Source organism: Tachysurus fulvidraco, chromosome 6 (assembly GCF_022655615.1).
Source record: "Tachysurus fulvidraco isolate hzauxx_2018 chromosome 6, HZAU_PFXX_2.0, whole genome shotgun sequence".
NCBI classification, from domain to species: Eukaryota; Metazoa; Chordata; class Actinopteri; order Siluriformes; family Bagridae; genus Tachysurus; species Tachysurus fulvidraco.
In genome coordinates, this window is record NC_062523.1 from 4,525,988 (window position 1) to 4,642,891 (window position 116,904).

A 116,904-nucleotide genomic window follows, 5' to 3' on the forward strand; every position below is an offset into this window, starting at 1 on the left:
GGACCACTTCGCCCTGGTGGTTCATGATCAGATCCAGTGTAAGTATCTCCATTTTCTTTTTGATTAAAGTATTGGCACCCTTGGCTTTATCTATGGTGCTTTGTTTTTTTATTTTTTTTTTTTAAGTATTATTCTCTAATTACTTGATGACTGGAAGCTTTTGCGAGTTTACACACATTGGTTAAATGATGATTTTACTTCCTCTCTGTCTACCTTTTGCTCTTTCTGTCTCTTGTTCTCTCTCCTCTGTTTGTCTCACTCCCTCTCTGTTTCTCTCCTTAGACCTGACAGACGGCTCGTCACTTCTGAAGAAGATGGTGTTTGGCATCGTCACGGCCATCGACCTGCTGAACTTTGTGACCACTTGTGAGAGGAGAGAGCGCTCGTTGTCTGAGTGCTCGCTCCCCGACGATATGTAGCTGATCTCTGACACACACACACATTGTTTTACATATGCGAGAGTCAACTTTACATATTTTTCTATTTTATTGGGTTTCTTTTTCCTTCTCATGTACTGTAAATGCATATGTTTATGAGCTTAAAGGTGCAGTCTGCAATCTGTTTAAACAGGTTTCTACACCTTGTATTAAGAATTTTCTGGGACAGAAATGAAGTCCAACCCCAGTCAGATCACTGCAGCTCATCTTTGCCTCTTTTTTTTTTTTACACTCTGCTCCTGTAATGATTGCTGTTCAAATCCAATCCAGAAAGTGTTACTGTTTCCCGCCAAATACTGAGATCGCTGTGACTCACTGACGTCACCGTTGCTCTTTAAACTCGCTTTATTCACAATGCAGTAAAGATTAAACTGTATTTTTACTTTTTGAGCTTTGTGTACACTTGAAGTAAAACAGAGGGAAGCTTTATGAGAACTTTCAAAATGAACACAGCTGCTACTTTGTTTTTTTTTTTGTTTTTTTTTGGCTTTCTATATGAGGCTCGACCGCCACCTTGTGGCCACATGCAGAAGAGCAGTCTTCATTAGAAGATGCGAAGAATATAAATAGTATAGAATTTACATATCCATTTATGCCATTTGGCAGTCACACTCATTTTTCATCAAAAAATTCTTGTAAAAATATATAATATTTCTGTATTATTGTCAGACTGTGAATGATTATGGATGTTTTGGCCTTCTCTAAAGAATGGATAGTTTTTCTTCTTACTTTTCTTTTTCTTTCTCTTTTACATGTCAGGTTATTGTAAAACTGTGTATAAAACATGTTGGATGTAAATAAAGGTGTGTTATGAGGTGACCAGATTCATTACAAGCTCCAATATTTTTTATTTATTTATTTTATTTTAAATATTTTTTACAATTTTTAAATGCATAGAATTTGCTCTTATTTATAAATAAAGCTTTTTCTTCAGGGCAGATTGTGTGTTTTGTGTTTCCTGCTTTTTGCCACAAGAGGAAGCTGTGATTTAGCACTTACTGTTAATGAGAAGTCAGAACTGAGGTAATTGATGACAAATAAAATTTTAAAAGTAATTTGAATTTTAAATTTCATAAATTTGACTGGAGTAATACTGATAAGACCAACAATAAATAGCATTTTACCTGTAAATACATTTTATGGTAGCACTTTAACAGCACATAAACATTATTGGAAGCGGAAGCGCAGTAAGCGAGCGGGTGTCTGTGCTAGGCTAAAAACAAACCCTAGCTGCCCGGCTCTCCCATCCTTTCTATTAGCCAACGTTTGCTCCCTGGACAATAAACTGGACTACATCCAACTCAAACGCTCCACACGGTGAGAGATTAGAAACTGCTGCGTGTTTGTTTTCACGGAGACGTGGCTCAGCGACAGAGTTCCGGACGCTGCCATTCAACTGGATGGGTTAACTTCATTTAGAGCCGACAGAAACGCAGCTCTTTGTGGTAAGACTCGCGGTGGTGGTGTGTGTGTTTATATCAACACGGAATGGTGCAAGAACTCTGTGCGTATTTCTACAGTACTTACTGCTCATCGTCAGTGGAGTTTGTGACTGTTAGACCCTGCTAAAAAAAACAGCATTGCTGGTCCAGCATAAGGTATGTTTTGCATGCTGGTCCAGCATTAGGTGCTGGTGGCTGGTGTGCTGGCTGACCAGCCTGGGATGTTGGTGTGCTGGCCAACCAGCCTGGGATGCTGGTGTGCTGGTCAACATATGTTGTCTTTTGGATGCTAGTATAATCCCAGCAACACCACAACAAAACCCATTTGTTACATATCACATTCTTAGTATATATATATATACACCGTATTTTTCGCACGATAAAGTGCACCGAATTATAAGGCGCAGTTTCAATTACAGGGTCTATTATAAGTGACGTGGCATGACGTAACGTGACGTGACATACGGCTAAGTACGGTGACCCATACTCAGAATTCGTTCTCTGCATTTGACCCATCCAAAGTGCACACACACCGTGAACACACACCCGGAGCAGTGGGCAGCCTTTTATGCTGGGGAGCAGTTGGGGGGTTCGGTGCCTTGCTCAAGGGCACCTCAGTCCCCACAACCTTAGGATTATGAGTCAGACTCTCTAACCGTTAGGCCACGACTTGCCCCACAACCACGACTTTCTGTACTTAACCCATACATAAGGTGCACCGTATTATAAGGCGTATGCTAAAACATACGGTCTACAAAAAAATGTAAAAGAAGCAAAAGAGTGAGTTTAGTTGAACTTTATTCTACTATTTTACAATACACACATTATTTTTTAATCAATCTACTCCCACAAATCCATCAAAGTCCTCATCTACTATGTTTTCTTAATTTGGCGCAGTTCATTTTCTTGCTTCCTCCACTTCCAAACCATAGATTCATTGATGTTGAATTCTTTCAGCTGCTCTATTCTCATTTACAACCATATAACTGATAGCCTGTAGTTTGAATTGTGCCTTGTAAGCATCTGATTTTTATTAGCGGATGGCAAACCAACTTAAGGTGCATTTATCGCCACCTACTGGACTGGAATGTGGAGCGCATAATGGTTGGAAGAAACAAATGTTGTTTTGCAACATACCGGTAGTATACCTACCGGAGGCGTGGCGGAAGTAAGCGTACATACTGTATGCATTATGTAATGTTCTCTGATTGGTTTATCGCTGCCAGCGTACATAGTGTATGTATTACGTCCCTGTGTTAGCGGGAAATGTTCGGACAGTCAATCAAGCGGAGCGCTTACCAAAGCCGCACGAGAACATTTTTACAGATTTTTGGAACTCGGTGCACATACAAGGCGCACCGGATTATTAGGTGCACGGGAGATTTTTGAGAAAATTTCAGGCTCTTAGGTGTGTCTTATAGTGCAGAAAATACAGTATACACACACACACATTATATATATGTATATGTATGTTTGTTTAAAATATTTATTCGACAATGACATTTGCCATCACACTGTAATGTACACATGTGCACTAATAACGTTACACAATATAACCTTTACAACACACATTTTTGGTCTTAGCTTCCGCTCTCTCTTTTAGCGGGTAACAAGTAGAATGTGGTGGCGATGACCGTTTTTTAAGAGGTGCTACCCGGAGTCGTTTGCCTTTAGACAACTTCTGCTCTATGTCTTCTTTATTCTCTGAAAAAATTATAGAAACAAAATAAGAAACAAAACTATATATCACTCATTTGTTTATATTGTGCAGTGAACAAGTTACGATAAAACAGCTACTGCTTAAGTTACATACCTTTAAGCATTAGTATTTGTGCCCTGAAGAAGTCTTGCTTCCATCGTACCCAATAAACCTGAACTTGGTAAACATGTCATAGTTAAAGTCCTTAATTTCGCTAGTTTAAACAACTGCCGTGCAGCCATCATCCAGGTACCTCACGTATGCAAACATTCTGATTCCCAGTGATCAGCAGATACGTTGTGTAGAAGCGGAAGCTTTTCATTTACCCCAAAACAAAATCCTAAATACAGTGGCAAAAACATGATACCAGCACTATACCAGCATTGACCAGCATTACACCAGCATTATACCAGTAAAAACCAGCCTGGACCAGCATGGAATTCATGCTGGTTTATGCTGGATTTTTCAGCAGGGGATGCAGACCATTTTATTTACCACAGGAATTTACTACTGTTTTCATTGTCTGAGTTTACATTCCTCCTAGCGCTAATGCTAAAGAGGTGCTAAGTGAGCTATTAGTGACCTACAGAATGTTCATCCCGATGGATTGTTTATCATAGCCAGAGATTTCAACCATGCAAATCTCAAGTCAGTGCTCCCTAAATTCCATCAACATGTGGACTTTGCTACGAGAGGTGAAAACACGCTGGATCTTGTTTACACAAACATTCCCTGCGCGTACCGTGCGGAGCCCCGCCCCCACCTTGGCTACTCAGACCACATCACTGTTATGCTAATTCCAGCATACAGACCACTCGTCAGATGCTCAAAACCGGTTCTGAAGCAGGTGAAAACCTGGCCAGCAGGAGCCACCTCTGCTCTTCAGGGCTGCTTTGAGTGCACTGACTGGAATATCTTCAGGGAGGCTGCAACGGTGACTCCGTCAACTTGGAGGAGCACACGTCAGCAGTGACATCGGCAAGTGCATTGTTGACATGACCGTCTCCAAGACCATCACTACACGAAGTCTACAGTGTCCTGCATCAATGACTATCGTACCGTTGCATTCACACCCATAGTTATGAAGTGCTTTGAGAAGCTCATCATGAGGCACATCAAGACCCAGCTTCCATCCTCACTGGACCCCCTACAGTTCGCGTATTGTCCAAACCAGACATCGACGTACATCGACGGATCATCCGTAGAGATCGTCAAGAGCACCAAATTTCTTGGTGTTCATCTAGCGGAGAACCTCACCTGGTCACTCAACACCAGCGCCATCACCAGGAAAGCCCAGCAGCATCTCTACTTCCTATGAAGGCTGAGAAAGGCACATCCCCCCCCCCCCCACCCCCCCATCCTGACCATGTTCTACAGAGGGACCATTGAGAGCATCCTGAGCAGCTCCATCACTGTCTGGTTTGGGAACTGTATGATCTCGGATCGCAAAACCCTGCAGTGGATAGTGAGGACAGCGGAGAAGATCATTGGGGTCTCTCTTCCCCCTATCATGGACACTTACACCACAAGCTGCATCCGCAAAGCCAATAGCATTGTGGATGACCCCACACACCCCTCACACACACTCTAAGCCCTCCTGCCGTCTGGAAAAAAGTACCGAAGCATTCGGGCCCTCACGACCAGACTGTGTAATAGTTTCTTCCCACAAGCCATCAGACTTCTCAATAACTGAACTGAACTGTACTGGGCACAACATACACACACATGATCTGTATGGACTGCATAGACCCTCACAAAACACACACACTGACACATCATACTGTTTACTTTCTGCTTACAATCCATCAAACTGTTTACATGCTGTTTTGCACACTTTTCTGTTGTTTTTGCACAAACTGTCCAACATTTCAGCCGTTTTTGCACATATTGTATAATACCTCAGCCATTTCGCATATACTCTACAATATTTCAGTCATTTGCTGTTTTTTGCACAATTCTATATATTATCCCAAGGACCTGCTGCTAAGAAACTGTGTTCATTGTAATGTTACTGCATGAAATATTGTTTGAACATTCAGTATTCACATACAGTATATACACTGGTTGGTCGGCGCTGTTTCTGTTACTGTTTGTTGTCTTTAGTGTATTGTATTTTTTGTACTTTTTGTATTGTTTTGTAACTTTGTGTCTGCACTGTCTTTTGTCCTGTACTGTCCTGTCTGTCTTGTTTGTCTTGTCCAGTACTGTTTGCACCAGGTTGCACAGTTGCACTTTATGTGGCTAAGACTACTTACATGTCCGTAGCCCTGTCTTTGTTTTATGTAGCACCATGATCCTGGAGAAACGTCTCATTTCACTGTGTACTGCAACTGCTATACAGTATATGGTTGAAATGACAATAAAAGCTTCTTGACTCTTGACTCTTGACTAGATGAATAAATGTTACTGTGTTCGTTTCAGCCATGTGTAATGGAGCAGATTCCCTGGCTCCTAGTGCCCCAGGGTCCCGACCAGAGCACGTTATATTACTACAGAGAGACTGGAACAGATGAATATGAATAGAGAGTGACACAAAAATGAAATAATAAAATGATCCATGTTTATTTACATTTACAGCATTTAGCAGACACTCTGATTCAGAGTGACTTACATTTTTTTATTTCAGTTTATACATATGAGCAATTGAAGGTTAAAGGCCTTTCTCAGGGGCCCTGCAGTGACAACTTAGTGGACCTGGGATTCGAACCAATGATCTTCCAATCAGTAGTCAAACACCTTAACCACTGAGCTACCATATCCCCACAGCCACATTTATCAGTATATTAATGCATTATTAAATTTAGAGCCATAGATATATGATCTTGGTCTGGGTGTGATTTTTTTTATTATTTTTATTAATTAATTAATTATTTTTTTAAGCAGAAGCTCAGAAAATCTTTTAGATCAGAACTTAGCTGCTGTAACCTTTAGACTTCATTAAACTAGTTAAAATATACAGAATATATTGAGGGGGCACGGTGGCTTAGTGGGTAGCACGTTCGCCTCACACCTCCAGGGTCGGGGTTTGATTCCTGCCTCCGCCTTGTGCGGAGTTTGCATGTTCTCCCCGTGCCTCGGGGGTTTCCTCCCCCAGTCCAAAGACATGCATGGTAGGTTGATTGGCATCTCTGGAAAATTGTCCGGAGTGTGTGTGTGTGCCCTGCGATGGGTTGGCACTCTGTCCAGGGTGTATCCTGCCTTGATGCCTGTGGATAGGCACAGGCTCCCCGTGACCCAAATAGTTCGGATAAAGCGGTAGTGAGTGAGTGAGTGAGAGAATATATTGAAAAAAAGTACTGACACTTTCTTAGAATTGTAATTCTCATTGCAAACATCAGGGGGCACAGTAAAAGCTTCATTTTAACAAAAATAAGAGGAGAAACCTGCAGACCATTTATACAGTATATCTGGATTTTTTATTGTAGCTTATTTTCATATAACTGTGTGGTAGAATGGTTTGAGATAGAGTTTCTGTGGTATATGTTATATTTATCTCTTTTTATGTCTTTTAAGTGTGTCCTGTATACAGCTGAGGTGAGAAATCACAAGTTCAGATTTTTTATGGTCTTGATGTATTTATTTGCTGCTGCTTTACACACGTCAGAGCTGTGACCCTATGGCTGTTTACGTGATTTGGGTTTGATGGGTCCCCCCATCCAAGGATTGTCCCCCCCTAAAAATTATTTAAAAAATATCGCACTCTCTATTGTGAAAAATATATGTATGTATACCTAAATAATTGTGTAAGTAGAAAATAAAACAAACAAATGCATTTAGAAACAGTGGAGTTCCCCCTCCCCTTCCTCACAGTGGTTTGACCCACTGCCTGCTTTCTCAGTTCATCTCAACTACTCTGCACACACGAGTCAGGTGTGTGGCTGCGGCTCAATTAATGTTGAACTCCATTAAATAGTGTATTTTATTCACTTTAAATAAAGCAATTCTCTTTAATGTAGTTGATGCAGATTCATTCATAAATTAGTTGCGGCAAAAATGCTGATTACCGATGTAATTTTCCATGAATCTGCTATATTAGCGATTAAAATATTACTTATCTAGTTAACATTAGCTTGTTTACAATAGCTTGTTGCATAGTGCACTGCAACTGACACGACAAAGCCGTTTCCCATGCATTGTTTTATTTGGGACGACTTGGCATAATGCTAACTTAACATTAACGGCCACAATTAGCATATTGTTTAGCTGTGCATTTACTAAATGAGCACTGTGCTGTGGCCGAACTGACCCCACTGTATTTTTTTGTATAATCAATTTTTATTGTTATTAAGTGTCTTAATTAATTTAAAATAAAATTTTTAAACCTTTTTTTAATTCCTTGTTTTTATTGTTGTGATTATTTTTATGATATGGGCCTGCAACACCCCGAGAGGACAGGAAGTGGGGCGGCGTCCTCCACCGAACAGGTGCGGGGCGATGTCACAGGACACCAGAAAAACAAAAACAAAACTCGGGCTGGTGACATGGCCCGCAACCTGGAAGTGAAGCGGCGCCCCCCGCTGAGAAACCGGAAGTGGAACGGCGTCCCTCACCGGAAAAATGCGGACCAATGTCACCAAAACCGCGATGTCCAGGGGAAGAGGGGGAAAAAAATAAAAATGCTCCCATGATAAGCCGGTCCGAGCTACAGCCATCCTGCTGGGTCTTAGTGTGGCGGAATCTTCCATCACGAATGCAGGATAAACCAGACCCAAATGCAGGATGGCGAAATAAACAGGGTTTAATAACAAAAGAACACTAAACATGACATGGAATAAAGACAAGACCAGACAACAGTAGATTCCGCACTGCACAAGGCAACACGGCACAAATAGACAGGGTGATCACAATGGGAAACAGGTGTGTGGAAACGGGAGGAGCAGACAAGGGCGGGGCAGACATGTGATGAAGAACATAAACACATGCACGTGGCCAAAGTCCAGGCTGAGTCCTGACAGTAATAGTTAAGTGGTTTTTATTGTCATCCTGTATATAGCTTGTATATATTGTAATAAAATGTAGCTTCTCAAGGAGAATAAATACACGGGAGAATATAGATACAGCACAATAAATACATAGGACAATAAATACAAAGGAGAATAAATACAAAGGAAAATAATTACACAGGACAATAAATACACAGGACAGTAAACTCAGTTCAAGTTTCAAGTTTTGCTTTATTGTAAAATCTTCCACCTGTACAGTACATACATACCGAGAATTGAAATTGCATTACTATTGCATTACAATTGCATACAGATAATACTAACAATAGAAATTAAATAAAGCAGCGCAATGCATATGCTGTGTTTTCAGTCCAGGAGAGGTTCTCTGTGATGTGCACACCCAGCAACTTGGTGCTGCTCACTCTCTCGACAGTCACACCGTTGATGGTCAGGGGAGCATGCTGAGTGTGGACTCTCCTAAAATCAACAACAATCTCCTTCGTCTTCTCCACGTTCAGAGAGAGATTGTTGTCACTGCACCACCTGGCCAGGCATCTCACCCCCCGTAGTTTGTCTCATCTTCGTTGCAAATGAGACCCACCACAGTGGTATCATCCGCAAACTTGATAAAGAGGTTGGAGTTGTGTGATGGTGTAGAGTGAAGAGAAGGGGGCTCAGCACACATCCTTTGGGGGCCCCAGTGTTCTGTGTGATGGTGCTGGATGTGTTGCTGCTGACCCGTACTAAGTGAGGTGTTCCAGTCAGAAGTTCCAACAGCCAGTTGCACAGTGAAGTGTTGAGCCCCAGCTGGAGCAGTTTGTAACTGAGCTGTTGATGGATGATAGTGTTGAATGCTGAACTAAAGTCTATGAACAGCATTCTGACTTAAGAGTCATTTTTGTCTACACTGAGTGGAGGGCAGTTCAGATGGCATCATCAGTCGAGCGGTTAGACCAATATGCAAACTGGAAGCGGTCCAGAGAGGAGGGGAGGGCAGACTTGATGTGGTGCATGACTAGCCATTCAAAGCACTTCATGATGATAGGAGTAAGTGCAACAGGACTGTAGTCACTGAAGCATGATGGAGACTGCTCCTTTGGGACTGGAATGATGGTGGTAGCTTTGAAGCATGTGGGGACAACAGCCTGACTGAGTGAGATATTAAAAATGTCTGTGAAGACATCAGTGAGTTCCACTGCACTGTTTCTCAGTACACGCCCAGGAATGACCTGAACCTGGAGCTTTGCGTGTATTGATCCTGCTGAAGGATCTGCTCAGGCTGTCCAGGGTCAGCATCATCACCTGGTCACTGGGAGGAGGTGGAGTTTTCTGAGCAGTGGTGCTGTTTTGCTTCTCAAAGGGAGCAAAGAAGATGCACCTTAACATGAATATTAAACTTTAAAAATTAACTTTTAAATAGAAATCTAGCCATGCATCAGTCTTGATGCTATGGTGATTCAGGAGAATGATGGTTTTCAGATATGTCTGATTGATAAGTTTTTTTTTTTTTATCAGGTTCATATTAATGTGCACATTCTAATACGTTGTCATTACTGTTTAGTTGAAGTTTTCTGTATAAAAGATTTAACAAAGTCTCCAGTCTCCAGAGGCACAAACTGAAGAACCTTTAATGGCTGTAAAGTCTCTAAACATACATATTTATCCCTACATGTCTTGAATTAGAGGTTTACTGAGTTAGCCAAGATATAATTAATTTTAAATTGCACTTTAGGAACAAATGAATTTAAATGTAGTACAATTTAGGTTAGAAATGTAACAGCATTTATGTAAATTTTTAAAATTAAACAAATGTAAAATGTAATAAATTAATTTATTGGCAGAATCAAATAATTCTTAATCCTTGTTTTGAGCAAAAATGAAAAATGTATATAAATATAAATTTTGAAATTAGCAGAAAATAATGATTAATTCCCCTTCCTTGAACCACCGCCTTATTGTGGTGGAGGGGTTTGCGTGCCTGAATGATCCTAGGAGCTATGTTGTCTGGGGCTTTTTGCCCCTGGTAGGGTCTCCCAAGGCAAACAGGTCCTGGGTGACGGGCCAGACAAAGAGCGGTTCAAAACCCCTTACGCAGAAGAACAAATCATGTTCTGTGACGTCGCCCGGTATGGCGCAACCGGGGCCCCACCCTGGAGCCAGGCCTGGGGTTGGGTCTCACATGCGAGCGTCAGGTGGCTGGGTCTTACCCCACGGGGCCCGGCCGGGCTCAGCCCGAAGGAGCGATGTGGGGCCGATCTTCTGTGGGCCCACCACCTGCAGGAGGAACCGTAAGGGACTGGTGCAATGTGGATTGGGTGGCAGTCAAATGCGGGGGCCTCGACGACCCAATCCCCGGACACGGAATCTGGCTCTAGGGACATGGAATGTCACCTCACTGGGGGAAGGGGGGGGAGCCTGAGCTGGTGCGGGAGGTTGAGAGATACCGACTAGAGATAGTTGGGCTTGCCTCCACGCACAGCTAGAGCTCTGGAACCCAACTCCTCGAGAGAGGCTGGACTCTCTACTACTCTGGATTTGCCTGCAGTGCGAGGAAGCAGGCTGGTGTGGGCTTGCTCATAGTGTTGGAGTTCACCCCAGTAAATGAGAGGGTCGTTTCCCTGCGCCTTCTGGTCAGGGATAGGTCTCTCACTGTTATTTGTGCTTATGGGCCAAATGACAGTGTAGAGTACCCGACCTTCTTGGCATCTCTGGGAGGGGTGCTGGAAAGTGCTCAGACCAGTGACTCCGTCGTTTTACTGGGGGACTTCAGCGCTCATGTGGGCAGCGACAGTGGCACCTGGAGGGGCGTGATTGGGAGAAACGCCCCCCCCGACTTGAACCTGAGTGGTGTTCTGCTATTGGACTTCTGTGCTAGCCACAGTTTGTCCATAACGAACACCATGTTCAAGCATAAGAGTGTCCATCAGTACACATGGCACCAGGACACCCTAGGTCAGAGGTTGATGATCAACTTTGTGGTTGTTTCATCTGACCTCCAGCCGTATGTCTTGGACACTCGGGTAAAGAGAGGGGCAGAGCTGTCAACTGATCACCACCTGGTGGTGAGTTGGATCCGATGGCGGAAGGAAGTTGGACAGACTTGGCAGACCCAAAGGTACTGTGAGGGTCTGCTGGGAATGTTTGGCAGAGACTCCAGTCAGAGAGATCTTCAAACTCCCACCTCTGGCGGAGCTTCAACCAGATCCCGAGGGAGGGTGGAGACATTGAGTCCGAGTGGACCATGTTCTCCACCTCCATTGTCGACGCGGCCAGTAGGAGCTGTGGCCATAAGGTCTCCGGTGCCTGCGTGATCGCAAACCCCGAACTCGGTGGTGTACCCCAGAAGTAAGGGATACCGTCAAGCTGAAGAAGGAGTCCTATCGAGCCTGGTTGGCTCGGGGGACTCCGGAGGCAGCTGAAAGGTACCGGAGGGCCAAGCGAGCTTCAGCCCGTGTGGTTGCGGAGGCAAAAACTTGGGTCTGGGAGGAGTTCGGTGAGGCCATGGAGAAAAACTATCAGTCGGCCTCGAAGAAATTCTAGTAAACCGTCCGGCACCTCAGGAGGGGGAAGCAGTGACCTGCTCACACTGTTTACAGTGGGAGTGGGAATCTGCTGACTTCGACTGGGGACATCCTCGGATGGTGGAAAGAGGTTCTCCTCAACCCCACCAAAATGTCTTCCACTGAGGAAACAGAACAGTTGTGGACTCATCAATCCCCCAAGCTGAGGTCACTGAGGTAGTTGAGAAGCTCCTCAGTGGCAAGGTGGGGTGTTGCAGGCACGTGTTTTGCCCTGTGGACTTTTCTGTTTTGTGGAGGATTTTTTTTCTCCACAACCTCCCTCCCTCCCTCCCTCCCCTTTTCCCAAGAGTGGGGTCTGGCTGCAGTGCGTCGGGGACGTTGCTCGGCCCTCCTGTTCGGCTGTGGACGTCGCTCGGCCCTCCTGTTTGGCTATGGACGCCGCGCGGCCCTCCTGATCGGCTGTGGACGTCGCTCGGCCCTCTAGCTCGGCTGTGGACGTCGATCTGCCCTCTAGCTCAGCCCTCTCTGGCTGTGCCGCCGTGTGCCTTGCCCCCCCACCTGCCTCGCCGTGTGCCTTGCTCCCCCCACCTGCCTCACCGTGTGCCTTGCTCCCCCACCCGGACCCCGTCGGGACCATCAAGACGGGTTGCCGCGCCTTGGGGGGGGGCCTCTGTCATGACTCAGCCCAGACTTTGGCCCCGTGCATCTGTTTATGTTCTTCGTCACCTGTCTGCCCCGCCTTTGTCTGCTCCTCCTTGTTGTAACAGACAAGGTGTTACCGGTTTCTTTTGTGTTTTGTTCCTTTTATGTTTGTTGATTTCTTAGGGGTAGCTGCAAGCAGGGTTGTAGTACCTCTGGGAGCAGCTTGGGGGCACTAGTGCCAGGAGGTAACCAGCATATAAGCTGGCCTACCATAGAAGCAAATTTGTTGGTAGAGGGAAGCCTCATGGTTTCCAATCGAGCTACCTTGTTACCTTTGTTGTTAAAGTCCTAATTGAGAACTCTGAGTTTCAGCTCAATTGTAAGTATGGATTACGATTTATTCCTCCTGGTTTGTTGTTAAAAAAGATACTAATGTTAGTTGTTTGTTTTCTTTCTAGAAAGGACTTTTGATTATTTTTGCTTGTTTTGGGTCACAAATGTCTCTTTCACTACGGATCAGGGGATTAAAAACATTGCATCGCACTCAAATAACCGTTTGAATTTCAAGCTCATCTCAGCCCACAAACATTATCACTTATCAGAAAAACTGAATACGGACTCATTTACTTGGAGGGAAAAGGAAGAAGGGGCCAACGCTTGCTTTTGGGTTTGTTCATTGTCTGGGGGCGTGGGGTGTGGGCACTTGCAGATTTAAAAATAAAACAATTGTAAAAGTTCATTTGTTTTATGAATGTGTATCAGTACAGGTCAAAATTCTGAACCCCTCAGAGTAACAGCTAAATCAAAGGAGGTGTTACACTGTCTACACACCTGTTTCCTATTGTGATTACCCTGTGTATTTAACTGTGCCGCGTTGCCTTGTGCAGCACGGAATCTAATGTTGTCTTTGTCCTGTCTCTGGTCCGTGTGTTGTTTCATGTCCTTTTGTTATTAAACCCTGTTGATTTGGCTATCCTGCGTTTGGGTCTGTTTCCTTACCCCGCGTCATGACACCCACATTACAACGTGAACAGAACAAACAGATAAATCCATAGAGCAAAGAAGACAGGAGTGGCGTAGGGCCGAGAGGGGAAAGATTTGTGATATCATTAACAGGAACACAAAATGATGAAGTACACTCTAACAGAATGACACAGGTGTAAAATAATGGCAAAGATAAATAATCAACGACCGAGCAGTGAGGACTCTTACAGCATGGACACTTACTGTGTGAAATCTTCACCATTTCAACGATTACACACCTTCATCTGTTTATGTGGAGATACAAGGGTACATTAACCCTGTGAATGAGCTGTTACTATAGAAATGATAATGTGTCGGAGCAAGTGCCGTAAACCTGCGTTACAGTCACGGCTCCTGTTCTTCAACGCCTGGCTAATCAGACCTCAGCAGCACCTAACGGCTATTAAAAATTATTTAAATATTTAAAACTATATATTTGTGATGGTAGTTGGCCTTAAAAGGTTGGGTTCAGGCACCAGGGGTAAAAGCCACCACAATTATTAAATTAGATTCGCCGTCAAAGACAATACACATAAGAACGACATTGTCAGTTCTATTATATGTATCACGTAGAGCAAGGAACCACAAGAAAGTTAAGTTCAAAGTTTTCTATTCCAGTTTAATTCCAAATCATAGGATAATTCAGTACATCATATTCAACTCAAAAGAAACAAAAGAATACAAAGTGAAATCACAATTATTAAATTCAAGTCCAGTTACATCTACCTTTTAATTACCTCAACAAGGAATGAGTGACAAAAAAATAAATCCACAAATAGTTAAATAATTCCAATAATTAGATTCAATGCAACAAATCTTATGCAGGAACAAAAATGAAGAACCATGCAACGCATAGGAGCAAAAGAAAAAAGAAAAAAAATCTGCATTCAAAACTCAACAAAAAAATAAAACAAATTTATTTACTGTCACTCATGGACTACTGAGCCTGAAACATAACTCATAAAATAACACAATATTTATAACCTAATCCGGCAACTTGAGCACCAAAATAAACGGCAAAAGAAAAAACCTCCCTACACAAAAACCCTCCTCAAAACATACTAATGGCACAAATAATGATGCCCTGAATTAGCATCTCAACCACAACATACCACAGATTGAAAAATAAGCTCTCTCTCACAAGCTCCAATTGCACGCAACATGGCAAATCGCTCTCATTACAACTTCCGATACTTTACAAATTCAATGATTGAACCCTATTCCTCAAAATAAGGATCGTAAGCATTAATAAGCAGAAAAGACCGCCGCATTAAATGTAGCATTACCCCATTGATGCAACGCGGCAACAAAGGCAATACTCACAAGCCCTCCGCTAGCGGGCATGACCAGAAATAACCTACACCTGACAACAACGGCTAGAGAGCGCATGAGAGAGGCATTGAGAGATGCAATTACACTTCCTTAAAATTATTCCTACCTGGTTCCCTGGATATACGATCAAAAGCGCCACCCCAGTACGGAATAGAAAAAGCACATTGACGACTGTCACATTCTTCCCCCGTGAAGAAAGATCTCCTAATATTCTACAATACTAATATATATATATATATGCTAGTCAACAGGAAAATGTCAATAGATGCATAAAACACTAGTTCCTGCATTCAACATTTAGATTTCAGTCATTTGTAAATCATTTGCAATATACCTTGCAATATGGAGTACTAATTAATCCAGGACATAATTTCATCAATATAAAATGTGAACACCGTTCCGTCCACGGCACACCACCACTAGGAGACGAGGCTGCATCAAATTCATTGTAACTTTTAAGCATTACATCCTCTAAATACATGGTTATCTTATATATTGTTTGAAAGCTTAGACTCTCAGGATTCAAATAAGCCCACACACAAAGCATAATATGATTTATAGCAGTCATAATAATTCAATCCAAGTGTTAGTGGTGCTAGTCCAGTTGTTTACTTACCTTTAAATGCTTCCCTTTCTTCACTGGGGTAATATTTTCCAAAATGATGAAAAAAATTCCCTAGAGTCCAAGGAACTGGAATATGTAAGCCTTTTAATCCAAAATGCTTTGCTAGCCTCACAAATATTACGTTTCTGACCGAAAACTGTAAACAGCAGTTCACTTCCATCCATTGTTTCAGCTCTCACTTCTCCTAGGAGGCTTCTAAAACTACATCGAAGTGTCAGATTTGAAGTCCAGGGTCTAACGAATCAAACAAGCCTCACATGAGCCAATCGGCGCTATGTAGTGCAGAGATAGACGGCTGAGAAACCAATGATGTCTCTCCATCCTAGGTGGGACGCCCTGCCTTTGACTGACAATTGCTCCCTCCAGTAGTGATTTCATGATCCGGGACCTTTACCTCTTTAGCCAATAAGGAGACGATTCCAACGGTATGCAACATGACACATCTACGAAAGGCAGGCTGCGCAATAGACGGTGCGCAATGGTTTTATTGCGCAATTCTCTAACTTTTCACACTCTCATGCCTCAGGGTGTCAGGTTACAGGCCTTTTTTCACAGCAGGCTTCTAGGCAGAGGGGTTCTCTTTGTTTTAGGCCTTTTAAACTGAGCATGCAGTCTTTTAATACAAAGTTATACAGTAAACAAGTAAACAAGAAAAACATGAACGGATGGACATGTCCGTAGAAAGATATTCATACAAAATCCATTTTTGAGTCTTTTGATTTGATTTTTTTTTAGTGAAAGCCAAGACATGTGGCTATGACCCTCACTTGTTGTTTACCTCCCATCATTAAATACAGCAATAAGTTGAATCAGTTTATCAGTAAACAACTCAGACGGAAATCAAAACCCTCCATTCTAGCCTCTGTAACTTTGTGTCAGTAAGGCCTAGAATCACCCTGACACTTGTATCTGTAACTAGAGACTCTCTTCTATCTGTAACTAGAGACTCTCACCTCTGTGTGTCAAAGTATGTGGGAGCTGTACCACTTTTTAGGTGGGTAGGTCATGTAGGCGAAAATCATGAAAATAGGGGGCGATCATATAACAGGAACCTTAGAAAATAATCATCTGACTCCTTAGTAAAAATTTTCAAGACTTCCTCCCTTTCCTTACAATCCAATTCTGCAGGGGCAGGAAAGGCAGGCTTCAAATTGCACACATGGACTGTATGCAAGTCCTTTCCATTGTCCTCACGCACAACCCGATAATTTACTGGACAACTGCACCTCGATAAGGCCCAATCCATTTCGCTGCAAACTTAGCTGCAAATTGTTGAGAGGCCTTGTAAAGGGGATGTGCTTTCATCCAAACCCTATCCTTCTTGGAGTATGTCACATTCCTACGACCGGCATCATAAAAACGTTTCTGTTTCTCCTTCGCTCCAGACAAGTTCGTTTTAGCATCTCCTGCAAATCTTTAAGAACCCTGAGACTGGTCTGGTGTGGTTCTAGAACACGCTCAAAAGGTCCTTTCAACCTTCCTTGCAAGAGTAATTCTGCTGGAGAGTATCCAGTACTCTCCTGAACAGCAGAATTGATAGCATACCTCAACTCTGGCAAATAATGATCCCAATGATTATGCTCACCAACCACGTAAGATGATATCATCCCCTTTACTTTCCTATTCACACGTTCTGTGAAGTTGGTTTGGGGGTGGTATGCTGTTGTCAATTTTTGCACCACTCCCCACCTGCTACACAGCTCGTGCAAAATTTCAGAGGTAAATTGAGGGCCCCGTCCGACAACAAAAAATTTGGAACACCAAACTGTGTCAAAATTTACTTCTTTAGCGTCTGTGAATTGTCACTGCAGTAGCTTTTCGAAGCGAAAACAACTCCACCCAATGGCTATAATAATCTACTACTACCATTAACTGTGTGTTATCTTGCTTACTACGAGGCAATGGTCCCATAAGATCGACGCCGAGCAATTCCCATGCTTCATTTGCTTTCATGTCTGCTGTAACAGGCCTGCTGGTTTACGACACTCAGGCTTACATTGTTGACAACTTGCACAGTTTTTAACAAACAACTAAACATCTCTCCACATATTTGGCCAAAAAGCAACTTCCATTAACCTTTTTTGTGTCTTATAACAACCAAAATGCCCACTTAATGGGTTGGAATGATATGCTTCCAACATAGTCTGGCGAAGGACCTGTGGGACATACACTTGAAAATAGGTTCCCTTGGAAGGTTGAGTCACCTCCCGGTAAACCTTGTCCCCTAAAATAACAAATCCAGACCCAGAATCATCAGGACTATTATCAACTATACTCTGATATACTCTTTGGACCTCTACATCTTGCTGCTGCACTGTCCAGATATCCTCATCAGAAAGAAGAAACTGCAAAACCAGACTATCTGGAGTTTGCTTTTTGGTATAAGCAGTGACTATTGGGGTAGAGTCAGGGCTACTGACATGGGACAAAGCACCAAGAGCACTGTTAAGCTTTCCCTTGAGGTATTCAAGAGTAAATTCTAACTCTTGCAATTTCAAAGCCCAACGAATCAGGCGAGAGTTTGCCTTAGTAGTGTTAAACACCCAAAGGAGAGACGGATAATCAGTCACAACAATAAAAGACTTGCTCTCCAAATAATGCCACCATCTTTCAACCACCCAAACAATGGACAAACATTCCCTCTCAGTGGTGGGATAATTCCTTTCTGCACTAGTAAGTGTACGGCTTGCATATGCTAGTACTTCTTCAGTTGTACCAAATGTACTGTAGGTGGTCGCTGGCCAAGAACAGCACCCAAACCGGTTGAACTAGCATCTGTATAAACTATAAATGTGCAAGCATGGTTAGGGTGTCCCAGTATTGGTGAAGAAGAAAAATGCATTTTCAAATTCTCAAAAGCAGCCTGAGAGTCAGCTGACCACAGGAAACGGGCTCCTTTTAATTTCAAGGCATTTAAGGGTTCAGCAATAGCTGAAAAATTAGGAACATACCTATGATACCATCCACTCATCCCCAAGAACCGCTGAAGTTCTTTTAGATTTTTTGGAACAGGGAAGTTCTGGATTGCCTCTGTCTTAGCAGGATCTGCTTTCACCCCTTCAGTGGTCACCACATGTCCAAGAAACTTTATTTTTGTTAAACAGAAGTGACATTTCTGAAGTTTAAGGGTTAATCCTGCCTTTTGCAAACACTTCAAAACCCTTTGGAGATCTTGTATATTTACATTTACATTTATAGCATTTGGCAGACGCCCTTATCCAGAGCGACTTACATAAGTGCTTAAATCTCTAATACTGAATACCTTAATGCTGGTTCACTAGGTTACATACTTAAGATACCATGAGTTTAAAACATTTGTTCAAAGTTACAATGAAAAAAAAAAGTGTCAAAGGGTTTTTTTTTTTTTTAAATGCAAAGGATAAGGAAAGAAGTGCTAGTTGAAGTGCTTCCTGAATAAGTAGGTCTTCAACCGCCGCTTGAAAATAGCCAGTGACTCAGCTGTCCGGACCTCTATGGGAAGTTCATTCCACCACCTTGGTGCCAGTACAGAGAAGAGTCTTGTAGTATACTTGCCTCTTACCCTGAGAGATGGTGGAACCAGTCGAGCAGTGCTGGTAGATCGGAGGTTGCGGGGTGCAGTGCGAGGAATGATGAGGGCTTTGAGGTAAGAGGGAGCTGGTCCATTTTTGGCTTTGTAGGCCAGCATCAGTGTTTTGAATCGGATGCGTGCAGCTACCGGAAGCCAGTGGAGGGATCGCAGCAGCGGGGTGGTATGTGAGAACTTTGGCAGGTTGAAAACAAGCCGGGCAGCTGCATTTTGGATCATTTACAGAGGATGGATTGCATTCATAGGTAGACCTGCCAGCAGTGCATTGCAGTAATCCAGTCTAGAAATGACAAGAGACTGAACAAGTACCTGGGCAGTCTGTGTGGACAAAAATGGCCGAATCCTTCTAATGTTGTAGAGAAGAAACCGACATGAGCGAGTCACATTTGCAACATGAGAGGAAAAGGACAGTTGATTGTCCATGGTTACCCCAAGGTTGCGAGCTGTGGCTGAAGGGGAGATCAGATCCTTGTGCAAGGATATAGCAAGATCATGACCTGGGGATGAATCACCTGGGATGAACAGCAGTTCAGTTTTGCTAGGATTGAGCTTTAACTGATGAGCAGTCATCCATGATGAAATTTCTGCCAGACATGCTGAGATCCGGTCAGAAGCTGTGGCATCTGAGGGTGGGAAAGAGAAGATAAGTTGTGTATCATCAGCATAGCAGTGGTAAGAGAACCCATGTGATGAAATAACTTCCCCAAGAGAGTGAGTATACAGGGAGAAAAGAAGAGGACCAAGTACTGAGCCCTGTGGGACACCAGTGGAGAGTCTGCGTGGAGCAGATGTCACTCCCCTCCATGTTACCTGATATGAGCGTCCTTCCAGGTAGGAGGCAAACCATTCCCAAGCTGATCCGCAAATCCCAAGACTCTTGAGGGAGGATAAGAGAGTCTTGTGGTTGACCGTATCAAACGCTGCTGAAAGGTCAAGGAGGATAAGGACGGATGATAGTTTGGCTGATCTAGCAGTATGTAGCTTCTCAGAGACATCCAAAAGGGCTGTCTCTGTAGAGTGAGCTGCTTTAAAGCCAGACGGTTTGGGATCTTGGAGGTTGTTCTGTGAGAGATAGACAGACAGTTGATTATAGACAATGCGTTCAAGAATTTTTGAAAGAAATGAGAGAAGTGATACCGGTCTGTAGTTACTGATGTCTGATGGATCCAGAGCAGGTTTCTTTAGGATGGGAATAACCCTTGCTCTCTTGAAGGTAGTTGGTACCTGACCAGATGCTATGGATCTATTGACGATAGTGGAAATGAAGGGCAAGAGGTCTTGTGAGATGGTCTGGAGCATAGTGGTAGGGAGTGGATCCAATGGGCAGGTGGTAGGATTGCAGGACTGGATGAGTTGTAAAATCTCTTCTGCTGCCACAGTTGAGAAATGTGACAACGAAGGTGTGTGGAATCCATACTCTGAGATTTCCTCAATCTTCTCCTGGTAGAAAGAAGCAAAGTCTTCTGCAGTCAGGGAGGATGAAGAAGGTGGAGCCGGGGGGTTGAGCAGAGAAGAGATGATGTTGTGGAATTTCCGAGGGTCATGTGAGGAAGCTTCAAGCTTTTCCTTGTAGAAGGAAGTCTTGGCAGAAGTCACATCTGAGGAGAACTTGACAAGAAGTGTTCTGTAAAAATCAAGATCAATTGTAAAAATCAATTGTATATGCTGACTGAAATTTGACGAATAAACAACTATGTCATCTAGATAAACCAAACAACACTGTCCTAAACATTCAGCCAACACCCTATTCATGAGCCTTTGAAATGTGGGTGGGGTGGGGCATTCTTTAACCCAAAAGGTAAAACTTTAAATTCATACAAACCCAAAAGGGCACACAACGTCAGTCTTAGCTATACTGTCTTGTACCAGTACCCATGGTTAAGATCAAGGGTCCTAAACACACTGGCTCTGGCAAGAGACTTCAGAATTTCACTCACAGTAGGGAGAGGGAATGCATCACTTTCACTCTCAATAGGAGATGCCCAAGGAGAATGAGATGGCTGAATAATGTTTTGTGAAAGCATATCGTCAATTTGTTCCTTAACTACTTCCTTTTTATGTACTGGTAACCTATAGGGCTTTTGCGCAACAACCACTTCTGTACGGACAGCAATCTTTGATGAACCAATTGAGTTCTACCAAGAGTAGTAGTACATACTTCAGGATGATCATACAAGAGTAAAAAAAACCATGAGACTCTTTGTCTGGTAAATTACTCTCATTGACCTTGCTTTGCACTAGCACGACAAGTTCAGCACCAGTTTTTTCCTGCACACTATTCTCCATATGCTCACTCACTGCCCATTCAAACGGGACAGGAAGAACAGAGGAATAAACAGAAGCAGTAGGCTTACAATCCACAGGTGGTTTACAAGACCTCCAGGAATCCACTGAGGTAATTGGTGGCTGAAAGGGAAAGACACGATTTTCCAGGTCCCCTGAGAAACTGTACAACTGATCTTTAATATTAAGCTGCAAACCAGTCAATGCTACGGAATCTAACCTCAGCATCACCGAATAGACAAGTTTCTGAGCTGGACGGACTACCAAATCATGCAAATAAAAATCAAGCATTTTCCGTCCAAGAGGAACCATTAGCATCACCATTAGCCAGATAAAGTGGTCCTTCATGCCATGCATTAAGTTGTTAATTAAGTCCTATCACCTTGTTCCATAAATCAAAATGCAATAGTGTGTAGGTGGCCCCTGTATCTACAAGCACTTTTTCCCAGTGCAATTCCTCACAGTTAAAGGAACTACTATCTGTTTAAGAACTATAGGGCCAACTCTTTTGTCCTGTCTGCTACTAGTTGGATCTTTCTTTACAAGTCGTTGAGTATAATACGCAGATACTACAACTCGTTGACTACGACTCTGGGGTTCTTTAAAACCCTGTGCGTGCCATCCAGAGTGTTTTCCACTCAAAGAATCCTTGAAATTAGGTACCTGGAGAATGATTTTCATGACACCTCCAACACAACAAACTTGGGTTTTGTTGCTCTGCAGGAAAGATAGCTTTTGTGTCTACCTCTTTTATTTTTTCTAGCCTGTGAATTCTGGCCAAATGTAGTGCTTTTGGACAATTGAAGCTGATTATACTTTCTCTGATGATCATAATCTCTTTCTGTTTGAGTTCCCAGCCTCGCCAGTTCCTCAACTGTCTGTGCATGGCCTCGAAGCTGACTAGCAAAACACGGGTTCATACCTTTTAAAAGGGTTTTTAAAACTTCATCCTCAGTAGCTTCCTGTTTCCAACGCTTAAACAAAGCTTGAAATGAAAAAGTAAAGTCACGAACACTTTCATTTGCCCCTTATACCCGATTTCGTACTTGACCCTCCAAATCTTCTGGCAAAAAGACAGCCAAAAAAGCTTGCAGAAAACTTTCCCCGAGTGCCGTAAACCTGCATTACAGTCATGGCTCCTGTTCTTCAACACCTGGCTAATCAGACCTCAGCAGCGCAGACTCTGTGTGTGTGTGTGTGTGTGTGTGTGTGTGTGTGTGTGTGTCTGTTACAACCAAGGAAGAGAAACACTTTAAAAACTTTTATAGATATAATTTGCTTTGCAAAATTGGATCTCATTTGCATTAGAAAATTGCCTCAGTTTTTAAAGTGTTTCTCTTCTTTGACTGTAACATGCATGTAACCTGTGACACACCTCTGTCACCTGCCTGGGGTGTTTTTTTTTTAATTCTCTTCCAACTAGTTTAGTCAAGCCCACAGGCCTGTTTGCCTCAGAGTCAATCTGCTCTCACGCCATGAACAAAACGTCTCTGTTGAGCGGAGACCACAAGCTGAAAGATAAGAACCAAGTGCAGAAAGGAATGGAGGAGAAGAAAGAGGAAGAGAAGGTCATGGAGAGGAACTGGATCCGTCCAGATCTGACCAGCAAGTGCACGTGGCAGCTCGGAGGGCCGAAAACGAACTCGCCTCATGTCCACGCAGAACGGTGAGGAACAGTTCCATGACTTCTTTTTATCACTTGGTGTATGATATTATAGTAGGATCCTGCATCACAGTGAGTTTCATCATCACTGTCCTCATTTGATGACATCATTGTTTTTTATTTAAACCTAGAGGGTGGGCGAGTGTGTGAATGAGCGTACAAGTAAATAGGTGTGTGATTGGGTGAGTGAGTGAGTGAGTGAGTGAGCGAGTGAGTGAGTGAGTGAACGAGTCGGTGAGTGAGTCAGTGAGAAAGTGAGAGAGTGAACAATGTATATTAAACCAGTCCCTTTTCCTGCAGGATGAAGCCACCCAGCATTCTTCCAAACATCCTGACGCACATCGGAAACACGCCGCTGGTTCGCATCAACAAGATTCCCAAAATGTTCGAGGTGAAGTGTGAGATCTGTGAGTATGTGTGCTCTAACACCGAGTTTGTACTTTTACACAAATGTTTCCAAATTACTGAACTGAACGTTCCTCTTCCTGTTACATGCTCAGTATGGCACACAAACACATGAATTACTAATCATTCTCCTAAGCAGCTGTGCAATCTGTAATGGGTCACATGACCATTTCTACTCAAAAAGTCTTTTTTCCTTTTCATTCTGACCTTTTACAAACCAGCAGTTTGGATCTGATGCTTCACTGTGGTGTAACTCTAATCCTACACTTTGGACTTCACAAGATGTCCTTTCACTGCCACTGAAGACCTCTTTGTGTATTAATCTGACACTCCATCTCCTGCGGTCACGACTTCTCTGTCTTCTGCACCGACCTCTGAAATACAGTACGAAGCAGAATTGGCCCGAGTGTGTGTTCACAGGAATCCAAAACTGTCAGGAGAGAGGTTGATCGAAGTGGGGCTTTAAAAAAAACATCCCCAGGTTCATTACTGTGTTTAAAGTGACTGTGATCCTTTATGTGGTGCTTTAACTTTAGTATGTTATTGACTTGTATTAGCAGCCGTGTATATAGCCGTGTATTAGCAATACCAGTTATACAGGTCAGACCGGCTGTACAAACTCAAGTGTTATATATATTCAGTGTTATAGAATAAAGAGCGAACAGGAATCTGGTTTTTCTGTAACATGGTGAGGCATTTCTTGTCTGATTAGCTTCAGGAAATAGAATGAAGAGCAGCTGGTGAGGGAACAGCTGATTATAGCTGGTTTAACGTAAGCGAGAACAGAAACTAACTTGCAAATTGGATGTATAACATTAACTGTAACTAACAACAGATAAAAGGTAAATGAGTGCAGAGATTTATTTTCTTTAAACATCCATTATATAGTTTTTTTCTTAAATGAAAGCATTAATTGGACTGTTTGGGCTTAAATTATTGTGTGTATTTGCAGTGGCTAAGTGCGAGTTCTTTAATGCTGGAGGCAGTGTGAAAGATCGCATTGCCATCCGTATGGTGGAGGATGCTGAGAGAGACGGCATCCTCAAACCCGGAGACACCATCATCGAGCCTACTTCTGGAAACACAGGTGTGGCCTGAATAATAGGATTATGTATATGTTTAGGGGTGGAGCTCCACCCATAATAACAGTTTTGTTTATATCACATGGAGAAATTTCTTCAATTCAGACACTCAGTATCAATGGGGGAAGAGGTGGCTTAAGTGATTAAGGCTCTGGGTTGTTGAGCAGAGGATCAGGGTTCAAGCCCAAGCACTGATAAGCTGCCACCTTTAGACCCCTGAGCAAGGCACTTAACCCTCCTTGCTCCAGGGGCATTGCTCCATACTTTTTTGCTCAGACCCCAACCTCCAAAAAATATTTGGTTATGTGAAGAAGGAATTTGACTCTGCAGTAATGTATATGAGACAGGCAAATTCTTTTATTTTGTCAGTTTTTCATAGTGTTTTTTTTTTTCTTCTTCTTTTTCTATTATCGACAAAAACCGGCAAATGTGATGAACGTTTTTCACAATGATGATCATAGCACAATAGCTGCAGTCCTGTAAAGTCTGCTTTTATTATTGATCGCTCTAAACAGGTCTTTCTCTGCCAATACCACACTTCTATACAGGAAGTTGATTCACAGATACCAAGATTTTCAAGAGAACTCAGAATCCGTTGTCTTGAAAACAAGGATCTGAACAGGGATCTGTGTAGGGTAGATGCCAATCAAATAAATCAAATGAGTGTGTGTGTGTGTGTGTGTGTGTGTGTGTGTGTGTGTGTGTGTGTGTGTGTGTGTGTGTGTGTGTGTGTGCTCTCAGGTATCGGCCTGGCCCTGGTTGCAGCAGTAAAAGGTTATCGCTGTATAATCGTCATGCATGAGAAAATGAGCATGGAGAAGGTGATTGTGTCTCATAAACTTAAAAATAAAACATGTTTTGGAGCTCGAAGGAAAAGAAAGCTCAAAATCTGACTGAAAAAATTGGATCTAGTGTTGAACAAGTGTTATTACATCATAGAACATATCAGCCTATTAGCTTTCAGTATGCAAATGAAGAACACTGGTTTGTATGAGTAGGGGAGGGGCTTGTGGAGTTTTCTAATGTTAAGAGTCATCATTATTTGGATTTTTATTATTGCTGGTTAAAATGTTGTGGTCTTTGAAATGTAATTAGTGTGAATTGATGTAAAAATTGTAAACAACTCTGTGTTTCTGTGTTTTTAACTCAGGTGCACGTGCTGCACGGTCTCGGGGCCAATATCATCCGGACTCCGACCGATGCTCGTTTTGACTCTCCAGAGTCTCACATGGGCGTGTCCTGGCACCTGAAGAATGAGATCCCCAACTCCCACATTTTAAATCAGTACCGTAACCCCAGCAACCCTCTGGCTCACTATGACAACACGGCCGAAGAGATCCTAGAGCAGTGCGATGGTAAATTTACATACAAAATGTACACATCTGGTCTAGAAGGTGTGTGGTGTTTGGTGTGTCTGCTTGTGTGTGTCTGTCTGTCTGTGTGTCTGTCTGTGTGTGGTATGTGTGTGGTGTTTGGTGTGTTTGTTGTTTGGTGTGCTTTAACTCTCTACATTTGATTATATTGTCTTCTGGTAAAGTAGGTTCCTGTCTTTTGTATACTATCTGCTTAACTCACTTTGTTCTAGAGTAGTGTGATTTGAATCGTGTTATATTCTATAGCATTGTTGATTTTTATAGTGTTGGTTTTTGTTGTTCTCTCAGCTGATTAATCAGGAGTAGTTTCAGTCTCCCTTAAGGTGTGAATTGGGGGCAGGGCTTACCTATTTAAATTGAAGGTGAACCAGCCTACTCTTCAGTGTGCTTTAACTCTCTACATTTGATTATATTGTCTTCTGGTAAAGTAGGTTCCTGTCTTTTGTATACTATCTGCTTAACTCACTTTGTTCTAGAGTAGTGTGATTTGAATCGTGTTATATTCTATAGCATTGTTGATTTTTATAGTGTTGGTTTTTGTTGTTCTCTCAGCTAATTAATCAGGAGTAGTTTCAGTCTCCCTTAAGGTGTGAATTGGGGGCAGGGCTTACCTATTTAAATTGAAGGTTCTCTCTCTCACATTAGTGTCTAGTACTAGACTACAAATATGTGCCTTAAACCCATCTCTGTACTCAAGGCCTACTCTCGCAGACACTCTCATCCACAAAGCAGAGGTCACAATCCCAATAACCTCATCTACCCTCCTCTGTTGTGTAAGTCTCAAACAGTAGTGGTAGGTGGGCTCTGGAATTGTCAGTCTGCGGTAAAGAAAGCTGATTTTATCTCTGCTTTAACTTCCCATTACTCCTTTGATTTTCTTGCTCTAACAGAAACCTGGATATCCCCACAGAACACGGCTCCACCAGCTGCTTATCCTCTGCCTATGCTTTCTCTCACTCACCACGAGAAACAGGCAGGGGTGGTGGTACAGGTTTATTGTTGTCAAAGAAATGGTGCTTTAAACCTCTACTCTTCTCTAATTTAACCATCTCTTCTTTTGAATTTCATGCCATTTCAGTTACCTCTCCTATCAGCCTTGTTATCATTGTTGTCTACCGCCCTCCTGGTCCCCTAGGAAACTTCCTGGAAGAAATGGACTCACTGCTTAGTGCTTTCCCTTCCGATAGCTCCCCCCTGACAGTGCTTGGTGACTTCAACCTCCCCTCTGACAAGCTACATTCTTCTTCCCTCCTGTCTCTTCTCGACTCTTTCTCCCTCACACTCAACAGCTACATCCCCACACACAAAGGAGGCAATGTCCTGGACCTGGTTTTCACCCGTCCTTCTCCAGCTACAGATATGACTGCTACCCCACTCCACGTCTCTGATCATCACCTGGTATCCTTCACCATCACTCTACCTATCTTACCTAAAACTACCTCTCACCCCCTTGCTCTTACTCGCCGCAACCTTCACTCTGTCTCACCTTCATCTGTAGCTTCCTGCACTCTTTCTTCCCTTCCTGATGCTAAGTCTTTTTCCTCACTACCCTTAGACTCAGCCACAGATACTTTCCTCTCATCTCTTTCCTCAACTATGGACTCCCTCTGCCCTATGTTCACTAAACCCAAGAAAACTTCTTCTTCTGCTCCTTGGCTTTCAGATGTGCTGCGCAACAATCGAAGAGAGCTAAGATCATCAGAGAGAAAGTGGAAGAAATCACAACTTGATGCAGATCTTGATTTTTACAGAACACTTCTTGTCAAGTTCTCCTCAGATGTGACTTCTGCCAAGACTTCCTTCTACAAGGAAAAGCTTGAAGCTTCCTCACATGACCCTCGGAAATTCCACAACATCATCTCTTCTCTGCTCAACCCCCCGGCTCCACCTTCCTCATCCTCCCTGACTGCAGAAGACTTTGCTTCTTTCTACCAGGAGAAGATCGAGGAAATCTGCCGGACCTTCACTTCAGCCCCGACTGCACTTACATCTCAGAGTATGGATTCCCCTACACCTTCGTTGTCACATTTCTCAACTGTGGCAGCAGAAGAGATTTTACAACTCATCCAGTCCTGCAATCCTACCACCTGCCCATTGGATCCACTCCCTACCACTATGCTCCAGACCATCTCACAAGACCTCTTGCCCTTCATTTCCACTATCGTCAATAGATCCATAGCATCTGGTCAGGTGCCAACTACTTTCAAGAGAGCAAGGGTTATTCCCATCCTAAAGAAACCTGCTCTGGATCCATCAGACATCAGTAACTACAGACCGGTATCACTTCTCTCATTTCTTTCAAAAATTCTTGAACGCATTGTCTATAATCAACTGTCTGTCTATCTCTCACAGAACAACCTCCAAGATCCCAAACAGTCTGGCTTTAAAGCAGCTCACTCTACAGAGACAGCCCTTTTGGATGTCTCTGAGAAGCTACATACTGCTAGATCAGCCAAACTATCATCCGTCCTTATCCTCCTTGACCTTTCAGCAGCGTTTGATACGGTCAACCACAAGACTCTCTTATCCTCCCTCAAGAGTCTTGGGATTTGCGGATCAGCTTGGAAATGGTTTGCCTCCTACCTGGAAGGACGCTCATATCAAGTAACATGGAGGGGAGTGACTTCTGCTCCACGCAGACTCTCCACTGGTGTCCCACAGGGCTCAGTACTTGGTCCTCTTCTTTTCTCCTTGTATACTCACTCTCTTGGTGAAGTTATTTCATCACATGGGTTCTCTTACCACTGCTATGCTGATGATACACAACTTATCTTCTCTTTCCCACCCTCAGATGCCACAGCTTCTGACCGGATCTCAGCATGTCTGGCAGAAATTTCATCATGGATGACTGCTCATCAGTTAAAGCTCAATCCTAGCAAAACTGAACTGCTGTTCATCCCAGGTGATTCATCCCCAGGTCACGATCTTGCTATATCCTTGCACAACGATCTGATCTCCCTCTCAGCCACAGCTCGCAACCTTGGGGTAACCATGGACAATCAACTGTCCTTTTCCTCTCATGTTGCAAATGTGACTCGCTCATGTCGGTTTCTTCTCTACAACATTAGAAGGATTCGGCCATTTTTGTCCACACAGACTGCCCAGGTACTTGTTCAGTCTCTTGTCATTTCTAGACTGGATTACTGCAATGCACTGCTGGCAGGTCTACCTATGAACGCAATCCGTCCTCTGCAAATGATCCAAAATGCAGCTGCCCGGCTTGTTTTCAACCTGCCAAAGTTCTCGCATACCACCCCACTACTGCGATCCCTCCACTGGCTTCCGGTAGCTGCACGCATCCGGTTCAAAACACTGATGCTGGCCTACAAAGCCAAAAATGGACCAGCCCCCTCTTACCTCAAAGCCCTCATCATTCCTCGCACTGCACCCCGTAACCTCCGATCTACCAGCACTGCTCGACTGGTTCCACCATCTCTCAGGGTAAGAGGCAAGTATACTACAAGACTCTTCTCTGTACTGGCACCAAGGTGGTGGAATGAACTTCCCATAGAGGTCCGGACAGCCGAGTCACTGGCTATTTTCAAGCGGCGGTTGAAGACCTACTTATTCAGGAAGCACTTCAACTAGCACTTCTTTCCTTATCTTTTGCATTTTAAAAAAAAAAAAAAAAAAAAAAAAAACCTTTGACACTTTTTCATTCTAACTTTGAACAAATGTTTTAAACTCTTGGTATCTAAAGTATGTAACCTAGTGAACCAGCATTAATGTATTCAGTGTTAGAGATTTAAGCACTTATGTACGTCGCTCTGGATAAGGGCGTCTGCCAAATGCTGTAAATGTAAATGTAAATGTGTGTGTGGTGTTGTTTTTTGTGTGTGCGTTGTGTCTGCCTTTGTGTGTCTGTCTGTGTGTCTGCCTGTGTGTGGTGTTTGGTGTGTGTGCTGGTGTGTGTGGTGTGTACGTGTGTTTGGTGCAGTGTTGTAATGTAACGAAGAAAAAATACTTATACATACCTACATTGCATTACGCACGCCCACACGCTCTACGGAGAAGCACTGGCATGCACAGCGTGCACGCGCAGTCAGAGCTGGAGGCATTTATCCATAACGGTGGCAACCAAAATCAACCAAAAGCAGTGAAATGTCACTATTCTTATTACCAGAGTTGATAGCAAAAACGAAATATTAATGCAATATCAATACTAAATATAAATTTAAACATTTATTGATTTGGTCTTTGTCTTGTGAATATTTGTTTATTAATGACTGCATTCATTGGACACACTGTTTGTAGAGAATGCACACATACATCCAACATGCATAAAATTTTGGTGTCCACTTTTGCCATTTAATAATATCATAACCTTTGGCTTACTATGTAATCATATAATATATAATATAAAACTCTTCTTGTTTTAAATTCTCAATGAGGGCTAAAACCCCTAAAGTTGAAACCCTAGAACCGCCCCTGCTCTTATGCCTTCCGAAAATCACTGAAATTTTACTTTTTACTTTTACTTCAAATACTCAAGTACATTAAATATCAGAAAATTACTTTTGGTACTTAAGTACAGTAAATATCAGATACTTTAAGACTTTTACTTGAGTAATATTCTCAAAGGTAACTTTCACTTCTACTGTACCGAAGTCTTTTTCTAGTACGATACTTGTACTTTTACTTAAGTATTGCTTTCTAATACTTTATACAACACTGGTTTGGTGTTTGTTATGTATGTGGAGTTGTGTTTCGTGTGTGTGCTGTGTCTGTGTGTGTTTTGTTTGTTGTGTGTGTGTGTGTGGTGTTTGGTGTGTGTGTGTGTGTGTGTGTGTGTGTGTGTGTGTGTGTGTGTGTGTGTGTGTGTGTGTGTGTGTGTGTGTGTGTGTGAGTGTAATCACATCCTGACTGTACATCTGCAGGTAAAATAGACATGCTGGTGGCCGGAGCTGGAACAGGTGGCACCATCACCGGCATCGCACGCAAGCTGAAGGAAAAATGCCCGAATATCCAGGTATGGCTCGAATCTGTCCATCACAACAAAAAACACCTTTTCTTCTTTACATTCTTCATCTTTCCAGCATCTCATTTATCATTTCTATTTTATTTCCTTATTTCTTTAGTTCATTGTTGTGGCTTTTGTACTTTCTTTTAAGTTCTTTCATACATTGTTTCATTTTATTCTTTCTTTCTTGATTCATTCTTCATGATTTAATGAATTTAATAATTACTCAAGAGCAAATAAAAGAATCATCTAAAAAAAAAGAATCGAATCAAAATGATTTTGTTGTCGGACGGGGCCCTCAATTTACCTCTGAAATTTTGCACGAGCTGTGTAGCAGGTGGGGAGTGGTGCAAAAATTGACAACAGCATACCACCCCCAAACCAACTTCACAGAACGTGTGAATAGGAAAGTAAAGGGGATGATATCATCTTACGTGGTTGGTGAGCATAATCATTGGGATCATTATTTGCCAGAGTTGAGGTATGCTATCAATTCTGCTGTTCAGGAGAGTACTGGATACTCTCCAGCAGAATTACTCTTGCAAGGAAGGTTGAAAGGACCTTTTGAGCGTGTTCTAGAACCACACCAGACCAGTCTCAGGGTTCTTAAAGATTTGCAGGAGATGCTAAAACGAACTTGTCTGGAGCGAAGGAGAAACAGAAACGTTTTTATGATGCCGGTCGTAGGAATGTGACATACTCCAAGAAGGATAGGGTTTGGATGAAAGCACATCCCCTTTACAAGGCCTCTCAACAATTTGCAGCTAAGTTTGCAGCGAAATGGATTGGGCCTTATCGAGGTGCATTTGTCCAGTAAATTATCGGGTTGTGCGTGAGGACAATGGAAAGGACTTGCATACAGTCCATGTGTGCAATTTGAAGCCTGCCTTTCCTGCCCCTGCAGAATTGGATTGTAAGAAAAGGGAGGAAGTCTTGAAAATTTTTACTAAGGAGTCAGATGATTATTTTCTTAGGTTCCTGTTATATGATCGCCCCCTATTTTCATGATTTTCGCCTACATGACTGTCGGAACTTAGAAACCTCCTCCAAGCTGACATATCACAAGGGTGATTTATACTTATATCTATAACTGTGTTGTCATTTACTTTAACCACGAATTTCTAGTAACTCTATAATCAGAATTGATGAAGTAATGATAAAACTCTTCAGACCTGGATGAGAATGAGCAAAAACTTCTTTATTGTAGACAATCAGCCATCCATTCCATTGAGCTCAAGAAATCAAATCACTAAGTCAAAAAGGAACAAATGAAAACCCAAAAAGAGCATTCACATATAAAACAAAAACTCAAAGTATCAAAAGAATGAAAAAGCTGCAGCACTCAAAAATAGGTCCACCGTCTGAACTGCCCCACGAAAAGAACTGCGTACTTCCCCATAAAAGTTCCCTCAATATATACCCTGGCGCTTCTAGGCGCCTCCTTCTTTTAGTTCTGTCTTTGTCAGCAAATTCCCATTATGTTTCAAGTCGTTCTCTGGGGCCCCGCCTAGTTATTTACATGTTTCTTCTGAAATCCCCTTATTTCCCTGAATTGCCTCATACGCCCTTTAATGACTTCATATCCTGCCTTTCTGAATTCCCCTTATTTTCCAGAATCATCACCTGACCCTTACTCATGTGCCCAAATATGGCCATTTTGATTCGATTCCTTTTTTTAGATTATTTTATTTGTTCTTATGCAATTATTTAATTTCTCTTTTATTTATTTATTTTTTTTTAATGTGATTAAGTTATATAGATGTTTCAGTTTGATTTAGAGTTCACAGTTCACACTGTTTTAGCCATACCTGGATATTCGGGCATTTTTCCTTCAGCTTGCGTGCAACGCCTGTGATGGTGCCACCTGTTCCAGCTCCGGCCACCAGCATGTCTATTTTACCTGCAGATGTACACAGTCAGGATGTCATGCCACTCACACACACACACACACACACCAAACACCGCCCCCCCCCACACACACACACCAAAAACCACATACCCCAAACACCCCCACGCACACACAACCTTCTAGACCAGATGTGTGTGTATATTCTGTATGTAGATTTACCGTCGCACTGCTCTAGGATCTCCTCGGCTGTGTTGTCATAGTGAGCCAGCGGGTTGCTGGGGTTACGGTACTGATCCAGAATGTGGGAGTTGGGGATCTCATTCTTCAGGCGCCAGGACACGCCCACGTGAGACTCTGGAGAGTCAAAACGGGCATCGGTCGGAGTCCGGACGATCTCGGCCCCGAGAGCGTGCAGCACGTCCACCTGTGTTAAAAACACAGAACTGTTTGTATCTTTTACATCAATTCAAACTAATTAAATTTCAAAGACAACAACATTTTAACCAGCAATAATCAAAATCCAGATAATAATGACTCTTAACATTAGAAAACTCCACAAGCCCCTCCCCTACTCATACAAACCAGTGTCCTTCATTTGCATACTGAAAGCTAATAGGCTGATATGTTCTATGATGCAATAACACTTGTTCAACACTAGATCCAATTTTTCAGTCAGATTTTGAACTTTCTGTTCTTTCAAAGCTCAATGCTTTATTTTTAAGTTTATGAGACACAATCACCTTCTCCATGCTCATTTTCTCAGGCATGACGATTATACAGCGGTAACCTTTTACTGCTGCAACCAGGGCCAGGCCGATACCTGAGAGTACACAAACACACACACACACATACATTTGATTGGTATCTACCCTACACAGATCCCTGTTCAGATCCCTGTTTTCAAGACAATTGATTCTGTGTCCTCTTAAAAATCTTGGTCTCTGTGAATCTGCTTCCTGTATAGAAGTGTGGCATTGGCAGGGAAAAGATCAATAATCAATAAAAAAAAATCAACAAAAAAATCAATAATAAAAACAGACTTCATAGGACTGCAGCTATTGCGCTGTGATCATCATTGTGAAAAATGTTCATCACATCGGTAATAGAAAATGAAGGGAAAAAAACAGCATGAAAAACTGACAAAATAAAAGAATTTGCTCGTCTCATATACATTACTGCAGCACCCCTGGAGCAGAGAGAGTTAAGGGCCTTGCTCAGGGGCCTAAAGGTGGCAGCTTGTCAGTGCTTGGGCTTGAACCCTGATCCTCTGCTCAACAACCCAGAGCCTTAAACACTTAACCCACCTTTACCATTACCCCCACTGATACGCTGAGTGCCTGAATTGAAGAAATTTCTCGATGTGATATAAACAAAGCTGTAACTAGGGGTGGAGCCCCACCCCTAAACGAATATTATCCATCCTATTATTCAGGCCACACCTGTGTTTCCAGAAGTAGGCTCGATGATGGTGTCTCCGGGTTTGAGGATGCCATCTCGCTCGGCGTCTTCCACCATACGGATGGCGATGCGATCCTTTACACTGCCTCCAGCATTAAAGAACTCGCACTTAGCCACTGCAAATACACACAATAATTTAAATCCAAACAGTCAAATTAAGAGAATTTCATTTAAGAAAAAAAAAAACAATATAGTGGATGTTTAAGGAAAAAACATCTCTGCACTCATTTACATTTTATCCGTTTTTATACATCCAATTTGCAAGTTAGTTTCTGTTCTTGCTTATGTTATACCAGCTATAATCAGCTGTTCCCTCGCCAGCTGCTCTTCATTCTATTTCTTGAAGCTAATCAGACAAAGAAATGCCTCAACATGTTACAGAAAAAACAGATTCCTGTTTGCTCTTTTTTCTATGACACTGAATGTGTATAAAGCTTGAGTTTGTGCAGCTGGTCTGACCTGTTTAGCTGTCCTCACCTAAACCTTCAGGATACAAGTCAATAACATACTAAAATTAAAGTTTTTTTTTTTAATCCCCAATTCGATCTGCTTCGTATTTCAGAGGTCGGTGCAGAAGACAGAAGTCGTGACCGCAGGAGATGGAGGGTCAGATTAATACACAAAGAGGTCCTCAGTGGCAGTGAAAGGACATCTTGTGAAGGCTAAAGTGTAGGATTAGAGTTACACCAAAGTGAAACCAAACTGCTGGTTTGTAAAAGGTCAGAATGAAAAGGAAAAAAGACTTTTTGAGTAGAAATGGTCATGTGACCTATTACGGATTGCACAGCTGCTTAGGAGAATGATGAGTAATTCATATGTTTGTGTGCCGTACTGAGCATGTTACAGGAAGAGGAACGTTCAGTTCAGTGATTTGGAAACATTTGTGTAAAAGTACAAACTCGGTGTTAGAGCACACATACTCACAGATCTCACACTTCACCCCGAACATTTTGGGAATCTTGTTGATGCGAACCAGCGGCGTGTTTCCGATGTGTGTCAGGATGTTTGGAAGAATGCTGGGTGGCTTCATCCTGCAGGAAAAAGGACTGGTTTAATATACATTGTTCACTATCTCACTGACTCACTCACCGACTCGTTCACTCACTCACTCACCCAATCACTCGCATTTTACTCGTACACTCATTCACATGCTCGCCCACCCTCTAGGATTAATTAAAAAACGATGATGCCAGAATTTATGAATTTAGGAAAAACTCACTGTGATGTAGAATCCTACTATAACATCATACACCATCTGAAGTGATGAAAAGAAGTCGAACCGTTCCTCACCGTTCTGCGTGGACATGAGGCGAGTTCGTTTTCGTCAACCCGAGCTGCCACTTGCACTTGCTGGGCAAATCTGGACGGATCCAGTTCCTCTCCATGACGTTCTCCTCCTCTTCCTTCTCGTCCGTTCCTTTCTGCACTTGGTTCTTATCTTTCAGCTTGTCCTCTCTGCTTATCAGGGACATGTTGTTCATGGCGTGAGGGCAGACTCTGAGGCAAACAGGGATGTGGGCATGACTAAACTAGTGGGAAGAGAATAAAAAAAACAAACACTCCAGGCAGGTGATAGAGGTGCGTCACAGGTTACCTGCATGTTACAGTGAAAGAAGAGAAACACTTTAAAAATTGAGAAAATTTTACTTGCATAATTGGATCTGCAAATTGATAAATAAGAATCAGAATCAGAAAGAGCTTTATTGCCAGGAATGTTTTCACATGCGAGGAATTTATTTTAGTGACAGAAGCTCCACAGTGTAACAGAATGACATATACAATATAGACAATTTGTATGCAAGTGTGAAATGTGCAAATGAAATATAAATAGTGGTTTTCAAGTATTTTTAAAATGTCTTTTATGTAAATGGAAGAATTTTACATTAGTACTGCAATGTTTTACGTAATGTTTAAAATTATTGAGATGAAATATTAACCAGTTCAGAAATGACACACAGACAAACACACAAACCAGATCGAATTGTACAAATAAAATTCTCAGTTTTTTAAAGGTTTTCTCTTCCTTGGCTGTAACACACACAGACAGAAACAACACACAGACAGACAGAATCCACACACACATACACACCCCAAGGCTAAGGCCTTTCTGATATTTTTCCAGAACTTCAAATTTAAAAATAATATATTTTTAAATAATCTTTATTAGCCGTTAAGCTTTGCTGAGATCTGATTATCCAGGTGTTGAAGAACAGGAGCCGTGACTGTGACGCAGGTTTACGGCATCGTTTCTATAGTAACCGCTCATTCTCCACATAAACAGATGAAGGTGTGTAATCTTTGAAATGGTGAAGTTTTCATACAGTAAGTGTCCGTGCTGTAAGAGTCCTCACTGCTCGGTCGTTGATTATTTATCTTTAACAGAATGACACAGGTGTAAAATAATGGCAGAATGTACTTCACTTTTTTTTTTTCATCATTTTGTGTTCCTGTTAATGATATCACAAAACTTTCCCCCTCGGCCCTACGCCACTCCTGTTCCACTTTGCTCTGTGGTTTTATCCGTTTGTTCTGTTCACGTTGTAACGTTGGTTTTGTTTGGGTTCCTGTCCGGTCTCTGCTCCGCTCCGTACTGTCTCTGGTTGTTTGTTTAATGTGTCTTGATGGATCTCACCTGTTTGTAGTTTACTTCCTGATTTATTTAAACCCTTCATTCATGTCTCATGCTCTGTGTGAAGTATGTGTTCAGTTTACACTCAGCGGCTGACGATACCAAGCTTTTGCTTTTGCTTCTTCAGTCTTGACCACAGTTCCTGTTTCTCCTTCTCCTGTGTTTGTACCTTCTGTCTGATGATCACTGTTTATGGATTTGGGTTTAGCCTCATGTTCTGGACTGTTTTCACTGAGATTACTGTGCATTAAGATTTTAAAATGCTTCCCCCTCCATGAATCCTTTCATGATAGATTAATTTGTTTTGGTCAGTAATAAATGTCAAATGCTCATATTATCTAACAAAGATTTCAGTTCATACGTGATAAACACAGCGTGTCAAAATTTTGTCCGATTCGTATAAGTAAAGTTTACACACTGCTGCACGGTTTACCTTGACCTACGCTGGGGTTTAGTCAAGACATTTTAAAAAGAATCTGCAGTAAATGTGCTGATTCATGCTGTTACAGCAGATCGCAGCTTTGTGGCTGATGCAAGACACACATAAGGGAAGAGACACTAGAAACCAAGCCCTTTAGTCATGACCAGAAACTGTTCACTCAGTTCACTCAAGTGTTAAGGACTCAAGTGTAAGTCCAGGCAAACTTTAAATAATTATTATATTTTTTACACATTAATTAGACTCAATTTAAAAAAATCATCATCATCATAATTAAACCAATGAATGTGTTTAAAATGTTATTTTATCAATAAAAACTGATAAAAAAATAACCCAACTTATCAATCAGATAAGTTCATTCTCGTGAATCACCATAGAAATTAGAAATTTAACCATGCATCAAAGTTATTTTTTAAGTTTAATATTGATGTTAAGGTGAAATAAATATCGGATCAAACTGTTCTGTCTCTAGATTCACTTTGAAACACTAACATTACTAAAAGATCATCTTTATCAGTGTCCAGTGTTTGGTGTACAGCTAGTTTTTGGGTTTTTTTAATATATATTAAATATATTAATATATCATCTTTGTGCTTTGACACAATGCAAATGATGAACCAAGTCAGGGCCAAACAGACCGGTAGAACGGACACAGTTTTCTACACAAAGTCATGGGCTTGGAGAAATGTTCCATAATGGAGATCACAATAATGCCCTAGAAAACTGTCTGGTGGAACCAGGCCGAATCCCGAGGTACCTATAACCACCGCCTGACCTCCTCCCTCCCCTCTCACTCCTCTCACCCCATTTACTCCTTCACTTCTTCTCCCTCGACTCGTCTCACAGACTCTTTATCCTCTAGTTATCTGGCAGACTGTAGACAGACTGCTTCCACCACCAGCAAACACATTCTTGCCTCAGGTATTCATATTCGTATTCCATATTTACTCAACAACTGACTTGCCTTGACTTGACTCTTGACCCTGCTGCCTCATTACATTTACCTGGGTTAGTCAAACACCTGACCCTGTATATGACACCACCACCTGCCACTGCACACTTAACAGCATCAGACACTTTCTATTATGAAATTTGTTTTTGGGGCAAATATTACCACTATACTTTCTGCTACACTACACAATAGTTTACAGTCCATGTTCTCTGAGTTTATTGTCCTGTGTATTTATTCTCCTGTGTATTTATTGTCTCGTGTATTTATTTTCATCTGTAATTATTTTCATTTGTATTTATTGTCCTGTGTATTTACCGTCTCGTGTATTTATTCTCCCGTGCATTTATTCTCCTTTGTATTTATTGTCCCGTGTATTTATTCCCCTGTGTATTTAATCTCATTGAGAAGCCACATTTTATTACAATATATACAAGCTATATAGAGGAATGACAATAAAAACCCACTTAACTATTACATTAAACTGCTCTGTATAGTTAAACACACACAATATATTAAACAGAAGATCAGATAACCCGTAGATTTACCTATTTATAATCATGAATTATTTGGTATCCTCACTGATTAGGACTGACTGTGAATAAACATCATACAGGATGATGCAATCCACATATCCGTGATCATGGCTGCATTTTTTTCTCAAATAAAAGGCATAAAAAGTAAACCCTGAAATAGACCAGTATATTATACCCTACAGTATCCCAAGCAGAGGGATAATGCAGTAGTATTAGAGTACGAGTCTATTAGAGGTTTACACATTCAGTGATGCTGAAGGATGTTGCCATGGTTTCTTTACATTAAAACATCTACATAAAATAAGCAGATAAAATATGAGTTGTGTTATAAATTCTCTAGTTAATAGATGTGTGTGTGTTGACACCTACCTTAGTGTGGAATAAGCTGAAGCAGAAGTGCAGTGCGATTTCAGCGCATTTAAACCTTTACACACACACACACACACACACACACACACACACACACACACACACACACACACACACACACACACACACACACACACACACTCTCTCTCTCTCTCTCTCTCTCTCTCTCTCACACACACACACATACACACATTCTCTCTCTCTCACATTCACTCACACACACACTCTGTGTCTCTCTCTCTCTCTCTCACTCACTCACTCACTCACACACACACACACACACACACACACACACACACACACACACACACACACACACACACACACACACACACACACACACACACACACACACACACACACACACACACACACACACACAGTGCCACAACTCACATGTTTAATGAGCTAAATCTACTGGCCAATCGTTAGGCGGCGTGGTCGTTTCCCTACACGCTAATTGGCTGCAGCGGAGGCGGCTGCTCTGTTCTCTCAGCCAATCAAAACCCACTAGGTTTACTGACACGTTACGAGCTTCCGGGTTTGTCTTTCATATCCTGAGTCTCTGCACCTGTTGTGTTGTCACTGTATTTTTTTGTATAATCAATTTCTATGGTTATTAAGTGTCTTGATTAATTTTAAAGAAAATTTAAAACCTTTTTTAATTCCTTGTTTTTATTGTTGTGATTATTTTTATGTTTTACTTTCTTTGAATAAAAACTTTGAAAATACCCATAATGACGCATCTCCATGCTACAATAATAATCATTATAAGTACAATTAGAGTATTATTTGTGTCCCCCTTCAAAAATTGCTCATGAGAAATTTTATATTTATTGTCCCCCCCTACTGTTAAATGAAATTTACGCCCATGGTTAAAATAGATGAGTTATTATATAAATAATCAGTAACTGGTCTCCTATTGTCTTTATTTGTGTGACTCTCTCACACACACACACACATTCACTCACAGCAGTGGCAGCTTGGTAGACCTGGGATTCAAACTCATGACCTTCCAATCAGTAGTCCAACACCTTAACCACTAGGCTCCCACATCCCCATTAAAGATGAATGGATAAATAAATAAACAAACAAACAAAACCTTGTTTTGTGCCTTTGGGCGGACTGGAGTCCCTTCTAGTCTGTATTTCCACCTCATCCTCAGTGTTCCTGAGATAAACTCCTGAGTGATTGTAACCATGACAGGGATAAAGCACATGAGTGAAAGATACCTGAGTGAATGTACGCAACATTAATTACTGTTATTCAGTGCAAGAAGTCAGTGTTAATGTAGAATCTTAATTAAAACGAATGCCAGAGCATTTTCACCACACTTTCATTCACAAACTCATTCAGTTCAGTTAAACCTTAGTTCAGTTAAGTGCACAACTTCACAGCAGTTTCTTCTGATTTAATAAGACTGATAAAATAATTGAGTTCTGGACATAATAAATAAATTTAATTAAAACGATGATATTTCATATTTTTATGGAGATGTATCAGGAATGTATCTGGAATGGAAGGAGTCTCCAGTTTAGGCTTCTTTGCAGTTTCTCTGTAACACTACATTTATGTTGTCTTATTAACTGGAGAAGAGAGAATAAAGAGAAGCTGGTGGGGGAACAAGTAACTAAGTAGCTAAAAAAAACTGATGTGTTCTTTAATAAATAAGAATAAATATAATCATCAGCAGATGGATGTAGTTTAAGAGGACTAAATTTGCTGCAGATGGAAAATTATTAACTTCTTGGTGTTAAGAGTCACTCACATTCTATAACTGTACCACACAGAGTGGGTCATTCCCTACAAATAAACTGTAAAGAAAAAAAAGAAAAAAGAAAAAGCAGGTTTAAGACTTTTATATAAAAAAGAAATGAGCTGATAATAATTTTGTTATTTCTATTGCTAACAAAGTAAAAGTACTGTATAATATAATCACAAATATAAACACAATCGGTCACACAGTGTTAGGAGTAAAGTTGATCAGAACAAATCAACAGGATTTTAAAGAAAGTGGAACATTACTAGGATTTTTTAAACAGGTGTGATTAGGGTTAAGGTTCAGATTTTATACTCAAACTGTTGTTACATGACGTGTTTAGACTCTGAATCATCCTTGATTCTTTATTTCTAAGTGTGTAAATGTGTTGGTTTATCAGCAGCTGGAGCCCAAAATCACCATCTGCTGGTCAGTGGAAAGTTTCTTTTGATAACAGGAACTAAAAGATTGAAAGAGCTGAAAAATGTCTAGACTTCAGTATATGGGATTTTAAAAAAAAACCCAAACATTTTATTGTATATATTTCATGCTGTATTAACTAATATTTTTTTCCAATAAATGAACATCATCATAGTCATCATCATCATCATCATCAACAACAACAGCAACAACAACAACAACATAATAATAATAATAATAATAATAATAATAATAAGTAAAAGAGAAGAAAGAATTAAAAATAAAGGAGAAGAAAAATCTTTAGCTTTAGCTAATTAAACACAACTGATGAAAACTAAACACAATTACTGTAAAATGAATCACCATAGCAACAAATTTGATAAAATTAAATTAAACAAAACTGATAAAAGCTATACATAAAAATCTGTAAATAACCACAAAACATTATGGCTTAATATTGTACCTTGCTGAAGCTGATTATTCTCCTATAACAGTGTTTTATTCCTATCACATCACAGCAATTTATCATTGTAAATAATTGTAATGAATTTCTGTTCTCACAGATATAAAGCCCTCTCCAACCTTTTGTTTGTTGTCTATTTTAATGTTCATAAGAAAACAAATCGTAGCTTGTCAGTGAGGCAAACAGAGTCTTAAAATAAAAAAGAAAAGTCAGAGTTTATTTCTAGACAGGTGGGAAGTACAGACAGGTTTCAGAAAAGTCTGGTCTCTTTGTGCTTATACACCATGGCAATAAGAGCAAAATCCTTTACAGTGATAGATTAAATTAGATTAGATTAGATTAGATTAGATTTTCCATCCTTTAATGACTAGTACAACCTACAACACCATATTATAACACAGCAGCTAACATGTGAGGAGGATGAGGAGGGTAATGAGGAAGAGTAGAAACCAGTCCCACATTATTAACCTCATTGAGAAGCATCACAGATGACGGTCACATGTTTTTTGCAGCTTCATGTTTTTAAAAAAATTGCCTGGATCACAAAAAAAAGTTAACTCTTATGTCCTGAAGATTTCGGAAATCACTCAAAGCAAACAGTGGACAGTCAGTCTAATAACAGAGAGGATGAGAAGAAACCTAATCAGAACATGAATGGATCAGGTCTTGGTACAGGGTGCCAATACTTTTAGGTACAATTTAGGCTCCTCTTACAAAACCTCTGACCACAAGAGAGCAGTCTTCTAGCAGGCATCACAATGGAGCAATGAAGGGTTTAATCACGGAGAACTTCAGCAGTCACCTGAGAACAAACAGTCACCTGAGAACAAACAACTTTTCCATCCATCCATCCATCCATCCATCCATCCATCCATCCATCCATCTATCTATCTATCTATCTATCTATCTATCTATCTATCTATCTATCTATCTATCTATCTATCTATCTATCTATGTCTGTCTGTCTGTCGACCTATCCATATGGAAGGTCATTTGTTCTGTTTGTTGCTCTCTCTCTCTCTCTCTCTCTCTCTCTCTCTCTCTCTCTCTCTCTCTCTCTCTCGCTCTCTCTCTATCTCAACTGCTCATAGATCTCAAAAGAGTTTGTGAGCCTTTGATCGCTGCAGTCTGGTCATGATGATCTCATGGTGCAACTGTTCAAATCTGTGGAGATCTTACACAAATCGATCCAGAATGCAGCTGCACCACTGTGGTTTGTCAATTTTGATTGATTGATTGTCTGTTGTTCTGTTTTGTCTAGTGTTTATATGTTAATCAGAGACTCTTTATCTCATTTTACCATCTATTGCACTGTACAGGATACAGTGCAATATAAATAACAATATTCTTATTGAACTATAACATCCATTGGTCACATCTTAATGTTTTTTTTTTTTGCATTATTTATTTTATTGTACTTTATATTGTTTATTGTGTGCACATCTCTCTTTTTATTATTTATTATTACTATTTCTTTAGTACTTTTATCTCTTGTTTTTCTTATCTTTCTTAATTTTATATGATTTCTATTTAAAGACATGTTAACCCAAAATGCAGTACATCAGGATACATTCAAAGAAAAATCTAATTTTAGTCTAAATCCGGCTTCAGCCACCTTGCTGGCTTTAACACAGCAGTGGGTTGAGATCTTCAGCACAGATCAAACAGGGCATGAAGCTGTGGGCACGACGCCTGAGTGTCTGAGAACAATAACAAACAGGAGGAATGATAACCCACACCAGGTGGAGGAAGAATGTAGACAACTCAGCAGCAACGCTTCATGGAAAGGAAGATCAGTTCTGAGAAACAGACAGTGTTTTTATAGATAAAAAGAATTTCACGCTTTAACGTCTAACGGACTGTACCGCTCCAGATCAGCAGAGGGAACCCTCAACTCCTGTTTGGAACTGCTGCTTCCTCTCTGAACATTCTCACTACCTGCCCCATTGCTATGCAAAGCACATGGACGTTTAGGTTAGCGTGAATGTTATGAATCTCATGAAAATGGTTGATCACACTGTATGTCATGTTTGTTTCTCTTCAGTAGAGGTTGTCATTATAGCTTCCATCTTAATTGAACGTTTTTTATTGAGACTGATGGAAATCCATCTTGTATACATTATAAAACATCTGTAGAAACCAGTATATCATGGTTTGTGTAACTTGAACATGGAGGGAGAATTAGTCAGATGCAATGCGACACCAACCCCCCCCACCCCCACCCCCATTTGTGTTGTTTCTACTATATTCCAGGTATAATGCAGTATTATTTTGTTTGTGTAAAGTATTTTGTATTAAAAAAATAAACCAAAGTGTTAAGTCACTGTGTCAGTCTAAAGCTCACTGTTATGCACATCACTGTGGTTTCCTTCCAGAACAAAGTCCATGAAAGTGATATGACGGTTATGCAGGAAGTGTACAGAGAATGTCGAACATGTTATTAATCTCACCGATCTAGATGGGAAAGTGAAAGTCTTGAAAAAAGGCTAGGGGATAAAAGATATTCGCTCATACAGTTGTTAAAAGTTTCAGGATTAGTTTATAGGACACTTCTTTGCTCTGATCTTTTGACTCATCTCCAGATTGTATTCAGTATTTTTTAATATTTGTTATCAATTTTTTTGTAATTAACCCCTGACTGTATGATGTGTCCATTAACCCTTCTCTCGTTGGTCCTTACTTTATGTCTGAAGCCTGTTCATTCAAACGTATGTTAGTGATGGAAGGAGTCTCCTGTTTCAGTGCTTGAATAGACCGGGGTAAAGCTGTAACTTCTGGATGTTCAACATCTTCAGGACAGAGGAGAGGACGGTTTTATAACACGACACGCTGATATTTTGCATCTTTATGATTTAAAAAAAAAGCGCAATAAAGACAATCTGGTGAGGGGACAACTGTTTATAGAGGCCATAACATTCGAGAGAACAGATAGCTCGTTTCTATATCCCATAGTCATTGTAGTTTTGGAAAATTACTTGGGTTTATGAGGAATATCACACTTGAGGTTGTGCTGTTATAAGAAAATTATATTTATCTTCACTTAATGGTACAGTCCAATCTAGATTATTCTGATACAGTGATACAGTCCGTTGTAGGGGATATTGTAATTTCAGTTTAAATCTTTAAATTGTTATACTCTCTAAGTTCCTCTAATTTACTTCTTTTTTGCCCCCATGTATTTATTTACTGACTTTGAAAATACTTTAATTTATTTTGACAGTAAAGATATGTAACAAGGTGAGAAAGTAGACCTAGAAATGGTACGTTCCATTGTAGGGGTGGAACATATATTTAGGGGTGGAGAAATATATTTTATGCTTAAATTATTTCGTGATCATTCTAAAGTCACCCCCTCATCCTTTTGCACTTATTGCCCCACAACCCATAATTTTCAACACTAATGATATTTCCAAGATTGTGCTCCAAGATTATACAAATATATATATATATATTAAATTGAATAAAACACACAGTGGCTTGAATATGTAACTTTAATAATAAATTTAATATGTGGTAAAACATACAGTAACCATCATCCATCATTCCTTCAGAAATCAGACAATTAATTATCTTATTAAACATTTCCACTCACATATCCATCAAACATTTACTCTTGGTGTATCTACGAATTAAAAGCAGCTTAACTTGAAAATGTCTGTCGCAAAAATTTGGAATAAATAATGCTGAACTCTGATGACGAGATCAAAATAAAATGCAGAAAAACGTGTTGCGTTAAGAATATTCCCTAACACTTTTTAAATAAAGTACCTACAGATACATACACATGATATAAACGTATTAGATTTTAATGAAGGATTTGTGTAATATTTGAGGTGATAAAAATGTGTGATATTAAATATATATATTTTATATGTTTTTTTTCATTACTTGAAAGAGGAAAAAAAAAGTTTATCATTAAATTGGTGAGTGATCAGAAAGTTGTGAGTTCAAATCCCAGGACCATCAAGCTGCTTCTGCTGGGCCCCTGAGTAAGGCCCTTAACTCCAATCTGAATTTAAACTTCAGATGTCCCTGTTTAGGAGTTACCCAAGGGTTAAACTGATGTGGGCGGAGTCTATGCAAATAAGTGTCATAAAGTTATCCTTCACACCTTCCGATTTCATGACCCCGATTTAATATCTTGTAGCTTTATACATGACTCCAAATCAATGTAATATAAACACACTATGCTGGATCAAGTGCTATTCTGGACGTGCTGTTAAACGTTGTGTGTAAAAACTTTTTTGTTAAATTAAAACATTAATTATAATGAATAAAACTGCATGTTCTATTTCTGTTTTTTTCCAGGCTTTTGGTCAGGAAAATTTATGTTGCAATCAGAGCTAATAAATTGTTATCTTTTAGGACACATTAAGCATTTTCCAAAAAAGTTGAATGGATTAAAAACAGAATAATAGACTAAATCGTTATGTGCTATGTAGTGAGCAGGGATCTGCTTTCATATTACATAATAAACAATATATTACTTAAAAAGGTGGATTTTTATCAGAGATGAGTGTAAATAACTAAATAAACCTGAATCTTAAGACACAATTGTCTTGTTTTCTATTAAAGCCTTCAGAAATGTTTCAGCAGATGTTCACTACACTACGCAGACGTTATCATGATGATGAATCATCGTTGTGCTTGACCAATCAATGAGCTGCCCTGTTTTAGCGCCGCCCACAAAAAACACACCTTGTTTTGGTTCTGTCTTCAGCCCTGATCAATAAAATCAAACAACGTTTGACTGCAGGTGTGTTCATGTCTTGAGAGACATTTGTTCTTGAAAATGTTTGTGTTGAAATTTCGTTTATTGGATAAAAATTGCATAGAATAAGTTTTACTGAATATTAGCTAACATTAGCATAAAGCTGGTTGGAATTTATTCTAAACTGAAATATTTGCAAAAAAAGTTTTTTTATTCCCCAATGCAGTCCGTTATGATCAATAATGGGCTTCGCCTGACTTTTTTTTTTAACCAGCGGTGGAGATCAGAGTTATTTCAGTAACAGTATGATTTGGAAATGATACAAAAAATGTGGAAAGACAGATTTGTTAGTGTGACATGATGTACCTCAGTGTGTAGTGGAAAAAACAGCACAAGTTTTAAAACAGCTGATATTAAATGAAAACATCACATGGGAAACTTCACAATATGGATATGAAAACTTTATAACTGCGAGGTTGATAATTTATGTGAGTAATTAACCTGTCAGATGTGTGATTTTGGGATGGCACTGCTGCCCCCCGGCTTCACCGCTGTGGTCACGCCCCTCCAGGTGAGCGCAGACCTGTGTCTGTCCAGTCCATAGTGATCCATATCCTGATTTAGAGCGGAAACCCATCATCTTTCTCCTTTAGCGGTTCCGAGGTGCTTTATTCTGTAAAAACAAATAAGCTTTAAAATTTCATCTGTAAAACACAAGGCTTCGTTAATTAAGGCTTTATAAACTCAGTTGTCACAATGTTTGTTCTAACAGATCTTATTAATCTTTAGAACTCTAAGTTTATTCTGGATCAGAGCTCATGCAGGTGTTTGTGCAGATTTTTATAAATAATAAAGCATTACAGTATCATCTAAAATACTTCAGAAGTGGTTTGCGTGTGTGTGTGTGTGTGTGTGTGTGTGTGTGTGTGTGTGTGTGTGTGTGTGTGTGTGTGTGTGTGTGTGTGTGTGTGTGTGTGTGTGTACATACGTGTGAGCAAAGACTAGCATGGCATGTGGTAGCCTGGTGGTTAAGGTTTTGGGCTAAGAATCGGGAGGTTGTGTGTTTGATTCCTACATACACCAAGCTGCCACTGTTGATAAAATTTCAGTAAAGTTTCATTTTATATTCAGATAAAATGTAAGTTTCTCTGGATAAGGGCATCTGCTAAATGCTGATGTGAAGAGAGGAATCTCTTAGGAAAGTGAGTGAGTCACTGTTAGTTAACATGCTGTACTGTATGAATATAAAAATGAAATTACTGAGAAAACAAAACAATCAGAGTTAATGAAGTTTATTTTTTTAAACATAAGGCACTTTCCACTAGTTTGGATGGAATATATTTTTTAAAAATAAAAAAATAAAGTAAATCAGAACAATAGATGGTAATACAGCACATAGCTTCTATCTAAGCTTCTGTGATGTGAGCTGTGATTTATTTTAATATAAGATTTTATTTAAAAACAAAAAAGGGTGGACTGTAATCTGGCTAAGTGAACAAAACTGTTCAGATTCGGAAACATTACTTTTCCAACAACAACAACAACAATAACAGCAAGACATTTTGAGAAGATCTTAATGTCCACAGATCTAGAGGTTTACATACTTTTGCAAATATTATACTGGAATACATATATAATATTGGAACATTTTCCAGAATAAAAAAATGACCAAGTATAATATATTTGTCTGATTGGTTTGATTGTGTTCACTTTGTTTGCTTTTGGGGCTCGTGTGAAAATCTTATGATGTTTTGGGTCAAATATATGCAGAAATACTGTATAGACATTTCTAAATGGTTCACAAACTTTCAAGTAACACTTTACACACACACACACACACACACACACACACACACACACACACACACACACACACACACACACACACACACACACACACACACACAGATATATATTTGAAATGCCACAGGGTCAGAAATTATATAATTTGTCTATGACATTTCTGTTTTTAATAAGATCTAATAAGATCGGTCACGAATGTAATCTCTACATGATAAAGTCTCAAATATCTTAACATAGAGACAAAGTGAAGGTTTATAATATATCAGATTTTAAAGTCCTCCTATTTTTATATCATTGTACAACCAATCACAGTCTTCCACCCCATCATCTCTATGTTTCCTTGTTCAGAATTTCTCACAGGTCCTGAATCACTCTTAAGATAAGATTCACAGTTAGAGATTTTTAAGCTGAATTTGGAGCTCTCTGAGATCATTATGAATACAGACTCTGGTGTTTATGGATGTGTCTGAAACTGCACTTTGTATACATGGTTGTCTATAAACTTGGGCTGAGTGACAGGAATTAAAAATCCCACATCCTGATCATTTGTTTCTCGCACATTTCTGCAATATCTGACAAAGACTTTGGCTTTCCTTCCTTACTGTTTCCTTGTCTTTACAATTTTGAACACATACATGTTTCAATTCATTATCATTACATTTGTACAGTAATGTAATAGTTCAAATCAATGCTGTTTTCTGTTCTCAAGGATTTTTAAAAGCTTATTTAAGGTTAATATGAAATAAAATACATGAGAAACATGAGAAGATGCTATTAATAAAAAAGAAACATGAGAGGAGGCTCTACTGTTAAATATGGAGCCGTTAAAATAAAATACCCTCAGCTTGTTATGCTTAAGGTTTCAGAAAAGACCAGAACCCAAACAGATTCTCTCTCTCTCTCTCTCTCTCTCTCTCTCTCTCTCTCTCTCTCTCTCACACACACACACATACACACATTTAAACAAAGACACTTAAACACAATAGGCTTTAGAGGTCATTAAGTTTGATTTAAAAATAAAATAATGGTTACAGGATGTGAGCTCACTCACTTCCCTAAAGAGGTCTTCCCTAAAGAGGAGTTCAGTTTCCTAATTTACGGAAATATGCTGCTTAAAATAAAGATGGTTCACACTCACAATTCTGTAGAAAAATACTCAACAGCAGGGAGGTGAGAGGGGGCGAAGTTACTGTTCACACCCTGATGCTGATTAATGCACCAAATGTTCGATTCATGGAATGTCTGTAAAATCTCTATGTTAGAGGAACGATAAATGACCAGTCTCTCAGCGGCTTCTACTTTAAAGACAGCTTGTCACAGAACAGAGAATCTCCTCTTACCTGATAGCACAATTAAATATGTTTTTCTACCAGAATTTAAACAGAATTGAAAAAATAAAAGTTTCAAATTAAATTACTATTCATCTCTAACATCTATCCATAATGATCAAGCCTGTGGTGATGGTGATGAGGAAAAACTCCCTGAGATGATATGAGGAAGAAACCTTGAGAGGAACCATACTCAGAAGTGAACCTCATCCTCATTTGGGTGACACTGGACAGGAAATAATGTTAATTTAAATAATTTAATTTCTACAGTTTATTTTCCAATGGAGTTGTGGAACCAAGAGCTCCTGAGGAACTCTACATGTCAGAGTCATTTCTGAGATTATTAAAGACTTAACACTAACTCCTTCCTGCTGAAGTCTTTAGATGTTCACCGATGAAGATCTGACCATAAAGCTGAACGACGTAACTTGTGTAAAGAGTCTTGTGTCAGAAGTCTGTTAGAAATATACTTCAATATACTTTTCCATTTATTTTACACTTAGAGAAAAGCTCTGAGTGACTGTCATTAAGACATGAGGACATGAGTCCAGCTGTGAGGAGTCACTTAAATCACCCCGGTGCAATAAAGGTCAGTCTATTACAGAGCAATGCAGGAAACATGAACCATCAGGCTGTGCTTACTGAGACCCTAAATGTGTGTGGTGTGTGTGTGTACAAAAAAAAACTTGTGTAAATGATGAGATAGTAATATTTAATTAGGGCTTTTTGGATGCATCTACGTTTTGGCTTCAGTGGCTCTCACCTGGAATCTGTCCGTAGATGCATCTGATGTATATTATCTGATCTTCAGTCTTTTGGGTCTCTTCTCTCTTTAATTAACAAAGAATTTCACATGAAGGTTGTGGCTTCACTTCACGAAACACATTTAAACACATAAATTACTCACAGTGAGCATTTCAGCTTAAGTGCTAACCTTCTGTAGAGTGAGTACAGGAAACACTTCCTGTTTCTCTCTTTTGAGTCAGGGTTAGAACACCAGAGGTCCATTCAAACTCATTATACTGTACATACTGAGTCCCACAACTGAGGACTGAAAACTGAGGGCTACTGGTTTAGGAAATTATCCAAAAATAGGACAGGATGTTGACCCTTTCGAGTGTGGACCTCCTCATGCCATTGTTACTCACTGTGTTAAGAGATTAATAGTACAAAAGTATAAAGCTGCTACTGGAATCACACACACACACACACACACACACACACACACACACACACACACACACACACACACACACACACACACACACACAAACACACACACACACACACACACACAATTACACACACACACACACACACACACACACACACACACACACACACACACACACACACACACACACACACACACACACACAGGCTTACCATTACTGCGCAGAACACACTTCCACAGGCAGATACACATGCAGATGATCAGCAGGAAGGCCACCGCAGTCACCGAGATCAGGATGGCCAGAGCTGTTCCAACTGAGAGACATGATCCAGTTATTCATCTCATTTTAATTAAAATAAACTAAAATGCAACACTTCCTCATGCCTGAAGGCTTATGTGTACAAAAGATATCAAAGACAGAGCTAAGAAATGAATACATTCACATTAGAAATGTGTTTAAGATTAAAATAAGCAACACAAAAACGTTTTGTTGAGAAACAATTTTTTTTTCTTTAATCTGAATAAAGGGGGGCACGGTGGCTTAGTGGTTAGCACGTTTGCCTCACACCTCCAGGGTTGGGGTTCAATTCCCACCTCCGCCTTGTGTGTGCGGAGTTTGCATGTTCTCCCCGTGCCTCGGGGGTTTCCTCTGGGTACTCCGGTTTCCTCCCCCGGTCCAAAGACATGCAAGGTAGGTTGATTGGCATCTCTGGAAAATTGTCCGTATTGTGTGGTTGCGCGAGTGAAAGAGAGTGTGTGTTTGCCCTGCGATGGGTTGGCACTCTGTCCAGGGTGTATCCTGCCTTGATGCCCAATGACACCTGAAATAGGCACAGGCTCCCCGTGACCCGAGGTAGTTCGGATAAGCGGGTGAGAGTGAGTGAGTAATCTGAATGACTGCATGTTCCTTGTTTTAAGTAATGCAGATCAAATAAAAACTCAAGAGAATTTGAGAAATCAAATCATTTCCATTCATAAATCTCTTCATATTCTCTCACTAACACCACTGACGTTTTATACATTGGGGAAGTCGTGGCCTAATGGTTAGAGAGTCTAACACTTAACCCTAAGGTTGTGGGTTCGAGTCTCGGGCCAGCCACGACTGAGGTGCCCTTTAGCAAGGCACCGAAACCCCCCAACTGCTGACACTTCCATGTTTGATTTTTGTTAGCGATATGCTGACAGGTATGTTGACCTCAGAGTCTGTTATAGATTTAACAAGAGAACATGTCTGGATGTTGCTCTAAAGAGAAAACTCACAGTAACTATTCACTTTAACTCATTAAATGTTTTTTTTTTTTACTGTTTACTGTCTGAGTGGCCATTTTGATCTGACACAACTGTATACAGCTTACTTGAGCACATTGAATAATAATCATCCATGATAAGGCTGGTGTGTGTGTGTGTGTGTGTGTGTGTGTGTGTGTGTGTGTGTGTGTGTGTGTGTGTGTGTGTGTAATGTCGGCCTCTCTCCAAAACGTTCCTCTTTGAGAGAAACTCTTTTCTGTTTTCCTGGCTTTAAAGCACAGGATGATATTCGTTCCTGCTTTAGTGTGAGCTGATGTGTGAGAATGTGGTCAGAAAAAAAACATAAGATGATTTTATAATCATCAGATCTGCTAAAATACTTTGTTCACAGAAAAAAGCTGGTCAGAATGCTGGACACTAACTAGCCTAGATTCTCACCAGTGACAATGACAACACCTTTACCAGCTCTATCTAGTATCAGCTAACTAACTAGCCTAGTGTCTCACCAGTGTAACCATGACAACACTTTTACCAGATCAGCAAACTACATTACACTGGTTTACATTAATTCTGAGGAAAATTTAGCATGTTTGCTCTATAATAACATCTTTCAATCTAGTCATTAGAAACAGGTTTAAATTAAGTTTTGAGTTTAGTATAAAGAACAAAATCATGTCTTGCTCAAAATATTCTTAAATCTGACAGATTACGTTTCTAGTTTTCTAGTATTTTTCAGTGTGTATTCTCTAGGTTAGATTCAGTATTGTCAGTAATACAGATGAAATCAAAATCAAGAGAAGTGATGAAATCAATTCCATTCATATTCTCTCACTAAGCCATCACATGTGTCAGCAACATGGGTATAAAAACAGACTCAAATGCATGATAGCATAAAAATAAACAGGGTTTATTAAATAAAAAACATGAAACAGGAACACAGACAAGAGTCAAGATGACAAAGGAAGAAATAATAACAAGGATTACGCGCTGCTAAAGGCGCGTGGCTCGACCAAATACTAATAACCATTAGACACATGAGGAACAGGTGTATAGAGGCAGGGAGGAAGAGACAAGGGCAGGGCAGACAAATGCACACCGATCATAAACAAAAGCACGTAGCCAAAGTCCGGGCTGGATCCTGACAGTACCCCCACTTGAGGCGCGGCTCCCAACGCACCAATCCCGTATCTGAGGGGACCACGATCCCGGCGAAATCCAGGAGAGGGGAGCAAGGCATACGGCGAGGCAGGTGGGGGAGCATAGCACACGGCGGGGAGCCAGTGAGGGTTGAGCAAAGTCCACATTCGAGCTTAAGGGCCAAGCGACATCCACAGCCAAGTTGAAGGGCCAAGCGACATCCACAGCCGAGATGTGGTCTGAGCAATGTCCACAGACGAGCTGAAGGGCCTAGCACAACCCCCGACACACCGCGGTCAGACCCAAGTCTCGAAAACCAGAAAGGGGGGAGGGCGGGGGGAAAAATCCTCCACCACAAACCAAAAAATAAACAAAAAATATCCTTGGGACCGAATTCGGGCCTGTGACACGTGAACACCGAACATGAACAAATGCACGTGGCGAAAATTCGGGCTGGATCCTGACAACATGTTTTAACCCACTCTTTCTCCATGTTTAAAGTGAGAATAAAACTAGCTCTTGATGTCATTCAGCACTTTTAAATAATAACATCTTCCTATAGGATCGTGTGTAAAATGTGTTAAAACATTTACTCAACAGGCCCCGCCCCTGACTTTCTCCTATTGGCTCATACATAGTTACCTCAGAGCATGTTTTTTATCAAACTTTATAATTTTCATTTTATTTTAACTGCTTTACACATTAACAATTTGTACTTATTTATATCAGTGTTAAGATGTTTATTTTCCTACAGGTTAAAGTTACACTCACTCTTTGTGTTCATCGACACGGCGATGGCCGACTCCAGGCCTTTGTGGTGTACAAGACATTTGACGGATATGTCCTTCAGCAGGCTGGCCTGTACCATCAGTGTGCTGATGACCAGTGTCGTCCCGTCATCCTGCTGTGTGACGGTGGACACCGGGGCTCCCAGCGTCCTGTTATCCCCCTCCACGTTCCACACGATCTCGGCTTTGGGGCGAGCCACAGCAGTGCAGTTCGCCTCTATCACACCTGGAGATGTGGTTTTGTAGCTTACCTGAGGTTTGGGGAGAACTGCAGAGAAAAAGCAGTAACACATAAGGAGAGCATGTGAATTTTTATTTCTGGAGAAAACATAACATCTCTTAGATCAGACATTGTTAGACTGGGAATGTGTGTGTGTGTATATATATGTCTGGAATCCATTTAGATAGAAATCCTGTGTGTTGAATCTGGCATTACACGGAACAATCCAAACAGATGATCGTAAGACCTGCTCTGCTTCATAGAAGTGTCTTTCTACACTATAAATGCTGAATATTTGTGTTGGTTGTGTGTTATTTTATAATTCTTTCTAAGAATTGTAAAATTCTTTTGTAGCAGCACATTTTACTGCTTTTTTAATAATTATCTGCTTTTGCTCGGATCAAAAACAAACTGAAAACGAAGAGGAAAAAAAAACCTGGAAAAAAAGCCTTACGTGATGTACGTTAAAACCTACATGGTTCTACTTACATGGTTCAGGTTAAATAAATACACAGGACCGTTTGGTAAGTTCTTTATTTTTGTGCTTGTTTGACTTTAGAAGCAGTCACATGGAAGGTGCTCATTCCATGGTGACTGCTAGCAATGTGAAGCATACAATGTAAGGAGAAATCAATAAATGTTTGTGTATTAATTTGAATGTTTCTGTGTCTTACTGGTTCTGGCAAAGCCTAAAAAGGAGTGGCCCGCGAACGGGAAACCAGTTTTATAGCATCCTGAAGGGGACTAGTTGCCTAATTAAGCATGCATGGATTAAAATGTCTTGTATGTATATATCTTGGTGATTTATTAAAGGACAATGCCTTTGATTACAGGTAGACTTTATTTTGGTGTGATTTGTAAAGTGGAAAAAAATCTGTGAAGTGTAAAATATACTGTTGGTAACAAATGGATTGTTTTGATTCGTCCATTTGAATATGAAGGGAGGGGACCAAGATTATAAAAGAACAAAGGAAACGGGGGGGGGGGGGGGGTGGTTGGGACAGTAGCCAACCATCTACAGTATTTACTCCCTTTTGTATTTTTTGTTATGTGTTGAGTTGTACTTTGAATAGTTTTTTATTTACTTTTTTGTTAAATTATGATTTTCAACTGAGATTTTGCCTTGGCTTCTGTCACACCTGTTTGAAAATGGTGGCTCAATTAACTAAGAGATTTTTCCTTAGACTTTTCTGGTTTTGCCATTTCTTTTGCTGCCAGTTAGCCACTGCACCAACCATCTTACCACAAAGCCAGAGCTGGAATAATATTAGGGGGCCAAGCACCTTTTTGTATTTCTCCATCTCCTTCTCTTCTTATTATTATTATTATTTAAACAGCTGAATGAAATGTAAGAATGTTTTAGCTCTATATGTTAGGAAATTATTATATAATTAATCAGTGAGTAGATAAACTTTTCCAAGTTATTTGGCAAACCATTTAAAAAATATCTGTTTTTCAAAAGTATATTACTCCACAAATCTAAGCTCAATAGGCAAACAAACAAATAAACAAATAAATAAAGGGTATGATATATTATTTCAATACTACAAAAATGAAATTAAATGAAAGAGATTAAAAATTAGAATTTTTTAAAAATTAGATTAAAGAGACGCTGGTGAGGGAATGAAAGAACGTGAGAGAAACATTAACTATGTAATTATAAGAGAAATAAAACACTTCAAAATGTGCAGTTCTGGGAAAATAACAGCAATAAATGTGTTAATATTGATTATTTTCCCATAACAGCATTACACAGAGATTTATTTATCACTTCCATGAACAAACTGATTGCATAAAAACTACAGACATGGTGCAGTGTGTTGTTTATAACATTTCCTTTCCTAAAAGAAAGTTTTCTAAATTTTATATAAGTTTTATTTCTGGAATGCTGATTGACGTAAGATTGGGACGGAGTGGGACAGAATATGAGTGAGAGACTGAGAATGAGATTTCTTGGTGCACAAAAGCATGAGTGTTGGCATAGAACAACAGATCGAATAGAAAGAAAGAGAAAGCTAGGAGGGGGTGGGAGAGCACAGAGAAAGGCAGTGTAGAACACAATCATGCATTTCAATTTCAGCTTCCTTACAATCCATGTTCACAACGCTCTCATTCTCTCTCTCACTCGGACTTTGTCCAGCTGCACAATGCCCCGAATTTGTGTTTCTGTTCATCCTAATAAACCTAAATAAATCTAAAAGGTCAATGATTTACATTAACATCTTTTTGTACACTTTTTCCTATTAATGCACATCATAAATTATTCAGTAAAGTTATTCTGTAACAGAGGAACATCTGAAATAAAAGCTTTCTGTGATAGACTGACAATTTTATGAAACACCATAAAATCCATACACTGGAAAAATTATTATAAACACTTTTGTTTTTGCCCCCATTTTCCATGAGCTGAACTCAAAGATCTAAGACTTTTTCTATGTACACAAAAGGCCTATTTCTCTCAAATATTGTTCACAAATCTGTCTAAATCTGTGTTAGTGAGCACTTCTCCTTGGCTGAGATAATCCATCCACCTCACAGGTGTGGCATATCATGATGCTGATTAGATAGCAAGGTTATTGCACAGGTGTGCCTTGTACCCACACCAGCCCAGGACCTCCACATCCAGCATCTTCACCTCCAAGATTGTCTGAGATTAGGACAGCTGGTGCATGAATAACCAAAGAATTTCTGCACAAACTATCAGAAACCGCATCAGGGAATATTGTCAAATCTGCATGCTAGTCGTCCTCATCGTGGTCTCGACCTGACTGCAGTTCATCTTCGTAACCCACTTGCTCATGCAAATGCTAACATTCGATAGTGTCTGGCACTTTGGAGAGGTGTTCTCTTCATGGATGAATCCCAGTTTTCACTTTACAAGGCAGATGGCAGACAGCCTGTATGGCATCATGTGGGTGAGCGGTTTGCTGATGTCAACGTTGTGGATCGAGTGGCCCATGGTGGCGGTGGGGTTATGGTATGGGCAGGTGTATGTTATAGACAACAAACACAGGTGCATTTCATTGATGACATTTTGAATGCACAGAGATACCGTGACGAGATCCTGAGGCCCATTGTTGTGCCATTCATCCACGACCATCACCTCATGTTGCAGAATTATAATGCATGGCCCCATGTTGCAAATATCTGTACACAATTCCTGGAAGCTGAAAACATCCCAGTTCTTGCATGGGCAGCATACTCACCGGACATGTCACCCATTGAGCATGTTTGGGATGCACTGGATCAGCATATATATGATCTAGTACGATTACAGATATATATGATTTATCACGATTATATATCGATTATAATCTAGTACAGCATATATATGATCTATATATGATTATGTACTATGAAATAAAGTACATAAAAGGATGTTCAAGAAATTTATCCCGGAACATTTTTCGGCAGATGTTGGTGATATTGATTGGACTGATGTGTATGATGCTGAGGAGCCTGAGGCCTCCTTAAATATCTTTATGGAAAGGTTCATGAAGATGGTTGATAGGCATGCCCCAGTGAGAAAGTGTATTGTAAAAGAAAGACCAGCCCCATGGCTTAATGAGACTATAAAGAGCCTCATGAAGGAAAAAGATGAAGCCAAATCTATATTAGTAAAGAATGGATTGCTGGAGGACAGATTTAAGTACTGTCAACTGAGAAATTAGGTTACAAAACTGAATAGATCGACGAAAAAATAATATTATATGCAGAGAATAAATGCTGTAAAGCAAGATGGTAAAGAACTCTGGAAAACCCTTAATGAAATAATGGGGAGATGGACAACTGGAGGGGCTTCCTTTGTGGAATCAGAAGTTTCTGACCAAACCAGCTGATATAGCAAATTATTTTAATGATTTCTTCATAAATAAGGTCCATGTACTGTGCTAAGGCAGAATATGGACAATACTGATTCTGATTATCTAAAGCTCATAAAGAATAATGTGATGTTAGATAAGAGTTGTACGTTCCAGTTTAATAGTGTCACGGAGTGGGAAGTAAGGAAGTTGAAATCCATGCCCGAACACAGCTCAGTGGGTACTGACATGCTGGACAGTAAAGTAATTGGTCTGGCAGCTGTCTATGTTTGCGGTCTGTTATGTCAAATACTAAATGCATGCTTAATGAAGGGTGTCTTTCCCACTATCTGGAAAGAAGGTAAAATTATTCCCTTATCTAAAGATGGTAGACTAGCATTCACTGGGAAGAACTGTAGACCTATTACTATTCTCCCAGTTCTTAGTAAACTAATGGAGAGAATAGTTCACACACAGATACAGGAATATTTTAAATGTAACGGTTTGAACACAGATTTCCAACATGCTGGGACCACTTTTATACGCCATTTTTACAAATGATTTACCATTAGTTTTGTGTAAAGCTACTGTACAAATGTATGCTGATGATTCAAAATTGTATTATGCTGCAAAAACTGTCAGTGAACTGGACAATGTTTTATCAGCTGAGTTAAATATGGTTTTTGATTGGATTGGCAGTGTGTGTCGTATGGTCTGAGCACTAACAGGCTGGCCCCCCACCCCCTCAACCTCTGCAGCCATGCTGGCAGCATTCATACGTCTATTTATCAAACCACTGTATGGTCTTAGCCACCGTGCTGCAGCTAAGTTTCATCGTCTTGGCAATCTTCTTGTAGCCTACAGCATATTTACATAGAGCAACAATTCTTTTTTATAGATCTTCAGAGAGTTTTTTTCCATGATGTGCCATGTTGAACTTCCAGTGACCAGTATGACAGAGTGAGAGAGATAACACAAAATTTAACACACCTGCTCCCCATTCATACCTGACACCTTGTAACACTAACAAGTCACATGACACCATGGAGATAAAATGGCTAATTGGTCCCAATTTGGACATTTTCAAATATTTAAATATTTACATTTCATTATGATTAAATTTTGATTTTATTCTATTATACATATGTTTTCTCTGTATTTTTTTGCCATTTCCCTTACTTTATATTATTATTATTATTATTATTATTATTATTATTATTATTATTATTATTGTTGTTGTTGTTGTTGTTGTTGTTGTTGTTTTGTATGTTGATTTTTCATTTGTCTGCTTCTGAGTCAGATCCGCTTCTTCCCAAACTTGATTATTGTTCTTTCATTTATTTCTAATTCTGACAATTTTTTATCTCGTTGCTATTTTTCTACTTACAGTAGTTATTTTTCCCTTATGCTGTTTTACCCCCATCTTATTTTCTAAAGAGTTTATGTAGCTGAATTGTAGGGTATCAAAGTGCTATACCAAATATGAAAGTTTCCAAGTACAGGAGCTGAGTATTCCTAATGTTATCCTAGTTCAACATGCTGTTAAAGTTAGCAGATATTGCTAGGATATCTTAGCCAAGGTTTATTATTCTACATGAGATGTAAATTATTTTACAGTATTGTTACTCTATACAGTATACTCAAGACCAAGCAAGAATCAGCTTCATTTACTCTTTGTTTTCAACCCAGCACACAGAAGCTGCTAATCTCCATTAGATTTTACCTTACAAGGTTAACGAGTGACATACCGAACACGGTGAGGCAAGAGATGCCGGTCTTGATGCCCTCTGGATAGGTGTGGAACTGGCAGGTGTAGCAGCCCTCATCCTCTGTCTTCACAGGATAAAAGGTGAGCTGGGAGTCTGATAGAGAGTGAGTGAGACTTACACGGTCTGCATATTTCTCCTCTATCAAAGGATCACTGCGTTTGGCAAAAGATGCCACTTCCTGTATCATGCCACGTTCTGCCACTTTCTGCCACAGAATCTGCTTCACCTTCTCAGGCAGGCCGTAGAGACAGGACAGAGATGCCTGCTTACCCCTGACCACTGTCTTATTCCCACCAGGGACCACTGAGGCTAGAAACAGACAGGCAGACAGACAGACAGATGGGCAGATGTTTAAAAAAAAGTTAGGAGACTCCAAAATAAACTTCATATAAAATGTGCCAGTTTACCTGTACAGTATATACATCTGATTTATATAAAACTACTACTATATTACTGTACTCTCTCTCTCTCTCTCTCTCTCTCTCTCTCTCTCTCTATATATATATATATATATATATATATATATATATATATATATATATATATATATATATATATAACACACACACATATATTATAGACCCCAACTTACTATAGAAATGTTTATAGAACATTCCAGTTTATAATCAAATTCATCTCATTATAAAACAAAACAAAAAACAAAGTTCGGGTGTTTGAATAAAAGCACTGAGCAGGATACAGTCATCATACAGTCAAGTGAAAATGATTAGTCCGAAAATGAGTTTGATGAGTTGAGATTGATTCTCATCATCATCATCATCATCATAGCCAGATGTGGATCTCCTCCACACCACCTGATACGTCCGGGTGAGAAGCAAGCTGGCATAACTCCAAGGCATGTGAGTTATGTGATTGACCGTGTTGGACGTGAAAGAGGATGAGGACTGATGACAGTTTGGCTGATCTAAACATTTTTCAGGTAAAATCTCTTTGATGGACTCCATAGTTTGCTCAGTTCGATGTTCGATGTTAAGGTTTCAGACATCTGTTTTGAATTCATGATAATTAGAAAACGCTTTGATTATATAACACCTAACAACCTCAGCAACTTTTCAATTCAAGTAAAGTCAGAAAATAACCAAAATATCAATTGAAACCTCTGGTGAGGTTTCACACACGTCTACCTTAAACATCAAACATCTGAACTGGACATAGACAAATTTCTCTCAGGTTTACATCTTGTAGAAAGTATGGCCAACATTCCACAACCTCAGAAAATCTGAAATCTATTACGACTGTAAAATACTTCCACAAAAACATTCATTCGCCTCAAGATACGAGTCTAAGTTTTGTTTAAAAGAAAAGCTGAATCTTTCTCTGAAATCTACAGTGTGCACAGAACAAATCTCATATCTGGATTAGTGCAAGAGTTTGTAGCCTGGAATATTATAGGAATAATGCTGAACAATTTGTGGTACTCACCAGTGACCGTGATACATGTCTGTCCTTCCTTGGACCCTGTGGGATAAACATCGAAGATGCAGGTGTAGCAGCCTTCATCTCGGGAGCTGACACGTTTAATGAGCACCTTGCTGTAGTCCTTCGGGCCTTCACCCAGCTCCACATGGTGCTGGCCACTTACACTGTCCGGCTGTCCTGGCATGTATGAAATGAGCGTTTGGTTCTTCATATCCAGCCAGCGTACCTGTTTCACCTGCTCCCCTCTAGACTTGGATAGCATGCAGCTCAGGGTGAATGGTTTATCCAATGTTGCCTCGACCCGTGGAGGAGCCATCACCCTGCCTGAGAGACAGGCATAATCAGGTAATCATACGCATGCACAATAATCCATGAAATGGCAAATACACGTTTCTTTTCTACATCATGTACCATTAATGCTGGACACGATGGCCAGGGAGATGCAGAGCTGCAAGTATCTTGGCAGCGTCACCACAAACATCTTATCCTGAAATGATCATGTAGGGACAAAAGGTAATTTGCTGATATTTTCTTTTCAATTACATACAAAATGTGTTTTAGTGTTCGTTATAATACAAATAACCCTCATCATCCGAATCCCAATCTCAATCTCAAACCCATTCCTAATCCTCATCCTTGTCCCTATTCTCCTCATCATCCTAGTCCCAATCTCAAACCCAATCCTAACCCTCGTCCTTATCCCTATCCTCCTCATCATCCTAATCCCAATCCCAAACTCAATCCTAATCCTCATCCTTATCCCTATCTTCAGCCTCATCCTAATCATAATTGGGTCAAACCCAATCCTAATCCTAATAATAATAATAATAATAATAATAATAATGATAATAATAATAATAATAATAATTAGAAGAAGAAGAATAGATTTCTTAAGTCTTTAAAATCTGATTGTTTAAATAAACAATGTGAGCAAAACACTTAAACTAAAAAAATGTTTGATTATGTTATATTTTGTACTTTAATGTCCATTGTACAGATAATGTTAAAACATGTAAAATACACACGAAAGATAATTTCTTTTTTACATGGTTGACTACATACAGTACTATCGTAGTTAAATATTATATGATATGGTTTGTTTGATTATCTTTGTCATGGTTTATAATCCCAATTGTTGCTTTCATTTTCATAGTCATTTTAATTTGATAAGACACACACTAACATTCCAGCCTGAAGTCATGAATCAGTTGGGCTTCAAGAGATCCTCATGACTGCAGAGCCGAAGACCCTGTAAGGAATGGAATGAAGTTTTACTTAAAAAAAAAAATCCTTAAAATAAATAAGCAGTGTGTTTCAACATTTCTGAGGGAATCACTTTAAGTGATTTTAGTTAAACAAAAACTGGATATATATGAATAACACGGACATTCATTCTTACAAATGAACACCCAAACAGAAATATACAAAAATATTTTCCTTCAAAAAGTCAGTAATGAATTAACTTCATTTTATTGCTTTATATTAAAATCGCTATACAAATAAATTTTCATTTATAAATAAGCAAACAAACAAACAAAACGCTTTGAAATAAAACAATAAAACACAATTATTATTATTATTATTATTATTAATAATAATAATAATAATAATAATAATAATAATAATAATAATAATAATAGTAGTAGTAGTAGTAGTAGTAGTAGTAGTAGTAGTAGTAGTATATTTACAGTAATATTACACTTTTTGTTCAAAGCAGCCCTAAAGGTTCTATGTGGAACATTATAACGGAATATTTTCTTTTAAAAGACGACAAAATTAATTAAAAAATTAAAATGGAAGACGTGAACCAATTTCTAACACTACATATGTGCAGAGTGTTTTGTAGGTGTAGAGATGTGTATTTAATTTTAATTATAAAATATATATGTAAGAGACTGCATGGATTATATATATAGATTACATATAATATCTAGAATATTTTGTTCATATAAGAGAAACATCTTTAGTGAATATTACAATATAATCTCAAGGGAATTGATCAGTAAATAAAAACTTACACAAACACTTAACTTAACTCTTGCAGTGTTTAATGTAAATCACTGTGATTTCACACACTGAAAACCCTAATAAGTTCAATGAACTCAACCTATTAAGTAAACTCGTTCCCTCAATTGAATTGAGTAATGGATTTTTCAAAACTTGTTAACTCAACTTGGTGCTCATGTAGACTGTACTTAAATTGTTAAGTTCATCTAACTTGGTGTTTTATAATTTGCACTTAAACTATTAAGTTCACTTACTTACATAAGTCAACTTAAAAATTAAACTGAAATTGCAAATGATTATAAATTGAATTGACTAACATCATTGTTCTTTTGAATGTTGAAGCTTGCAGGATCTATATAAACACAACACACATTAAGTAGATATTCAACATAAGATGTCTTGAATCTGCTAAATCTATGAATCTAAAGACAAACATATTAGAAGATTATAGAAGATAAATACCTGAAATTCTTTACATCGAGATTGAAAATCTGCTCAGTGTGAAAAACGTTCAGTCCGGAGAAAATCCCTGTAGTTCGGTTCTGTCCCAAACCACAGTCAGAGATCAGGCAGAGAAATCAGTCCAGTGTCACCTCACTCCATTACAACTTGTTCTACTGTATCATCAGGTTTAGGACGCAGCCCCTGTTTGTCCTAATCCCAGAACAAAGCTTTGTTTATTCATGGGCTGGAGGGCAAACACACTGGAATAGAAATATTTCTCAGAATGCATAAAGGATACGAGGCAAGCTTGCTACAATAATCTGGGTTATGGACGGGGTGGAGCTATCATAAGATAATAAGTGGGTTTAGAGATATAAATTGAAATCACTTGGAATTCTAAAGGAAGTGGAGATAAAATAAATTGTGTGCCTCCTGCAGATGCTACTACTATTAATACTACTATCAACCACCTCACTTAGGCTATTCATAATAATATAACAAAAATAAAATATATAGATTGTTGTTTATCCATCACTATAACTAGTAACACTGATTACTATTGCGTAAAAGTGCCCCCTGGTGGTGCTTATATGTTAGAGGTTTACTATTTATTTGTTTTTATTTATTTTTTCTTTGTAAGTAATTATTTCGCACTAACAAAAAGTTAAAGATTTTGTTAATAAATTATTATACTGATAAAAGAGTAGCATTATATATGGAAATAGCTCACAGTAAATAAATTTGGTATACACAGTTACAATGGCGAAAGTTTGATTTTGACATTGGTGGGGACATAATTTATTTGACATTGGTGGAGACAACATTCCCCGTATTTTGTGCATAAAACTGTTGTTATAAGAATACTTTCTTCCTCACATGCCGGTAGCCTGCATAATCACGTTGCATATTGCTTCATACAACGGAATATAGCTGCAGCCTCCGACCTCAACACATTAGCGAGAAAGACAAAGCCAATCAAACAGCGATGTGGGTTAAAGAGGCAGGACTCAAAAAAGGCAAAGGCCAATCATTTTAGAGAGGTGAGTTATAGAGGCGGGATTCATTGCAGGGGGCAAATCTGTTAACAGTTTGTGTTGTACAAGTTGTGCTATTTTTTTTACAGAACGCCGTTGTAAAATATTTTCATCTTATTTAATGATTCCTGTATGAATGTTAATTGTAATAAGTAAAAAAGCACAATACACAGACGGATATCAGTGGTTATGTATAAATATATATAGGCTTGGTCGAATTATCGCTAGGGACAATTGAGTGTTCCTTGGATATTGGTAGGGACATGTCCCTACCGTCCCTACCCAAATCGACGCCCTTGCACAGTTATTAAAATGTTTAAAAACCCTATTTCATTAAAAATGTCATTTAAATGCACTATAAGTCATTCTCTATGCTATTTCTATATATATGGATTTGCATGTTGAGTAAAAGACATTAAACATTACTTTATTCATTTATTTTTCAGTATGAAACTGAATAAATTGAAAATGTAAACAATATAAATCAAAAGGTAAATAACGATGTACAGTAAATCTCTAAACTCAAGCTAAAAAGCCTACTCGAGCTTGTCAACTAGCAGCTAGCTAATCGTTATCTAAATGAGCTGCTGTTTAAAATGGAGGGAAGACGTTACAAATTAACATATTTTTACATATTCATATAGACGATTAATTTTATTATTTAAAGAACTATGTATTAAGCAATTTTTAACAACTTTTATTCACCAGTGAACGGTTTAAACGGAATGTTAGCTCGTATAATTTTGTATCAATATGTAAATATAACTAGCTAGTTTTAGTGAGTTGTTTGATGTGGATTGTGTAACTTTATTATCATTAATAATATAATTAATAATTATAATTATTATGATATTGATATTGTTATTGTCAAAATGAGTGAAACAAATTTCACATTGTTTTACTAAACATAGTTTGGGAGAATGCTGAAGTTGCTGCTCATGGTGCTCTCAATGGTCCCTCTTGAAATTTAGTCAGTATGGGGGGAGAGAGGTGTGCTTTTCTCAGCCTACTTAGGAAGTAGAGATGCTGATGGGCTTTTTTGGTGATGGAGCTGTGGAGCTGATGGAGTGTCCGGGTGAAGTTCACCACCAGATGAACACCAGGAAATTTGGTGCTCTTCATGATCTCTACAGCAGATCCATCGATGTCAAGTGGAGAGTGGTCGCTCTGTGCTCTCTTAAAGTCAACAACCGTTCCTTAACCATTCGCTGATATGCTCCAGTGCTCAGTATGGTCCAGCAGTCCCAGCAGGTGTTCAGTCCCAGCAAATCCTTTACAGTACCTGTCAGTGGTCATAATTTTATGATAGTTGTGTATGTGTGTGTGAGAGAGACAGTTCTGCAAATATAAAAAAAATGGCTGCATGAGTATATTGCTGTTCAAAGTGAAAATGTTGAGTACATTGAATTTAGTACAAGCTAAATTTTCCAAAACAGTGTCTAAGTCCAGAAAAAAATACAGATCCAGTTGAATGACACGTCCCCTTGGTACAGGTAGGAGGTACTGACATGGTAGGGATGCATGTAACGCCCTTACTTTTTTTTTTTTTTTTTTATAAAACAACCACTTTCACAACAATGTGTGGGTGCAGTGTATGCTTTATTTAAGGCTGGGAAATTACCTGCAGTGCCTTCAGATAACTGACTAAATAGCTTTAAGATTGTAATACAGTTTCACTACAAAATTCCATTCAATACAAAATTTCCACAATCATGACCTGGATGAAGGAAAACCCTCACAGAAATGGATAGTTTAATGAGTCTTCACAGTGAATTCTACTTTTGCAAACATTTTATTAGAAAGATTCTTACAAACATATGATTTGAACCTTAGTAGTAACTAGATTATTTTTTCAAGCAATATTTCAACATAAAGCAGTGGGGCACGGTGGCTTAGTGGTTAGCACGTTTGCCTCACACCTCCACGGTTGGGGGTTTGATTCCCACCTCCGCCTTGTGTGTGTGGAGTTTGTTCTCCCCGTGCCTCGGGGGTTTCCTCCGGGTACTCCGGTTTCCTCCCCCGGTCCAAAGACATGCATGGTAGGTTGATTGGCATCTCTGGAAAAATTGTCCGTAGTGTGTGAGTGTGTGAGTGAATGAGAGTGTGTGAGTGCCCTCTGATGGATCCAGTGTGTATCCTGCCTTGATGCCCGATGACGCCTAAGATAGGCACAGGCTCCCCGTGACCCGAGAAGTTTGGATAAGCGGTAGAAAATGAATGAATGAATGAATGAATGAATGAATGAATGAATGAATGCATAAAGCTTTTCGCTTGCATCTTGTAAAATATTTTTAACAAACTTTTAACTTATTTTTTCATCAAGGAAGTTCCATAGATTTAGTATAATCCAATACAACCACTGATCTTGAGTTGAAAGTTGTGCACTTTGTGTTTTTTTGTTTTTTTATTCCACCTCTCTGTGTGTGGGTGTGTTAGTTACCAGTCAATGTGGGTGTAAATGATATGATTGTTTTCCACCCAAGTACCGCAGGCATGTTTTTGTAATGCCTAGACTCTAGGCCCTAGAGTTTCTAAAACAGGCTGTCTGTGAAAAAGGTCTTAATATGTCTAAAACTACACAAAACATGTGCACCATTCCTAAAGCTTCAGCTTTTGTTTCCTGAAGATGTACCCATTTTAGGCTTTTTTGCTGAATGTGCAAATTTTACTTCCCTTTTTCCCTTTTGCCACTGGCTGCCTGTCACATTATGGAAGTTGCAGAAACTTAGACCCATACACAGGATTGAAACCATGTCCTTTTTTAATTACAGAACATAACAAACGAAACACTACATGAAACATGACAACCAAAGCGATGCAGGAATACTCAAAACATAATCAAAAATAAAACTCAACACGACAGTAGACAATAACTCAACAAAGACAGACAGACACGAATGGACAGGTGTATATATAAGGCAACACATCAGAGATTACTACGAACAGGTGGCATAACACATAACAGAATCACATGACCCTAAACAAGGATAAGCAATATACCTGCAAGCTCCCCCTCTGGAGAACTGGCAGTGAATAGTCCCAATAGTTCCTTGCACTGCCACACAAACCTTTTAATCATTTAATCATTCCATTCTGATTTTCTCAGTTCAAAGTAATCCTTTCCAAAATGCTATCTGCCTTATTTGGCATACTTTAGGGAATTCTAAGGAAAGAACAGATTATTTTTAGTGGATCTAAAAATAATCTATAAGTAATCAGTCAGACATTGTTCCAGTTATGGGTGATAATTCTGGGAGATTGTTGATGAACCTCTCTGCAGTAGCAGACATAAATACATGTTCAACATGCTGATGTGTCAAACTGCATAGATAATGTCTAAGACACATTATAAATGAGACAAAACAATGGTGTGAGATCAAGAGTGTGACCTCTATTATGGGTGGATGGACACACCTGCTGTTCTCAGATGATCTTCTGAATGAATATTAAAGTCTCCAACAATTGATGCTTTGTTAAGAAAAACAACAAGGCTTGAAATTAAATCAACAAATTCACAGAGAAATTCAGCATACTGTATAGCATATCTTATCTGTAGATAACAATTAGTGGAATCATCTTGTTGGTCTTATTTATTTGTAGCTACATATGTTAGTATAAAGTTAAGATAGCTTAAAATAATACTTCAGACAATGTGAAATGACTTCTGTCTTTCAATTCTTTGTGGCTAGCAGATGGTCGGTTTTAACCTACTTGTCTGCTCCTTTGTTGGCTTTGATTGTCACTGATTATCTAATACACACCAGCTACAGCACACAAAAACATTCTATCCAACCCGAGTGTTAACTTACACAATGGTTCACTGGATAATTGAAGTCTTTTACAGAAAACTTTCTTTTATGAAACATAATGCATTCTTTAAAAAGGAGTTTTTCTGTGAGTTCTTTGGTCAGCTAAAGGTGCTTGGATACCTACTGTATGTACTTAAATATGTTATGAAAATTCTTTTTTTGTATGGTTCTGCATGAAACCTTTAAGCATTTCTTCCAAGGAACACCCAAAGAACCTTTAAGGGCTCAATATTTTTTAAAATTTGGTTGCAATTCACAATTCTTACACAACATAATTTTCTATAAATATCTGTAATTCTAAAGTGTTATATTTCTGTCTAGAAATATGTTTAAAAAAGAAAAGGCTAAATTTATCAAGTATAATTTTTGAGATACAAAATAATACATGAAAGAGCTGCAGGTGCTCTGCCCAGAAGACATGCATGTCATTTCCTGGCAAATGCACAAGCCGGAACAGACCCTTAAAAAAAGTTGCCTGTAAAACCACACACTAGCAACACATTGTTTCAGGTCAGGTCTTGCAGAGGCAAGCCATAGCATGTTGCTTGACAGAACATTTAAGTCAAAAGTAGTTTAAAGGAACATGATTTAATGTACTCATTTAATTTCCTTCTGGCCACATCTGGCCTTTTTTTTTGTCTGTGGGTTTCTTTCACACTTGCGGTTTGAGTTCATGTAAATGGGTTCATCTGCAAAAAAATAAATAAATAAATAAAATGTCAAAATGATTATTGTAAAAAGGAATTCCAGCTGAATGTGTAACAGTAAATTAATTATTCTCCTTACCCAAAGTAGAAGATTTTTTTCTACATTTTATAAGAATGACTATCACACTGCCAAGTAGAAGAAAACCTCCAGTCACTGGAATCAGCACTATATAAAGACCTTGGTCCACTGAAACTTAAGGAAACGAGAAATAAAGATTGTGCTAATATAGGTTCCTAAAGAATTTGTGGTGGTGCCATTTTAATTTATTAAATAAGTAATTGTGTGCACATCCCACCTTCTGGCAGGTGCAGGACAAAAGAAACTGCTAAAGTAAAAAAATGTAATGTCCGCAACACTGTTTTAACTCCCATATTTATTAATTTGTTAAAAAGCAAAGCAATGTTTCGACCCTGATTGAATAATGTTTAACCTTAACCACTTATGCTCTAGGAACAGTGACATCACTTCCTGCAATTATGAATATTCATCTGAAGTAGACTATAACAAATATATTTATTATTGCACCTATTGAATGAAAGCTGTTACCTGTTGTAGTGGAAGTGGAGTTATGAATAGGGGTCTGTTCTGTATTTTCTGTAATGTAAGAGAAATCAAAGATAAGTAAAACATGATGTGATATGCTGTTGTTTCCAGGGTGTTCCTAGAGCTGCATGAGTGACATACTGGAGATGGCTTTGAAAGTTCCAGAATGCAGTGCAGAATCTGAAGTCAACCAGAGGCTTGGCTGGTTTAGTGAGCGATCTATGAGAGGACAAAAGTGATGGCATTGATGGCGCTATTATCATGAATGTTATTGAAGCTGACTTGCTGATACGGAGTAGAGAGGGCTGGACGGATTAAAGGACTAAATTGTTGCTGCACGTTTCTTTAAGTAACTATTATCAAGGGGTAAATTCCACTGCACCACTATCAGCAGGTGGTCAAATGCAATGGCAGGAAACTTTTAACCAAAGTGAAAATAAACCGAACATAAAAGAAATTTTATCTTAGTTGTTAATATGCAACAATTTCATTCCGACAAAAAATTAAACATAATGTATGATCTACGATATAGGTGGAATTTGAAACAAAGAGCTGACTACACAAATGCCAGAAATAATGCAGCTGCATGGCGAAGTTTAGTGAGGTGGGTATTTTCTTCAACAGTGACATAGTTAACGAACCATGCTTTTGCATGCAACACCCTTTCAAATTTAAAGAGCTTTGTACTTGCCTGAGTACAAAGTCAATGAGATGATATATATCTCAATTTTGTTGTTTTTGAATATGATTTTGCAAGTGTAATTGCCAGTATCTTCTTGTTTAACATCTCTGATGATCATTGACCCATTTTGCATGAACTGAAATCTGCTTTCCTGACAAAATATTATTGTCTTATTAGCATTGTCCAAGCTAATGAGAGCCAGAAGTTTGTTTCTGTCCCTCTGTTTCCATTCGACTGAGCTGATGTCTGTGTCAGACGTCACATTCGGCAGAGGGAAGATGAACTTCTTGCCTTCCAGCACAGATTGCTCAAAGATCTCACCTTACAGAAGAAAGAAGCATAGATATTGTTTAGCTCTTGGTCTTGTAGAGATGAGATTATGATTTAGGTTGAAGTTTAGATAACAATGTCCCTTAGACTGTTTAGTTTGTTTGATTGTGCTTTTCAGTCATGCGAAACATGTCTTTCAGAAGAATACATTTAGAAGGCATATCCATGAATGCAAGCTACAACACATGTACATACTACTATGAAACATCTATAATCATCACAATAAAGTTTAAAAGAAGCATTCTGCTTTCAGCCTTGAAACATGAAACATCACCAGGCTTACCTTCGATTGGGAGGAAAAGGCTAAATATGATGATGACTGTGTATTTGTGAGTCGTCATTGTAGTGTAGCTACAGCGTTTAAACTTTCACCACCACTGCGACTCTCCCGTTGCTTTCTCTTCAATGCTCATTCTATTAATGCATTAACCTCTCACCTTACAGAAGGCACAGGAAAGTCTGCCCTTCTTCTGAGAGTTCTGTGGTCTTGTTCTGTGTATGTGTGTAGTGCTTAGGCAGTTGGTGGAAAATGAGAGGTTGCTGAAGAAGAACAGCAGAAGTGTTCTGCCCCCATCTGGGTAAATAGAGACAATGCATACATATATATGCAGAAACACAATAATACTGAGTTGGCCAAAGTGACTTTGAAATAGAGACTGAGGATATGTTTCTAGTGAAAGCATCAACAAGCTTTACATAGATTGGAGTTTCACCATTTAAGATAAACCTACTGAGCATTTACAGAAGTCAGATCTTAACAAGCTTGAATCACTGAGGCCTCACATTCTACACTGATCTAATACCTCTCTAGTACCATGTTAACATTACTTATACAGTTGGGATATAAACATTGCTGTTTCACAAATACACAAATTATTATTATTATTATTATTATTATTATTATTATTATTATTATTATTATTATTAATTTATTTATTTGTTTGTTTGTTTATTTTGACAATGATGCTAGTGCTGTTGGCAAAGGAAATTTGGCTTTCATGTAGTTTACATATGCAAAAATACAGATCCTAACTTCTTGTCAATTTCTAAACTGATAATTCATATTTCCTTGCATATATATCTATACCAGTGAATATTTTGCAAAGAAAACTTAACGTAGTTTAGGTGGTGATGTGGTTACCTAATAAAAGCTCTATGGCATAATACAATATTTTTATGTATATTTTTTGCAGAACGTTTTAGTCTTGAATGTGTTACTTTACCCGTAATATGTTTTCGTTTGATTATATTTTGTTGAATTAGAATTTTTTTTTTTATACAGTATATGTTCATTGATTCTTAGGATATATACACATCTTAAAACCTCAAAGTTTTACAAAAGAAGTCTAAAACCATTGAATGCGTGACTTTTAGCTTGATATACAATATGTTTTGTTCGATATATCTTATTTTTTTTTAAAAATGAAAAATGTGAGTTTTTTAAAAAATCTAAATACTGCGTGCAGGCTTTTGCCTGGACATGTTGGTTTAGACCTGTCGCGACTATAGTATACAGTGTCAAATTCCTCTGTAAATTTTCTTAAGCTGCAGTCATGTTGCTGGGAAGCTAGCATGTTATTTTAGAAAACAAAACATTATGCGCTACTTGGCACAAAATGGCACAGGGTTCGTTTTTCAGCCTGAATTAGAACACAAACTTTTAGGAGTAGGTAACTGTGTCCATAGTTCTGTTTCTCTCTCTCTCCTTTCCTTGGGCAAACAATGTTCTTTTATCTTCTATGTATGACAACACCAGTAAGTTGAAATCAAAATTATGTGTTCTAATCTCCTGGACTCTTACTTTCTAAGATGATTTACATCTTTAAACTTTTACATATTTTCAAACTAAAATGCAAAGGTTGTTTGGACAAAATTTCTATCTAGGTTTTGTATCTAATGTATTTGAGGTTCACAGTTCAGTCTTTCAATATCGTTCATTTCAAATCTCCTAACAGGGCCACAGTCGCATTGTGTATCTCAGAGAAGTGGCAGAGAACCTATTCAAAGACAGCAAAGTAAGTCCCAGTAATGTTGATCTGTTAGTTTACCCAAAAATAAAAAAAAAAATTGCTGTTTATTTACTCACCCTCAGGCCATCCCGGATGTAGGTGATATTTTTTCTTCACAGTGAAGTTTTTAGCTAAAACTGCAGTCCCCAGTGATTCAGATAATGCAAGTTCTCAGGTCCTTCCTCTTTGAGTGTCCAAAAAGCAGATCATTCATCACAAAAGTAATCCCTGCTAGTGTTATTCTCCCTAGTGAGCTCATCCATTCATGAGCCTATGAGATCACTGATTAATGCTTGTATCACTGTGTAATTTTCCATATTTATTCATTTTTTTAATCATTTATCTATGACAAACCACAAAAACAGAAGCTGCTTTACTGTACTTTAAGAGCGCCTGGCAACACTTATGACCACAACCTTCTTAAACATGATGCCACTAATCAGAGCGCAGTGCAGGCAAAATGTGAAAATACTGCAAAAGCTTGTGCCCTTCAGATGGCTCTGATTTATGCCTTAAATCTACAGTATCCATCAAATTTGAAATACACTTTTGAGGTTTTTCAAAAACTCTTTCTGGATCTCAATGGACTTAAGCTTTCTCCAAAAGTATGTTCTTTGAAAACCAAGCCGCTCTTGAAATGTTTTAGTTCTCTGGATGTTCATAGGCATTAATATGTCTTGGTTCACTCAACCTTGTTTAAACATCGTTGCATTGTGAGAAAATGTATACACTGAAACATGCAGAATGATTGTTGCTGTTACCATTTACATTGTTTCTGGTTTCATGTAATGATTTTATATTTTCAAATACTGTATAAGAGAGTATTTCAAAATAAACAGTTTGTTAAAGAATTTGTTTTTTCCTTTTGTTGCTTGTTTAGTTTCTCCCTAAATAAGTTAGATGGGTTACGTTTATTGTTTTGGCCTGAGTCCCCTCTTAAAGTCTTCAAACCCTTGTCAGTCTTATTCTGGGAAATGAGCCTGCTGATGGTAAGGTTTGTCCCTTGACCCCAGTGTCTCCAGTATGTCTTGACTATAATGTGTGCTGCAACTCGTTAACCTGAAGCAATTCTTCTTAAAGCTTGAACTGTTGTTCAAGAGCTCATTAAGTTTTGCTCCATATTTGGCTTGCCAAAGGTGATCTAGTCACATCAAGGCACTAATTTTACATCAAGAGTGTTTACACAGATGTTAAATGAACTGGGTATCAAGCACCAATTAGCTAGAGCTTACCATCCGGAGTCCCAGGGTGCATTGGAGTGATTCCACCAGACTCTTAAGTCAATGCTCCAAAGTTTTTGTATCAAATCGGGCAAGAAAAGGGTTGAGCTTTTACCGCAGATGTTTGCTGTTAGAAATAGTCTTTAGGAGTCACTGGGATTCAGTCCAGCAGAATTGGTATTTGGACATACAGTAAATGGTTCCCTCAAGTTAATTATTGAGCAGTTGCTGTCTCAGATTTCGTTACCTGTGTCTGTCCATAATTGTTAGTTCTTGTCATGAACAACTTTACAAAGCAAGTGAGATTGCTGAAGTTCCTCTTGCTATCTCCCAGACTAGGATAAAGGTCCAGTATGTTTGGAAAAGTGTAACATGTACTTTCCAGCCTGGTGTTTCAGTGCTTGTTCTGGGTTTTTTTTTGTTTTTGTTTTTGTTTTGTTTTTTAAGGAGTGAGCGTGTACCATTCAAATCATCATATTCAAACTTTAAAGTAGCAAACTAAAGTAGAAGCGTATCATTGTGCATGAGATTTTCCATTCAAATCTGTCAGCTGAAAATGAAGAGGCTGTTGGGTCACTCTAGAATGACGTAATCTTAACTTTCAGTGCTTTAAGGCTGGGTTTGTATTTCTTGTATAGAGGCATTAACCCCCCCCCCCCCCCTTAATAAATAAAAACCAACCATCAAACAAAATTAATATTTATTTGTCTATGTACACTTGTTTCACAATCTCTGGGACATGTGTATTGCCAATTTATTTAGATAAAATCTACTTAATGAAAAATGTAAAAATGAATGCACTCTTTACATAAATAATTGATTATAGTATTTTTAAATAATAACTGTTTTCTGACAGCAGTAGTTGTGCTGGTCATTACGCTAGCTTTACTTTAGTTTCACTAAGCTTTTCTTAAGGAACTGTGATTTATAACTTTCCCAAATAATTTAATTAATTCTAAAAAAAAGATCTGTGACTACTGCTGGGTCTACAATCCAGTATCCATCAGTGTAAAGCTCAGCGATACTCTTTCATGGTTACTCACTTCCATCATTTTAAGCTACCTCTTATTTGTGTGAAACCCAGTTCAGCTTTGTTAATTAATGTTTAACCCTTACAATAGGAGTAATACACAAGGAGTAAATCTGTAAATGTTATTCAAATCACAGTAGTCAAAATATTTTATAAATTATTATCATGACACGACACATTTTTTATTCAAATTTTTTTATATATATATAAATAGCCAACACAACCACCAGACTAGTATGAAATACCTGCATATGTTTTTGATAAGACAGAATCTCTCTTTCATTTTTATAACAAAGTTTAAGGTTAAACATAGTACATAATATTTAGGTCTCAATGAAATCTCGAAGAATGATTCTTGATAGAGATATTCTTCTTATTCCACTTGAAGAAAGTCCTCTGTTATGGAAGAGGAAATATATACTCTTAATATATTTAAGCTAAAGTGCATTGAACTTCTAATGTTTTATTTTAATGCAGGGTTTACGATTCTGGCAAATATCACTGTATTTTGACTATTTTAAAACTTCCACAATCTGGATGTTTCTTACCTTCATTAATAGCAGAGGAAATTAAGCTCCTCATTGCAGTCTCTGTTCTCCCAGACGTACATGTTGAAGTTGAATGCACCACAGCTATAGGGCTGGATTGGGCATTGAGGCAGTGATACCAGGCTCCCTAGTGTTGTCCTGTTCACCCAGAGCCAGTTTCCATTGACGAAATGCAGGCCTGTCCACACACTGTCAGTTTGGGCTTCTTCCATCTCTGTTTTTAGCAGGTCTAGCAGTGTTTGTGAATCCACAATGGCCAGGTAAGAGTAATGAGTCCTGCAGTGCTGGAGAGCCTCCTCCCATGTTTTTTTCTCATTCACTAAAATGAACCTCCGATAACAAATGAAAGGATTATTTAACTCACAGTCAGCATCATTCCACTCATTTGGAATCATTTCAACACAACTCTCTTTGCAAAGAAAATCATTGGGTTCATGAGGGAACCAGTTTGTGAAATTAAAAACTTCTCCATCAGACCACTGCCAGGCATCTACATGTGGTATTGTTCTGTTCAGTCCAATCCATATGAAATTTCTTTGTTCATTAAGATTCACAATTCTGTTGTTTTCCTCTTCAGTGGTGATTGTAGCCAAATCTAAATAGTGCTCTCTACAATAATTCTGAGCTGTAGTCCAGTTCATAAGCTGAGGAATGTAGAAATATTCTCTTATCAGACTTACAGCTGCCCCATAAGTTCCTGTTGGTGCATCCTGTACCAACAGGAAACAAATAAAAAAGAGAGATTTCATCTTTGCTGTGATGTGTCTAAGCTCTGTAAACCGTCTCTGTCAGCTTCCAGACTCAAGTATGACTGAGAATTCATTTAAAGCACATGTAAATCAGCATTAGCATAGCCAGTCATCTCAGCTCAGTTCACCAAACAGAATGGGCATACACTGCAAACTATAGCATGAAATGTTATATTTTGTGATGTTTCTAGTTAGAAACTGACTGAATGAACAAAATGGCAGAGCAACAAGAAGGTGTGGGGCATATATACTGTACATTTTAAAAACGCATCATTCTCTTTGGAAGTATTTTGGAAGAAAGTGATGAAAACCTGTTGCAAATCCAATGCAAAGTGTCTTTCTGTGCTGTATCTGCACCACATAGTAACAGAGCACACCTCATCAAACACTTGCAAGCCAACAGAAAGTGCATTATAAAGAATGTCAAAGGTTGAAGACACAAAAAGCTTATTCCACAAAAAATTCCTGGCCTTCTTTTATACTTTCATGATGCTCCTGAACTTTCTGGCTGGCATACACAGTGTCCAGCAGAGTGCTGCATCTAGGCCCAGTTTGGTGAATTTATGTGGGTTTGTGGGTTTGTGAGGGATAATGTATTAAATGCAGAACTGAAGTCAATGAATAAATAAAGAAATACTCATCATTCCTGCCTTTGTTGAGAAGTATTTTAAAGTGTTATGCAAATCAGTAATTTACATTTACAACATTTGGCACACACCCTTATCCAGAGTGACATACAAAAGTGATTTAAAGTCTATGTAGATGAATACATTAAGACTGGTTCATGGGTTTACACCTTGGTGCCAGAAAACAAAAGTGTCTTGCTGTCTTACCCTGAGAGATGGTGGGACCAGTCAAGCAGTTCTAGTAGCTCTGAGGGTGCGAGATACAGACGTAAAATTTCTGGGATGCCTCAGGATGGGTAGAAGAAAGAAGCAGTGGAGAGGAATTAGCATAGCTGCTGTTCATAATATTAGCAAGCACTAGATGATAATGTGCATATAATAGTGCACAATATTATAGGATGTATTATTTTGTACACCTGACTAAAGAGATAAGTTTTAACCTACATTTAAGCTGGGAGAGTGTGTCTGAGCCCCAAACACTATCAGGAAGACTATTCCAAAGTTTGGGAGCTAAATACAAAAATGCTCTACCACCTTTAGTAGGCTAGATATTCTGGGAACTACCAGAAGTCCTGAGTTTTGTGATCTCAGAAAGCGTGAAGGATTGTAAGAAGACTAGATTGTTAGAAGACTAGTTAGATACATGGGAGCTAAACCATTAAGAGCCTTGTATATAAGTAGCAGCAGTTTGCAATCAATTCTAAACTTAACAGGTAGCAGTGTAGAGATGATAAAATTGGGGTTATATGGTAATACATTCTTGTCCTGGTGAGAACTCTGGCAGCTGCATTTTGGACTAACTGTAGCCTATTTATTGAAGATGCAAGACAACCACCTAGTAATGCATTACAATAGTCCAGTCTGGAGGTCATGAATTCATGAACTAGCTACTCACCATCAGATACAGATACAGTAGGATGTTTCTTAGATTAGCAATATTTCTAAGGTGGAAGAAGGCTGTTGCTGAATAATTTAACACCCAGGTCTTTCACTTTTGAGATAGTAGTTAAAGTACATCCCTTTAAATGGAAGTTGATGTGTGAGAGATTCAGTGTACTGGTTTTTGGACTGATGGGTTGTATTTCTGTCTAATCAAAATTTACAATAGGAAATTTCAACCAGATGTTGATGAATTCCATTTTGTGTCTGGCTCCTGTCAAGGTTTATACCTCATATTTTCTGAGGGAGTTTATCCTTGCCACCCTTAGTTTGTAAAGATTTTTGGTGAGCTTTGATAGAATCATTGTGTTGAATGCTGAGCTATAATCAATTTAGTATGTATTGGTTTGTGGGGTACCATAATTTTTGTTCAGGTCAGATTCATTAGTTTATTTTTAAATGCTTCTGTTGAACTACAATTCAATGGCTGATTTTCATTTTTTAATTTTCAGTAAATGTTTTATTTGTCAGTTTAATTTTATTTCAGTGACCATTGTGGGTATTTTTCTTTCTTTAAGGGAATGGTACCAAAACTTTTGTCCACGTGTGAACTTTTTGTCCTACTGAACTCTACACTACACCATTTGAACACTGTAAAAATACTGTATATAACTTCTGTACAATTATATATAAAATGTACATATTACATATTGTATATTTTTATGCTCCCCATCCTCTACACATATTGTGCTTTACATACATCTGCACTATTTTATTTATGTGTATCTTACAGCCTTTATATTTATTCACTGTAGATATGTTTACATATATATCTATATATATTAAATGCTGCACATATGCGACATATGCTACATATTTATCTGCACTTGTCTATTTGCACAATTGCTACTCTTTGCACTTCTGGTAGATGCAAAGCAGCATTTTGTGGCTGTCTACCTGTACTATGTAATGCTGTCTACCTGTACTGTGTAATGACAATAAAGGTCTATCTATCTATCTATCTATCTATCTATCTATCTATCTATCTATCTATCTATCTATCTATCTATCTATCTATCTATCTATCTATCTATCTATCTATCTATCTATCATCTCACAGATATTGGTGACATTTCCTTCACAGACCACCAGAGGGCAACCCTGCACATTTTGAATAACTCTTTTGTACTAGCAAAGATTTTTCAAAATCCGTTACAAGAGACCAAACTTAAATACATTAGCTACGGCACAGCCGTGCTATTTCATAATTTATTCCTAAACAGCCAAAAGGAGTCATAATTCAAGATTATTTGATGATTTTAATTTTCCTGTGTACAGTAGCTCTATACAGATGCCATTTGAGTGCAACATTTGATGATATTAATTATTGTGTTTTAATGAATAGCTTTGGACAGGTTTAGTCAAATTAGTTTACTTTTAGAGAGAGATATAAACAGACTTTTAACAGTTAATATTTAAATCTAGATGTGTTTAAACAATGTAGAACCAGTGATCCAAAATAAACTGCCATCACAACAACGGACTTCAACAAATCAGATTTAACCAGACATTTGGCAGGTTTTTGATGGGTATTATGGCCTCATACAGTATGTCTTCATTGACTGATCACTAGCAGCAAGCGAGACCAGCTTGTGGGGTTGTCTGACTAGTACTATTAATAGTGCTATATTTGCCATCATGCACAGTGCAGCATTGTTCTTTTAAACCTTTCTTTTTTAGTCTGTGTGATTTGCAGAAATAGACTGACCAATTCTGATGAATTTTGAAATTTGAATTTGCTTATGATCCTCCAATTCGGACAGTAAAACGTGAAAGTTAACCCGGGAGTGGTGCATGACAGTGTGTTTAGCCACGAAACAGTCACCGTCTTGTTGTGTCTTTCAAAATTCCTTGTTTTCCTTTCTTTTTTCTTTTTTCAAATACTGATGTGTTTTTGATTGTTTCATTTGTATGATTATTGAACCCAATTCAGTTTGTGTTGCTTGCCTTTTTTTCTGATTTTTGTTGATATATTGACATGAGTTTATTTAGGCTGTGAGCCTGCCATTGTGGTTTTCGGTCGAGGTGATTCCAGCGACTGTACTGTATAATGACCGTTTCCGATGTTTTGATTTTTTTTTCCTCTTTTGATAATTACACGTGCCATGCTGATTGTGATATTTTTGTTTTTTCAGGCTGAATTGTGTGTTTGTGCTTCTCACTGCATTTAACTGTGCATTTAATTGATGTGGCCAGCTATAGCAAGAGTGTGCCTTTCGTGCTTCCGGCAGTTGCAGTGCTCACAGTGGGGCACACAGAGGTACCAAGTGTGATTGTGTTTTTCCTGCATTTGAATGATTTTATGTGCTATCTGAAATAAATTATTTGGTAATTATAATCAGGTCTGATTAGGGAATTCTGGGAATTTTCACAGCTGGAAACTTTCAATGGGAATTACTAGGAAAATATGGGTAACGAATCTTAATCCGTACCTTGAAAAGTATTCCTGGCAGTGGTGGGACTTGAACCCACACCTCCAAAGAAACTAAAGCCTAAATTCAGCACCTTGGAGCACTCAGACACACTACCTGCGGACACAGAAACCTTTCTCAAATGTCTGTGTGAAAGGAAGTCTTCTGCAGCCCAGCAAGAAAAATGCCCTGGCATAAACTTTCTCATGTGAACTAAGATGCATTTGTGTTCAACTAGCACAGAAATATGGCAGAACAAGTGCTAGCTTATCCAAAGGTGCAGACCAAGTGCTAGCTTATCACACCCCACACTTGCACAGACTTAGGGAACAGTTAGGAAGCTTAATCAGAGGCTTGAAAAGTTTCCCTGGCAGCAGTGGTATTTGAACCCATGCTACTGAAGCTTTAATGCAGCGCCTTATACCGCTCTGCCAAACTACCTGCATGTAAATCTGTCTCCAAAACAAACCATTTGCCAAAACCCAGAATTGAACCAGGGACCTTTAGATCTTCAGTCTAATGTGCTTCTAACTTGAGGCCATGCTAACAGGATGCATGCTAATATGAGCATGTGAGTTTCTTTGGCTCCAGTAACTCTTTTTCCTAAGATTCATATCTACTGTAGAAGTCATGAAGCCACAAACATTGTAAAGCCTTTGTGTAAGCCCAGGGTCATAAAAGGCCTGTGTAAGTCTATGCATAGTATATAAAGACTATACTATGCATGCTTCCTAAAGCAAATGCACTTAAGCTGGGTCTAACTCAATGCACCAAAGCAAAACTCCTAGACCCAGGGCTAGATTTTCACACCCCACACTAACACGGACAATTTGGAAAGCTTTTGATGTGCAACAAATGAAGGTTTTGAGGTAAAGAGGAGGTTAGCGACAAGGGTAAGATTCACGAGGCTAGTGTCTGTGTGTGTGTGAGTTTCTTTGGGTCCTGACTAACAAGCATTTGTGTTCAACCAGCACAAAATTACTGTGCAAAAAAGTTGCAAAAGATGCAGACCCAGTGAAAGCTTATCACCCCTCACTTTAGTACAAACTTATGGAAGAGGTAGGAAGCTTAAGCTGTGCCTTGAAAAGTTTCCCAGACAGCTAGGGGACTTAAACCAAAGCCATTAAAGATTGCCAACAGGATGCAAGTTACTGTGGACTGTACTGTACTTCTTAAGATTCATATCTAGAAGGCCAGGGAGCCACTACCATTGTAAAGCTTTTGTGTTCTGTAGCCTTAGACTTTTGATTTAAACCTAAACCCCGAAGAGACTGGAGCATTAATCCAGTGCTTTAGACCGCTAGGCCATGCTACAGGCACTTAAGCCTTGGGCCATGTTAGATCTTCAGTCTTATGCTCTCCCACCTGAGCTATTTCTGCAACTAGATGCACACTAGTGTGCACTTGCTACATCAGCAAGTGCATTGATGACATGACCATCTCCAAGACCATCACGCTCCAACCAGAAGCCATAGCCCTAAGAACAGCAAGGTTCAAACTGTCCTGAGCCATCAGAGAAGCAAAGCATGCACATACCCAGACAATTCACAGCCACTTCCAGGACAGCAGAGACACCTGGAACATGTGGAAGGGCATACAGGCAATCACAAATTACAAGACAGCTTCACCTGCCTGTGATAGTGATGCCTCCCTCCCAGATGCGCTGGGACCATCCCTCCCCCAATGATCAGGTACTCTGTCTATCCATGGCTTTATGCCGAGTAAACCCACAGACGGCCGCTGGACCAGACAACATTCCTGGCAGGGTGCTCAGGGAATGCGCAGAACAGCTAGCGGATGTCTTCACTGACATCTTTACCATTTCCCTGAGCTGTTGTTCCTACATGCCTCAAGTGAACCACCATTGTTCCCATCCCAAAGAAGTCTACAGTGTCCTGCCTCAATGACTATCGTCCCGTGGCACTTACACCTAAGAAGATTGTCATGAGGCACATCAAGTCCCAGTTACCACCATTACTGGACCCCCCTACAGTTCACGTATCCTCCAAAACACTCCATGGACGTTTCTATTTTTTGTCTTTTGCTCATTTCTTTTTTGTCATTCTGAAGAGGTTTTTACAACCTGGTTGTGATCCACCAGTGTGAAGTTTGAATACTTGTAATATTTATACTTGAATACTTGTAATTCTGTTCCACCCTCTGCCTATTTTTAGCCTTTTGCTTGTAAACGAATTGCTCAATTTAAAATGAGTATATCTCAAAAACTACAAGGTGTATAATTCTGGTACCAAAATAAAGGTAACAGATGTGAGATTAATGCAGAAAATACTCTTTAATTTTTAATATTAAAAACTATAATACAAAAAATTTACAGCAATATTTTTTACATCAAATATAAAACTAAGCAAACCTTAATAGTTTTTTAATTTCATTTTTAATACTACCTATTTTCTAGTTATATTCCTGTAAATAACTAAAAATATATTAATACATGGAAAACCACATCTCCTTTCATGTTAACAGGTATATAACTAACTGTCGCTCTACCTGACCGTTGCTTAATATCAACAGAACCTCTTACTTTCCAGCTCTTTTCAGAGTTTGAACAGCACTGACTGGCATTTTCAAGTGTTGAGATAGCGTTTTATATCCTTTTCCTACTTTATAAGGTTCCTCTGCCTTATTATGCAGGTCCGTTGGCACTTCTTTTGTCTTCTCCATGGTCAGTATCCAGCCAAGTCAGTGCAAACTTCACTTTAAAAGCCATTTAAACATCTGTGTGTCAGCCGGTGTGTTTATAATGTGGCCAACCATTCTAGAATATGTAAAGATTTGATACGCTTTGTTTAGGTGATTTCAGTTATCATTAGGTTTTTAAAAGAAGCCGAAGAACTATGTGATAATTAATGACTTATAACCCTATGACCATAATCCTTAAATAAGGAAAAAAAAATATTTTGCATTCATATTTTCCAAATAAATGACAATGTTTAAAATTTTCTTTCAGAGTATGCAAGCATTTGAGCACTCTACAGTATATCATACTTTTGCTGGTGAGCAGAAAACATGTAGAATAATTATTTTTATGTACTGTAAATGGCAATAAATTCACAAATCTTGAATATGAGCTATAATGACTCCTTTTTTATTCATGTTTAACAACAATGCAGTAATGACAATGTTTTACTGTAAAGTATAGAAAGTACAACAATGCTAAAATGAGGAAAGATGAAGATAAATGTCAAAGTTTAGAAAATATGTAAAGGGAAAATTATGTATTAAGACAAATTTCAGGGCATAATATTTGTAATTATCTTCCCATTAAAGAATGAAAAACCCACAATAGTCACTGAAATAACTTGAAGCTGAGAAAAGTAATAATACATAAAAATGTATTGAAAGTGAACTAATGAAAAGAATTGCTTTTGAATTGTGGCTGAACAGATGGATAAAAAAGCAAACAATTGTAAAAAGAAAATGAAATAGTAAATAATTCAGCATATTCAGCAAAATAGCATTTATATGTCTACATTGGAAAAAAGATTAAAAAAAAAACATAATGCTCATACTAGCTCAAGTTATCACAAACATTTTGTTTTTACATTTAAATGACAGTAATATATTTGTCAAGTTTCATTAGCAGCTCGGTTGCTATTTTCACTGCCTCTTGTGCATCTTTGGTTTTGAACTGTTCATGTGGAATGTGTGGTGATGGGTGGCAGTTTGGGTATTGAGTTCTCTTAGCATCAACACCAAGTGCCTTCAGCTGATTCACAATGAGGGGCAAGTCATTAAGGTAGGCAGCATACTGTGATACTTTCTGGGCAAGGCTGGTGATGGTGGATGAAGTTCCAGGATGCTTTCCGTTCCTTCTGAACTCTGTTGCTATTAGAGCTTTTTCCACTGCCTGATGCACTTTAAAAAGACACCACTCTGGGTTTGGGTTGTATTCAAAGTCACTCTGAGCAGCAAGAAGGTCACATTGTGCTTGTCTGTACCAGCGATTAGCTTCCTCTTTGTTTGGTCTTGGTGTTTCTTGGAAATGTGACCAAAAATTATATTGCCATCTGAAATTGTTCTGATAGGACTGCTCCCGTCCTCTTTTGTGACTTCTAGCTTCATAGTTCCATCTATCATAAAAATTGCTGAAGTTGGCCCAATGTGTTGTGTTTTGTTGTGCTGATGTGTTGTGTTTTGTTTTTCCTTGCTGTAGATCTTCAATTCTTTTCTTCAAATATTTAAAGGCTTCATTAGCAAGCTCTGTGTTCTTTGGGTTTTTATCTGGATGCCACCTTAAGTACAAGCGTCTAATGGCCTTTGATTTGTCCTCATCTGACATCTTCCAGATCTCTTCCAAGCTCTGGTCAATCTCTATTTTAACCTCCTCCAAAGTTTGTGGTAAGGGTCTTTTTGGGGATGGTACAGACTGTGAAGGTTTAGACCTTGATAGTTCAGGCAAAATGTCTATGTCTGTGCAGGTAACATTTCCAAATGAACTTGATCTTTTCTCTCTCTTAAACTGATAAAGGTCAAGGGCGCTAACTTCAATGATCTTTTCATTTCCAATCTGTATTCTGTATCTTGAAGGATTTCTTTTGGTGTGTCCTGGATACTCATCCAGACACTCCACAACAATAGCAAAAATATATTCATTTTCTAATTCATCCTTGCTAAAACCAACATACTCCCCTTTCTCAAAATTGTTGAGGAGATCCATATCAAGGGAATCATGCCATTCTTCTGGTATAGCAGTTCCAGGGCTTGGACGGAAAAGTCCCTCTTCATGACTCACAATGTTACGGACTCCATGATTTTCCAAGGTCGTTTCAACATCCTCCATGTTTTCACATAATAAAAGCTGTCCGAGTACTAGCAGGCTTAAGGAACTCAAGGAGTTTTCAAGAAGAGCATTGATTTCTTTGATAAGAAACATATTGACCTCATTCACCACTTTGAGAGCCATGTTATCATTGTGCTTCAAATAGAAAACACACTCATCTTGCTGTTTTTCCACATAAACATGAGTTTCAGTCTCAGTACCTTCTAGTGGCTGATGATTTAACAAGAGTTCAGTGTGTAAAGTCTTGCGACAGACAATTTGAATTTTGCCAAATATTTTTTCACACATGTGTGTGGCTTTAGCCTGTGAAATGGTGCCGTTGCTTTGATCTCTGATCAGACATATAATACTGTGACGGAACTCACAAGAAGACAGACGTTTTTCAAACCAGCCACTGAATTCACATGATTTTCCGTAATCGCAGTGTTCCACATGTGCACCAACCAAGTTCACAGAAATTACTTGAGAGAGCAGTTTAGGCTGAATTTCTTTCGGAAGCAACTGCAAAAGTTTTTGATGTTCATAGGGATCTCCATTGAGGTGACATTGGTTTAGATTCACCAGTAGCTTCAGTTTTGTTTTTAGTGAATCCTCTAGTCTGCTGGCCTGAAAGAAGGTGTCATTGAAAAACAATGTGCTGGACTCATAGAGTTTTCCATCTGATGATGGGAGGTAAAGCATGATGTTCTGAAAATCAGTTAATTTTTCCTCTTTGTTTATCAGACAGAAAAGCTGCTGCACAACCCGCTGAACAGTTTTCTGCTGGTTTGGTTGAAGTGTGGTTTTATCACAGCACTCTGTATAGATTTCATTAAGTACAGTACAGAATTGTGTGACAGTAGGCTTTTCTTCAACACCAATCTTCTTGAAGAAATCTGCATACACTGCATGTTTTGATTGTATGGGGTATAGGTATGACCTGAACTCATCAGCATTAGGTAGTGTCAGGACTACTTGATAAGCTTTCACAAGATTTGTGTCATTTTCAACAAGAACAAGAGGAACATCAGCCAAAACAGACTCATTAAAAGGCACAGATTGTAAGTAGGCGTATGAGTTCTTGAACACTTTAGCTCTGGTCTCCACTAGCACTTGAGTTCTGCACTGAGATCTACAGATATTTTTTAGGTTCTGCATGACCTGCTCTGAGGGTGGTTCATCCAAGGCTCCAGCCGTCCTTAGGGCATTTAACTCTTTCTGATTGAAGTCCCTTGAGGGCAGTATTGGCATGGCAGTCCATATGAGATATTGATGATCAGACTGCTTTTCAAGCAATGAGCCTTTGATGGCAACCACATCCCTTCCTTGGGCAAATGCTTTGTGATAATCACAAAGTTTTGTTTCAATCTGCAAAGCCACTATAAATTTTATGCTTGCGATTCTTTGCATTAATTTTGACTTTTTCTCATCACCCAAATGAAGTGCTGTCTTAAGCACAGTTACAGATCTGAGTGTAAGAACCTGCAGTTCAGTGTCACCTTTAGCATTTGACTCAATTTGATGAGCAAATGTTATTACCTCTTCTTCAGATACTTTATGCTTTAGTCCAAGGCTCCTGATGAGAGATTTTGCTCTAGTACTATTTTTGAATAGTTCCCAGAAAGATTTTGGGATAAATCTGTGCTTTGGAAGCATAACTTTATACAGGTTTACGGCATCATCAAAAAAGTATGAGGCCTCCTGAAGGCAGCCGTTAATGTCCTGAATAAATCTGACATCTCTCAATGCTAAGGCAATGCTGTCTTTATAGTCTTTATAGTCAGGTGATCTTTGGCTCAGGTCCAATAGAAGCCTTATCAAATCAAGAAGCTGGGTCTGAGTAAGCTTGTGTACAGAAGGAATCACAAATTTGACACAGTATTTTAAATCATCCAAAATCTTAATATCCAGAAATCTTGATAGGCTTTCATTTACAAAGTTGTATTTGAGAAAAATGCAGTCTTTGTGATCAAACATGTACAAGCTTGGAAAGGTGTCCTGGAAATCAGTATGCAAAATGAATACATTGCTGTGATAATCGATTCTTTGCCGTTTTCCACAAATGGTCTGAAATAAAGGCAAAGACTTTAACATACTCTGATACTCATTTGTTTTTGTAGATCCAGATTGTAAGAAGCGTTGAAGCTCATCAATTTCATCATCAGAAAGCTTCTCAAACTCTGAATGAGGAACTTTGTCCAACTGCTTCAGAACAGCACTGCAGTCACTGATATTTAACAGTTCTGGTTTTACATATCTGGTCAAAAATAATTGAAGCCCTAGGAAGAAATCAAGGTCTAATGTCATGAATCCGAGTTTAATGAGAATGGCAGAAATTTGTTCTTTTGGATCCTGAACAATACAATGTAGATTTTCGATTTTTTGCAGAAAGCACTGTTCTTTTTGTCCTGGATAGATGACAGGCAAAATCGGACTGCCAGAGAAGTGATTCTTTATTTCACTAAAGACCTGATTTTCTGTTCCAACTTGGAAATCCTTTACTTTGACTTCATTATCAAAAAAATTCCAAATTTCTTTCAGCCATTCTTTTGTTTCCTTTCCTGCTGTATGAAGCCAATTTGTTTCATTACGCAGTGAGTGTTGAAGATGTTGTTGAAGAACCGGCTTTATAAACTTTGATGCCACAGGGATGGTTAGTTTCTCAATATATTTCCCCTTTTGCAGAATAGTTTCTTGGCAAGAATTTACCTGGTATTCTACAAACTCTGACTTGTGTTCCTTAAAAATATCAGCAAACTGTGAGATGAGCTTTGGAGAATTGGAGCTGAACTTCCTCAACATTTTATCTTGGGTGAGGAGGAGAGGCAGGCCATTAAGGTCAACAGAGAAAGATTCCTCATTAGCAGTCCTAAGGCAAAATTTCAATAGATTTTTACATCCGGTTGGATCTTTGATCAAAGTCTGGTTGATGGGTAATGGTAAATCATCAGTAGTTTGTGAGGGATCATTCATTCTTTTCTTCTTCAAATAACTGATCACTGATAAAGGACTCACTTCAGCCACTTGCACACCTGCAGTCTTAAAACTCTGTCGAAATTTGTCGAATAGCCATGAAAATGGTACTAAGTTCATACCTGTGTGCTCCAAAACTTGAAGAATGCTAAAGTGCTCCTCTGTTATGAAATGAGGTGAATCTGTTGAATCTGGTTTTGAAACACTTGACCAGTTAAATGTGTACTTTGAATCAGAGACATGCGACTGAAGTGTTCCCAGTTTCTGTGTTGGAACCCTTCTAAGAGTTGGAATCACCAGTAGGTTTCGTTGATTGATTGACCTGTAGACTTCATTAATCATATCATGCCAAGCTTGGGCTACACTCTTTGACACAGATGGAAAGAACCTCAGGCAAAAGTGAAGATGTGATTTAAGATGTTCTATGGCTTTGGGTTCACCTTTTTTGAAGCTTGAACAGATGTGTGTTAGCAGGTCAGCATACAGAGGTGCAATGATCTTTAATTTCAGTAACTGATTCCATCTAGTTTTTAAACTCTCACCATCCTCTTTCCATAGATCTCTTCTAGAATGATCCACCTCAAAGTTTCCATTCATATGGACGGGAAGACCAGTTTCTCCTGGCAATGGCAGAGAACAAAAAGCCATTCCATGAAATTCATTTTCTTTAGGTTTTGTGCCTAGACAAGCTGCCAGGCCTACGTGAGGTACTTTGACATGCATTTCTTCTTCATTTTGTAGAAAGGATCCATATTGCTCTGCAATAATCCAGAGGCTTTCTTTTCTTCCTGATGTGATCAGAACTTTATAGATAGTTTGCAGTGGAATTACAATTCCAGATTTAAAGGATTTGCAAACATGATTAAGAAAATCTTCCCTTTGCTTCACCGTACTCTCAATGACTTTTTTCTCAATTAGGAAATAATTGACTTCACTTCCATTTTTGTTGATTTCATGGAAGTGTATTTTTGTAACATGCTTCAAAAAGAGAATCAGTTCCTCCGGATTTGATTTTAAAGCCTGGAAAAGTTCCATAATTTCACCATCTCTAACTTTATTTATAGATATTTCTGATTGGGCTGCCATTTGTTCTGTCCTGAGTGGAAGTCTGAACATGGTTCCAGAATTAAGAGGAAATTTTTCAGGAAGAAAAGTTTGGTAAACATCCTGGAAAGACGTTTTGAAATTTTCATCCATTAAATACATGCAGCCTGGTGACTCCTTTGTTCCAGCTTCTACATATTTTAGGTTTGGATCAGATATGCAGAGATATTCATCACCAGTCAGTATAGATGGGCAGTCAGTCAGCTGGTAAACAGAATTAAAACCAAGACCATATTTCCCAGTCCTTCCCAAAGTACCATGTTTTCCTCCTTCTCCTAGTTGCTGAATTCCTATCAGGTCTTCATTTGAGAATTTCTTGTTGTTGTACACACAAAGTGCCGGGCCTTGAAGCAACTCCCATCTTTCCCCAAATGTTTTTGTAGTCCCATGCTTCCGTTTGTCCCATACAAAATGGATTTCTGTTGCCTCTGCATCATCAGCATTCTGAATGAGTTCTTTCAGAATATCTTTCTTGGTTGGATAAGCTTCAATTATGTTTTTTATCCGAACAGTTAGTTTCTCTTGTTGTCCGAATTCCTTAGCAAAGGGTGAAAACTCACTGACAAGATGATTCTGTAGTGTATGGTGTCTTGTTGTCACTACACCAAAACAGCATGCAACCTCTCGAGGTATTAGTTTATGGCAGAGGGTTACCCCAGCTTGCACTGGCATCCAAGGAGTGTCATTAAATTTCAGCTTGCTTGAATTTGTCAACACACCTCTTTCATCAGGCATTAGACAGTTTTCAACAGTTCCAGATGTAGCCCTATACAGCCCTTTTATAAGTATGTCAAGGCAGACATGAAGATCCCTGTTATCAAGTGGTCTGGAAAAGGTACTAATTTTTTCAAGGACTGCATTAAATTGCTCTACTGTAAATTGTCTGCTTATGCCAATACAGTTCCAGAGATTCTCAAATTTGGAGAAGATTGTGGGAAGAAAATAGAGATAAGGCTTTGCCTCAAATTCACCACCCATGGCCACTGATGGGACATTTACAAAGTGATCTTCAATTAAAACAAATGGGATCGACTGTGCATGTTCCATAATAGCAGTGGGATCACCATCATCCAACAGATGTTTGTTGAGATAGTCATAACAACTTTTAGCAATGTTAAGGAGTACAGAATTTTCAAATGATTTCACATGCCGATGTACTTCTTTGAGTTGTCTGAGCACTGTCTCAATTGATGGATTCTTCATCACCCCTAACTTTGTGAGAACTGGGTCATCCGGCAGTACACCTAATTTAGAAAAATCTACAGTGAATTCTGTCATGTTTACCAAGTGGTTGCTCTGGCAGTCATAGATTTCAGATGGCTTTTTAAGTATGGTCACTACTTCAAAGTGCTGATTGGTACCAACAGCAGGAAGAAAGGATGTATGCTTAAGGGTTTCCCACTGCAAAGATTCAACATGACAGGATTTTTTCATTGAATCAAAGAGACAACGAAGATGTTTGTATGTTTTATTTTTGTCTTTATCCCAAACCTGGGAGATTGCCTTCACTCTCTCTATAACTTCCTCTAATGGGAGTACATCAGTCAACATTCCCAAGCCTGACAATCGATGTATCCTTTCTGGAGTGAAGTAGTCATTTTTGGTACCTTCCAGAAAGCGACCTTCCTCTGGCTCAAACAAGCATGCTACTTTACCATGAGGGTTCACCAGTTTGTTGGTGAACTGAAGTGTTTCTAGATTCTGTGTTGGAATGCATGCACTACTTTTCAGCAATTTGTCAACTTTTTGATCATTCAAGTCTATGGCATTTAATATGAGAGCATTTCTGCCATATGCATCCATTTTGCTCAAGTTCTTAAAAACAACTTGATAAAAGTCAAACCAGCTAAAAGTTCTCTCCTTTACAATCTCACTGAAGCCACATCGAATTAAATTCTGCCTTGCCCAGGCTGGCAAAGGGACAGCACAATAGTTTGGTTCAGTATATTTCAGGAACACTTCCATGGCAAGTTTTCCCACTGCCTCATTTTCTTCAATGTTTGGATCAAGAAATCTTGCATTGTCGAAGGAGCACCAGATATTTCCATTACTCAAGAGCTCAAGGGATCTGACATCTGAGCTCTGTACAATGGCTGTGTAAAAAGCACTAACCAAAGGTTGAAATGCTTTGTTTACTTGTTCAATATCAGGCCAGAATTTGTAGTAGTCATAGTTTTGAAGACTCCCATTTTGGCATATTTTCTTCAACTCAAGCAATGCGGTGAAGTAGGCTGTAGCAACTGCATCTTGTAATAATGCTTTGTTCCACTCCAGTTTTATTCCACTTTCCCACAGAGCCTTTCTGTTTGATGTGACTGCAAAAGATCCATTGATATGAACTGGAAGCCCTGTATGAATTGGAAGAGGAAGAAAACAAAAGACCTGGCCATCTGCACATCTTTCATCTGATGACCAAGTATTGTCTGATTCTCTTTTGAGAGGTACAGCGACTCCTCCAATTGGTAATGAAAATTTGCATTGATTCACTTCTCTCTGAAACATTCTCAGAGAATCCTTTGTTCCAAAACATGAATAAAGGAACCAGGATTGGGTACTAGTTCTCTCTGCACACTCACAAACTATTTCCACAATGTTTGCAGCAAAACAATCAACAGTCCTGTGGCAGATTGTGTCAATGTTTGTCAGAGCTTCCCTGATGTCCTGTAGATGCTGTTCATTTGTAACTTTAATTGAACATACAACCTCTTTGGAGACTTTCATGACTGTCTCAATTGGTTCCTGTTTAAAGATTTGAAGAGACAGTAACTTTATGTCCTTAAGAAATAACAGAGGAGTAAAAGAACCATCTGTTAACTGTTGCTGGAGTGCATTTATGCTCTCTTTGTCATACACCTTGGAGCTAATTTCTGACTTGCAGGCCTCCTCAGCTGTGCGAAATGGTAGTTTAATCAGAGTTCCGTTGTAATATTTCTGTTTGCTGTTTGACAGATCACAGTCAAAAATTCCCTGATAAGATTTAAACTGACCAGGAAACCTTCTAAACAGTCTCTCTTTGAACAAGTCAAGTTTAATCCCAGGAACTGCTTTACTTCGTATGTGCTTTTCCAAATGTGTTACATTTGGATCAAGAACTAAAAGAGTTTTTCCACTCAAAATAGACGGAATATCTGTCACGTGGTAAACAGCATTGAAACCCAGTCCAAACTTCCCAATTTTCTCAAATTTAGTTTCTTTTGATGCAGATCCAACTCTAACAATGTTTCTCCAATCATCCTCTGAGAACAGCTCATTGTTGAAAGCCCAAAGACAAGGACCATTGCATAGAGCCATACCATCATCAATAAGTCCTTCAGAAGGGTGTGTTCTGAAGTCCAGCATAAATCCACAGGCGCTCGCACCAGCATCTTCGGCATTTTGTATGAGTTCTTTAAAAATATCTCTTTCGTCATCATATTCTTTGAGTATGTTTTTGATTCTCTGAGTGATTGGCTCTGTTTGACCACATTGCTCAATTCCCTCATAGTCTTCCTCATGTCCAATTATCTGTGGTTTTAGAATACGGGTACTAAGAAAGGGAATTTTCAGCCATCTTGCAGTGATGGGTAGCACTTCCTCATGGATGACATAGAACTCCTCCTTATCTTCTTTTAGATCTTCCAACCCATCATCACTGATATCACAAAAAACAGTATTTTTCAAAGGCTGAAGGGTGAAGTTTTGGTTTTGTGCCTTGACTGGTACAGGTGTACTGTCCTGTAAAGTCTTTTCATTTTTTCGCATCCAGTCAAGGATGGCTGTTGACACTTTAAGTTCAGAGGGCTCTCCATAAGGTGGAGTTCTGTCATCAATGTTCTCTTTAATGTCACTGAGTATGGCTTCAATTTCTGCATCAGAAAGTGTTTCTTTTACACCACACTCTCTTAGGAGGTCTTCATATTGTAAAAATTCATCTGCTACCTTCTTGACGTAAAGGCTAAGATCCAGTTCAGCTGGAAATGTGAGCACTACTTCCCGTGGTGACACAAACTCAGTCTGGCTCCAGAGCCAAGGTATGCATTTATTGTTCATCTCCTTACTGAAATGTTCAGTGTTTTCTTGCATGAATTTGTATGTGCTGTGCAGCTTGTTTTTGAATTCGTAATCTGAATCTGGGCTGACCATTGTTGGAGCTAATGATATCAGTACACACAGATTCTCCAAGACCTTTTCAACTGGAGGAGGACTATAAAGGTCAAGTTTTTGACAGATACTCTCATTTAGGTCTGAAGCAAGAGCCATGACATGTCCCACAATTGCAGAATACTTTGAAGCCCTTATTTCGGTTGGTTTGTAGAGATACCGCTTCTGGCTTTTTTTACTTTTGTTTGGATTTGGACTTTCACAAGGAACCCATTGCAACTGAATAAGTTCTTGTCTCTTCCCCTCAGAAAATTTTGATAGCAAGTCATTTCCATTCAATATCCTTACAAGAACATCAGCCTTTTTAAAAGCTCTGTTTCGTGAGTGTATGTGGAGCTTCTGAATTTGTGAGGCGACATGAAGTATATTTGCTGGTGACAATTCTTCTTCTTTTGTCTGTAGACCAAGTTGTTTCAAGCTTTCTAGCATCTTTGGTGACCTATAAACTTGCGGTGGGAAGAAGTCTTCCTCAAAAAGATCTAGGAAAGTTTTGTTTGTGGGATCAAAAACACTTGAAGGTGTTTTGCGTTCACCCTTTTCTGTCAGAATGAAACTGAGATTCCTGCTTTTTCTCAGCAATTCATCACTTTGGGAGAATAGGATATGTCCATGATTTAGCATCCAAGCCATTATTTTTTGTTCATCCTCTATGGTGAAAATCGTGCCAACAATGCAGTCTACCAAGTAAATGGCTAACTGAGCAGTATCCAGAAGGTCAACCTTTAGAAGAGTCAAAAGTCTGCGATCAGCTTCATTTGCACATTGGACTATGGTGCCAGGTACAGGTAAATCCTTGGGAATGGCTGGGTTAGACTTTAAAATAACTGCTTGTTTTGACTCAATGGCAACATATTTTTCAGACATCAATCTGAAAATGGGCAGAGCTGACAGTAAATCTTGTTCTACATCAGAAAGACAATCTAAAGAAGAGATATAGGCTTTAAACTCTTCTTTTTCATGAACTGAAGCAGAGGCAATGCCATTGACAACCTTGTGTATGTCTGAATTCAAAAGAATTTGTAGGACATTCCTTGGGGATGGTGTTAGTACATATCTTTCAATGTCATGATGCTTCAGACACTCATCTTTCTTAATGACAGTACCTCCGATTGCCTTTATCATTTTTTGCATTTGATCTGACAAGGTGGACTCTCTGCTGCTCTGAAAAATTAAAGTGGATTTCTCCTCCAATCTTGCTAACATTCCAGTACTGCATGCTTGTTGGAGTGGTTCCAGGGGTATTAAAGGCATGCCGATAAAATCCTTTAGTTCTGTCCAGTGAGTGTTCAGAAACTTCCAGAATTCTTTCAACCATGTCTTTGGTGGATGATCATCTTTAACAGAATTCCACTTTACATGACCTGTTGTCTCTTTCCAATCTCTGGGTAAGTGTTTCTTGGCAAATGCAGCTACACTGTTTGCATCCAAATTAATCAGTTGATAGAGTTTTGAATCTAGAATTAATCAGAGCAGATAAATAATTTTAATAGAACTTTATTTACATTTGTGTAAATCATTAAATCGTAGTTATTACTTAAGCATGTCAATTTTAGCAACATAAAGTCTTCAGAAAAAGCTGCAAACATTTGATTAGTTTTACAGTCTGCCTGTAATGCTTATTTGTTACTGTTTATATGAAGCATGTTACACAGCTAAAGTGAGAAATTATGATTCTATTACAATGGCATTAAAATAACAATAAAAATATCATATGTTATGAAGTTAAGAAGATGGTATTTTGTTGGTATGGGATTCTTAATTCCTTTTAATGAGAGACTTTATGAAATGACCATAAGACCATCCTTAAAAATATTTTGGTTTGCTGTAACAGTAAAAAAAAAAAAAAAAAGGGGGGGGGGGAGTGTTCGGTAGGTGGGTCTATATATTTTTTTCCAAGTTTCAATGTAAAAAAAAGTACAATTTTGGTGATGGTGATAATGTAGGTATGACTTTAAACAAATTAGCATATCGTGACTTCACTGACTGGGTCTTCAACCCGTGCCTTCGGGCGCATCATTGCAAACCTTATTTTGATGCTAGGCACAGTTTTTCCAGAACTTCGTGCCAAGTTAAAGCGGTATCGAGCTGTTTTCATGAATTTTTTAGATGTATTATGGTGCCCAAACCCGTATGACTTTGAACGGTGACCGCAAACATTTTGTTTGCTGCAGCCGCAGCCATCATTACCAAGCCCGAACCGTTCATTCTGACAGTGAGTGAGAGTATGAGACGAAGCAAATGCACAGGCCATAGTGTGACATCCGTTAACCAATAGTGTAAACATAGATGACAGCACAGGTTTTTATTTAAAAGAAAGAACGTAGCCTTCGTTTGTATGTAGGCCAAGGCAATTTATATATTTACAATACTTACTAAAATATAATAAATATTATTTTATTGCTTTTGTATTAGTTGTTTGAAGAGTAAAAAAAAAAAAAGGTTGGCCTTAACGCAAATTTACAACCGGCAAGTCGGTCGGACTTAAAGCAAAAAAAAAATGAATGAGTCGGTCCAAAATTGACAGGGTCGGTCGGGTTACAGCAAACAAGAATATTTTTAAGAATGGCCTAATCATAACATTTTTTTACAATATACAAAAGACATAATTTCCTTACTTGTCATGGCAATGCGTCTCAGATGATAGGCTGTATTGCTGTTCAAATCTTCAGGCAAAAATCTGTCTTTGCAAAAAGGTAGCAACACTCTGGACAAAGAATATACATGTTACTTTAATGTACACAACACATGAAGACACACCAAACAAAACTCCTAAGATAAAATACAACAGAACGTACCGTGAAAACTTTTCATTGTCAATTAAAGCAGTGTCCTCTTCACGGTTTGTAAAGGACCTGAAACTTCCATCAGTAAGTGGCAGAAGCTGTAGACCTTTTAGTTCTTCATATCTCCCATCACTGAGAACATACTCCAAGATGGACAGTTTCTTATCCTTACAGATTGATTTAGTGTCACTTCTGTGGAGCACAGATCTAACAAAACCTGGTGTCACCCATTTTAACGTTTCAGGTTTTGGGAAGGTTCCCTTTATGCTGAGCAGAACATGTTCAGGAGCAGTAACAAGGTTTTCTTCTTCCTCCATCAGTATGTGGAAAACTGCAGACATTATATTGGTGTCAGTATAATCACCTGAAAAAACTGCATCTGAAGCAGCCACCCATTTTTTCTCATTTTTAGCTAGGGAAAAGATTTCCTGATTTTTGAATAATCTTTGTAAAAGATCTACTGCAACTTCATGCCAACGTGGCCTATGTTCCGTCGCTCTCAGATCAGGCCAGAGATTGTACACAGCATTTACAGGCAGTACCGACTTTCTTGATAGTTGTATACTGTCTTGGATTATCTTGAGATATACATGAGGAAGAACCTCCTTCATTAGCAGCTCATTCCACTCTGCTGATTTATCATTCTTCTGATCCTCTTCCTGCCACTTGATGTACCTTCTGTTGTCTGTAAGTCCAAAGCATGCATTAATATGAACAGGGAGTCCTGTCCTGTTTGTTTCATTGTTTGGAAGGGGCAAGAAGCAGCTCAGTCTTCCACTGCCACATGCACTGTCTTCGTCGCACCGAAATGCTATGTCAACCTGAGGGTAAAAACTCAGTTTGCCAGCGAGCGAGTCGATCTCAGGTACACGTCCTTCTGTTAAGCGACAGGCTGTCACAAGCCACTTGGTGGTTGTTTTTTCTTGACATGGCGATCTGCAGGACACTGTTTTAAAGCTAGTCTTGCCTTGCAAACAGTTTCTTCTGAAATCCTCACTTTCCTGGAGTGGGCTGGATGGAGATGATGCAGAAACATTCATCCTAATGCTGACTGTGTCATTTGAGTCAATATGCCACAAAGAAATGGATGAGACTGATCTTAGAAACAAAACACTAATATCTGCATCTGGAATGAAGCTGTCAAAGAGTTGGGTGGCCTTCTTGGAGTCATATAAATTGTCAGAAATTTCAGAGGCCTCATGACGCAGAGGAAACCGAAAGAGTGTTCCTTTAAAGTAACCTTCATTAATGATCTTCTCCCAAGCACATGCATTCTCACAGATTAGATTAACAATATCCTGAAAAGGTTTGAATTGATCTGTAAATTCTAAAATGTGCTTTTTGTCCTCTTCATCATCCAGGGACCAGCGGTAACCCTCACGCTCATCATCAAACATCAGCTGTTGTGGGTCAAAAACTGCAAGGTGTTTGGAGCTAAATACACTTGGCAAATCTGTGAATTAGAAAAATAATTCTAATCATGTTTTACAATTTTAACTCTGGAACTCCACATAACTTATAAATTCCCATTTCTCCCATGACTTTTTCTGTGCCTACTATCCCCGTTTCCATCACTAATCAGTGGGGGAAGTAGCTACTTAGAACACTAGTTCTAACTAGCTCTAAACTCAGAACACTAGTTCTTCATTTTTAACATTTCCCCAAATCTGTTTAGAGTGGTCTGTTCTTACAAAACTTTTGTTGTTTTTCATGATTTTATCTAACTGTTTAATGCAGTAATATTTTACAGATGATAAGTAATTCCTGGGTTGTATAATTTCATAATCAACTTTCATAATTATTTTGTTATGATTGCATGGTGTGTGAATAATGTGTTATATACTGTACAGTTCTGTTGTAATATTAAAATCAATACCACATTTAAAATTATTATTGAATTTATTATTGAATAATTATTGGAAACATTCAAAGAATTCTGACAGCCCAAATATTTCCAGGTATTAACAGTACAACTGCCTGAGTCATAATTCCAGTAGTTAAGCTTTTAAGTAAATGAGTAATGAAGCTTTCAAGCATGTCAAAAACTTGACCAAAACTTGACTTTACAATTTAGGTGAAAAACTTATCATTTGCACTTTGTTTAATGATATGTCATTTCCTTTAAATTTTCACCTGTAACATGGTAAACAGAATTGAAGCCGATTCCAAATCTCCCCACTTTGGTTGGATCATCGTGCTTGATGCTCCTGCCAGCTCGCTGAATCCCTTCCCAGTCCTCCTCAGTGAAGTCTGCATCATTAAACGCATAAAGCGCTGGTCCTACAAAAACAGTGAAATGGTATAACACTCAGTCAGAACTGGTCATAATGTCCAACTGACTAAATGCCATTAGTAGTAGGAAACCTTCGTTGAAACTGAAGTCAAATTGTGCCAATTAATAATGTATGATGGCATTTTAAGTAGAAGGTTCAAAATTGAAAATTTCAATATTTTTTGTTTTGTCAAATAGAATTATTTTTACCTCAGTGCATGTTCAAATTTAGCTTCTGTAATGTGGTGAGACGGGATAAAATATGCAAATTTTATGTGGTTTTATTAAGGGGACTCCATCAATTAGAACTCGAGCCTTTGTTGATGAATGAGAACAGACTGAATAATGAGCCAAATAGAACATCACAGTATCTTAAATAATCATATCAAATAACTAGTTACACATATGGTGAGTAGAAAAGCATCTCAGAGGCTCCTAATGACTGGGATGGTGAAATTTCCCCCAGAATCCTCTCTGTTATCTGTTACTGTGACTGTGGCACAGGTATTAGCTTAGACACTCAGTAGACTCCTTCAGCAGGTAGACATTTTAATTCCACATATACCCTGATTTTTGTTCTGGTCAGCGTTTCTCAGAATCCAACATATCTGATTAGCACTGTGAGACTAGATGCTATTTCTGTGTTTTCAGACTGAAACATTTTATGTTAGCTCAGTTCTGTTTAAGTAAATTGTAAGGCACAATTTCTTTATGAAAGATATTTATAAAGTTTTTGTAATACATATGAGATTCACATATTTCTATTGCTTTATAAGCCCTTTAGAATACTGTATACAATAACAAATAGTCAAAATGACTCCTTTTAATGTTACTTGATTATTTCCTGAAGATAAATAATTATTTTATAATGATTTTGATTGTCATGATTATTATTATTTTTTTGTTTACCTACACGCCCTTTCTAATGCTAAAATAAAAAGCCATTTTTAAAAATAATAATTTAGAATTTTCTATGATAATACACAATCTTGGAGAAACGAAGAGACTTTAATTCTGGTTGTTTACAAATAAAACATTTTTTTAGAAGTCTGTCAACTTTTGTTTCAAAATCTACAGTAAAAACTATATGCATGACCTGTTTGACAGAAAATAGTGTTCCATATTTCCATATTTCTGCTCAGTGTTAAAACTCTCCAAATTCTGATGTAAACTTTAAGTTTCTTTCTTTTTCAATAAGTTTTCAGTAACACTATGAAGCCTTTATTTTTTTCTCTCTAATACACCATATCCACACCTGTTAAAATTAACAGTGTCATGAATAATTAGGTAACGATGACACTTAGCATTATAATTTATAAAAGGATAAATCAAAATACATAATTAAAGTTTATAAAAATGTTCACATCAACATTTAGAATAAACTGATATACTGTAGGCTATGTTGTTTATATTTATTCAGTGTTGTAACGGAGTACAAATACTTCGTTACTGTACTTAAGTAGAAATTTCACGTATCTGTAGTTTACTTCGCTATTTAAATTTATGTCAACTTTCACTTTTGCTGCACTACATTTCCTAGATAAAATGTATACATTTACTCCAATATATTTCCACTAAGCATCTTCGTTACTCGTTACTACAAAATAAAATCAGAAGAAATGTGTGCAACTGCATTAAGGGTGGTTTGGTGAATCACTGCTCCTAGATTGCATTACGCTCCGCACGCTCTATTTCAGTGTAATGTTGCCAAAAGGAGGCAGAAGCACCTGCTGGAGGACCTCCTGTTTTCCTCCATGGGTGGCCAACCAGTCAGAGACCAAGAGCCACATTTTTTACTGTGTTATCGCATAGAGCCACATCATACACATGGGCACACATGATCATCACCTTTTTTTCCCTGCCATTTTGAGAGCGAACTTGACACAAATTGTTTACTCAAATGATCTTGCTCCTGCTGGGAAACTTTGAGGTATTTTCATACCAATCACATGAGCGTTTGACGAAAATACCATATTGAACTCAAGCGAAGCGAACACGCATATTAAAAGTGAAAAAATGAACTTCGATATGAACGTAAGAGCCGCATGAAACCGGGCAGGGAGCCACGGGTTGGCCACCCCTGTCTTAGACGGCCACCCCAATGACAGCGGTAAACAGGGTGAAAAAGATAACGTTATACACCTGTGGCCATATTTGCAAGAAATGTTTCTGTACATTGGAATGAAAGATTCTTCCTACCGGATGAAGTGCCTCTTATGCCTACCGAAAATCACTGAAATTTTACTTTTACTTCAAATACATAAATTCATTAAATATCAGAAAATGACTTGATACTTAAGTACAGTATATATCAGATAATTTAAGACTTTTAATAGAGTAATATTCTAAAAGGTAACTCACTTCTACCAAAGTCTTTTTCTAGTACGATACTTGTACTTTTAGTATTGCTTTAATAATTTATACAACACTGTATTTATGTTTGTGTATATAGAAGCACATGTGTGAAGACAGTCAGAATCACAGCAGTAGATATTATAGGTTTGGTGAAAGGTTGCCTTGTTCCTGAGAGTGTTACCTGTCAAAATAAATGTCAGAATCTTTGAATCAGTTTAGCTGGAATTTTTAAAAAAATAATTAAAAAATGACATCCTGTTGGACTGGTTTTCTGTGCTGATTTCATATGCAAATCTAAACTACAGTGAGATTCAATTCTGGAAAAAAGGTTTTTTGTTTTGGGGGTTGTTTTGTTTTTATAAGTGACAAATTGCATACTTATGCACTATTATACACTAATATAAATAGAGTAGTTTGATCAAACTGAAAACTCTAACAAGAAGAAGTAGTGTACTTCAAGTACCTGACTGATGGACTTATTCCAATAAAAAACCTTTGACGTGGAATAAAATTAAAACTGGGTTATGACATTCCAGGGGAAAATAAGTTTTAGATTGTTAGTTAGAAAGGTTGTGTACTGTAACGAATATGTATAAATACATGACCCATGCAATACAGCACTATGTTATCAAGGAATGATTAGAGGAGCTTCATGAGACATTATTGTGTTCAGTGTCATTTATAAAAGGAAACCTTTTAGCATACAGGAAATTCAAAGCACAGTTCTAATTATTTCAGACCAATTTTTTTCTTATTTTGTTCAGTCAAATCCTGTTTAACTATTCCTGAAGTTATATTTTTTGGTTCGCACCACAATCCTGGAAGCTTCATGATCTTATATGTACAGTATGAAGTGGCAAAAAATTTTTTGACATGCCTGCAAATGTCTAGTTTATATTTGCTCCTTCCCTGAATGTTCACCTGGCAACATAAATGTGAATAGAAATACCTTGATACTTCCCCAGTGCAGGGTTCCACACGCTATCAGTACCGTATCTTCGCTCATCGTAGATGAAGACAGTTTTCGATGCTCCGGCATCATCTGCGTTCTGTATCAACTCCTGTTAAACAACACACTCAGAGTGAGACTCATTTATTTATATGACAGTCCATCTGCTTAGTGCATGGTCTGAAAGGAGATCTGAAGGGTTGTGAAGGAGCATGAAATATAAAGTAATGAATTATAAATGATTCCCAATAAATACACCATAGTGAAGCTTTTAAATTGTAAATATAAAATGAAATAAAAAATTAAGTGTGACTGATGGAATCATTATGGTGACAATGCAAATGTTTATTTGGGAGTGTGACCTTATGAACGATAAGTAAAGCATTACAAAAGTTATTCGAATTAAAAAATATGAACTAATTTCAAGTAATTATGAAGCATAATTATGAGGTTCCTTTAAAATTTTTAATTCGAATAACTTTTGTAATGCTTTACTTATCGTTCATAAAGTCACACTCCCAAAAAAACATATCTAATTTCAATTAATTATGAAGCATAATTATGAGGTTCCTTTAAAATTTGGGGGGTTTATGAAATAATTATTAAGCATTACAAAAAAAATCAGGATTATGGAATTTAGAAATTGTAACGTAAGGTTTAAGAAGTTATTATGAAGGTTCATAAGGAAACAATGAGGAATTGTGCAGTAATTAAATGTTAATGAATTACAGTTGCTTGTGTTGGGTTTATGGATTGAATGAATAGATGGTGAATTTTATGGAGTGTTTATGAGATATCTATAAAGGATTATGAAGAATTGTAAAGGATTATATAGAAATGAGGGAGTATGGAAGAAAAGGGAGGAATAACAGGAATTACAAAGAAAGGTTTATAACATCATTATTACAAACTATGAATGGGTAATATGGATATATAGAGTGATATAGAGTGACATTTTGTGTAGTTATTATTAATGAATATGAAGTAATACATGTAAAATAACATCTAACGTAAAAACAACGTAGTCTGTTATGCTTTAAATAATATTTTGTGTTTAACTTATAAACCTGCAAAAACAAGTATACAGTTCATTTTCACCTTCAGTATCTGTCCTCCATCAGGGTAGCGTCTGAGAATCTCCTTCAGGTAGTCGATAAATGGTGGTGCTGTGGCTCCAAAGGCATTTCTTCATTGGAGAATGTTAAAATTATTTATTTATTCTTTTATTTGTATGTTTGTTTGTTTATTTATTTATTTTAAATAAGATTATGCATGGTAAAGAGATTATACAGAATATGGAAAATGAATGATTATTAAGGGGTTTATGGAAGATTAAGGAGGAATTAAAAAAGTAGTTTGTGGCATGATTACATATAAATGCTGGAGAACTTTAAATGATTGTGAAGTAATTAAAAAAGGATTATGAAGAAAGGATGAAGTGTTATTATTATAAAAAAAAAAGTTAATATTGCAAGAGTCAAAAGTAAGAAAAATTCCCAAAGTAAGGATTATTGTAGATCTAATGAAGGAATATAAAACCATTTTATAGTTAGTAATTTTCAAGAAATTTGAAGAATTATGAGGTAATGATGATTGATTACAGAAAATTATGGAGAAATAAGAAACTGATTGATGAAGCCAATATGCTGGGAGTTTTGAGTGATTGTGTGGCCATGCTTGATTTTGTTTTTAAATTCCTAGCAGTAAAGAAACACGAGTTATGATTTTCTACAGAGTGTATTAATAAAAATCATTGTAGAATTCATCATAAACAATACTTTAAACAATACTTACAAAAATATGGAATGGGTTGTAAAGAAATATGTTATAAAGTGTTATGAAGAAAAAATACAAGGGAATGTAAAAAAAAATAAAAATCTCAGATTTGGCTGAAGTGATGCTGTCAACTAAAGTGCTGTTCTATTACTTCACAAGCACATTATGAGTCTGGCATTATCAAAGTTGGTTCTGTAAATCTAAGACACTTTTCTTATTTTTATCACAGCGGTGAAAGCAGACTGTGTGCTTGTTTATTCCTGCTTCTAAGATGTGTCCCATATATGACTGTGGAAATAAGATTAAAAGAAAAAAATCTAAGTAAAAAAAATCACAGTAAAAAATCTAAAACTAGGAAACACTAAACTACATTATACCACTAGAGAGCGCCAGAGTACAACCATAAATACCGTGGGAACGTAGTATCTTTAGTAGTATCTGAAGACTTGATTGCGTTTGTGTTCTACGATGCAACATGTTCGGTGGAAAATTGTAGATTTTAGATTGTCTGTTCATAATGTGATCTGGCTACCTGTGTAATCATTAAGAAGTCTTCTCCTTCAGTACTCTCCAGGACTTATGATTTTTTTAAGTAACTTTAAAAAAAAGGGGGTGTAGCTGAGCAGCTACAAATTTGCTTATCTCTTGGCTGGGAAAATATAAATCTGGAGCATAAGATAAAGAATGTCAGGATCTAGCCCAGACTTTTTTCATGTGCCTTTGTTTAAGTTCTGTTTTCACGTGTCTGGCCTGAACTTGTCTGTTCCTTCCCACCTCTGCACACATGTCCCTTATGTGTCTAATTGTTTTGTATTGTGTTGTCCCTGTCTTTTGTTTTGTCTTTGTTTTTTGTTTTTATTAATAAACCGTGTGTTTTTGTCTATCCTGCATTTGGGTCTGTTTTTAACCCGTTATCTGATAAAACCCGAGAGCTACATTTCATAGCAGGAATTCAAATGTGCAATTAGTGTAATATGATTCAACAACAGTCATGTCAGTAATTTGATTACTAAAGCATGCTCTTTCGGGTTGCCATATAATTCTTTCACGTATTTATTTTTTTGGTTGTGTTCACAACTTGTCTTGACCCCGTCCTGTCATTGGTTGTCTTCTTCATGTATCTCAATTACCTTACAGTTTGATTGTCTATTATTGTGTGAATAATGTCCATTGTTTAATCCAGCAACCTTTTTGTTTTTGTAGTTACTTTTACTCATATCCTGCTTTTGACCCTGCTCTTTCCTGCTCTACCATAACCCTAACCCTAAACCTAACCCTAACCCTGTTTGTATTTGTCTGCCTGATCCACTGATACACTTGACTTATCTGCATCACCCGACCAGTATGGCATGATATATAAATACTAAACTGAAACCAGACCTGTTTTTCTAGACATGTGCCATGTATCATATCACTCACTTTTTTATTCTCCCCTTGCTTGTTTGTGGTAAAGTCATCATTGCAGTTTTATGCTCTCCTGTGAACCCAAAATACATATAACACATGATCATTAGCATATTATCATTAACATATTAACAGCGTGTGTGTTGCCACATTTCATGCACATCAATGATTATTAATTAATTAAATAATTAAATAAATAAAATGCTAAATTCTCTATAAATAAACTTTAATACACAAACATGTGGTGTAAGGAATAAACCTTATCATGCTGTTAAAGGAAAATGATCAGTGGAGTTAGAGTTATTACAGTTTATTTGTTGTGAAATCATTGTAAAATGATTCCTGTTTGTATTTTTATTACAACAGCCTGACTTTAACCCTTACTCTAACCCTAGCCTTGTAGCTTCATAAAATAATAAAATAATAATAATAATAAATTAACTATATATATATATTCTCCATTTATTCTCTAAGAGAGCTGAATTATTCATTCATTCATTCATTCATTTATTCGTTTATGTATTCATTTGGGAAGTCGATCTGTTAGGCTACTGTTTTTGTTGCGTTACATACAGAAATAAACATAAAGACATATGTAAAGGAACCATAAGCAATGTTGAATGAATGGATGAATTCATTTCAATTCTTACCTCCTGACGGTCATGATGGTATTAATGATGAGAGAGAATGTCATGTCTGCTGTGCTGAAGTGAGAAATGTCTGTCTCTGAGCTCCACTCGGCTTTAATACAGACACACAGTTTCACTTCCTTGTGTTCAAACTTCGGTGGAAACGAAACCTACTGTACGCCGTCCGCGTTACCGAATCATATATCAAGTGAACTGAACCGACTCCAAATACAGCCGTGTTGAGCTGTTTGTTTGATTCAGACTATTCTGAATCACTCGGGTTTAATAAGTTTCGGAATTTCTGAATCCCTTTTCCATGATAACGGCCATGTTAACTTTCATTTCACTGTTACTTCAAAAAATAAAGCTGAATCTAACTCAGTATAGAGATGTGTTTAGTGTTCTGTGTACAGCAACAATCTTTTCTTTTTAATGACAGAATAATTATTTAAATGACCTAAAATTATTTCTACAACTTTTTTATACAGATATTAAAACATACAGGCATGGGCGTAAATTTCATTTTACAGTAGGGGGGGCAATATAAAATTTCTCATGAGCGATTTTTGAAGGGGGACACAAATAATAGTCTAATCCAGAGGTGTCAAACTCTGGCCCGCGGTGTTATTATATTTGGCCCGCGGTGTTATTATATTTGGCCCGCGAGATCATATCAAATGTGCATTACAGCTGGCTAGCCGCATGCTCCGCTAATACTACAAATCCCAGAATGCCTTGCCACTGTATTGACGCGTAGTCACGAACAGCAAGAGCCCCTCATTCTCTGTTGACAGTCGTTAACAACCATGTTACAGTCACATCGGGCAAGTTAATTCCACCCTCCACTAAAATGGCCAAAACGAAAGATGGACAATAGGAGCTTTCAAGACAGGAGGGAGGCAGATTATCTGTTCACGAATATAAAGGACAGACCTGTTTGTCTTGTGTGCTAACGGAGCTAACGTGTCTGTAACGAAAGAATAGAACATAAGAAGACGCTATGACAGGAAAACATTATGAGAAGTATAAGGACCTGGACGTAAAGCAGAAGCTCCAGAAGGCAGAGGAGATGAAAAAAAGTCTGGTTTCCCGGCAGACTATGTTCATGAAAGCAAAATCAAAAAGTGAAGCTGCTGTAAAGGCTGTAAAGCTTTATTGTGGCAGCAGAGATTGCAAAATCTGCCCTTTAATGAGGGAGAGTTTGTCAAAAAGTGTATGGTCAAAATTTACGACATGAACACCACTGTTTGTAATATCAAGCTCTGGTTGTTCCAAATCCTGTATTTAAGCAAAACTAAAGTTTGTTTCCACATAAAAAAGGTTGAACATTACATATCAGTTGCAGTTAATTTTTGAATAAATATTCAGTTTGGCCCGTGACTTTATCTCAGTTTATTTTGGCCCACTGTGAATTAGAGTTTAACACCCCTGATCTAATCGTACTTATAAAGATATGTCCCCACAGTGAAAAACTTTTCTTTTATCATTATTATTGTAGCATGGAGACTGTGTCATTAAGTTTTCCCAGGTTCAATGACAAAGCAGATTTTTCTTCAAAACTATTTATTGCATTGTTTGTGTTGTTTACGGTTAGGCCATCAACATACAATAAAATATAAACATGACTGTTATTGTGAAAAATATATATAAAATAAGTAATGTTTTTAAGCAATTTACAGTAACTGCTCTATGTATAGAGTAGGTACAGTGCACTATGAAACAAGCTATTGTAAACAAGCTAACGTTAACTAGATAAGTAATATTTTAATCGCTAATATAGTAGATTCATTGAAAAAAAAAAAACATCGCTAATAAGCATTTTTGCCACAACTAATTTATGAATGAGTCTGCATCAACTACATTAAAGAGAATCGCTTTATTTAAAGTGAGTAAAATCCCCTACTTAATGGAGTTTAACATTAACTGAGCAGCAGCAACACACCTGACTCGTGTGTGCAGAGTAGGTGAGATGAACTGGGAAAGCAAGCAGTGGGTCAAACCACTGTGAGGAAGGGGAGGGGGAACTCCACTGTTTCTAAATGCATTTTTTCTTACACAATTATTTAGGTATATGTAACGGGATAAATATTACAGAGGGTTCTTTAAATAAATCCTGCTGTAATGAAATCGCGCACCCTATTGGCCACGCCGGTGGCGCTATTGCGCGCTGAGTTCGAAATATCTGCAGCAGAGTTAGAGAGAACTGCTGTGGGTGAGTCGGTTCTTTTGCAGCTCCGTGCTAAGAATTATAAAATATTGGTTTAATATTCGAATATTAGACAATGCATGTAAGAGATTGCACACAGTGGGCACTGGTTGATTTTTGGAGTGTTTTCTGTATATGTTTCTTGGAATTTTCATACTTTTATTTCCGTTTGCATGAATGCACTAATGTCCGCCATTTTCCCATGTGCTCTAACTGCGTGAAATGTTTTCTTGAGTAGACGGAACTGCATCCCGGCTGAAAAGACTCACTATTCTCTCCTTTTTACTGCTCTGTGTGCAGGTAATTGTTTATAGTATTTCCTATGTTTTGAAAATGTTTATTGAAACTGTTATGCTGTATTAATGTTCTAATAATTTGATTTATATTCATAATTAATGTTAAATGCACTATACGATCACATTTAAATTTAAGACATTGCAGAATTTTGATTTATTTTTATGTCTTGTTAAATACAACATTGAGTAAATTGTTTGTTATATTGAGAGCAGAGTTAGAGAGAACTGCTGTGGACGGAACTGCATCCCGGCTGAAAAGACTCACTATTCTCTCCTTTTTACTGCTCTGTGTGCAGAAAATAAACGATAATATCATCCACATTGAGTGTGTGTGCTGTTGAGGAGTGGGTCAGACTGGGCCAGTTTGGATCAAAGGTCACATTGGTGCCGTGACCCGGATCTCAATCAAGGTGGTCGAAGATCATCCCAACTTTGGACCGGCGGACCTGTCATCATTCTTCACTGCACAGAACCTTCAGCTAAGATGTTATTAGTTGTTGCTGGACTTTAAAAAAAAAACAAACAAAAAAAAACTTTTGAATGGGCACTCTAAAGTGGTTTGATATTTTATTGTCCAGGTATCACAGCTGTATGATATAGTATACACATTTTTTTTCTTATTTTCCCATCTCTATACTTTTATTACTTGATTATGGAAAACACAAGGTTACCTGGATCTCGGTATGTGAGCAGTCCGGTTAGTGTTGGTCGAGGGAGAGGTCTATTAGTGACACCAATTCCTTTCCCAGATATTAGCTCTAGCTCTAATATGGGTACTGCTAACAATGGTATGGGGTTAGAAGTGAATGCACTTCTTGAGCCGAACGCTAATGTAAACCCTGTTAATGTGAATTGCAGTTCTGGTAATACACAGCCAATTAGTACCTCAACTCCAGTCCTTAGCAGTGACATGATGAGTCAGATGGGTAACATAGTGCAGCAAGTAGGCCTTCAATTGGCAGATAGTATCCTCGCACATTTGAATTTGCACAGTCAATCAGAAGTTGCACCTGAACAGGCAAGAAATAACCACAATAGTAGATACACACCTGAGCAGTGCTCTATGCCATGTACATCACAGATTCAAGTAGTGCGTCAGAGGTACGTTAAAGATCCTCCTACTTTCAGAGGTGACAAATCTGACACTGTTACACTCGATGAGTGGGTGGAGCTCATGAAGAACTTCTTGAAAAAGGGGTTTCTGCCTACTGAAGAACAAGGTGAAGAAATTTTAATCCACTTGAGAGGCAAAGCCAAAGATGTTGTTAAAGTGGGGATGCTGTCTAGCGGATTAGATATCAGAACAAATCCTGATGCATTCTACACCCTACTACGGAAGCATTACAGTTGTCAACAGTATTCTCCTGTTCCTTTGCAAGATTTCTACACTACCCTTCCAGAACCTCATGAGGATCCCTTTGATTACTGGTTACGCCTGAACCATACTGCTGACATCACAGCTGAGTGTCTGAAACAACAGGGAAAGGTACTAGATAACCAACTGATCGAAGTCACACGCATGTTCATTAGGAATTGTCCAAACTCAGATCTAGCATTGACATTTCGTTCGAAAACCATTGACAAATGGACAGCTCATGAAGTGCAAGAGATCCTGAACGAGTATCATTCAGAGAAAAATCTCAGAACCACTGGACAAGGAAATAGACAGATTGAATGTGAAAATAGTCAGTATTAATGAGATGCGTGTAAGTCCCAGTCCAGACCCAGTGAAAGCTGAACAGGATTCACTTCAGTCGAAACAGTCAGAAAACATGGCTCTGGAAAAAGTGATCGGTATGTTGGAGAGAGTTCTGATGAATAATAGTAGTAATGCACAGGCGAGCAAGGAATATAGGAAGAGAAACACCATGCCTAGAATTCCAGGCTTGAATGATACACCATGTTTAGTGTGCAAGGACACCTCACATTCTGCTTTTACTCACTGTAAAGACAAAAGGCTCTGTTTCCAGTGTTTTTCACCTGACCATCCCAGATTCCGTTGTCTGAAGGAAAGGAAGAATGTGTCCTCAATCAACCAGCAGTCAAACTAATTGATCTACGTGTGAGGGAGGATCACGTAGATCTTGGAAGTGAATCTCCCATGTCCAGTTTTGAAGATGAAATGGATTATGACTCTGTATGTCACATGTTCAGTGATGTAACTTCAGACAAAACAGTAATCTTTCAGGGTGTTCAGAAAGTTCCAAAAGCTGATAGCTTGTTTTACACATCTGTTTCAGTTGAAAAGGATCTCACCCTTAAAGCTTTAATTGATAGTGGATCAATGGCGTGTACTATTAGCGAGTCCGCTATAGAAAAGGTGCTGAAAAGTATCCCAGATATGACAAGCCAGTCGGCAGAAGATATTGTCATTGTTGGTTGTGGTGGCCATCGTGTTGCCCCCACTGCAGTCTATGATCTTAAAGCTACAGTGTACGGTTGCTCCATGATAATTCCTACTCTAGTTGTGCCTGGGCAGACTGAAGAAATTATTTTGGGCACAAACGTCATAAAGAGACTTCTGATGCAACTGAGAGAAACTGACGGTTACTGGAGGCTCATGTCTAAGTCTAGTAACAATGAGAGTGATGAGTGCTGTATGTTTCTGTCTCTTTTCTCAAATGCAGAAAGATGGAGAGGTGAATCCATACCAAAAAAAGTCGGTACTGTAAAGTTACAAAGGACTGTGACGTTAGAGCCGCAAACAGAACATCTGGTTTGGGGTAAGCTACCTCAGTCTTCTGTCTTGTCAGTAGGCAGCACTGTTATTGTGGAACCGACTGAATCCAGATCAAGACCAAGACAAATACTGGTCGGGAGGGTTATAACACCGCTGTGGGGAGATGGTTCTATCCCCTTAAAAGTCATCAACCCCACTAATCACCGAGTTGTGTTGAGGAGACATGCAAAAATAGCTGACGTGTCACCTTGTATTGCTGTGCAAGATTTACCACTACCGAAACAGATTCAGTCAAATCTGCAGTGTACTGAGGAACCCTTACCACCTAGATCCAGTGAAGAGATGAGGCATGTCTTGAGTGCTTTGAACCTTGGCGATCTTGACTTGGAATCATGTGAAGTTTCAAATCACTGGAAAGATAAGCTGTTGCAAATTATTGAGAAGTATGACCCAGTTTTCTCAAGAGACAAAATGGACTGTGGAGAGGCTAAAGGCTTTGTCCATCGTATTAACCTCACTGACGACAGACCCTTCCGTTTTCCATACAGGCGTATACCGCCAAGCCAGTATGCTAAACTGAGGACAGCATTAAATGAGATGGAAGAAAAGGGAATCATCCGCAAGTCACATAGTGACTACGCTTCCCCACTCGTCCTAGTTTGGAAAAAGAATGGAGATCTCAGAATCTGCACTGATTTTAGATGGTTAAACGCAAGGACTGTCAGAGACGCCTACCCTTTACCACACCAGTCGGATGTGTTAGCTGCATTAGGAGGCAACACCTTCTTCTCAACCATGGATCTTACCTCAGGGTATTATAATGTCCCTCTAGAAGAAGAACACAAAAAGTACACGGCATTCTCTTCACCATTTGGACTCCATGAGTATAATAGGCTTCCCCAGGGTCTCTCTAATAGCCCAGCCACATTCATGAGAATGATGATGTCTATCTTTGGAGATGAAAATTTCAGCAGCGTTCTCTGTTACCTTGATGATTTGATGGTGTTTGCCCCCTCTGAGTCAGTAGCCCTCCAACGTCTTGAAATGGTTCTCTTGCGGTTGTCACATCACAACCTAAAGTTGGCTCCAAAGAAATGTTGTTTCTTGAGGCGTTCTGTGAAATTCCTTGGCCACGTTGTATGTGAAGAAGGGATTAAGACTGATCCTAGTAAAGTTGAGGCAATTAACAATATTCAGGCTTCTGATCTGATGGAGCCTGATGGAAAAACACCATGTCAAAAAAAGATCAGATCCTTTCTTGGAATGGTTCTATATTATCAACATTTTATTGAAGGATGTTCAGCAAAAGCAAAGCCTCTATTTAAGTTGACATCAGGTTCAGTGAAACAGACTCCTGTCACGAAAGGACGCAAGCCAAGAAAGAAAGTTAGTTACCTCAAACTTTCGCCAGCTGACTGGACGGTTGATTGTGAAGAAGCGTTGCACACCCTAAAACTAGAATTAACAAAAAATGTAACACTAGCTCACCCAGACTTTGACCGACCTTTTGTTTTGGCTGCTTCGTCGATGCTTCTTTCGATGGAGTGGGAGCTGTATTGTCACAGGTTCGGGCGGGTGAAGAGATTGCCAGACCCGTAGCCTTCGCAAGTAGAACTCTGTCTCGCTCACAAATGAACTATCCAGCTCACAGATTAGAGTTCTTTGCCTTGAAGTGGGCTATATGTGAGAAGTTTAGCCATTGGCTGAGAGGACGGCACTTTACGGCATGGACCGACAATAATCCTCTAACATATATTCTGACTAAACCCCGACTTGATGCGTGCGAGCAGCGATGGGTGGCAAAACTTGCTTCTTACAATTTTGATCTGAAGTATGTCCCAGGAACGAAAAATGTTGTCGCGGATGCTCTGAGCCGTGAGCCATTTGTCCAGTCTTGTATAGGCCATTGCCTTATCACTGAACCGTGCTTATCCCTCCTGAAGGATGTCAGTGATGTAGTTGACAACACTGTCTGAGATGCTTTCAAGTGCACTAGTAATCAGCAGGTGGTGCAGAAGGATGGCAAAGGTTCTTGTGACTCTACCAGTGTTGGACTCTTGCCTTCAGGTTCTTCTGGGAGTCAGGAAGTTTCTGCAGTGTTGGCAGCACACACTACTGGGGGTTTGAGTGAAGTACTAGGGACAGTGCCAGCCATCTCACAACCTCAACAGTTTAGTCCTCCTTTGCAACACAGCAATATCGTACTTGAACAGGAAAAAGACAGCGCGTTGTGTCGGATTTTGTACTATATTGAAAGATGTCGGAAACCATCTAAGAAAGAACAATCGAAGGAATCCACAGGTGTGCGGAAATTGCTGAAACACCATGATAAACTGGTTGTTTGTAACGGTGTGCTTTATAAGGTGAAAAGAGATCCAAAATTGAACAAGAAACTCTACCTGTTTGTTGTACCTGCTTCATTGAAAACTCAAGTTCTCCACGGAATCCATGATGCAGCAGGACATCAAGGACGTAGTAGAACACTGTCACTTGCGAGACAACGATTCTTCTGGATTGGAATGAAAAAAGATATTGATGATTATGTAAAGAATTGTCATCGATGTGTGGTTGGTAAAACCTCGGAGCCCAATGCTTGTGCCCCATTAGGGAGCATCCGAACTTCAGAACCGCTTGAGCTGGTTTGCATCGACTTTTGGTCAGCAGAAGTCAAAGAAGGAAAGTCGGTAGACGTACTAGTTGTGACAGATCATTTTACAAAAATGGCCCATGCATTTCCATGCCAAAATCAGTCTGCCAAACAGGTTGCAAAAAGACTCTGGAATGACTTCTTTCTGGTCTATGGATTCCCCAAGAGAATTCATTCCGACCAGGGGGCTAATTTTGAGAGCAAGCTTATCAAGGAACTATTGACCATGGCGGGTGTAGACAAATCGCACACAACACCATACCACCCCATGGCTAACGGCATTGCTGAGAGGTTCAATAGGACTCTTGGAAGCATGATCAGGACATTGCCCCCTAAAGTTAAATCAAAATGGAAACAATCCTCGGATTGGGCGACAACCATCGAATGGGGGGTGATGTTTTAATGCCCCCCACCCGGATTTACGCCCATGGTCGTGTGCAAAAATTTAGACACAGCATTAAAAATTAAGTTCTTTATTAAAACATGTCAATTTCTGATCTTGTTTTAATTTGTGATTTGTGAAAGTGATGTAATTGCATGTAAACAACAAAAAAACACTTTGTTCTCTCTTATTAAACAAATGAAATCAACACAAATGGGTATTTGCTCTGAGGAAAAAGTTAGTACACCATGTGTTCCAATAGCTACGGTTTCCTCTTTGGCTAAAATAACTCTAATGAGATGTTTCATATAGCCATCTATCAGTTTCTGACATAAACTGGAGGCAAGTTTCCCCCAGTAACCCAGTTTTTTTTTTTTTTTTTACGTGTTCTTTAAGCACCTTCTGATACAATGTAGAACTCGTAGTGGATTATATGATGATGAGCTGCCCAGGTCATGCTGCAGCAAAACATCTCCAACCTAAAACAGTTTCACCTCCATGTTTCACAGTTGGTTTGAGGTTCGTTTGCTGAAATGCTGTATTTGGTTTATACCAAATATTCCCTCTGTTATAGTCTCCAAATTATTCAGTTTTAGACTTATCTGTCCAAAGGACATTATTCCAGAAGTCTTTTTCACAAACATTCTTGTCCTCATGTTTTTATTAAACAGTACATGTTTCTTCCTTCACACCTCCCATGATAATTAAAGTTGTTCAGTCTCTTACTGATTGTAGATCCATGCGCTTTGGCATGAACTGTAAAAGGAGCTTGTTGAAGGTCCCATGATGATATTTTACGATTTTTTTAATCATCTTGCGGTCTGCTCTAGGGGTGAATTTGCTTGGACCTAGTGATGTTGGCAGCAGTTTTAAATGTCCTCCACTTGTACTGTAAATGATTTTCTGGATAGTTAAATGACTGATTACAAATTCTTTTGAGATCTTTTATATCCCTGACCAGACAAATTAGCATGAACTCATTTTGAAGGCCTCAGAGAGCTCTTTGGATCTCACCATGGTGAAATCTCTCACTTCAACAATTAAGAGTAAACCAAACTAAATGTATGACGTTTAAATAAGACAAGCTTCCTTTAAAATGCTCTGTAACAATGTTCTAATAATTTACACCTCTGAGATGTGATACACCTGTAGGTCATTTTATCCATTTTATGTACAAATAATTGTGAGGGTGTCCTTACTTTTTCCTCACAAGAAATTGGATTTTTTTTTCAATGACATTTTACAGATTATGCAACAAAGAATTTCTTTGGTTTTATTTGTTTAGATATATTACTTGGATCTTTCAAAACTATTAAAATAAAGATAAAATGCCCATATGTTTAACCATTTAAAAAAGAATAGAAAACACAGGCTTTCATGGTTTGTCCTTATTTTTTCACATGACTGTATGTTCCAGACCTATAGTTTGGTTGTTGTACTGGACACTGTGGTAAAATGGTAAGTTATCATTTCAGTTGTTGTCGTTTTTGATGTAGTCTCAAAAACCTGGTTCATGCTCACAAGACATCCCTTTTCTACGGTGGCCGAGAAGTGCAAAACACATTAAAAAAAATCCGAAAACAAATTAACAAATCCGAATACACAACGACAATTCAGACAACCCGGAAACAGTACGTATCGTTTGTGAATGGAAACTTACCGATCATCGGACGAGACACCTGGCACTCAAGATATACAGGTATGGAATCTTATGTGTAATGTGTAAAGTTCTCCGTTTAAATATGAGAAAATAACAAAACTAATCCACAGTAATCCTTTCCATCCATCCATTCCAACTTTTCTCTGCGGCAGACTGTTGAACTTCATGTATACCTTGAGTGACAGGTGTCTTGTCCAATGATCGCTAAGTGTTCCAATCACAAACTATATCAACCTCTTCTGGGTTGTCTGAATTGTCGTTGTGTTTTCGGATTTGTTAATGTTTTTCGTGCAACAACTCAGACAACCCGGAAAAGGTAGGTATAGCTTGTGAATGGAAACTTACAGTACTGATCATTGTAAAAGAGACCTGTCATTCAAGATATACAGGTGAATGATAGGTGTCTTGTCCGATGATCGGTAAGTTTCCATTCGCAAACTATACCTACCATTTCCGGGTTGTCTGAATTGTCGTCGTGTTTTCAGATTTGTTAATGTGTTTTCGAATTTGTTAATGTGTTTTGCACTTCTCGGCCACCGTACTTTTCTGGTCTGATACCAAAGTGATGTAATGAACTTCCCCTAGCGGTTTGGACAGCTGTGTCACTGGCTATCTTCAAACGACAGTTGAAGACCTACTTCTTCATGAAATATTTGAATGAGCTCTTTCTCACCTGTGTTTTAGGCTAATGGTATCTTGTCTGTAACCTAATGAACCACGGTTAATGTATTCAATGACATAGACTTAAAAGCACTTTTGTATGTCTCTCTAGATAAGAGAGACAGTAACATGATGTAAATGTTAATGACATGGTATGTTTGGTGTTCAACAATGTTCTGTTTTAGGCCCACTGCTTGTCTCCTTATATATGTGTAATGGAGTTTAACTAATGTTAGTTCAAATTTATGCATTGCTTGTGCACAACTCTATCCACGTTTATCATATTAGGGGTAGGTGCAGTTTCACGATGACTCACTACCAGTAAGATGCATTGTTGATCCCTCTTAAGTTTAAGAAAAGATGCTGTCATTTTTATTCAGATTTTTGTCCACTATATGTTCACTACCACTTTAAGAAAATGTAATCGGCAACAGTTTCACGATCGCTCACTGCCAACTGTCATGCATCATCAACAAACTGCAATCTAATCAACCTATGGTCCTGTTTGTCTCAGTTATGTTTGTCCAGCACAATAAAATAAGCCTTGATTGACCACCCACCCAAATCTCAGTGATAATTAATCTACCATTAGGCAAGGCAAGTTTATTTGTATAGCACATTTCATACACAGAGGTCATTCAAAGTGCTTTACATAGAAATTAGAAAACAGTTTATAAGAGAGAAAAAGATATATATATGAAAAATAAGAAACACGATAAAATCATAACAAAAACAAATAACAATTAAAGAAAATAAATGTGATTTTAAATAAAAACAGTTTAAAATATGTTAAAAAGAATAAAACAGGAGTAAAAGTGATTTGGATAAAAAG

General features: G+C 38.6%; 6 protein-coding genes across 14 annotated transcripts in view; 2 read left to right on the forward strand and 4 right to left on the reverse strand.

Moving 5' to 3' along the window:
• The window catches only part of LOC125138469 (cystathionine beta-synthase-like), a 10,222-nt gene extending 8,957 nt beyond the window's left edge, over positions 1–1,265 (forward strand). Inside the window, exons 7-8 of the mRNA XM_047815171.1 lie at positions 1–38; positions 283–1,265. The exon at positions 1–38 is cut by the window's left edge and continues 47 nt beyond it. Of these exons, the coding sequence (XP_047671127.1) occupies positions 1–38; positions 283–419 (175 nt within the window). The 3' untranslated portion in view covers positions 420–1,265. The remainder of the gene's footprint in view (positions 39–282) is intronic.
• LOC113661268 (cystathionine beta-synthase-like protein) overlaps positions 1–39,364 on the reverse strand; it is a 60,076-nt gene extending 20,712 nt beyond the window's left edge. Inside the window, exons 1-7 of one of the 2 annotated variants that reach the window (XM_047815169.1) lie at positions 39,228–39,364; positions 35,596–35,834; positions 35,230–35,336; positions 34,287–34,421; positions 33,588–33,667; positions 33,067–33,271; positions 32,807–32,898 (exon numbers count right to left, since the gene is read on the reverse strand). In XM_047815169.1, coding sequence (XP_047671125.1) covers positions 32,807–32,898; positions 33,067–33,271; positions 33,588–33,667; positions 34,287–34,421; positions 35,230–35,336; positions 35,596–35,786 — 810 coding nt within the window. In that variant the 5' untranslated portion in view covers positions 35,787–35,834; positions 39,228–39,364. Of the gene's footprint in view, positions 1–32,806; positions 32,899–33,066; positions 33,272–33,587; positions 33,668–34,286; positions 34,422–35,229; positions 35,337–35,595; positions 35,900–39,227 lie in introns of both variants that reach the window. The other variant, XM_047815168.1, reaches the window with a different exon arrangement.
• On the forward strand, positions 22,891–31,184 carry LOC113661277 (cystathionine beta-synthase-like protein). Its single transcript, XM_047815170.1, has 6 exons — positions 22,891–23,181; positions 23,479–23,585; positions 24,536–24,670; positions 25,407–25,486; positions 25,816–26,020; positions 30,916–31,184. The coding sequence occupies exons 1-6, from the start codon at positions 22,991–22,993 to the stop codon at positions 31,146–31,148; spliced, it is 951 nt and encodes a 316-aa protein (XP_047671126.1). The 5' UTR covers positions 22,891–22,990; the 3' UTR covers positions 31,149–31,184.
• Positions 39,365–45,346: 5,982 nt separating the features above from the next.
• zgc:113337 (uncharacterized protein LOC503741 homolog) lies at positions 45,347–64,056 on the reverse strand. 3 transcript variants are annotated; one of them, XM_027175313.2, is made up of 9 exons: positions 63,757–64,056; positions 62,471–62,536; positions 61,699–61,774; positions 61,291–61,611; positions 59,827–60,156; positions 54,042–54,326; positions 51,098–51,199; positions 50,475–50,541; positions 45,347–47,253 (listed from the first exon to the last, which is right to left on the reverse strand). In XM_027175313.2, the coding sequence occupies exons 2-8, from the start codon at positions 62,486–62,488 to the stop codon at positions 50,519–50,521; spliced, it is 1,155 nt and encodes a 384-aa protein (XP_027031114.1). In that variant the 5' UTR covers positions 62,489–62,536; positions 63,757–64,056; the 3' UTR covers positions 45,347–47,253; positions 50,475–50,518. The 3 variants fall into 3 exon arrangements, with proteins under 3 accessions (XP_027031114.1, XP_027031115.1, XP_047671141.1); XM_027175314.2 differs by lacking the exon at positions 50,475–50,541 and having other exon boundaries at positions 63,757–64,055; XM_047815185.1 differs by lacking the exons at positions 50,475–50,541; positions 51,098–51,199.
• Positions 64,057–67,515: 3,459 nt separating this feature from the next.
• Positions 67,516–71,437, reverse strand: LOC113661251. 6 transcript variants are annotated; one of them, XR_003445006.2, is made up of 5 exons: positions 71,128–71,437; positions 69,974–70,835; positions 69,836–69,883; positions 69,368–69,475; positions 67,516–69,270 (listed from the first exon to the last, which is right to left on the reverse strand). XR_003445006.2 is itself a non-coding variant. In XM_047814511.1 (5 exons), exons 1-5 carry the CDS (start codon positions 71,183–71,185, stop codon positions 69,179–69,181), a joined length of 618 nt encoding a protein of 205 aa, XP_047670467.1. In that variant the 5' UTR covers positions 71,186–71,427; the 3' UTR covers positions 67,516–69,178. The 6 variants fall into 6 exon arrangements, 4 of the variants coding, with proteins under 4 accessions (XP_047670467.1, XP_047670466.1, XP_047670469.1 ...); XR_007140725.1 differs by having other exon boundaries at positions 69,368–69,481; XM_047814511.1 differs by having other exon boundaries at positions 70,524–70,835; positions 71,128–71,427.
• Positions 71,438–83,461: 12,024 nt separating this feature from the next.
• Positions 83,462–105,705, reverse strand: si:dkeyp-118h9.7 (sacsin). Its single transcript, XM_027175289.2, has 8 exons — positions 105,563–105,705; positions 104,928–104,985; positions 102,831–102,918; positions 101,733–101,844; positions 98,290–98,436; positions 96,169–97,609; positions 95,989–96,077; positions 83,462–94,827 (listed from the first exon to the last, which is right to left on the reverse strand). The coding sequence occupies exons 2-8, from the start codon at positions 104,966–104,968 to the stop codon at positions 83,942–83,944; spliced, it is 12,804 nt and encodes a 4,267-aa protein (XP_027031090.2). The 5' UTR covers positions 104,969–104,985; positions 105,563–105,705; the 3' UTR covers positions 83,462–83,941.
• Between the last annotated feature and the right edge of the window lie 11,199 nt (positions 105,706–116,904).

Excerpts from the sequence above, each read along its gene's own strand:
- LOC113661277 (XM_047815170.1), top strand. The coding sequence starts at position 22,991 with ATGAACAAAACGTCTCTGTTGAGCGGAGACCACAAGCTGAAAGATAAG. Across the intron at positions 25,487-25,815 it reads AGAAAATGAGCATGGAGAAG|GTGCACGTGCTGCACGGTCT; the intron begins GTGATTGTGTCT and ends TTTTTAACTCAG. Across the intron at positions 26,021-30,915 it reads GATCCTAGAGCAGTGCGATG|GTAAAATAGACATGCTGGTG; the intron begins GTAAATTTACAT and ends GTACATCTGCAG.
- LOC113661251 (XM_047814510.1), bottom strand. The coding sequence starts at position 71,185 with ATGACGACTCACAAATACACAGTCATCATCATATTTAGCCTTTTCCTC. Across the intron at positions 69,482-69,835 it reads CTCCACTTCCACTACAACAG|TTTCAGTGGACCAAGGTCTT; the intron begins GTAACAGCTTTC and ends CGTTTCCTTAAG. Across the intron at positions 69,271-69,367 it reads AAAAAAATCTTCTACTTTGG|ATGAACCCATTTACATGAAC; the intron begins GTAAGGAGAATA and ends ATTTTTTTGCAG.
- si:dkeyp-118h9.7 (XM_027175289.2), bottom strand. The coding sequence starts at position 104,968 with ATGATGACTTTACCACAAACAAGCAAGGGGAGAATAAAAAA. Across the intron at positions 98,437-101,732 it reads TGCACTGGGGAAGTATCAAG|GACCAGCGCTTTATGCGTTT; the intron begins GTATTTCTATTC and ends CTGTTTTTGTAG. Across the intron at positions 96,078-96,168 it reads GACAATGAAAAGTTTTCACG|AGTGTTGCTACCTTTTTGCA; the intron begins GTACGTTCTGTT and ends TTCTTTGTCCAG.
- zgc:113337 (XM_027175313.2), bottom strand. Across the intron at positions 51,200-54,041 it reads CGTGTCGATGAACACAAAGA|TTGGAACAGCTCTGGCCATC; the intron begins GTGAGTGTAACT and ends CATGTCTCTCAG. Across the intron at positions 50,542-51,097 it reads GTGTGTTCTGCGCAGTAATG|AGAGAAGAGACCCAAAAGAC; the intron begins GTAAGCCTGTGT and ends TGTTAATTAAAG.